Here is a 144,179-nt window from a genome sequence, read left to right as displayed (position 1 = left end):
AATGTGCACAGAACGATATTTCAAGCAAGGAACCACAAGTATTTTTTAAATATTTCTCAGATTATTTAGAGGAAAACGTCCCTATTGTTAACAAAGTTATTTAATCTGTACCATATTTAAGATGCATAACGTAACCATGCAATGCAGACGTTCCATAGCAAATGAAATTCGACAGCTACCAGCTTATTCCTGTATTATTCACCTAATATCTGGTACATGTGATTTTATTAATTTAACAGGTACTTTTCTATCTCCAAGTTGGTTGTAGACCAGATAACCAAGATATACAATTATTTTAAAAGTATAGCCTGTTATATAATACAATATTTTTAATATATACAAAACAAAACATTACAATGTCCAGAAATACATGGAATATTCTAAGCAAGAAAACATAAATTTTAATTTTAATAATACATTCATATTTTATTTGACGAAAACGTTGATACGGCTACAAACTGAGGATAGTCCAATCCCTTTAATATAAGTATAGAATATTAGTCTGGCACAAATGCACGGAAATACTCAAAGTATATTATTGACATTAGTTAAAATAAAATCAGTATTTAATTTTAGAAATTATGCCAAAATATCATGTTCCTTGCAAGGTGTAAATTAGGATAAATTGGGATTTTTTTTTTTAATCTGTTATTTTTAACTTTCTTCTGTGAAAATCCTCCACCCAAAATGTTACCATTTTTATTTTGACCAATACAGATTACAAATAGTCTTGCTTATGTAGTGAAAGCATTCCCACCTACCTGTATATAACATAAAACAATTGTTTTAGTTGCCTGGGTGTGGTAATATTGCAAAAACAAATGTTTAAATGGCGGCCATTTTGAAAAACAAGATGGCCGTCAGCAAACGTCCCTAAAATGTTGCTATTGTGTTGTTGTTGTTTTGTATTATTCTTTAGTGTTTGTAAAAGGTATCCAAATAGGTATGGGTCTTCTAATAACCTTGTACAAATAAAACATTATAACATAATGCAATGGGCCGGACAGAAAAAACAGTAATTTTTTAGCATGGGGTGGTGCTTTTAAAAGGACCGTCAAAAACTTGCTCAATGATGACAAAGTGTTATCATGCAGTTTCTGAATCAGGAGACCCTAAATGACATAAAACCATCCTAAAACATCGTATGTACCCTAGTTCAAGGTATAACCCTTATTCAGCCCGTCTAGTTGCGGTGCATTGGTTAGAGAATAGTCCATAAAAAGTCAAAATGGCAGCCGACACAAAACTACATGCTTTTTGCCCTATGCGATCTCAGCGAAGTCGATATAGGTGACATGGTTATCATCTAGTATGTGGAATCTATGAACATTGCAATGGGTTTTTTTCAAGATTTCTGTCTGGACAAAATGTGGGTTAAATCTAACGACAAACATAGGTAGGAGAGCAATTTATCATAGTTGTTAACAATTTGGTTCTGACTTTAGTGTCATTGGGAAATGGTTTATTATCCTGCCATCAAGTACCTATACTGGCTATAGCATTGGTTTTGACGTCATAAATAGTGCTTCACTATCATAAGCGGTAACTGTGTGTAAAATAGTTTCCATGGTGGCAGTCATGTAAACTTACGTCATCAGCTATACGTACGTCACAGCTATGACGCAACGCTGTCTCTTGTTCTCAACTTGCAAACCTGTTTTCAACATCAGCAACGTTTGACAATCTTCCATAAAATGATGAATATTAATAATGGGCAATAAACAGAATACCCAACTCGCTACTCGGCAATACCGTTTGTCTTGCTATCGTGAATTGGTGTTGTCCTTCGCTTGCCAAAGTAGTAACGGTAGTGGGTAGGGAATTTCATGGTGTGCATTGGGATTGTTATGGAATGATACGAAAGAAGACATGAGAATTTTAGAAACAAATTTTATTTAGATATGTAAATAAGTCCGGTCCCTCAAGGCAATGACGTACGGCCATCTCAAAGAATGGGACACAGTGGATTCAACCGAGCACTACAAAATAAACATACAATTATACATTCAACTGGTAAAATATATGGTATGAAATTTATAACATCATTTCAAAGTCATGGAATCAACGGACAGAATACCAGTAGTGGTTGTTTTAGTAGTGATTGCAGGGCTGTACCTGATCAAAATCCTAGGGTGCTACTACTTTTTATAAACAAATGAAACACTATATAAATTAAACCCTGAGATATGTATGCTATTTTTTTGGAGTAAAAAAACTACAAAAAGTTAGATTCTGCCCCCTCCCCCCCCCCCCCGGAGGGTACGACCCTGGATTGTAATAAGAAGAACAACAACAATACCAGTAGTAGTAGTAGTAGTAGTAGTAGTAGTAGTAGTAGTAGTATTAGTACTAGTAGTAGTAGTAGTAGTAATAATAGTAGTAGTAGTAGTAATAGTAGTAGTGGTAGTAGGAGCAGTAGTAGTAGTTGTTGTAGCAGTAGTGATAGTAGTAGTAGTAGTAGTAGTAGTAGTAGTAGTAGTAGTAATAGTAGTAGTGGTAGTAGGAGCAGTAGTAGTAGTAGTTGTAGCAGTAGTGATAGTAGTAGTAGTAGTAGTAGTAGTAGTAATAGTAGTAGTGGTAGTAGGAGCAGTAGTAGTAGTTGTTGTAGCAGTAGTAGTAGTAGTAGTAGTAATAGTAGTAGTGGTAGTAGGAGCAGTAGTAGTAGTAGTTGTAGCAGTAGTGATAGTAGTAGTAGTAGTAATAGTAGTAGTGGTAGTAGGAGCAGTAGTAGTAGTAGTTGTAGCAGTAGTGATAGTAGTAGTAGTAGTAGTAGTAGTAGTAGTAGTAGTAGTAATAGTAGTAGTGGTAGTAGAAGCAGTAGTAGTAGTAGTTGTAGCAGTAGTGATAGTAGTAGTAGTAGTAGTAGTAATAGTAGTAGTGGTAGTAGGAGCAGTAGTAGTAGTTGTTGTAGCAGTAGTAGTAGTAGTAGTAGTAGTAGTAGTAATAGTAGTAGTGGTAGTAGGAGCAGTAGTAGTAGTAGTTGTAGCAGTAGTGATAGTAGTAGTAGTAGTAATAGTAGTAGTGGTAGTAGGAGCAGTAGTAGTAGTAGTTGTAGCAGTAGTAGTAGTAGTAGTAATAGTAGTAGTGGTAGTAGGAGCAGTAGTAGTAGTAGTTGTAGTAGTAGTAGTAGTAGTTTTGACTTCATAAATAGTGCTCAATATCATAAGCGGTAATTGTGTGTAAAATAGTTTCCATGGTGGCAGTCATGTAAACTTACGTCATCAGCTATACGTACGTCACAGCTATGACGCAACGCTGTCTCTTGTTCTCAACTTGCAAACCTGTTTTCAACATCAGCAACGTTTGACAATCTTCCATAAAATGATGAATATTAATAATGGGCAATAAACAGAATACCCAACTCGCTACTCGGCAATACCGTTTGTCTTGCTATCGTGAATTGGTGTTGTCCTTCGCTCGCCAAAGTAGTAACGGTAGTGGGTAGGGAATTTCATGGTGTGCATTGGGATTGTTATGGAATGATACGAAAGAAGACATGAGAATTTTAGAAACAAATTTTATTTAGATATGTAAATAAGTCCGGTCCCTCAAGGCAATGACGTACGGCCATCTCAAAGAATGGGACACAGTGGATTCAACCGAGCACTACAAAATAAACATACAATTATACATTCAACTAGTAAAATATATGGTATGAAATTTATAACATCATTTCAAAGTCATGGAATCAACGGACAGAATACCAGTAGTGGTTGTTTTAGTGGTGATTGCAGGGCTGTACCTGATCAAAATCCTAGGGTGCTACTACTTTTTATAAACAAATGAAACACTATATAAATTAAACCCTGAGATATGTATGCTATTTTTTTGGAGTAAAAAAACTACAAAAAGTTAGATTCTGCCCCCCCCCCCCCCCCCCCCCGGAGGGTACGACCCTGGATTGTAATAAGAAGAACAACAACAATACCAGTAGTAGTAGTAGTAGTAGTAGTAGTAGTAGTAGTAGTAGTAGTAGTAGTAGTAGTAATAGTACTAGTACTAGTAGTAGTAGTAGTAGTAATAATAGTAGTAGTAGTAGTAGTAATAGTAGTAGTGGTAGTAGGAGCAGTAGTAGTAGTAGTTGTAGCAGTAGTGATAGTAGTAGTAGTAGTAGTAGTAGTAGTAATAGGAGTAGTGGTAGTAGGAGCAGTAGTAGTAGTAGTTGTAGCAGTAGTGATAGTAGTAGTAGTAGTAGTAGTAATAGTAGTAGTGGTAGTAGGAGCAGTAGTAGTAGTTGTTGTAGCAGCAGTAGTAGTAGTAGTAGTAGTAGTAGTAGTAGTGGTAATAGGAGCAGTAGTAGTAGTAGTTGTAGCAGTAGTGATAGTAGTAGTAGTAGTAATAGTAGTAGTGGTAGTAGGAGCAGTAGTAGTAGTAGTTGTAGCAGTAGTAGTAGTAGTAGTAATAGTAGTAGTGGTAGTAGGAGCAGTAGTAGTAGTAGTTGTAGTAGTAGTAGTAGTTTTGACTTCATAAATAGTGCTCACTATCATAAGCGGTAATTGTGTGTAAAATAGTTTCCATGGTGGCAGTCATGTAAACTTACGTCATCAGCTATACGTACGTCACAGCTATAATAGTAGTAGTAGTAGTAATAGTAGTAGTGGTAGTAGGAGCAGTAGTAGTGGTAGTTGTAGTAGTAGTAGTTTTGACTTCATAAATAGTGCTCACTATCATAAGCGGTAATTGTGTGTAAAATAGTTTCCATGGTGGCAGTCATGTAAACTTACGTCATCAGCTATACGTACGTCACAGCTATAATAGTAGTAGTAGTAGTAATAGTAGTAGTGGTAGTTGTTGTAGTAGTAGTAGTAGTAATAGTAGTAGTAGTAATAATAGTAGTAGTGGTAGTAGGAGCAGTAGTAGTAGTAGTTGTAGTAGTAGTAGTAGTGGTAGTAGGAGCAGTAGTAGTAGTTGTAGCAGTAGTAATAGTAGTAGTAGTAGTAGTAGTAGTAGTAGTAGTAATAGTAGTGGTAGTAGGAGCAGTAGTAGTAGTAGTTGTAGCAGTAGTAGTAGTAGTAGTAGTAGTAGTAGTAGTAGTAGTAGTAATAGTAGTAGCAGCAGCAGCAGTAGTAGTAGTAGTAGTGGTGGTAGTAGTAGTAGTAGTAATAGTAGTAGCTGTAGCAGTAGCAGTAGCAGTAGTAGTAGTAGTAGTAGCAGTAGCAGCAGTAGTAGCAGTAGTAGTAGTAGTAGTAGTAGTAGTAGTAGTAGTAGTAGTAGTACTAGGTAGTGGTAGTGGTAGTGGTAGCGGTAGCGGTAGCAGTAGCAGTAGCAGCAGCAGCAGCGGCAGCGGCAGTGGCAGTGGTAGTGGTAGTGGTAGTGGTAGTAGTAGTAGTTGTAGTAGTAGTAGCTGTAGCAGTAGCAGTAGTAAAAATAATAGTTGTTTTTTAGTAATATTAATAATAACAGCAGTGGCCGTAATAATAATAATAATAGTAATAGCATCAACAGCAATAGTACCAGTAGCAGTAATAATAGTAATAGTAATAGTAAATAGTAATAGTAATATACCTGAACGTTCTTTACATGAAGAACTTTGCGAGAAGAGCGAGAAACATGGTAAAGACTGAAGCAACCATCATCGGCCCGCCTTGAAAAGAACATACATGTCCATAATTGATATGACTGAAACATTTCTCTAGTGAATGATGGATTTTGAGAATATATCAGAATGTGGAATTCGTTTAGTGTCCATATTCACTTAAAGTTATTTTCAGAGTTCGAGATACGTACCTTCTTGGTTTATTATAAAATTAACTGAACATGCTACAATTAATACAACAACCAGAAAGAAGTTTGATTTGCCTGAATTCGAACTTTTAAATAAAAAAGCTGTATCTGAGATAAAAAAAAATTAACAGTAAAATGACTTCGTAATAGCTGTAATTATGTTCCAGTTCCAATTAACTTTGTCACCGGATTTATAGGATGCTGTGTTTACCTCAAGAACTTATCAGTGCTGCCAAATGCCTCGAGATTGAGTTGTCTGTAGATGTCGTGGTTGCTGCAATCCACCACGGTAATACACGACACGAAGGTGATGTGTGTACTGTAAAATGAAAACAATTATTACGAACATAGGCAGGCGTACAAGCTCCTATTTTCGTAGCGGAGGGGGGGGGGGGGGGGGGGGGGGGGGGCAGGCTAGTTTTTGCCCGAAAAAAACCCGAATATGCCTGAATCTGGATAACAACATTTATTCATATTAGTATTACTACCAAATAGCGAATCACTATGCATTTTTACATGGATTACAACTAATTATGACGGTAGACTGATGGAAATACATGGTAAAAAGGTCTCAGGTTAGCATATTTTGCCTGAATATCTCTATAATTTTTGCCCGAATTTGAAGTTTGGCCCCAGAACTGGGGGGGGGGGGGGGGGGGGGGGGGTGTAAAATATGGTAAAATATGCTAACCTGAGACCTTTTTACCATGTAATGCCCCCAACCCCGCACGTCTCGTACGCTTATGCCTACCACTTTTAAAACGATATTTGAAGAGGGCAAGTGAAGGGGCACGCGTTTACGGTGGGGGCAGGCACAAGCTATTTAGGCTTATCTTGGGTGACATTGTGTGTTTTCGCGCAATAACAACGATACACAGTTACACACAAACGTATGTATGTATGTAAGGATGGATGGATGGATGGATGGATGGATATATATATGTATGTCGAGTGACAAGTGCATACTTTGATATAAACGCTCTGATACAGGGGATAAAAATAGTTCTGGGGCCCATAAATTGGCTCATGCTGTTGCTATGACTGAACGTCAGGCATATATGATATCGATATCATGCAATGTGTGTAACAGAACGTATCTGAAGATTTTGTTTACAAGACAGCTCATACCCCGGACTTTCATATACTTGTTATATGCTGACACAATAATCAATAACGTGTATTTGCAACTAACTTACGCGCACAACTTTACCACACAGCGAACAGCATTCGCCAGTGCCATCTTTAATTCTGTTCGGCAGTTCTCGGCACCGTTGACGTCACATTCGCTGTTTACCGTAACGGGCGGGACGTAGCCCAGTGGTAAAGCGCTCGCTTGATGCGCGGTCTGAGTGGGATCGACCCCAGTCGGTGTGCCCATTGGGCTATTTCTCATTACAGCCAGTGCACCACGACTGGTATATCAAAGGCCGTGGTATGTGCTATCCTGTCTGTGGGAAAGTGCATATAAAAGATCCCTTGCTGCATTAGGAAATATGTAGCGGGTTTCCTCTAATAATGACTACGAGTCGAATTAGCACACGTTTGACATCCAATAGCCGATGATTGATTAATCAATGTGCTCTAGTGATGTCGTTAAACAAAACAAACTTCTTTTGTCTACCGTAACAACCACATCTGTAGAATATAAAGTAAAATAATGTATATCTGTAATTATTAACTGAAAGACAGATATCAAACTGTGATTACATAAGACGTTAATTGTATTACATTATTAATAAAAGGTATTGCCTGGTTTCCGAGATACGTCTCTATTTAATTTTATAAAAACATTAATTTTGTGTCAGGACGATCATGAATTCGTTTGATTTGCCGACATATAAATGTGTAAAAGTTAAAGGTTGTTTTGTTTAACAACACCACTAGAGCAAATTGATTTATTAATCATCGGCTATTGGATTTCAAATATTTGATAATTTTGACATATAGTCTTAGAGACGAAACTCGCTACATTTTACCATTAGTAGCAAAGAGATATTTTATACGCACCATTCCAACACAGGACAGCACATACAAGGCCTTTGATATACCAGTCGTGGTGCAATGGCTAGGACGAGAAATGGCCCAATGGGTCCACCGGTGGGGATTGATCACAGACTGACCGCGCATCAGACGAACGCGCTTTATCACTGGTGTCGCTTTATCACTGGTGGCGCATTATCACTGGTGGCGCTTTATCACTGGTGGCGCTTTATCACTGGTGTCGCATTACCTCGGTGTCGCTTTATCACTGGTGGCGCTTTATCACTGCTTTATCACTGGTGGCGCTTTATCACTGGTGTCGCTTTATCACTGGTGGCGCTTTATCACTGGTGTCACTTTATCACTGGTGTCGCATTACCTCGGTGGTGCAATTGTTAAGACTGGTAGGTACTGGATTCGCCCACCGGCTCTCAATCATAGTGATGTTAATGGCTCTATAGGTAGGCGTAAAGCCACTGCACCGACTTGTCTCTCACTAACCACTAACCCACTGTCCTAGACAGACAGTCTAGATAGCTGATGTGTGTGCCCAGGGCATGATTGGATATAAGCAAGAAAATAAGTATTAACGAAACAAATGTGTAAATTAAAGATAAAATGGCTGAAAATAAACTCTATTTTAAGTACAGATTAGACTTAAACTGTATTTATGTGCCTACACTATACATCCTCTCAAGGTTCAGGCACTTTGAACTATAAATTCAATTTTGTATAGGGGTGGCAGGCTTCGTTTTGCAGCTTCTAGTTTTATTAATTACCAACATGTAAGCTTAGTTCCACGGGTTGTAAGTAGTACTAAACCAAATAACTTCCGGCTGGGTCAAAGATCGAGGGTGCACCGAACGTTTGATAGAGAAGTTAACATCACAAGTCCTTTCATTAGTGATAAATGTGAGTGTGTTGGTTGTAAAGGGCTCAAAGGTAGTACTAAACCAAATAACTTCCGGTTATAATAACTTCAAATTTTGGTGCGGAACTAGGGTAGTCATATATGCTATCCGTTATCTCAGAAATGAACAGCTTGACCCCCAATTTTTTCTGGTTCACTTTAAGGGTGAGGGGTGGTAGTATTTATATCCGTGGCGTTTATGTCGATTGATACGTTGCAGGTAGGCGTTTTAGCCACATATGTTACTATTGTCGTCTATGGGATTTGATTTGGTAGTATACACCCTATAGCATATATTCAGTGCATAATAAAAAATATTATGATTTTGTCATTTTATTTAATTAAACTATACTGGTTGATTAATTAGCGGTCACTCGACCATGCAAGTTCACAATGACCTTGACCTTGACAATAATCACATGTACATGGCTCTGAATGGAGTTTGAATCGTTAGCTCTGAGGAAAAGTTGGTTTTGGCCTATAACTCATACTGTATAGATTTCAATAATTTCTTTTTACGTGGTATTTGACTTGACATATACAACTGCTCTTAAATATGGTATTATATATAGGCAACCTGAACTAAGATTTTAATAGCAATTTATTTTTATATTAAAAATAACATGTGCCAATAGTGGATTAATGTCTTTAGTTGCCATTAACATAGTTAATGTTTCATGTATGAAATTCTGAAAATTCAAATTTGTAAATAACTTGATTTTTATTGTCATTTTGACCTATTTATAGGGTGCTAAGTTATATTTTTGACAAATTTGTAGTTTTATGCAAAATTTTAAGTGAATTTGAAGGAAAACTTTACCAAAGACATAATTCAATTTGTTGTCACTATTGTGCCTTCAAGCCTTTAAGCTTGTTAAACATATATTTAGATCACCAGATCAATTTTTTTTAAATAATCACTTAGTTTGCTCTCATGAAGAGCATTTTAAGTTTATACTAGATTCAGAACAATTTTTTCAGATTTAATTATCTGCCTTGGAGTAAGTTGATAATTTATTTTATTGTTAAAACCAGTTAAAACAATGTTACTAGCTCAATAAAATGCTGGATTACAGATTGTAGATATATATCCAGTATACATATTATATTGATCTGTATTAGGAAATAATGCACGAAAATAGATGTTTGGATAATTATGTCATTTAAAAATAGGTTTTTTGTGTAATTAATCAAAAATGAATGTGTGAAAGCAGAATAATAATTCCAGGTATCACAAATATTAAAACCTTCAACTACAGTTGGCTATAAATAAAATATAGTAAGAAATATTGGTGGCTGCCAATGGTTTTGATGGTTCATAATGAAAATCAGCATGGCCGATGGATTTGAAATTCCCACACGTGGTAACTTGAAGACATCTACACCCAGCATACAGGATTTCCTTCCAACACTAATGTTCAGGACATTAAGTCATTACTGCATACAGGTACAGTCATGTTGGGGTTTCCTTCCTCGGACAGAGTATTTTTTTTTATTACTGATATTTCTTTGATGTACGGGGGCGAGACGTAGCCCAGTGGTAAAGCGCTCCCTTGATGCGCGGTCGGTTTGGAATCGATCCCCGTCAGTGGGCCCATTGGGCTATTTCTGATACATCAAAGGCCGTGGTGTGCTATCCTGTCTATGGGATGGTGCATATAAAAGATCCCTTGCTGCCAATCGAAAAGAGTAGCCCATGAAGTGGCGACAGCGGGTTTCCTTCTTCAATATCTGTGTGGTTCTTAACCATATGCCTGACGCCATATAACCGTAAATAAAATGTGTTGAGTGCGTCGTTAAATAAACATATCCTTCCTTCCTTCTTTGGTGTGCCTGTTAAGGTCTCCATAATCTAGGGGTCAGTCAAGTGCATGTGTTTTAATGGAATACTTTAAAGGAGTAGAGGTACTCTGACTATCTTTGTTGTCTCTACATATATACACACACCGAAATGACTAAATATCTTCAGGAGTTTCATTTTAAAACATTTTGTTGTTTAATATGACATATTGCATTTGTGCAAAACTGTATACAATATATATGCCTTATGAGGTGTACATTATATTAGGTTGCACCGTAGAAACAACAGTTTCAGTGAGGTTGTCAGTTTATGTCAGAATACACCAGATCCTGGTTGTCATAAAAACACATAGCTGGACACTTTTTGAAAAATGTATGTTATCAGTATAGGTAGTACTAAACCAAATAACTTCCGTCTGGGTCAAAGTTCGAGGTGCACCCAACTTTTGATAGAGAAGTGAACACCACAAGTCCTGTGATTGGTTATAAATGGGCTAAAAATGTATGTAATTTTATTTCATCTAGTACCACTGTCTCAAGTAGCCTTTTGCTTGGAATATGTATTGGGTACCTGTAAAAAAAAGTACTAACATTTTGTGCGGAACTAGGGTAGTCATAGATCTACCCGTTATCTCAGAAATGAGCAGCTTGACCCCCAGTTTTTTCTGATTCACTTTAAGGGTGAGGGTGGTAGTATTTATATCCGTGGCGTTTATGTCGATTGATACGTTGCAAATAAGATTTTTAGCCACATATGTTACTATTTTCGTCTATGGGATTTGATTTGGTAGTATACACGTTCAATGGGTAGGTGTAAGGCCATTACATCCTCTTCTCTCTCACTAACCAACTAACAACTAGACCACTGTCCTGGACAGACAGCCCAGATAGCTGAGGTGTGTGCCCAGGACAGCGTGCTTGAACCTTAATTGGATATAAGCACGAAAATAAGTTGAAATGAAATGTCAGGATAATATCTTCACCGAAATGTTCCATGTAAAACAAGAAACAAAAGACGCAACATCTAGAAACACAACCTACTGTGATTCAGTAAAACAATTAATGCCAGTATATTATTCTTCATTTTTGGCGACATTTTCTTCAAGACGAATATCGTCTTCAAAACTGTTTGGAGCGAGCTGAACTAAGAATACGAAATCCAAGGAGAAACACAATTGTTATATATCTTTTGTGTATACCACACCAACCACATCGCAGGTTAGTCAGGTTGCCATGGTATTGTTAAGAACTAGTAACAGTGATGCGCCTGGTTCTTTGTTTGTTTTAACAATGGCATTTTTGTGGTCTTTTATATTAAATCAATCTCCACTTGGGGGATTAGAACAAGAGACCGTCTGTATGAGATTCCAGCGCTCTATCAACTGAACTAATAGGGAAATTCACGCTAGCTACTGCCGACCGGCCTCGGTGGTGTCGAGGTTAAACTACCGGCTGGTAGGTACTGGGTTCGCATCCCGGTACCGTCTCTCACATAGAGCGAGTTTTAACGACTCAGTGGGTAGGTGTACGACCACTACACCCTCTTCTCTCTCACTAACAACTAACCCACTGTCCTGGACAAACAGCCCGGATAGCTGAAGTGTGTACGTGCTTGAATCTTAATTGGATATAAGCATGAAAATAAGTTGAAGGAAAAAAGAAAGAAAGAAAGCTACTAAATATTCCACCCTCCAGTGAAGCTACACCAACGGACAGTAGAACTGTTACGGGTCCTCACTGGGTTATACGTGTGTTAAACAACACCCATGACCGGTCCCTGCGGCAACTTCAGACATTTTACAAATAAATCAACCTCCACTGAGAGGATTCGAACCATGTACCCTCTGTGTGAGAGTTCAGTACTCTACTAACTGAGCTAATAAGGAAATTCCCACCAGCCACTTCTAGGATCAGTGCTATATTCCAACACTAGTTTAAGATTTAAGATTATTAAACACTGAATTTTTGTGTGGGTTTTTTCTTTCTGTAATATCAAAGCTAGTGGCGTGGTTAACGGAAAACTACTGTTGTTGTTGTTGTTTTCTGTACACCACGGTTGCCGGCAAGTATCTCCATTATATCTCTGGGGCGGGGCGTAGGCCAGTGCTAAAGCGTTCACTTGATACGTGGTCGATCTGGGATCGATCCCCGTCGGTGGGCCCATTGGGCTATTTCTCGTTCCAGCCAGTGCACCACGACTAGTATATCAAAGGCTGTGGTATGTGCTATCTTGTCTATGGGATGGTGCATATAAAAGATCCCTTGCTGCTAATCGAAAAGAGTAGCCTATGAAGTGGTGACAGAGGGTTTCCTCCTTCAAGATATGTGTGATATGTCCGACGCCATATAACCGTAAATAAAATGTGTTGAGTGCGTCGTTAAATAAAACATTTCTTTCCTTTCTTTAGAGCTAATTTACCGACATATATGTACATATCTGAACGAAATGTGTATTTTATACAATGAATCTACTCGCTAGTTCATTTAAAGCAATCGAAAAATGAAACTATCTTTCATACATTGTAACAAAAAAATATTTCGAAATGAAGAGACAGTTTTGTTTTGTAAATTTAGTTTTAAAAAACTTGATTAGCAATTCTTCTTCTTCAGTGTTCGATTGGTATTGATTAGCGACATTTTTAGTCAGTTGAAAATTGATTAGCAATTACTGTTTAACTTTAATGCTATAAAATTGTGTAGGAAAATCTGAAAGGTGCGTAGCAAATTGTGACGCAATACAGAAGAAAATGTCTCTTCATTTCGTAAACAATATTTATTTCCAATTTTTATAATGGGATTGGCGAACAGCCAATTGCCTATATTCTGTTATATTTTATACACATTTTATCAGCAAGAATGGTAACAATAGAATAATATTAAACGTATTTGAGAAACGCATGTCATATGCAGTTTGATAACGAATACTCATTAGAGACTGACGTTAGGGTAATGTCCTATAGATCATTTCGATTTAAGATTATCAGCAACAATTGTCAGTGACCAGTGTAACGTGGTATTCACTCCCGTAGAAAACTGACCTCCCGGTCACATTTCTACGTAGCATACTGACCCTTTTGCTGTAGAAAACTGACTTTCGCCGTAGAATTATGATCGGGGGTCAAAATACCACGTCACCCCCATAGAATACTGACCCCCGGTCATCAAGTTTTCTACATAGACACTTGATCCCTTTGTGTTACCTGCCTAAAACGGCTACTTTCCCCCTCCGAAACGATTTTTAATGTAAATGTACATGTAATAAGCGGTCACCTGTCTAACGCGGCCAGCGGTAACCTAAATCGGATCTCAAATCGCTCAAATACCTGTATTAAGCGGCCACAGCAAATGTTTACTATTATATAAAAGTTATATTTTAACAACAGCGACAAGTTGGAGCAAATAACGGATATTCACACTTTCGGGAATACTAGTACCCATTCAGTCCCGACATCTCGACTGTGTATCAATTAAGAATGTATGAGTTTGGAATGCATCTAATTGCCTCTGGGTAGGCTAAGCTTGACATTTGTAGATTCACTTACTACGCCGACACACTGCTTGAAGTAGGAATTAAATAATTAAATGAAAAATGAAAACAAACTTATTGAGAACGGTTAAATGAACACATTCCAATTATACATTATTTCTGAAGGAGATGACATGTCGAAATTTGATTTATAGTGAACTATGGACCACACATCTATTAAAGGGACATTCCAGAGTTTGCTGCAATTTTTAAGATGTTATCGACTAACAGAGACATTTTAACGATTGTAATTACATATCAAATATATTTTTCTGCATAAAATATTAGTGGCTGTATATTAAACGTGTTTCTGATCGTTCTAATGTTTGTGCTAGGTTAAATTTCATTTTGTTTCCTAAAATAAAATTAAAAAATTCGTACGTACGATATTATTTGAAGAAAAAATCCAGTTTGGGCTTCTTAAAATACTAAGACGACCAGATACACATTGAATATACAGACACTAATATTCTAAACATGAAAATATATTTAATATATAAATTTAATCGGAGAAATATTTTATTAGTCGGAAACATCTTACAATGCAGCAAACTCGGGATTATCCCTTTAATTTAGCAGTACAGATGGTAAAACAGAAACAACAACACACATTGTATAGACTGTATATGTGGCAACCTGTAATCAGCGGCCACTTGTCTTATATATATATATATATATATATATATATATATATATATATTTATAATTTAATTTAATTAATTAATTATAATGTAAGGTTTCTTTGGGGCACTTCATATTTTGTATATAATTTTAAAAGTTATAATTGCTTCTTTTGTTAAAGGTACTTGGTCCTCATACAACCTAGTACAGAATTTGCCATAAGTTTAGTTTCTTGTCTGAAGTATCTTATAATCGTTTCAAATGACCCTTCTTGGACAAATGAAGACGTCTGAAGTATACTAGCCGTGGTTGTTAATATGCATGACACAGGTGGCGTTATCAGGGACAACCCCAGTTAGAAGCACAGTGAACCTTGTGGCCATTACTGATACCATCGATCTAGAAACCTCATTATATTAGTAGTTTCAATACCAGGATATATGTTTGACCGCCGATTCTGATAAAAATTGAAATTAAGTAAAATTGAGAAGCTAGGGTGATGTAGAGACAGTTAAGTTAAAGTGTGTGTGTGTGTGTGGGGGGGGGGGGGGTTGTTATTTAACGACACCACTAGAGCACACTGATTTATTAATCATCGGCTATTGAATGTCAAACATTTGTAAATACCCGCATATGTATCTTAGACACAAAACCCGCACCATCCCACAAACAGGGGAGAGAGAGAGAGAGAGATACAGAGACAGATAGAAACAGACAGATACATGCAGACAGAGGTGGGAGGAAGAGAAAGAGTAAGAGACAGAGAGGGAAATTTTGTTTTGTTTAACGACACCACTACTGCACATTGATTTATTAATCATCGGCTACTGGATGTCAAACATTTGGTAATTGTTATATATAGTCTTAGAGAGGAAACCCGCTACATTTTTCCATTCGTAGCGAGGGATCTTTTATATTTACCATCCCACAGACACAATAGAACATAACACGGCCTTTGAAATAGCCCAATGGGCCCACCGACGGTGATCGATCCCACACCGACCGCGCATCAAGAGAGCGATTTTAGCACTGGGCTACGTCCCGCCCCTGACTGGTTAGTGATTGAGGTCTGTTCAGTGGCCTCAAACCTCATATATACAACACTACAGCTATGTGGCACAGTTTTACTTATTATACACCGATTTCTTGAACCGACCACAACCTGGCCAATTTCGTTTTGCGCAGATACGTCAAAGCTACATAGTTCGGGTAATACTACCATGGGCGTAAACATAGCGGGGGGGGGGGGGGGTCGATGGGTTCGACCGAACCCCCCCCCCAACCCCCCTGAAACTGAAATTACATTTTTTATAATTTAATATATCTGACATTGATATCTGACATTATTATATTTACTCAACATAGAAATATATGCCCAATATCTCTGCAATCTATTTTGGAACCCCCCTTTTCAAAACTCAACATAGAAATATATGCCCAATATCTCTGCAATCTATTTTGGAACCCCCCTTTTCAAAATCCTATGTACTTTTCCTACGACAGTCGTAATGCTGTCGTGGCGAAAACGTAACACCAAAATATTTACGACTGCTTCGAGTTACAAGCTGAACCAATTTCACAAAACATCGTAAGTTTATGTCTGCGACTAGCAGTTATACCGGGCATACGTTTATATGTGTTTAGCATCTATTTTAGGTAGAACATTACATCATTACAGTAGATGAAGCATTTTAAGGACAAAGCTAAAAAAAATTACAATAAGCTAGTTTTAAAACTTTTAATTCATATTTTAACATGCAAATAGTCATGTTTATAATTTGTAGCGAAAAAGTATTCGGACATCTGTTGACCAAACATGGAATTACCATCCTAGTTCTCGAACAGATGAAGACGTCATAATATATGTTGTGGTCGTTAATTGCGTGTCACATCTTACAGGTGGTGTTGTCAGGGACAACTGCAGAATGAAGCACGGAGAATCTGTGGCGTGTTCAAGAGAGGGAGCGTTCGCAAACAATTTGATTGGTACTACTGTGTTCCATCCATTTAATTATTGGTAGATAGTTAAATGTATACTGCTCTAAGCAGAGTTTAATAAATAGTGTTGACCACTTAAATATGCAACTTTGATACAGGATCAGGCGGGATTTAGCTTAGTTGTTTGAGTGCTCGCATGAGGTGCTTACGTCGCAGGATCGAACCACCTCAGTGGATCATTCATCTGATTGGGTTTTTCTCGTTCCGACCATTGCGCAACAACTGATCGAAGATCGTGGTATGTGCTTTCCTGTCTGTGGGAAAGTGCATATAAAAAAATCCCTTGCTGCATTAGGGTTTCCTCTGATGACTACGTATCAGAATTACCAAATGTTTAACATCCAATATCCGATTATTAATTAATCAATGTGCTCCAGTTGTGTCGTTAAACAAAACAAACTTGAAACTTTAATACAGGACCAAAATTCAAAGCTAGACTATAAACAAATAGGTTGGACCACCAACCACCATGTGCTACTCTTTTCGATTCTAGCAGCAAGGGGTCTTTTATATGCTGTATCCCACAGACAGGATAGTAAATACCACGGCCTTTGTTGAACCAGATGTGGAGAACTGGCTGAAACGAGAAACAGCCTAATGGGCCCACATAACGGGGATCAACCCTAGAACGACCGCGCATCAGTTTGTTTTGTCTTATAGTCTTAGAAAGGGATCTGTTATTAGTACTTTTTCTTAACGTGCACGGCGAGTCGCTTCTCTCTAGGTAGCATATTTAACATGGCGGGAGACCTTTGACGGTTGTCATTGGAAGATTTATTTTGTTAATAATGACACAAGTACATCAATCGGGATTTAGTAAGAACGGTAGGTTATACATTTTTGGTTTGTGTGTCCATTTGTCTCACTATTTCGGTTGAGAAATGGTTGAAACATGGTGCCACAAGTTTTGAATAAAAGCTACATATAGGGCATGTACGAAGGTTCGGACGTAGAAGAACCACACATTCTACGTCCCTTTTATATGCACCATCTCACAGACAGGCTAGCACATATCACGGCCTTTGGTATGCCAGTCGTGGTGCACTGGCTGGAACGAGAAATAGCCCAATGGACCCACCGACGAGGATCGATCCCACTACGACCTAGCTCGAGTATTCAGACTGTAAGAGAGCTAGACGGACATTTAGACAAAATTATGTCCGTCTAGCTCTCTTACAGTGTGGGTATTCTGGCTAGGCTACCACCCATCCCCAGTAATTAATGTCCGTCTAGCTCTCTTACAGTCTGGGTATTCGGGCTAGGCTACCACCCATCCCCAGTAATTAATGTCCGTCTAGCTCTCTTACAGTGTGGGTATTCGGGCTAGGCTACCACCCATCCCCAGTAATTAATGTCCGTCTAGCTCTCTTACAGTGTGGGTATTCGGGCTAGGCTACCACCCATCCCCAGTAATTAATGGCATTAAATGCGTCGTGTGTTTTATTATTATTTTCATCCGTCCTGAGAAAACAGGCCTGGTAGCTGAGAGGTGGGTCTAAGACAGCATGCTCTAATTTAACATAGAGCACACATCCATCGACTCGCAGTTCTTGCACGTGGGGTGGGGCGGGGCGTATCCTAATGGTAAAGCGCCCGTCTGATGCGCGGTCGGTCTAGGATATTGGGCTATTTCACGTTCCAGCCAGTGAACCATGACTGGTATATCAAAGGCCATGTGTAATGTTCTGTCTCCACAAACTACGATGCAAATTAAAAGTAGCTTTATTTAATTGGGTAACGTAAAGTTGTCCTCTGCCTGGCCATATCGTTCCCAAGATGCTCTCCGGGCACCTGCTGTTGTCCCATTTCCGGTGATAGTATCTAAACGATTATAGTTTCTATATCACTATTGACAGTAATGCAATATACATTACACCATGGTATGTGCTATTTTGTCTGTGGGATGAAAGAAAGAAAGAAGTGTTTTATTTAACGACGCACTCAACACATTTTATTTACGGTTATATGGCGTCAGACATATGGTTAAGGACCACACAGATTTTGAGAGGAAACCCGCTGTCGCCACTACATGGGCTACTCTTCCGATTGGCAGCAAGGGATCTTTTATTTGCGCTTCCCACAGGCAGGATAGCACAAACCATGGCCTTTGTTGAACCAGTTATGGATCACTGGTCGGTGCAAGTGGTTTGCACCTACCCATTGAGCCTTGCGGAGCACTCACTCAGGGTTTGGAGTCGGTATCTGGATTAAAAATCCCATGCCTCGACTGGGATCCGAACCCAGTATCTGCCAGCCTGTAGACCGATGGCCTGCCACGACGCCACCGAGGCCGGTGTCTGTGGGATGGTACGTATAAACGATCCCGTGCTGTTAATGGCAAAATGTAATGGGTTTCCTCTCTAAGACAATATGCTAGAATTTCCAAATGTCTGACATGCAATAGCCGATAAATCAATGTGCTCTAGTGGTGTCGTTAAACAAACTTTAACCCTCTTTTTTTTGCACGTCCATCTTGGGCTCGAGTTCAGATATATCCACTAATCAAGTCACGTGTTCAGCTAGACATCTGGGAACCAATCAAATCATGTGTCGTTCGTTTCACGGAAAGCAGTCCTAGTATATTACATTCCACGTGCACAAGAACGTGCATGAAATGTAAACGCCTTACATGCCACTCTCATGCAGCCCAGCATTGCATCCTAGAAGATCATATAATTGTTTTCGCAGAAAATAGATCGTGTAAACATATTGCAATGTGATATTTAGGATAATATACGATCAAGCAAGAACAAAGATTACAGAATCAAGAAAACAGTAAGTACAAAACGTTATAGCTCAAGAGGGCGGGACGTAGCCCAGTGGTAAAGCGCTCGCTTCATGCGCGCTCGGTCTAGGATCGATCCCCGTCGGTGGTTCCATTGGGCTATTTCTCGTTCCAGCCCTGGTATATTGAAGGTCGTGGTATGTGCTATCCTGTCTGTGGAATGATGCACATATTATGTCTGTCATATAAACCGTAAATAAAATGTGTTGAGTGCGTCGTTAAATAAAACATTTTCCTCCCTCCTTCCTTCCTTCCTTATAGCTCGAGTGTCCTCTTATCTTACCTTATTTAATGAACTGGCGCAGGCGCAAATCTAGAAAAATGTTGTTGGGGGGAATTTTGGGGGAAGGGGGAATTCCGTATCCCCCCTTGAGGGTATTGCATTGGTGTACCAATAATCGATTATGATCGAAAATTGATCGGTTTCTACCGGCCTCGGTGGCGTCGTGGTTAGGCCATCGGTCTACAGGCTGGTAGGTACTGGGTTCGGATCCCAGTCGAGGCATGGGATTTTTTAATCCAGATATCGACTCCAAACCCTGAGTGAGTGCTCCGCAAGGCTCACTGGGTATGTGTAAACCACTTGCACCGACCAGTGATCCATAACTGGTTCGAAAAAGGCCATGGTTTGTGCTATCCTGCCTGTGGGAAGCGCAAATAAAAGATCCCTTGCTGCTAATCGGAAAGAGTAGCCCATGTAGTGGTCCTTAACCCAATGCCTGACGTCATATAACTGAATAAAATGTGTTGAGTGCGTCGTTAAATAAAACATTTCTTTCTTTCTTTGATCGGTTTCTCTATAATCGAAAATATTGACTGTAATTGTTTCTCTGGATTAGATGATCTTTTGGTTGATGTTTGTGTTCATGTGTACATGAAGCAAAAGGATATTAAACTGTTATTAAATGTAAAATTAGCAAGTGAACATGCCAATAGTTTAAAGTTTTTTTTTTTAACAATAGCACTAGATCACATAACATTAATCATCGGCTATTGGATGTCAAACACTTGGCAATTCTCACTCGTAGTCATCAAAGGAAACCACTACATGTGTCTCTCAATTCTAACGGATTGTGTAATCGAAAGTTGATCAATTTGTGCAAAGTGATTATAACCGATGACCAATGGTGAAATTCTAATCGATTCCCAACACTAGAGTAATGAATTAACATAATTATTTCAATTCTGCATCAAACACTACAAACCCTTACCTAACCTCAACCCTAACAAATATTTGTAAATGACGGTTGGGGGAAATATGGAAGTTTTGCCTAATGTTGAAGATTTTCAATTTTGACCACTAATCAATCGCCAAGGACCGTGTAAAAACAAATTCTATATAGGTTACTGGGGACCGTGTAAAAACAAATTCTATATAGGTTACTGGCACCGCTCCAGGTCTGAAATTGTCTCCAACCTGTCTCCATCCCATGTTGAAAGGTGAAATACAATTTAGCTCCCCCAACACACACACGCACACACACACGCACACACACGCGCGCGCGCGCGCGCGCACACGCACACAAACACACACACTTTCCTACAATTGCTAGCATCTTGTGACACCTATGTCAGTTGAAAACATTTTGATTCCAATATAATATTTCATATATAACGGGCTACTACAAAACAGGATGACATAGACAAATTCGGACAAAAACAACAGAGAAATTCGGGGGAAATGAATTGGCGTGAATACTTTTCGCCATGTATTTTCATTATTCTACCCACAGTATTAGGTGTAATCCATGTAAAAAAAAAAAAAAAATGCGTGGCGATTCATTTGGCACTTTTGCTTCATTCGGGTGGAAATCGGCCTGCCCCCCCCCCCCCCCCCCCACCACCGTACAAAAAATCGGAGCCTGTACGCCTCTGCGGGATGATCAGAAACACGTTAATTTCTGGCAGTTGATTATCTTTTCTGGCAGTTGATTATTTTTTCTTTCCTGTTTGTTTACAGAAATGTTCCTACAGTTTGTCGTCTACGTCTCCGTCTTTAATTTAGCGACTGCTCAACTGCGCTGGCAACGTCTTCACAACGGTGGACTGGTCAACACTCCGATCCACCGCCGCGACCACGCCCTGGGGTTTGACCCGGAGAGGAACCAGTTGATTCTGTTTGGAGGCAGACCGGGACCTCTACACGACACGTGGACCTTTAACATCACTAGTGGTATAAAACATCACTAAAAAATCCCCACCACCAACACCACCCCTAAACAAATTAAAATAACAAAACAAAACTACGACTGGTATATAAAACGTCGTGGTATGTGCTATCAGGTCTGTGGGATAGTTTGTTACTAATAGGAAAAAATTTGCGGCTTTCCTCTCTAAAACTAAATGTCAAAATCATTAAACTTTTGACATCCAGTAGCCGATCGTTGTGCTCTCTAGTGGTGTCGTTAAACAAAAACATATTTAAATTTCTGCAGTGATTTTTCTATATCTTAAAGCAGCAATCTGGGGCCAATCCACTGTTCGGTGTATTAAAACAAAACCCATATTGTATCCAGCCACTTGATACGTCAAATAAGTCCGTTGGCAACATAACTTATGTTGAAAGAAAGAAAGAAAGAAAGAAATGTTTTATTTAACGACGCACTCATATGGGCTACTCTTCCGATTAGCAGCAAGGGATCTTTTATTTGCGCTTCCCACAGACAGGATAGCACAAACCATGGCCTTTGTTGAACCAGTTATGGATCACTGGTCGGTGCAAGTGGTTTACACCTACCCACTGAGCCTTGCGGAGCACTCACTCAGGGTTTGGAGTCGGTATCTGGATTAAAAATCCCATGCCTCGACTGGGATCCGAACCCAGTACCTACCAGCCTGTAGACCGATGGCCTGCCACGACGCCACCGAGGCTGGTAACTTATGTTGACGTATCGGGCATTAATGAGTTCAGTCGAAAGAGCGATCACTGGAGATGCTTGCGTCGTAGAATTCAACCCTCATGGCGGACCCACTGGGTTTTTCCCGTCTGATCCGGTTTCTCATGTCTGATATATCAAAGGACGTGGTATGCATTGTCCTGCCTGTGGGTAAGTGCATATAGAAGATCCCTTGTTGCTTATGAAAAAAAAAAATAGCGCAATTAAAACTGTAGTTTGTGTTTTGCAATATATTACGAAATGATTTTATATGAAGGGGATATGAAATTACCACATTAACAAATAAAACTTTTATATACTCAAATTAAAATGAATATTCCTTCTTTTTTTCCCCCCATTTGAAGCAAGCTGGCGCAAGGTGGTTTCCACCGTACACCCACCAGGTAGATTCAGCTCTGTGAGCGGCGTCAGCAACGGCTACTTCTATGTCACGACTGGCGAGGGAGACGGGAAACGGTTTTTATCTGACGTGTGGCGGTTCAATCTTCGGTAGTGGCTTTATTTTTTTCTTCTTTCTTTTTGGGGTGGGGGTGGATGGGGTGGAAGGGATTTGTTTTTTCGATCCCCCCCCCCCCCCCCGTATGTTGTCTTTTTGTGGTGACTTTTTGTTTGTTATTGGGTTTGTTTGGGTGTTTTTTTTTGTTTTTTTTTTTTCTGTTTTTGTTTTTAATGTTTTTTTTGGGAGGTTTTTTGTTGGTTGGTTTGTTTGTTTAATTTTTGTTGTCGGTTGTTAATGTGTTTTTGGGGGGTGGCGGTAGACGTGGGGTGAGTTGATTTAATCAATTACAAATATGTTTATACTTTAACATATTAAAATTATTTTTGATAATTAATTGTTCAGTTGTTTTTTGTTGGGGCCCTTTTGGGGTGTAGGTGGGATGGGGGGGGGGGGGGGCGCGCGTTGTGGTCTTTTTTTTTTTTTACTTTTTGTTGTTATTTCCATTGGGTTGGTAGGATTTTTTTTTTTTTACATTTAAAGGAGTTGTAGGGTTTTTCATGGGTTTATATTTTTTGTGTTTTTTTAGTTTTAGTTATTTTTAATGGAAAAACCCCAGTATGTCAGTGTTTCAAATACTTAATCGTTTATCCATTAAATATATTTACTTTTTGATTGCAGAACTGAGGTTTGGGAAGAACTACCGGGACAAGTGAAACCCGATTATGTCAGGTCAGACTATTTGTGGGTAATTGCTTAGAGAAACAAAATGAACAAAGGAATGTTTAATAAAATGATTTGTCTAAAACAAACTAAAACCCGTTCTGAATAGATAATTTACTTAGAATATTGAGTGTATTTTAATATTCCGATATATAAGAAAAAAGTACTAGTAGTTCATATCATTTTACGTTGCGATTATAACAGCAGTTATGTTTAGTTTATAGGCGTTTGAAATCCCATGATGTTGTCCGGGTTGGTTCGCACTGAACCACCAATTCTGAAGCTAGAGTATGCATGGTATTTGTTGCACCACACACAGAGGGCATGGGGCCATTACCCCTTCAAATGACACTCTTCTTTTTTCTCCCCACCTTTTTATATTTTCCTGTCACCACATAACATGACTTTAGACAGTGTTTGCATTATAAACTCCCAGCTATAGTGATACACACGTGCGCACGCACACAGACAGACACACTCACACAGGCACACACACAGACACACACATGACACACTGACACACATATATATACACACATACATACGACGAGAGAGAGAGGGGGGAGAGAGATACAGATATACAAAAATAGACAGAGATAAAAAGAGAGAAAGCGAGAGGGAATGAGAGGGTGAGGGCAGAGAGAGCTTGAAAGAGAGATTGAGGTAGAGAAAAACACACACATACTTGAAAGGTGAATCAATTCCATAACCATAGTATTAATGTGCAGGCACGGCGGAGCGGAGGGGGGTGGCTGGGGGGTCTAGCCCTTCCAATAATTCTAAATCAAATATATTATTGGTAGTAAATCTTAAGGCAGAGATAAATTTTATTTGTAGAATGTAGGAGATACAGGCTTTCTGCCAGAGGGTAAAACGGGTATGGCGCCATACCCAAATTTTTGCAGATTTTACTCTTTTTTTTAAGTTAACCTTTTGACAAATTTTTTTGTATCATTACTGTAGCCTTATCTTAACCCTTTACGGGAGCGCATACACTCGAACCCCCTAGGAACTGCTTTGAGCTCTAGTCCTCTGCCCCCCCCCCCCCCCCTTCAATGTCTACTTGCTTCTGCCGTGCCTAATTTGTGGTATTAAAGTGTTCATGTATTTATCAATATTTAGAGCACGTGACTGGACGAAATTGTCGAAACAAGTCCTGAAGCCAGATGGGCGGTATGGAGCGGCAGGGGGGATATTTCCAAACACCAACAACATCTTCGTTTCCCTCGGGTTCGCCACAGAAGATTTATTTGACACCTTCACGTACAATGTCCATAAGAAAGGCTGGTACAGAGGTGGGTAGTTCTTAAAATGTGTCGACGCGCAAGGCTAGACGCCTTGCAATGTGTGTGTGTGTGTGGGGGGGGGGGGGGGGGGGTGCAGTAATCCTCCGAAACAAATAAAGGAAATTGGTCTCTTTATTTTAGAAGTGATCATTTTTATGAGATCGTCGTCCTGTGTGTATTTGGGCATTTTTTTAGGGGTTTTTTATCTTTATATTTTTATATTTGGGGCCCTAAACTCATTATCTTACAATAGATACATAACAATAAAGTGCATTCAATGAAATTACTAGTTAATTGAAACAGTCAAATTTGGAGAACAAAATTAATGACAGAATAAATATATAATAAAAGAGAATTTAAACAGATAGAGAGAAAAGAACAAAAGAAAAATCCATATTTCCAAATATAGAAAACACGTTATTGGCTTTTAGGTTGCAAAAAAACCCAATGTGTCTTATATTGGAGTTATTTTTAACTATTAAGGCTAATTTTTAACTATTAAGGCTAAGTTTAATTTTCTAGACATCTTTGCCAAAGTGCCCAGTTTCCATCAAACTCTTTATGTGAACAGTTTATTACATTTTTAATTCCAGTTATATGAAGTATATTCTTCTGAAGTTTTGTTCTATATATATATAATGCTTTACATTGACGATAAGCCAATTCACAAATTTATGATTTGTATGTATGCTGCCGAATAGAACCATACTTTATCAAGTTGAATATATTCGTATTTTTGCTGTAAGCATTTTTCTACAGTTTTCCAAAGTTCACTGACTTTAGGGCAATCATAAAACAAGTGTTGCAATGTTTCTGGTTGCTGATTACAAAAGTTACAGGTATTGGAAGCAATATACTTTATTTTATATAAAAACTAATTTGTTGGTATAATCCTATGTAAAAGTTGGTACTGAAACCATAATAGAGTCGGGTCTTTCAAAATCATAAATGGCAGACTATAATTTTTTGCCCATTTTTGAAGTAGGAAAACCGCATCCTTCACGAGAATATTTCACTTGTGATGTAGGAACCACAGTAGCATTATTCAGTACTTAATATATTTCTCTACTTCCCGATTTGTTTTTTGCAAGAAACTTTATTTTCGAAGGAAATGCTGGATGTTTAGACACTTCGTATGTTTCTTTATTTAAATTTGTTTTGTTTCGTATAAATAATTTGATTGCACATATTAAAGACGCATATTGTAAAAAAAATGTATCGTATATTATATGTTGTATTAAAAGTGTTATAATCTATAAACTGCCCTTCGTTATCTAGTAAATCATATTAAAATATAACGCCTTTTCAATGAAATTCTTATATAATATAGGTTTTCTGTCTATTAGTATATTATTATTATTCCAAATGTTCAAATTTCTTCTTCATTTTGAAATGTTAATTTTTGTTGAAATAAATCAACTATTTAATACATCCATCTAAAACATATTTTAAATTTTCTTTATCCTAAGCTGAATTAAAAAAATCACCATGTATAACTAAGTCTCTGGTTGTTAAACCTGTAATAGACTGAAAAATATTTCCCAGTTTAGAATTTGACCCACCTTTTTCATAATCTTGCACTAGTATTGTTCTTTTTATCTGGTCAGGTTTGTTTTGCCATACAAAATTAAAAAGTAATTTATTTATTTATTTTAATATTCTTTCCGGTGGGTTTGGTAAAGAAATAAGTAAATGCGTTATTTTGGATATTACAAGCGATTTTACCACAATCATTCTACCCAAAACGGTTAATTCTTCATTTCCAGTATTTTATATTCATAATTTTCATCAATCATTTGTTGCATATTTAGAGAAAAGTTTACTCCTGATAGACTAAAAGATTCAGCTCCCCATTCTAGCTTCCATTTTGATGGATGAAAGACTTCTTTTGAGAATTTCTTACTTCCTATCCATATAATTTTCGATTTCGAGTAATTTATTTTCAAACCAGAAACATCTGCATACATGTCTAATACACTTAAAGTGCTGTCCAAGGACTGGGGTGATCCGTCTAAAATAAGTGGTATGATCTGCATACTGAGTTAGAAGGTATTCTTCCCCATCAATATGTATTCCGTTAATATCCTTTGAATTTCTGCTTAATATTGCTAGAATTTCCGCACATATAGGGATCGCCTTGCCTACAACCCTTTTCTAACTTAAAACTTTCTGATAGAAACCCATTTTGTAATATACGCGACACAGAATTTTTATTAAGAGTATTTATCCACTTTTTTTATTGACTATTTAAAGTTAAAAATATCTAGTGTTTGTTCAATAAAATCCCAGGAGAACGAGTTGAAGGCTTTTACAAAATCTCCCAAAACCAACATACCTGGTATTTTTTGTCTTTCTGTATAGTGCATTATGTCAAATATTAATCGTATATTTTCACCAATATACCTGCCTTTAATAAAACCACTTTGATCTTTAGCAATAATTGTATCAAGTACTGTTTTTATTCTGTTGGCTATGCATCCTGAAGCTATTTTGTATATACAGTTCAATAAAGTAATAGGACGCTAATTTGTTAAAAACTGCTTTGGTTTATTTAATTTCGGTAATAATTCCTAATTTTTGAGTGTTGACATTTCATTTATATTATAACTATAATTAAGAGATCTAACAATAAAGTGACCTAGGTCAATCCAAAATAATTTTTAAAATTCAACCGTAAAACCATCTGAACCAGGGCTTTTATCGGGTTTTTTTACATTTTTAAGACATTCTAGTGCTTCACTATATTTGATTTCTCCTCCTAAGCCTTCTGCTACTGTATGTAGTTGTTAATGATAAATATAGACCAGTACAGCGTATTAGTCGCATATGGATCCTACTGGAGGGGACTGTAGGTTTTGTTTCTGTTTTTGCCACGTCTGGTTCAGATTTAATCGACAGATATTAGGACAATGTGTTACATGGCGGACTAGAACTGTAGCTAGGAATTATTATTTTTTTTTGGCATGGGTGGGGGTGAATTCTTGAAACGAACGAGCATGGAAGGCGCAAGACACGAGGAGTTTCTTTTAAGTTTCTAGTATTTTTCCCTGCGGACGGATTAAATCTAATCTGAATTTGTTTTCTTTTGTGACAGAATTTTGTGACAATAAACTGTGCAATCCGTACGACCCTCGTTATCCCCACGCACGATTCCTGCATAGTGGGACTGTGATTGAAAACGACCAGTTGATCATCTTTGGTGGCTGTCTGACGTAAGTTTTCTTTCTTTCTTGCTTTCATTCAGCCATTTATCCATACATGCATTCATTCATTCATCCATGTATTTATTTATATCCATTTATGCATTCATTCATTCATAAATTTATGCATTCATTTATTCATCCATTATTATTATTATTATTATTATTATTATTATTATTGTTCATTCATTAATTTTTAATCGCTTTATACGATTTCTTTTAATAACATGAACATTGTTTTGATTTTCTTTGCTTAGGCAACTGGAAGCATTGCGTTCTGATGATTAGTCTTTCCTGTAATTCCATTTTCTTACATTTTCCAACAAGAAAAAAATATATCTATATTGGCTTTTTTCTACATGTGTATTTAAAATACGTATGTATTTAAAACTACGCGTTCACCGTGTATCTTACATGCCTAACGAGTCTGCTTGTATTTGACACAAGCATTAGACTTTTGTTTTCTAATTCTGAATTAAACTCAGAAACGTTTTCCATAAGTACAAAGTACAATAGTTGGTATCTGAAACTATATTCCATAAAGTATCTTGCAATACTGACAGACAAAACGCTTACATGGGGGAGGGTGTAATAAATCCCTGCATCTTGTCGTATATAGTTTATGGAAACCAGCTGTAGATTATTTTACTTGATTTGTGACAGTGCCGGCCCATGTCCGTCGGGGGACTCGTGGCTGTTTGACAACAAGATCAAGATTTGGATACAGATGGACGACTGTGCAACTCCGAGGTACATATATTTTTTTGTATTTACTATAAAATTGAAGACATTTATATTTCTGTTGCTTGCTATGTCTTTACTCTGGGATCAATAGTCAAAGGAACACACACTTGACAGCAATAGCAGCAGTAGTAGCAGTAATTGTTGCTGCTGCTGCCGCTGGTGATGATGATGATGATGGTGGTGGTGATGATGATGATGTATATTTTGTAGTTCATGACTATTTTTCAGAAAGCCTTTTAAAACTGAAAACATCCCTGTGGTTAATGTAAACAACCCTTATCGCGTATTGAGCACAATTTAAAAAAGAATATATAAAAATTTATTATATAACATTTAGTGGAATATCATAAAATATCAGTGAAAATAGTGTTATCAGTTATTCAGTGACGATAACACATTTTAGAGTGAAAATTTCACTATTTCACTCTAAAATGTGTTATCGTCACTGTAGAAAGTGTTATCTTCACTGTAAGAAAGCCGGAACTATTTTGCTGAAGGCATTTTAAAAATAAAGGTAAATTGCCAAAAGTTATATAATAAATAGAAAATATTTCATGGTTCATCTCGTGAGGTTTGCAATCATATCACATGCGCGACTCGTAAGATATGATTGCAATGTTCACCATATGAGATATAAATCATATTTGACGAAAAACATGAAATATCCTCTATATATATTTATATTTGTGATATAATTATTTGTGTTTTGTACCAGTATTTACAGCAGCATGGCTGCTCTACCCACCGCCCTGGGACATCGACGAGTGGTGCTTTACGGCGGGATTGAGCACCTCGGTCAAGTCATGCATGTGAGTCCACTGTCTGGAGTTCTTTCTGCTAGTTTAACGACACCAGTAGAGCACACCGGGGATGGGACGACGCCCAGTGGTAAAGCGTTCGCCTGATGCGCGGTCGATCTCAAATGGATCCCTGTCGGTGGGCCAGTTGGGCTATTTCTCGTTTCAGCTAGTGCACCGGGACTGGTAGATCAAAGGTCGGGTGTCCAAAACAACGAGCTTGAACCTTAATGTTTTATAAGCATAAAAATAAATTAAAATGAATTGAAAATCTTCTGAATATTTTTATTTACTAGTGTAATTTTATCTTAATTTTTCTTTTTAATGAAAAAAAGACGCCTTTCCGTGCAATATCATACATATTTACCCTGACCATTTCAACTGTTAAGAATTTTTTGACATCTTGTATGTTTGTGTAAATTAAGGAGAACTTAACCACTATTGCTGGCTAATTTTTAAAGGTGTTAACTCAGCAATAATCAAGCTTCGTTTCAGACGACAACCATTCTAGCTGACCAAGTTACAATTCTCAATCCGGATACAGGAGTCTGGACCAGTCGACGAATTTCCGGTCACGTGAGTATCTCAGACCGAGTTTGAGACTACTGCGCAAGATTATAAAATATGACTAAAGAGTAGCTGGTAACCGTATGGAACCATAGTATCTCAGCACCTTTTCAAATCTGTCGAAACAAGTGTTCAGCTAAAGATCGTCTTTTTGTTGTTGTCCTTCTTCTTCTTGTTTACTGTTATTTTTATAAATACTACTCTTTCTAGCATTACTTAGACCATTGATATTACCAATATAAAATTCCTATCGTTGAAACGTTGCCAAGGATTCTTTGCAAACATATAGTGCCCATTAGTTTTGAACAAGGATTTAAAACTGCCAACTGTATTCATAATTTCGCTAAATATATTACGTAACATCAGTCAATGTATAATCCCTACCTTTCAGGGATCGAGTGACAACATACCTGTGCGCAGAGCATCGGCTGCTATGGTGACGGGGAAACATGGAATATACATGTTTGGTGGAGAGGACTTACAAAAGTATATAGATTTATATTATATCTCAAACACGTAAATATGACCGTAAATTAAATGTGTATATTTGTATCCAACTATACAGATATCAGTGGCGTAGTGATTTTCCAAAAGGCATTGTGCTCTTGTTTGGTACCGAAGTATCATCTAGTTGACCAGGAATCTACGCGTTCTTGTCAGACTATATGAACTATTACAACTGACAAAGACGCTATTAGATATGATGACAGATTTCTCATTTTAAAAATTATATTAAGTCAAGTGTCTCAAAATGGAGATATCGACCATTGCGTTTGCGGGTTGCTCTTTGCGTAATCTATTTTCCGTTTGCGCATTAAGTTTATAATGACGGGTTACGTAAAATGGATTACCATAATTTTTACGGGTAACGTATATGCCCTACAACTGGTACCTTGCTGCTTATCGTAGCAGTCTGTTGTAGAAGTGGATTTCCTCTCTCTTTCTCTCTCTCTCTCTCTCTCTCTCTCTCTCTCTCTCTCTCTCTCGGATCGATATCCGTCGGTGGGCCCATTGGGCTATTTCTCGTTCAAGCCAGTGCATCACGACTGGTATACTAATGTGCTCTAGTGGTGTCGATAAACAAAACAAACGTTCTCTATATCTGCTAAATGTTAAAACAACCACACCCAATAGTCAAGTTTAAAATGTCGTTAAACAAACAGTTGTTTCTTTTTCTTCCATTTCCTTTAACCAGGAACGAACAGTTGAATGATGTGTGGATTCTGAGGGGCGACGCGGCGTCGTCAGACAGGTCCCTGGCTCTACCCTGCTCCAAGACGTTCATCAACTACATCGCCATACACGGCATCCTGATGGCGGTCGGCTGGGGATTCTTCCTGCAGTGGGGAGCGTTCATTGCGCGATACCTGCACACTACGTCGCCGGCTTGGTTCTACGTCCATGTCATGATGCAGGTAGGCCATGTTACAGACTTCATGATCCATGAAGACAAACATTGGTGCGAAATAATACCCGGCCAGTAATAGCTTATTACCATTAATTTAATTTTATTTTCGGAAATATTCTTCACGAAGAGGGCATTTTTGATAGATAACGATTAGATGTAGCCAAAGTACTCTGACTGTAAGAAAGCTAGACGGACGGGCATTTGGAAAGTTAGACAATGATAGCGTGAATAACTTTCCAAATGTCCGTCTAGCTCTTACAGTCGTAGTACTCTAACTAGATTAGAGGTAGCAAAATTATTAAAATAGATTGAGTAGCTATATATGAATTTGATTTTCAACTAGGAAAGAGGAGTATTCATTACTATCGGTGTAAACTGCCCCCATTCTCAACTCACTGACACTTCCCACGCCTATGGGGTATTTCGCCTACAAATATAAACGACCATTGTGTTATCAGAAAGGAAACATCCACATAAAATAAAAATTAAAACCCCCGTAAGCTATCGTTCGGCAAATCGTCAAGAATGAATTGGAGTATATGTTAATTAGTTAATGAAATAAATTACATTCGATCCTTTTTTTCGTTCAGTTTCTTTGTCTAAGTATATTTTGGTTACTCATTTTCATGCAGGCCCCTAGGAACCGTGGGGACAGCCCCTCCACACGCACGCACGCACACACACACACACCCACACACACACACACACACACAAACACATTTGAGGACGAACATGTATGGGGTGTTGTTGTTTTGTTTTTTTGGTGTGGGTTTTTTTTTTTTGGGGGGGGGGGTCTACTCTATTTGAATATAGATAAGTCTGGCTTGTCTCTTTGCCCCCCACCCCAATCCCTCTAGAGACTGTGCCACACATTGCCAATACTATCGTCAAATATATAATTCGCCAATTTATTAAAATATATTTTTGTCACACAACTTTATTTTCAGATCTTCGGTCTGTGCTGTGCGTTAGCTGGTTTTATTTTTGCTGTTCTTTCCGTTCAGTTCAACCACTTCGTAACCGTCCACTCAATAGTTGGCTTGGTGACCATGATACTGGGAATATTGCAACCCTTCAACGCTATCATGTAGGCATAAAACTATTCGATTTTCTTATTGACTTTAACTAGTAAGTTATTATTATTATAGCATGTGAACATTATGGAATATTTTCTTGCATATAAATAGTTCTGTATAAACTTTAGTGCTCTTAATATCAATTTAGCTAGTTGTAATTCTTCTGTTAGGTTAGTGGGTAGAGCGTGGTTCGAATCTCTTCTGTGGGGATTGATTTATCTGTTATATTTGGAGCCGATGTAGCCGATATTCATACAATTTTGAAATTGTTATTTGAAGCACGTCCACAACTTTCGCTTTTCAGCACAATTTATGTTCTAACTTCAGTTGTCCACCTTGATTGGTGTATCAAAAGTGGGTGTTAGAATTATCAAATATTTGACATCTAATAGCCGATGATTAAGTTTTAAAAAAAAAATTAAATCACTCGCATCGCTCTCGTCATGTCAGGATACAGCTTAGCTTTATTTCATGTTTTATATTTATTTTATATCTTATGGTTAGTGGCATTTACAGCGACAGAACGTAGTCTATAGTATATTTCTCACGTGTTATTGCGAATTCCCATTTTAAAAAAACGTACTAATGCATTCGGTAATCATTTCGCTGTCACTGAATCAATAAAAATCACCAAACGTCCCATATAGGAATGTTAACAAGACATTTTAGTTTTCAGTCGAGAATTCAACCAACGAAATCGGATGAAACGTCAAACATTATGTACCACTCAGAAACCATTTTCGAACGACACGAAAATCAAGCACAATCATACGGTCCGCGGGACCACCCACCTTTAACATAAGACTACGTTCTGTCTCTGTAAAAGCCACCAAATATAGACTATAAATAGAAAATAGACAAATCATTAAAAAAATATATATATAAAACATGAAATAAAGTTTTAACGGGACATTCCTGAGTTTGCTGCAATTTTTAAGATGTTATCGACTAACGGAGACATTTTAACGATTGTAATTACATATCAATATCTGCATAAAATATTAGTGGCTGTATACTAAACAAGTTTCTGATCGTTCTAATATGTGTACTAGGTTAAATTTCGTAAAATAAGGTTTTTTTTCGTACATACGAAATTATTTGAAGACAAAATCCAGTTTCGGCTTCTTAGAAATATTAAGACGACCAGAACCACATTGGATATACAGACACTGATATTCTAAACAAGAAAATATATTTAATATGTAAGTTTAATCGTAGAAATATTTTGTTAGTCGGAAACATCTTACAATGCAACAAACTCAGGAATGTCCCTTTAAGAGTATTTGATGTGTTGTATTTCAGTCGGCCCCACAAACTGGAAATGGAGCAGAAGACGTACAGACGACGTGTCTGGGAAGCCGTCCATCACTTCGGAGGTCGGAGTGTCCTCATCCTGGCGCTCGTAAACATCTCGCTCGGGGTCTTCATCGCCGTCTCCATCTTCCTCATCTGGACGCTCTGGTTCTCCTACCTGGCCTTCCTGGTCGGCGTCTACTTCCTGGCGGAGATGTTGCGAGGAATCAGGGGAAGGAATCGCCACACCTGGACCGAGGTGTATTCTGACAACAAGACCAAGGACCAGGTGAACGGAGTGAGCGCCGAGAAAGAGCCGCCGGTTGATTATATGTATGACAACACGGCCACCGAAATAGTCCATCTGTGATTTCATTGTGAGGGGAGAGAGAAACGAGTAAATGAAATTAATATTAAATGTGTTGACCTTTGTTTATTGTCTTGCCTGGGTAAAAACTGGCGAAAGGTAAAATATAGAGATTACTTTTATGATAAAATTACAAAACTAGCACAAGGAGAAGTTTAAGTGTTACATTTATAGCAATGAGGGGAAAAAAAAGCGAAATGTAGATGTTAGCTATTTTTTTGGCAAATAGAAGCCTAATTCACAAAGGTCTCTTAGGATCTGCTAGACAACAAAGCATCCTCTTTGCTAGTCTTTTAGCATTGCACTACGAGATCGCAAATTTGCGAGAGTTTAGTGTGACAAAACTGGTGTAAGGAGAAATATAGATGTTATGTTTTATAACAATGAGATCGTGAAAACTTGGGCAAGGACAAGTGTTACGTTTCACGTCAATGACGGCGACAAAACTGGTGTAAGCAAATCTAGGTCTTGTAAGATTTAACATTACGTTAGTTAATAGTCAGTGCACCTTTTTTCGGCTATACCAAACCAAACCAGTATGTATTAACATGCTCATAAACCACTGGAGTTTCGAGCATGTCTGCCACGGGACCGGTCTCTGGATAGCAATAACAGCTTTCTTAACAGGTAAAATTCACATCACTATCAACTGTTTGCTTAAATTGTGAATTTTGGCAAATCCAATGTGCTTAGAGATCATCATTGTGTTTGTAGTACCTCAAAATTAATTTTGTGCTAAACAGAAAAGGTGGCCTATATACACTGAAAAACCTTTGTGCCACGGCTGCGATACCACAATTGCTATGTCATCCAAACTATATCCACAATGAATACGGATACTCGGTGGTAGCTTGGTCTTGTGGCGAATATGAGTGGGGTTTTTTTTTGTTTTTTTTGTTTTTTTTTTTTTTTCTTTTTTTTTTTGCATTGAGCTTGTTCGCGCAAGTCGCAAGGAAAGAACATGTGGATTAACGACACGTCAGCAGCTTCCCTAATTTTGGGAAGGAGGAATGTCTTGGATCCTCGCTTATCTTGTGCAACTTTGGCCGTTGGTCAAATTGTTTTAATCTAATCTATCACATTTCAAGTAGTGACTCTACGACTGCGTCGCATACTCATCTGAAAAAAAAAAAAAAAAACACTAGCTCAATATTTCATTCATTTCATGTCAACTTATTTTCGTGCTTTTATTCAAATAAGGTTCAAACACGCTGTCCTAGGCACACACCTCAGTTATCGGGTGCTGTATGTCCAGGACAGTGAATTTGTTGTTAGTGGTTAGTGAGAGAAAGGGTGTAGTGGTCTTACTCGCTTAAAACTCGCTCTGGGTAGGATCTAGTACCGGGCTGCGAACACTGTACCTACCAGCCTTATGTCCGATGGTTTAACCACGACGTCACCGAGGTCGAGACCGAGCAGAAAAACGTCCGCTAGACTGATTTGCGCGCTTCGCGGTAAACCAAATGGCCTCATTGGGAACCAATTAAATAGTTCGCGAACGTTAGCGAAACGTTTGCTGGCTGAACTTAGGGCAAGCTCAATAAAAATCCATACAGGCTTTGCGAATAAAGAGGCATAACTAGTCATTTACATAATATCACGTTGTTAGGGCAATTATGACATAAGGTAAAGGCCTAATGTGTGGTTGTGTTGCTGCTTCGTATAAAACTACCCTTGTCTTACCTAATTATAAAATAGTTTTGGTTTTTATGTTAAAAAGAATTATATGATTAGTTAACTTAAACATTTCAGATTAGTACAGACACTCTAAGAAATCGAACATCTCTATCTGAAAATCAAAGTCAGTCGGTTTCGGAAATAATATAAGTTCGAATATAAGTAAAATAAAAAAAGATAAATCTAAAGGTCTGTGACGTCAGATTTAGGAAAACAATTACATTTAAGACTCTGTACTTAGCGACCATTTATAGGGTCGGGACGTTGATCAGTGGTACAGCGCTCCCCGTCGGTGGTCCCATTGGGCTGTTTTTCGTTCTAGCCAGTGCTCCACAACTGGTGATACAAAGGTCATGATATGTATCACCCTGTCTGTGGGATGATGCATATATAAAAGATTTCTTAGTGCTAATAAAAAAGAGTAGCCCATTAAGTGGCGACAGCGGGTTTCCTCTATCAATATATATGTAGTCCTTAACCATATGTCCGACGCCATATGACCGTAAATACAATTTGTTGAGTGTGTCGTTAAATAAAAATATCCTCCTTCCTTCAAATTGATATTTTTTTACATAAGAGTACGGTCTATCCCTAACTCAGCATATAAGGGGCGAGACGTAGCCCATTGATGCCCGGTCAGTCTAGGATCGATCCCTGTCGATGGGCCCATTGAACTATTTCTCGTTCCTGCCAGTGCACCACGACTCGTGGTATGTGCTATACTGTCTGTTGGATGGTGCATATAAAAGACATATTGGTACATAAAAGATCTCTTGCTACTATTGGAAAATTGTAGCGAGATTTCTCTCTAAGACAATATGTTTACATTACCAAATGTTGACATCAAATAGCTGATGTTTCAATAAATCAATGTGTTCTAGTGGTGTTGTTGAACAAACCAAACTTTAATTTTATCCCAACATACAAACAGGACAGGACTAGGTGAGACTCGAGACATGTGTTTTTACATCATCCAATTATGTGGCTTGCTTCGACAGAGACGACGACCCCGTCACTTTCACTGGACAGCCTGTCGACGGCGGTAACAGCGTACCTTCCAACATGGTCAGGAGCAAAGCTGAGCGTTGCATTGTTAAAGACCTTGATCAGGTTCCAGTAGTCGGCAGCAAACCTGTACACTGCCCACGATCTGACTTCACCCGTGGTGTCCGCCTGCCAGTTTACCTTCCCTGTTGACACCGTGACACCAGATGGCGCTTGTGGGGTGGACGTCGTCAGCCACGTCATAACCGGGGCCAGAGCGGGAGACGTGTACAGCTGCGTCTTGAACATGTCGGAGAGACCTTTGCTGTTGTCTCTGAAGTATTTTGCGCTGAAGAACACATCGCCGAGACTGAGCTTGTCGGATCTTCTTCTGGTCTCCTCCACTTGTCTTCTGATCTCTTCCACGGGCCAGTGCTTGTGAACAACGTTACCAGCGTAACTACCAGCGTAGAAGTGGTGCTTGTGGGTGTTCTGCTCCAACCACCAGTCCATCAGGTGGGTGAAGCTCTGTTGAGGGGGATCAATCTGCCAGTACAGCTGGGGAGTCATGTAGTCCACCCACCCTTCGTCGAACCACTTCCGACTGTCGGCGTACTGGCCCGAATAGGACGAAAATCCATGTATTCCTGAAGGAACGCCAGCTTTCCAGATCCCAAATGGACTCAGACCAAACTTGACGTGGCGCTTCGTAGCTTTGATTCCAGCGTATAAGCGTTGGATGAGGTCATCAACGTTCTTTCTCCTCCAGTCTGATCGCGGTAAATGGCCACCGCTGCGAGTGTATGCGTGGTATGTAGTCGAGTCCGGGAAGTCGTGGCCGGACACTGGGTAAGGGTAGAAGTAGTCGTCCATGTGAACGCCGTCAATGTCGTAGCGTTTAACGACGTCCATGACGACGTTGTAGCATTGGTCCTGGACTTCCTTGGCTCCCGGGTCCATCCACAGATTGTGGCCGTACGCGTATGCGTACTGTGATAATTTTACCGCCATGTGATTGGGCGCCAACCCGTGTCTTGATGTGCTGCCAGAGCGGGCCCGGTATGGGTTGTACCACGTGTGCACTTCTATGTTACGCTTGTGGGCTTCATTGACAACAAAGTGTAGAGGATCGTAGAACGGTGAAGGTGCTTTGCCCTGAGTTCCGGTCAGGTATTCGCTCCACGGCTCCAAGGATGACTGATACATTGCATCGCCAACTGATCGAATCTGAAATCGGGCAAATTGAAAGTAAATATGAAGATAATACATTAGGTGGCATTGCAAATAAATGTCAGGAGAAGATATTCAGTAAAAATTGTAGAAAATCTTGGGACAAGACTAATCAATATATACAACACAGGGTATGACTCGTTCCATCGAGCGGTACTAACTAAACACCCATAAAGTCCAATGCCCGTGATGATTACATATGAGTTGCGCAGTAAAGTGAATTTTCTGATATCATCAAGAGATGTTTTATATGCACTTCCCCTGATCACAGGAGGGCGGGAGGGATATAGAACTAATATAGGAACCCCCTGGATACAGGAGGGCGAGAGGGATAGGAGATATAGAACTAATATAGGACTCCCCTGGGCATCAACTGTGCTCCACAACTTTCAATTTGTTTCTCTATGCATATGAATCAGAATTCCGGACTATTCTGGTTAAATCGAAACGAAGGAATCGGGCTAAAACTTTTATCTTTACTTTCCGCTATACTAATAATCTTATATCATTCAATAATAGCAGGATTATATACTACCTTCCATCGATTACCCACACGAGTTAGAAACAGAAGAAACACCTGAAGGTATTAAGTCTTACGTCGATCTGTGCATAGAGATTCAAAGCGACACTGGTCTTCAAACAGCTGTGTGACAAAAGTGATGAATTCAATTTGCCAACAGTCAATGTTCCCTTTATGTCAAGCACTATACCGTTGGCTCCAACTTTTGGTGTCTACTTATCGCAACTTCTAAGATACCTTGCTTAGGACATGCTCATTGTAAGCAGATTTCAAACAATGCCATATCATTCTGGCACAGGAGTTGTTCTATAAAGGTCATGATGTCCAGAGACTTATGAGGGCATTCAAATCATTTTACGGTAGACTGTTGAAGGCTATACCTACTAAATACGATGCATCACTCACCAAAATGATGGCTGACGCTATTCCATATTTTGAAATTGTGCATATTTGTTCATCTCTTTGGTGAAATGCTTTCACATTTATTATTGTTAGATGAAGTAACAGACGACAGCTGTGGTGGCAGTACTCATGACAAGTGCCACTGGTGGGGCAGGATATGCTCATCTTTTACGAACACCAGATGTCATCACTGTTATGATAGTGATTCATGAGTGTATGTCATCACATCTGTACTTATTCAAATGACCTCTGTCCGCTGATTGTATTGATTTTGAAAACTAGTCAGAGTGGCGGTCCTCTTTTGGCAGTGCAAGAGGGGTGAATCTCCAGTACGGGTAGTACTAAACCAAATAACTTCCCGCTGGGTCAAAGTTCGAGGTGCACCGAACTTTTGATAGAGAAGTTAACCCCACAAGTCCTGTGATTGGTGATAAATGTGTGTTGGTTGTAAAAAAAATAAAAAAAAAATAAAAAAATCTCCATCTGGGCAAAACATGTATGCAACAATTTAATTGTATTTAGTACCACTGTGCCAAGTAGCCTTGTGCTTGAAACATGTTTGGGGTACTGTAGAGAAAAAAAGTAGTCAATTTTTATGCGGAACTTAGATAGTCATAGACGCTACCCGTTATTTCTGAAATGAGCAGCTTCACTCCCATTTTTTCTGATTCACTTTAAGGGTGAGGGGTGGTAGTATTCATATCCGTGGTGTTTATGTCGATTGATGCGCTGCAGGTATAAGTTTTAGCACACATGTTACTATTATCGTCTGTGGGATTTGATTTGGTAGTATACACCCTAAGGGATCTCCTCGGGAGTGGCTATCTTCTTATAGACGAGGCCCTAAATAAAGATTCATGGAATCAACCACTATTTTATCAAATGCATATTCGACTCTCTGCCAGAGTTAAAGTTTGTTTTGTTTAACGACACCACTGAAGCACATCGATTAATTAATCATCGGCTATTGGATATCAAACATTTAGTAATTCTGTCTCGTAGTCATCAGAGGAAACCCGCTACATTTTTCCAATGTAGCAAGAGATCTTTTATATGCACTTTCCCACAGACATGAAAACACATACCACGGCCTTTGTCCAGTTGTACCGGCCTCGGTGGCGTCGTGGTAGGCCATCGGTCTACAGGCTGGTAGGTACTGGGTTCGGATCCCAGTCGAGGTATGGGATTTTTAATCCAGATACCGACTCCAAACCCTGAGTGAGTGCTCCGCAAGGCTCAGTAGGTAGGTGTAAACCACTTGCACCGACCAGTGATCCATAACTGGTTCAACAAAGGCCATGGTTTGTGCTATCCTGCTTGTGGGAAGCGCAAATAAAGGATCCCTTGCTGCTAATCGGAAGAGTAGCCCATGTAGTGGCGACAGCGGGTTTCCTCTTAAAATCTGTTTGGTCCTTAACCATATGTCTGACGCCATATAACCGTAAATAAAATGTGTTGAGTGCGTCGTTAAATAAAACATTTCTTTCTATGTCCAGTTGTGGTACACTTGTTGGAACGGGAAAAAAACCAATCAGCTGAATGGATCCACTGAGGTGATTCGATCCTGCGATGCAAGCACCTCAAGCCACCACTCAACCGACTAAGCTAAGTCCCCCCACTTCTGCCAGAGATACGGTCCTGGCCATGAATTATGGTTGTGTCGTTCAGATTCTTTATCGTGCCTCTGCTAACCTGAAAGACGATGGCGTTGAAGTTGAGTTCCTGCAGTTTGTCGAGGAGAGAGACGAGCTCCGACTTCTGACGACTGGGCGAGTCGTGCTTGGAGAGCGGCCAGTCTATGTTTGCCACAGTGGCCACCCACACGCCGCGGAACTCTCGAGACGGCCACGCATTGCCCCCAGGCTTTATAGTTTCTATAATCACACGTAATGAAAATAATCATAAAATGATGATGATGATGATGATGATTGTGATGATGATGGTGGTGGTGGTGGTGGTGGTGGTGATGATTATAGTAATGATGATGGTGGTGATGATGGTGGTGATGATGATGGTGATTATGATGATGGTGGTGGTGAGGATGATTATGATGATGATGATGATAATGGTGGTGGTGGTAATGATAAAAACGTTGAAGAAATTTAATTTTCTAATTATTACATATTTTTAATATGTTTGTTTAATTTAAGTTGGTTACTGATGAATGTCAATGTTTGGTGTGTGGTGAACTGGCGTGAATTTCATTAAATTTAATCTTGGCGAATAAATAGCCATGTCATTTTGTACATGTATTTGCAAATAGAGTATATAAAAAATAAAATATTCATAGAATTCCTTTTTTTTATACCATGTCAAATAACGTTGACCTGTTTTTTCTGAACTTACCTGCTGCGATAAGAGACAGTGTCCCACAAAGATAGAACCAAATCATTCTGACAGCATTTATCTGTAAAGTGGCACAGAATATTTAAGAATTAGTCTGTATTACAGTTCAGACCAGTTTATATATACTTTAAAGATGAGGTAGAATATGTGTTGCCAAGTCCGTGTTAAAATGCAATTTACTAAACCTCACCTCCTCCTCCTCCCACACACACACACACATAAGCGTGCGAGACAGGGGGCAGGGGGGGGGGGGGGGAACTGCCCCCACTCCCAGCAAAAACAATGGAGAAATTCGGGGAAAATGAGGTGGGATGAACACTTTTCACCACGTATTTTCATTATTCTACCAACAATAGTAGTCGTAATCCATGTAAAAATGCTTCTCGATTCGTTTGCAACCCTATACAGCTGTTTGGCAGTAATGCTAACGTGAATAAACGTTGTAATCCAGATTCGGAAACTTTTGTTTAATTCGGGCAAAAATCAGACCCCACCCCCACCCCCCAAACCTATACAAATGGAAGCTGTGCGTCTATGCACGCACACAAACATACTATCTTCAGTGACCTATTCAGATGCTTGTGTGTTATAAACGCATGGTTATGATGGTTTAAAAGAGATTTACGCTCTTCTAAAAGAAATAAAACTACAAAACCTTGTAAGCCGAAAACGTGAACATTCGCCCAGTCTTACCTGCACGTACGTTTTTTATCAAGACTGTGTTCGTACCTTAGCATAGATTTCATGTTGCTATCAGGGGTTTTCTCAAACATCTAATTCTTACAATAAACAAATTAATTTTCTTCTTGGAAATAAAACACATGAGCTAATAAGGAAGTATTTGAACTGTACATTGGTTACTGATAAATGTCAGTAATTGGTGAGATGTTTCCTGAGCTGAAGTTATCTTTAATTGATCATTTAGTCGTTATGCTCTGCAGGTAGCTGCCTTTTTGTCAGTGATCAAGTCGACTTGCAAGTATAGGAATATATAACATACACACTGAAACCTGTGTTTCTGTATATTCTTTGTAGGTCCTACTAACTGTTGCCTTTTCAATATTATCACATCTAGTGGCGTGCAAACGTCAAATTATATATAGTGGGTTAAATAATTATGTACTTTTTCGTAAAAATCGCTGCCAGAGGGTTTTACGCATGTAAACTATAAAAATACGAATACCGAAGATACCGCGATATTGTGAAACGAAAGTGTAAACTTTTAATTTTAAAATAAACAATGTTCCACTCAATTTACTGTAATTTAGTATAGCTTTAAAAATATATATATTATTCAGGATTCTCCATTGTTTCTTAACCGATCTTGGTGGTGTACTGGTTAAGCCTTTGGACATAAGGCTGGTAGATACAGTGTTCGCATCCCTCTTCCAGTTCCCACCCAGAGCTAGTTAAAACCGCTTAATGAGTAGATGTAAGGCCACTACGGCGACAGTCTAATTAAAATTAGCTCCACTATTACATGTGGATCTAACAGCAGCCAGTTGGAACTCATGTCCACCAATCAAAACCTTACTTGCAGAATCATGCCAGTGATTTAAAAATAATTTGAAAACATTCCGAATTATCCTGAGGGTATACATGTTTCGTGTGAATTACGAATGCCTTAAAACATGTTTTATTTTATAAAATAAATAATTTGTAATGTAAAACTGAAGACTGATTTAGTTTTTAGTTTCTTTAATAAATAAATAATTTGTAATGTAAAACTGAAGACTGATAACCCATCCCGTACGTATTGGTATGGTTCGCTGTACTGCGGCCACTAAAATAGACTCGCTCGATATTTTTAGAATTTGTATGCTCCCAAATAACGTTATAAAAGGCGAAGTGTGATTGGTCAATATTTAAATTATTATTTACAGACAAAATGTTACTTGGACATTGGAGACTACGCAGTGTTGTTAGCATTAAAATTAGTTCTACTGGTCTAAATAAGGCATTCGTAATTCACATGAAACATGCCGTATACCCTCAGGATAACATGTAGTCACTAACCCGCTGTCCTGGACAGACAGTTCAGATAGCTGAGATGTTGAATCTTAATGGGATATAAGCATGACAAATATTTCAGTGAAATGTTTCTTGCAATAAACCTCTATCACATTCCCATTGCGCATGTACGCGAAGAGTACCATCCCTTGCCGAATTGGACGGTATCGAGGCTATATACAAATTGGGGGGCATGATCGACTGTTGTCATGAGCGTCGTGAGTAGCTTCGTAGGAGCTGTGAATCTCTAGCGACTAACGTACATATTTCGTATAAGATGTTAAAATGGCTGCGAAAAACGGTCTACTAGAGTTTACATCGGAATGTTTTAAGACCAAAAGCAGTGAAACATTACTTAGACGAAGTCTCTGGAGCCGCCTGTCAAGGGTATTTTAACAACGCAAAATTAAAAGATTCATACAATAAAATTAACTTTAGTGGAATGTGTTTTGCTACTTTTAATAAATTAGAATTATAGTTGAATATTCACGCGGATTTCCAGTGATGTTTAATTCTCCACATGTATCAGTATTTAAAATTTAATAAACTATGCCTCCCCTTCCCCCTCAAAAACCCCCAAACAAAACCCCTACCTCACATAGACCTTTATCACTCTATTTTCCCCTTATCGTTTCATTAAAAAAGACAGTCGTACAACTACTAATCAATGTTACATGTCTATCCACAAATTATTTATTTATGTATTTATTTATTTACTTATTTATTTATCTTATTTTATTTATTATTTTATTTTATTTTATTTTCACTATCATTTATATCAAATACATACAACTTACCTTGAAATAATATCTGATATTTACGAAGTTTTAAAATATATATGAGCCGTCACACGCGAAAACCTACAACTTAGCATGACGCCAGAAATTGAGTAACCGCGGCTCAAAGTTTGTCGTCACATGTAAACATGGAAGTAAAGGTTGACATGCTGTTTGCGTTGTTTGTTTTGAAGAATTTAGAACATGTCATCTTCTTCTTTATACCGGCCTCGGTGGCGTCGTGGCAGGCCATCGGTTTACAGGCTGGTAGGTACTGGGTTCGGATCCCAGTCGAGGCACGAGGTTTTTAATCCAGATACCGACTCCAAACCTTGAGTGAGTGCTCCGCAAGGCTCAATGGGTAGGTGTAAACCACTTGCACCGACCAGTGATCCATAACTGGTTCAACAAAGGCCATGGTTTGCGATATCCTGCCTGTGAGAAGCGCAAATAAAAGATCCCTTGCTGCCTGTCGTAAAAAAGAGTAGCATATGTGGCGACAGCGGGTTTCCTCTAAAAACAGTGTCAGAATGACCATATGTTTGACGTCCAATAGCCGATGATAAGATTAAAAATCAATGTGCTCTAGTGGCGTCGTTAAATAAAACAAACTTCTTTTTTTCTTCTTCTTCTTCTTTACATGAAGATCAGTTTGAAGTAAACATATATCTGTATGTACAATAGTGTTTGGTTACTATTTTGTATTATGTACCTGAGAACATTGGTCGAGATCGTTAGCGATACCATCAGTACTTTGATACACATTTACAAGCATAGGGAGAAGTCCTATATATCGATATGGTATGCAAGTATCACACGTTTTTATAACGTATATGAGTATACATAACATATGAATATTGTATATAACTTCATGCCCGTAGCCAGCATGATTAGGGGGGGGGGGGGGGGGGGGGGGGGGGAAATTTCATGTAAACGGAACTCATCAAACGCGGAACCGTAGACGGGGGTGGGGGAGGGGTTCCCAGATATATATATATATACACATACATACATACATACATAGATACATAGATACATAGACACACACACACACACACACACACACACACACATATATATATAACCCCTTGCCAAACAATGAGATGGCGCCGGTTACACGCGAGAATAATACACGAACTTTTGTTGCGAAATATACGTTAACAAGTTGCATTAAGTTGTGATATGCATGTAAAATGGCCTGGTCACATAGCCACGACAAGAAACCGTTTGTTTTTAGTCGTACCAATGTATTTATAATAAATGATACATGGCATACTTCTCATACAAACAGGGTAGTGTACACGACGTCCTTTGATGGGTCATTGGTTGGGACGGGAAATAATCAAACGGGCCCACTGAGGAGGATCGAACTTTCAGCAAATGGAACCTCAGACAGACGTTCTTGCTACATTATCCTGGTCATTTGGGGACAAGGACTTTTAGATGTAAAATCCGATTATTTTGTTTTCATTTAAGCGGAACCTCAATCCTGCGTGGGTGGGATCGTCAGATCCCCCCCCATCTCTCCCCCGATCTCTCCCCCCCCCCCCCCCCCCCCCCCCCGGCTACGGACCTAACATGGTACTTAATATGTTTGCTTGAAACATTCAAACGAAGTACCTTATGACTGCGCATAATAAACCCTCATGAGTTTATAATAAAGAGACCATTCTGAGTTTGTAGCTATATTATCAAGCTGTCGGCTAGTCTAATCTGTTATAAATAAAACTTACATCTTTCTTAGGTTAAATAATCTTGCTTCGAATTTAAATAGCTGTATATGCAATACTGTTACATTTCTGACCATTCTAAGGTCGGTAGCAACCGAGAAGTCGGAGGGACTATAGCCCCCCATTTTTATAAACCCGGTTTAAAATATGGCTTTTGTCCCCCCCCCCCCCACACACACACACACCCCGCCCCCTACCCCCAACCCCACCTCCTCTACAGATTGTGCCCCCTCCCCTCCCCCAACTCCAGATATTGTTCATACGGGCTTGATTGTAATGTTTTATATACCATAGCTCCAATTTTATATGTATCATTTAATTTTATTCCAAATACCGAACAAAATTTTAAATAACTTGGTGAAAAGAAATCCCGACAAGAATCCTGAATGTATTTATCTGTATAATGCTTTATAAATATTTAAATCATGTTAAATACAATAACTATCTGCATATATACACGCGCGCACACAATATTATTTCAGCCCATATCCGATATGTATTGCGTACGAATCCGAACCGATGGTTTGTCGGGCGTTAACAACCAAATCTTTTTTATTTCGTGATAAGCAATAATTCACAAATGTCTCCAATAAGTCTTGTTGGATATCGACAGAATGTTCGGGTTCCCTACTGATAGAATAATTAATCATGGAGATATTCACATTCCTATTACGTGGCCTCCCATTGTCTATGCCCCCCCAACTTGTCCACAGGTCTATTTTTACGAGATCTCACGTGAGTTCGCGGTTTGCGTCCTCGAGTTACCCCGCAGTGAAATGTGAAAGAGGTCTATTGGTGGTGAGTTAGGTCATATTTAGACTGGACTATAAGTATATAATCGTATTTTGGTATCGACCAGTAATCCTTTAAGGGATTCGAACTCTGATCCTCAGTATGAGAGTCCTGCATTTTACCAAATGAGTTAATAGGGAAATTCTCACTAGTCATTGCCAGTAAGACGACTTTATAAATTCCAACACTGTGACTACTATATAAGTACCGGCCTCGGTGGCGTCGTGGTTAGGCCATCGGTCTACAGGCTGGTAGGTACTGGGTTCGGATCCCAGTCGAGGCACGAGGTTTTTAATCCAGATACCGACTCCAAACCCTGAGTGAGTGCTCCGCAAGGCTTAATGGGTAGGTGTAAACCACTTGCACCGATCAGTGATCCATAACTGGTTCAACAAAGGACATGGTTTGTGCTATCTTGCCTGTGGGAAGCATAAATAAAAGATCCCTTGCTGTCTGTCGTAAACGAGTAGCCTATGTGGCGACAGCGGGTTTCCTCTATAAACGGTGTCAGACGTCCAATAGCCGATGATAAGATAAAAAAAATCAATGTGCTCTAGTGGCGTCGTTAAATAAAACAAACTTTACTATATAAGTTTTGAACATTGTTTTCTACAAACAAAACATCCCGTTTGTTGGTCGTTGTTTGGTGGGTTTTGTTTGTTTGTTGGTGGTGGTGGGTTTTTTTTTTTTACTTTTTAAAAAATAATGACTAATACTCCGTATAAAAAAAATCCAACTTTAAACTTTGTGGGGGGTTTCACCGTTTATCGATTTATGTAATTACCAATCGGTCTAAAAACAAGTATCTCACGGAGAAGTGGGTGCTCGGGTGAAGAAGAGGATAATTGAAAGAAAGAAGAAAGAAGAATGGCGGGCGGATCCATCGAAATCCCATTGCGGGATACAGATGAAGTATGTAAACATTATTTGTCGTAATGTTGTTTTAGTGTTCAGTGATTAATGGATATCATGTTTAGCAGTGATCTAACATTCCGTTTTATCATTATACACGATTGTTTTAATAAAATTACAGAAGACTGAGAAGTCAAAATAACTAGTTTGAGTGGTCTCCCTTGAGTTAAATTTAAAGCACTGCTGTGTGTGACTTTCGCAATTACCGAAGTCACAGGGTAGGACTTTCCTTTCGCACTGTCATGTACAAAGAACATTATAAATACTTATCATAAATAGGGTTAGTGACAGTGCCAAAGGAAAGTCCTTCCCAAGTGCATCTCAACTGATATATTAAGCCCATGGTATGTGGAAAAGCAGGGAATGTTTTGTTCAGTATCACGCCACTTCGTTCTGTATGATGGCAAAACAACATTATCTCAATATATATATATGCCTAGTTGCGTCTCATTCGACTGTGGAAAAGTTGAGTCAGCTTATATAGTATGTACATCATGTGCCAGACTTATTATATATACCAAATACAGAAGGGCAAAATATGACAGGGCTCGAACTTAAGAATTTGTCTCCCACAGCAATTTTTAAAAGAATTGCTGTAGGTAAAATGGCCCTCGGATGCCAATTTTGAGCCTGCCTATGGCAGTATTTTAAAAAGTGACTTTTGCCGCAAATAAGCATGATTGAAAGTTTATTTTGATGTATGATACTATGAAGACCTATTTCAAATGTTAGATACCGGCAGGTAATGTACAGTACACCAGGTGTATACATTTTGTCTTTGTTAAGGAGCTTTACTGATGGCACAAAAATGTCATCAGTGATGCTCTCTACCTATGGCAATTTATATCTCAATGACGGTAATTGCCGTCGTTGCCATTATTAAGTTCGAGCCCTGTAAGGGGCCTATACATAGAGTTGGCCAATACTCAGCAATATACAGTAATCAAGCTTTGAAATGTTTGTATATTTTGAGATATTTTTTAGGGAAGGGGCTGTGGGTCACACCCCTCCCCTTTTTAATTTTCACTCGGCAAGATCACTGGAATGTTTTTTATCATATCACACTCATATAACTTTACATGCTCTCCTGAACATGCCTCAGGTCAGGATCCTGTTTTATTTGGGGTGGGGGGGGGGAGGAATGTAACATTGCAATATAATACTGACAGAATTTTGTACAGATCCATGTACTGCTTGTAACATTAACAAATTCTATATGTGTTGTTTTCTTCAACTTTAGGTGATAGAATTGGATTTGGACAGCTTGCCTGAAGGTGAAGAGGTTCTGAATATTCTTCGACAAGAAATTGCTCCACTTCACATATGGGTCACACTTGCAGTAAGTCAACATTGACGTGTTCACACTGTCAGATATTCCGTCTGTGGCAGCAGCAGCAAGTTCTTTCACTGATTCTTTGTACCATGTGTAGACCCAGTGGTTTTCCGTTTCAAAAAAAGCTATTTTCTGTTTAATTTTTTTGTAAATTCCGTTTCATTTCCGTTTCAGAATACAATATGTAGGCCTAATTAACAGTTTAAATAACACATGTGACAAATTAACATAACAGGCAGACAACGCTGTTTACTTTTTTAAAAATCATACTTCTTGACAAAATATAAATTTTTTAAGTTTTAAAAGATGAAAAAAATTAAAAGTACCTTTTATCAAATATATCATATATAAAAAATTACCATTGGGTCTGTTTTATTTACTTTGTACGAAACCAAAACCAGGGTCCGAAAATTGACTGGTGTCGACATGCATTGCTATTTGTTGTTAAATCAAATTAGGCCTTCATATTAGTAGCGAAAAATCGGAGCAAAGGTTACAGTTATAACAACTACATAAAGCATAATTGTCCAACAATTGAGTGTACTGTTTTATTTAATGGGGCTTAGTGTTAATAAACTAAACATTTATTTTTATCACTGCTTTGACAATCTAACGTCGTCTGCAATGTGAAGTATGCACATGACACCGCAGAAATAAAATAACGTTGTAACGTTCAGCCAGCCGTTTTTTGCTAAACGCTTGCAAACATATTTTGACTGGTTCCCGAAGTGGTCATTCGATTTAATGTGTAGCGTAAAAATCAGTCTTCCAAGACGGCCATTGGCGACAAACCGCTGGCTGAACTTACTCCTGAGAAAAAACAAAAACTGTCCTGTCTGCGCAGGCGCAACAGACTAAGCAGTAAACCAGTCCAAAGTTCAGCCAGCAAACATTTCGCTAACGTTCGCGAAGTATTTGGTTCCCAACGTGGCCATTTGGTTTACCGTGAAGCGTATAATCCAGTCTAGTGGACATTTTTCCGCTCAGTCTGGTTGAATGTATTCCTGGTAAATACAACACTATGCGTTTGCCAATAGTACTGCACACGAGCCAATCATCAATTTTACAGTGTGTAGCAATAGTAAAATGGTATTAATTTTTTTTTTAACTTCACGGAAAATCGTAATTCCATTTTCCAAATGTGAATTCCGTCCGTTTTCCCCGATTGCGGAAAATCACTGGGTCTACATGTGTCACAATTATTAGAATTAATATATACGTGTACGGTATGTACACTGTATATATGTTAAACAGCAAGTATTAGTTGATTAAGTAGTATGATGATGACTCAAACTTTCCTTGTACTCATCACCAAATATGATATTGTTGTATTTATATTTCACATGTTTGTTAATTTCTAGCTTGAGTACTACAAGCAAGGCTATGTGGAAGACTTTGTCAAGATTCTGGAGCTGTCTCGGACCGATGCCAGCCTCGATTATTCCAACTTTGAGCGAGACCAGATGCGCTCGCTGGACACGCTGGCAGCATACTACGTGCAGCAGGCACACAAGGAGAAGAACAAGGATGACAAGCGAGAGCTCTTCACCAAGGCCACGCTCTTGTACACGACGGCCGACAGAATCATCATGTATGACCAGGTACGTGTGCCGCATCCCACCAGGTTACACAAAGGTCGTGGTATGTACTATCCTGTCTGTGGGATGGTGCATATAAAAGATCCCTTGCTGCTAATCCAAAAGAGTAGCCCATGAAGTGGCGACAGTGGGTTTCGTGTCTCAATATCTGTGTGGTCCTTAACCATATGTCTGATGCAATATAACCGTAAATAAAATGTGTTGAGTGTGTCGTTAAATAAAACATTTCCTTCCATGTTACACGGCTCGAAATAATAAGTAAAATATGGTCTGCTGTTATGTTTTCAAAATAGCAGGCCAACAGAAATATGTTCTGCTAAGAAAAAAATATGGACTGCTGCCAATAAGACAGCATGTTGTTTGAGATACATACATCCTATAGACATAATATATTTGCATACACATATTTGTATTAATAATATGTACTTATACTTACATTTTATTTGGACAGAATCACCTTCTGGGTCGTGCTTACTTCTGTTTGCTGGAGGGAGATAAGATGGAACAGGCTGACGCTCAATTTAACTTTGTTCTGAATCAGGTTAGCTATTACTGCATTATATCTATTTCATGTTTTCTCTGATCAATCCTTCGGTGGTGTAATACTACTTGCTGAAAGCGGCACATTTATTATTTAAAATTTTTTTGCTGTGTTTCTTTTTGTGCTTGTGCTTGTGCTTGGTGGATCCATTCTCTTGGGTTTTTTCCCATCCCAACAGTATGACGACTGGTATATCAAAGGCCACGATGGTATGTCCTGTCCTGTCTGTGGGAAAGTGTATATCAAAGTTCTCTTGTTGCTAATGAGAAAATGTAGCAGGTTTTCGTTTGAAGACTACAGTACCAAATGTCAGTAGTTCATAATCAAATAATCCTTGTGTTCTAGTGGTGGTGTTAAACAAATCAAACTTTACTGTTTCTTTGGGGGTTTATCAAATTTTTCTTCATCATTGCTTAACTATACATGTTTAATTATTGAAACAACATAAATTTCATTGCAGTCGAGTAACAACATTCCTTCGTTGCTTGGAAAAGCGTGTATAGCATTCAACAAGAAAGACTACAGAGGATCGCTGGCATACTACAAGAAAGCTCTTCGCACAAATCCTAACTGCCCTGCTTCTGTCCGACTCGGAATGGGCCATTGTTTTGTTAAACTTAATCGACCTGAAAAAGCCAGGTGCGTATTGTATGGCATATACATGTGTAAAAGAAATTCTATGTCACTGGGTGGATTTATGTGCTTGTATATGCATGTTTTGTTTTTTATATTTTCTCAACAAGCATGGTATGCTCTGTCTGAAATTTTTTTAATTTTTAAAAAGTTTTGGTCTTATTTCAGGTCTCTCTTTTTGGAAAATAATTTTCACAAAGTAGACTGTATTTAATATGAAATGCTGAAAAACAAATCACCATTATTTGACTGTAGTATAGAGTTGTAGTTTCTTGAAGATCATTTCAGCTTTAATTTTTAAATGTGTATAATATCCCCTGTAACTGGAAAGCAGCATGTAAAGAAAGAAGAAAAATAATAACTTGCTTCCAACAAAGCATTAAGAACCTGTGAATTCCTTCTGTTAATTCATTATACCATGCCTCACAATTATATTACACCTGACAGATATACAGTGTATCTACAGTAGCATAGATGGAAACAGGGGGAGAGTACTGTACACACACACACACACATCCAACTGTGAAGATATTGCATTCACCCAAAAGTTGAAAATCAAAATAATATATGTGTAGCTGCCCCCTCCCCAGTCATTGTCCTCTTCCGTCTTGATACACACTGAACTAGGATGATATTAACTGTTTACCTGAATGTCGTTGGGATGGTATTAAATCTGTGTTTGCCTGTTGACAGAATGTCGTTGAGATGATATTAACTCTGTGTTTGCCTGTTGACAGAATGTCGTTGAGATGTTATTAACTCTGTGTTTGCCTGTTGACAGAATGTCGTTGAGATGATATTAACTCTGTGTTTGCCTGTTGACAGAATGTCGTTGAGATGTTATTAACTCTGGGTTTGCCTGTTGACAGATTGTCGTTGAGATGTTATTAACTCTGTGTTTGCCTGTTGACAGAATGTCGTTGAGATGTTATTAACTCTGTGTTTGCCTGTTGACAGAATGTCGTCGAGATGATATTAACTCTGTGTTTGCCTGTTGACAGAATGTCGTCGAGATGTTATTAACTCTGTGTTTGCCTGTTGACAGAATGTCGTCGAGATGATATTAACTCTGTGTTTGCCTGTTGACAGAATGTCGTCGAGATGTTATTAACTCTGTGTTTGCCTGTTGACAGAATGTCGTCGAGATGTTATTAACTCTGTGTTTGCCTGTTGACAGAATGTCGTTTGAGCGTGCGCTGATGCTGGACCCGCAGTGTGTTGGGGCGCTGGTCGGCCTGGCGATCCTCGAGCTGAACGCAAAGACCCAGGAGTCGATCAAGAACGGGGTGCAGCTTCTGTCCAAGGCCTACACCATCGACTCTTCCAACCCCATGATGCTCAACCACCTCGCTAACCACTTCTTCTACAAAAAGGTGCGTGTATTTGGTACCAGTGTATCTTGTTTGTATCCGTTACCTGCCGCCAGCTGCACTATGTGAACATTATATTTATTAATTTATCAGGCTATGAGGGCTGGGATGTAGCTCAGTGGTAAAGTGATCACCTCATGCATAGTCAGTCTAGGATCGGTCCCCGTTGGTGGTCCGTTGAGCTATTTCTTATTTCAGCCAGTGCACAACAACTGCTATATCAAAGACCATGGTATGTGCTAGCCTGTCTGTGGTATGGCGCATATAAAAGATTTCTTGCTACTCATGGAAAAATGTAACGGTTATGTTTTTTTGTAAGACTATATGTCATTCCAGCTAATGATTTTTTTAAATACCCACTTAACTGATTGTTTGGTAGTCTGTTGAGCTTGCTATATATCTGGCATACAAACTTCACAATATAAATTTATGTGTCTTGCTACGGTAGCATGTATGTTCTCTTATTCTTTTGGTGAATATAAAAGAAACTATTGCACTTTATGTGGAAAAGTTTAAAATAAATAGCATGAATTGCATTAGTAATAAATAACACATGATACACCTTGATGTAAATGAATGCAGGCCTTGGTGGGCTACCATGATACACCTTGATCTAAATGAATGTAGGCCTTGGTGGGCTACCTTGATCTAAATGAATGCAGGCCTTGGTGGGCTACCATGATACACCTTGATCTAAATGAATGTAGGCCTTGGTGGGCTACCATGATACACCTTGATCTAAATGAATGCAGGCCTTGGTGGGCTACCATGATACACCTTGATCTAAATGAATGCAGGCCTTGGTGGGCTACCATGATACACCTTGATCTAAATGAATGCAGGCCTTGGTGGGCTACCATGATACACCTTGATCTAAATGAATGTAGGCCTTGGTGCGCTACCATGATACACCTTGATCTAAATGAATGCAGGCCTTGGTGGGCTACCATGATACACCTTGATCTAAATGAATGCAGGCCTTGGTGGGCTACCATGATACACCTTGATCTAAATGAATGCAGGCCTTGGTGGGCTACCTTGATCTAAATGAATGCAGGCCTTGGTGGGCTACCACGATACACCTTGATCTAAATGAATGCAGGCCTTGGTGGGCTACCATGATACACCTTGATCTAAATGAATGCAGGCCTTGGTGGGCTACCATGATACACCTTGATCTAAATGAATGCAGGCCTTGGTGGACTACCATGATACACCTTGATCTAAATGAATGCAGGCCTTGGTGGGCTACCATGATACACCTTGATCTAAATGAATGTAGGCCTTGGTGGGCTACCTTGATCTAAATGAATGCAGGCCTTGGTGGGCTACCATGATACACCTTGATCTAAATGAATGTAGGCCTTGGTGGGCTACCATGATACACCTTGATCTAAATGAATGCAGGCCTTGGTGGGCTACCATGATACACCTTGATCTAAATGAATGCAGGCCTTGGTGGGCTACCATGATACACCTTGATCTAAATGAATGCAGGCCTTGGTGGGCTACCATGATACACCTTGATCTAAATGAATGTAGGCCTTGGTGCGCTACCATGATACACCTTGATCTAAATGAATGCAGGCCTTGGTGGGCTACCATGATACACCTTGATCTAAATGAATGCAGGCCTTGGTGGGCTACCATGATACACCTTGATCTAAATGAATGCAGGCCTTGGTGGGCTACCTTGATCTAAATGAATGCAGGCCTTGGTGGGCTACCACGATACACCTTGATCTAAATGAATGCAGGCCTTGGTGGGCTACCATGATACACCTTGATCTAAATGAATGCAGGCCTTGGTGGGCTACCATGATACACCTTGATCTAAATGAATGCAGGCCTTGGTGGACTACCATGATACACCTTGATCTAAATGAATGCAGGCCTTGGTGGGCTACCATGATACACCTTGATCAAAATGAATGCAGGCCTTGGTGGGCTACCAGGTTATGAAATCTAGTAGCCCTCAGTAAAAATTGGTATCCCCATACTTTTTATAAAAACTTTTAAAAAGACACAAAAAAGGAAAATCGTTTATTTATATCCTGCAGGACTATCATGTTTAGACATCTGGTGGTCTAAGTAAGAAATTGGTAGCCAAAACACTCCAGGCTACCACTAAGGTTGAGCCCTGTAAATGTCTTTTTTAATTAATTAGTCCTATAATTGGCATACTTTATGTAAATGAGTGCGTAAATGTTTTTCTTGGTTTGTATTTCAGGACTATCAGAAGGTTCAGCACTTGGCACTGCATGCTTTCAACAACACGGAGAATGAAGGGATGAGGGCTGAGAGTTGTTACCAGCTCGCTCGAGCCTTCCATGTCCAAGTAAGTGGGGTGGGGATAAGACACATTAACCTTTTCGTGTCTGTGCTCAAATCATGTCGTGGACTGAGCCTTATATTGTCATTAAGCAGGGTTACTTTATTTACATTGTTAGGCAAGCTATTATCATCTAATTTCTTTATAGCTCCTAAAGAGAGTGAAATTATGTATCTAAAGTTGTTGGGTTTTTTGTTAAACTACAGCATGTAAAGGAATGTTACTTCTATAATGTTTATAAAATCCACAAGCCATGGGATCAGTGATTTTAAAAATTTACTAGCCATGGTTAGAAATTACTAGCCCTACTTTATTTTAAGTTAATACAATTTTACTAAATAATACAAATAATCAGATATGTCACCTAAAGAGGGAGATAGAGCTTAAAAACACTAACATTGAAGGGTTGGGGTGGGGACAGGATATTCATATTTACAAAATTAACTTAACTGCAACATTTGACCAAAAACATTTCACTAGCCGTCAGGCATGGAAATAGTAGTAGTTATTTACTAGCCCAACATTGAATATCACTAGACATGGGAGTGGGGCTGCCATAATCTACAAGCCCTGTCTTACATGATGTTGACTAGTATAAATGCTACAAGTTTAATATCATGACTGCACTAAAACATGATCCAACTAAAGTTATATGGCACCGGACTTAGGATACTGTGTGTATTTGAGACACAGTAGCCTACATACTGACCCTTGGTCAGCAAAATAGTCTAGATGGAAAAAACCCATAGCTATTTTTTATGGTAAATTCCTCACTTATAACATGAGTGCATCTATAAATATGTCATACATAAACAAATTACATCATGGTGTATGTACATTATAATATTGGGGGTGTTTACAGAACAAGTTGGGGAACCTATAATAGGTAAAGTCAGATCCATGACGTTATTTAATTAGTGGCGTGCTGTCACGTTACGAAAGGGTTACGGTACATTATCATACACTGAACAGCAAAAGAAATGCCAATAGTAATTTATTTTTCTTATATTTATTAATAATTAATCAGTTTGAATCCTATTAACGTAAATCCTTTAATAGAAGTGTAAGCTTCTGGGTTTTTGGCAACATTCTGAGACCTGGGGCCCTATTTTCGAAGCCATCTTAGCGCTACGAAATCGTAAAACCGTCGTAGGTTGTGACGTCACTACAGCGCACGCCATAGTGACGTCATAGCTTACGATGATTTCACGATTTCGTAGGTTAAGATAGCTTCGAAAATATGGGCCCTGACCTCTGTTCATGGCAGGCCACTATTCAAAGCAGGCTTCTATTTTTTCATGTAAAAGATCCCTTGCTGCTAATGAGAAAATGTAGCAGGTTTTCTCTATGACTACGAGTAAAAGAACAAAATGTTGACCTTCAATAACTGATGTTTAATAATATCAGTGTGCTCTAATGGTATTGTTAAACAAAACAACTTTGACTTTTTAACTTTGTGCTGGGGTGTCGTTAAACATTCATTCATTGTTCTTTCATTGTCATTCCCATGAAAACATAAATGAATAATTGTTTTACATATTTGTTTTTCAGAATGACTTTGACCAGGCATTTCAGTATTACTACCAGTCAACCCAGTTCGCGCCGGCCAACTTCGTGTTGCCTTTCTTCGGACTGGGACAGATGTACATCTACAGAGGAGACAGCGAGAACGTCAGTAGCAGTGATTTAATTTCATTTATACTTATTGTTGTGCTTCTATCTAATTAAGATTCAAGTCTTTAGCGTGTATAATTTAATTCATCTTCTGTGAGGCGATGAATCAGGGCACCCCAACCCTGGCATCGTCAAAATGAGCTGGGGACAATAAAATATTTGAAAACAAAATAACTTTAAAAAAAACTTCAAGCATACTGTCCTGGGCCCACAACTCAGAAATCTGGACTGTCTGTCCAGGACAGTTGGTTAGTGAGAGAGAAATCAGATATCTGGACTGTCTGTCAAGGACAGTTGGTTAGTGAGAGCGAAATCAGATATCTGGACTGTCTGTCCAGGACAGTTGGTTAGTGAGAGAGAAATCTGGACTGTCTGTCCAGGACAGTTGGTTAGTGAGAGAGAAATCAGAAATCTGGACTGTCTGTCCAGGACAGTTGGTTAGTGAGAGAGAAATCAGAAATCTGGACTGTCTGTCCAGGACAGTTGGTTAGTGAGAGAGAAATCAGTGGGATGGCCTTACACCTACCCATCGAGTCCTTTTGGGGGCATTTATTGACATGATATAAGGGTAACAAATTATATAAGATTTGCAAAGTGTAGGGATGCAATTTATCCTAAATTTATATCAGTACATTTCCTCAAAATGAAAAATATTTGTTTATAATTACAAAAGGTACCAGGACAAATTACACACAAATGGTTTTCCTTCATCCTAATTGTGATCTATCTTATGTAATGATGTGGGGTTTTTGCATTCGCAGGACAATATTCATTCTTGATATTTAAATTTAAAATAATTTGCTGTTAAAGGACATTAAATTTAAACCTGTTCAGCATCATCTATTCTTGTACTTTTATTGCAACATTTTCTTTATTAGGCCTCCCAGTGCTTTGAAAAGGTGTTAAAAGCACAACCTGGTAATTACGAAACAATGAAGATCCTAGGATCTCTGTACTCCAACTCAAACGATCTGGAAAAGAAAGATACTGCAAAGGTAAGTAGTCAATTCAAGCATCACAGACTTCCATACTTTTAAGAACATGAAAATAATTATAGTTTTAGAGATGTCAGATTCATTAATATACCACTGGTATATGTCGATCATAAGAGGATTTAATCTTATTTTGGAGTCACTTCTGTGCATGTAACCTTCCACAGTATATGAAATAAGCAGTTTGTATGGTTGACTCCATTTTAGCCTGAGGACGTAGATGTAGCCCAGTGGTAAAACACTTGCCTCATGTGCAGTAATCAACAGTTGTAGGATAGATCCACATTAGGCTATTTCTCGTTGCCATCATTGCTCCACAGCAGGTGTGTAGACTATTCTGTTTGTGGGGTGACACATATATAGGGACCCCTTGCTGCTAAATGAAGTGTTGCCAATGGAGGGGCTGCAGCGGGATTCCCCTCTCATTATCTGGGTGGTCTGATGTCATATAACCCTGTGAAGTAAACTATGTTGTTAAAGAGAAGTTGTATTTGAAGAGGTGTATTTTTCATGCTGGGGTGTCATTAAACATTCACTCATTCATTGTTAAAGAGAAAGTTTTTTCTTTACATTTTATCCAATTTTGCAAAGCCACTGTTCAGTTGCTATGAAGTGAAATGTTAACACTCTTGGTGAGGTGTAATTGAGTAGTAGAGTAACTACTGTGTCAAAAGTGACTGGATTAATCCCACTATGTTTGGTAAGAAATCTGCTTCATTCCTGTGTTACATGACTGGCTTTTTCAAACCATCTTATCTTAACAGGAAATTTTATTACTATTCATATGTATGTAATAAATATTAAAATACATTGCAGCAACACCTTCGCAAGGTTACAGAACAGTTCCCTGATGACGTGGAGGCTTGGATAGAGTTGGCTCAAATATTGGAACAGTCAGATGTTCAGGTTTGTGGGCTCCTGTAATATATAGAGGCTATTTCATGTGTTTTTTCGAATATGATTTTTATGTCGACGAGTGATGAGTGAAAACCGTATTTTCACGAATTGCAAAGCAATGATTGAAAATATGGTTTTCACACATCACGAGTTGACATAAAAATCGTATTTAGAAAAAAACACCATGAAATGGTCTATTTATTATATACATCTTTCCTAATTTTTGACAATATCTTTTGCTTTTTGGTAATATCTTTCGCTTATCCTATCGAAAACATGTAATGTCATGATATATTTCTTCCTATGGAACTTTTCCAGAAAATTTACTTGACCGTAGACTTTTAAAAAGAAATTTACATAAAAATTATCTTTAACATTTATTTAATAATACTGCTGTGCAAACATACCTGACAAAACGATCCTCCAAAAACTTCCACAAAAAAAAAACGAATCGAACGCCGTTAAATTCTTACACTTAAAACTCAATGACACTACATTGGGTCATCATTATTTAGCTTCGTAGTCCGTTCGTGTTACGGTAGCTATTTTATCATAATTGCACTTCGTATCCCTTTTTTATAGGTACAGTTGTTTAAATTACTTCTTTCTCTTTTTTTCAAATACGATCGGATGCATTTGGTAATCATCAAATTTAAATATGAAGAAACTTGACAAAGGGAGATAATTTAATCATGCACTTTTACAAAAAAGTAAATATTATTTCTATATTTTCACTATAGCTAAAATACAGTGAAAATAAGATTTTTCACTGGATATCACTTTTATGGTTTCTGTAGATCTATGCATTGCTATGTATATAATAAACTCTACTCTGTTCAGTCTGTTTCTGTAGATCTATGCATTGCTATGTATATAATAAACTCTACTCTGTTCAGTCTGTTTCTTGGTAGAAATACTGTAAATCATAAAATATTAACGATCTTAAATTTTAGTGACATCCATATAAGTGACATGTTACCGACATAGAACTTTAGCGAGGTCGGCATATCAGAAACTTAAATTTTTGTTTATGTAAGTTGTAGGATCAGCTCAAATAATATTGTTGATCAATTTTGACATTATCCAGCTTACAGACAACTTAAATTTATTTGAAAGTTGCAGTAATGTACATGTGAACTAACTGTTTTTGTTTGCTATCCTAATTGGTTTAACCAATTGCATTCTACTATAATAATTATTATTAATCACCAACAAAACAAAATCGCACAAATGTTTTTCAGAACAATCTGTTGTACCTAGCCTTAAATTAAGCGTCATGAAATATTAGTGTCTTGTATAGCCTCGCTAAATTGGCTAAAATTGTATGTTCACTAACATTTCCTGATTTACAGTACTCGCTGTTATTTGCTCAAATCTAAAGTGTCATATTTCTTTTTATCGATATCATTGCCTCATAAGATATGATCATTCTAGGGATAGAAATATTTGATCTACTTTCACCTTTTTCACAGGGAGCACTGTCTGCTTATGGTACAGCAACCCGCATCTTGAAAGAAAAGGTTCAAGCTGATGTCCCTCCAGAAATCCTCAACAATGTGGCTGCTTTACATTTCAGACTTGGAAACTATCAAGAAGCCAAGGTATTTATTTCTACAAGGTTTTTTTTAAAATCCTTTTACAGGCTTGATAGAGTGTCATTAAACATTCATTTACTAGTACTAGTTATATTTACTAGTTAAACTTTCCTCTTTTTATTGATAAATATTTATGCAATTAGCAGACAGCTTCCAATAGGACGGCCTCGGTGGCATCATGGTTAGGCCATCGGTCTACAGGCAGGTAGGTACTGGGTTCGGATCCCAGTCGAGGCATGGGATACCAGATACCGACTCCAAACCCTGAGTGAGTGCTTCGCAAGGCTCAATGGGTAGGTATAAACCACCTGCACCGACCAGTGATTCATAACTGGTTCAACAAAGGCCATGGTTTGTGCTATCCTGCCTGTGGGAAGTGCAAATAAAAGATCCCTTGCTGCTAATCGGAAAGAGTAGCCCATGAAGTGGCGACCGCGGGTTCCTCTCAAAATCTGTGTGGTCCGTAACCATATGTCTGACGCCATATAACTGTAAATAAAATGTGTTGAGTGCGTCGTTAAATAAAGCATTTCTTTCTTTGCTTCCAATAGGAATAGATTCCGTTTTTAGTCTCTTACTGGTCCAGCCAGAGATATGGCCCTTGGAGATACGAAAATGTGTTTTCCCAGATGTTTTTTGCGATGCCTCAAGATATTGATCTGACATTTTGTGTATAGCTTTATTGTATACTGGTACAGATCAAATTTGTGTTTCGTGGTGAGTTACTCATATTTATACACCTGTCTGTGATGGGACGTATTATGGTATTGCATTGTCCGTCCATGCATCCATCCATCTGTTAACTTTTTCTTGTCTAGACCATATCTTGCATACAGGACCATCAAACCTCACATGTAGGAACAGGTTGGGATGGCTGTGTGGCACACTATTACTACTTTTCACAGTTTACTGCGCATAACAGTAAATCAGTGCTGGACCTTAGCGGTAGCCCTTGGTGTTTTAGCTACTGATTTCTCGCTGGGCTACCAAATGTTTTGGCATATCCAGTCACTCCACAATCAACAAGATGGTTAATTCATCTGTGTTTGAAATTCCACCTTTCTCTGCTGACACAAGTCGCTGTAACTGCTCCCCTCATATGACCCACAGGTGGCGATTGTGCAATATGATTTAGTGAAATAAAGGAGTATATTTGCCAGTGGTAGGATTTTTTTCTAAACACAGCAGACTAATACAAATAATTTGATGTAATTCAGTTACCAAATATACCGGGTTCGTATGGTTCGTGGAAAGTCATGGGATGTTCATTTGGGTCATAGGTTAACTGTTTGTAGTCATTTAATAAATAACAATCTGGACCATATCTCACATGTTGGAACAACTTGGGATGGTGGTGTGTCACATACAATTATGGTTTTCCATCAAACTCCTATGGCTTTTTAATGTAAGAAATGTGAAAAATATTTGGGCCCAGTAGGGGACATGAATTTCTTTAGCAGTACTCTCAGAATGTTTGTTAAGTATTATAAATGCATGAGCTTCACCAAGAATTTTTAAAAGGAGTTTGTTTTCATAATGAACTAGTACATTTATGGCAGATATGTTTGTTTGTTTTTTGCTATGTCAGTGACTCCCCACCCCCAGCGATGGATCTAAAATGAAATAAGTGTAGCATGAAATAAGTGTAGCATGATTACTTTTTCTAGAAATATTACGAAGCTTCGTTGGAGAGATCTCGAAACGAAGCACAGCATGACGAGACATACTACAGTGCTATCTCCGTGACAACCACGTACAACCTGGCTCGACTCTATGAGGCATTCCATGAGTATGACAAAGCTGACAAGTTGTACAGAAACATTCTGCGAGAACATCCCAATTATGTCGATTGTGAGTTGTGTGTGTATCTCCTGTAGTAGGGGAGGTGAGATCAGTCATTAGAATGCTCGCCTTTCGTGCGTGGTTTGAAGGAACAAATGCCCTTGGTGGATCCACTCTCAAAGAAATGAAAAACACGTAATTTTAACAACTAGGGTCAGCCTCCGGTGCTATATCTTGGAGCGAAGTGACGTCAGCTCTTACCAACTCCTCTATGGAAACAAATGCTCTAATTTACAAGGTGCTTCGATTTCATCAACCTGACTTGTAAAACTACATGACTATTTAACTAAATATATTTCATTTTGCATCAATAGAACAAAATGGAGTTATAGTTATTTTCTCTCTTAAAAAATCCAAAGAAAAATGCATATTATTAGGCCTATTGGTAGGGTATGTTGGAGCAATAACGACCACTCATGATACTCAAGTGATAATTTTCTTTTCTTTGGGACTATGTCATTGGTCAGTTTTATGATTTTAGATAGGAAAGTCTACCTACTCAAGGGTTTTACAGAATTATTTACAGCAGGATGGCTGATAATTGCAATTGCCATTTTAGGGGTGGCAGGTTACCCACAATACCCTGTGATCTTAATAAATATTGTTGTGTCTAGACAGCCTGTAATTAATTACCTTTACTGGATACCTTTCAAACATACACCTACCAATCAGGAATCACAGGTACAGGCCATGGAAAGAAAAGACCCATTGACTAAGAAAACACTCCGATTTCAGTATGTGGGTTAATGTATGGGGGGAAAACATGATACAGTTATTTCGACACTTTGACAATGGTGGTTTATTTTGTATTGAAAAATAATATATACTGCTGGCTTACTGGGATGAATATTATTACAGAACATTGCGATGCATCTGCAAAACATAAGGTACGTTTTTTTCTTCAGTTGTAAGACTAATTCCTGATTTGACACGTTAAGTATTACATAACCACCGGCTTGCCAGAGGGTGTATTCATTGACATGGTACAAAATGTCAGCGCCTGTTATACATAATAGCTGTCACATTTAACTGTTTTATTAATTAAATATAATATTATACTTGTTGATATATATTAAGCAATAATGTGCATTATATATTGTTGAATATGCATACCAGTCCAAAGCCTTGCTCGAGCATTCCTTTAAACAGATACTCTCTTTTTCTACCACTATTCCTCTATCACTGAGCTGTACCTCACCCCATTACTGAATATTGGCAGTTTGGGGGTTTTCCTACTCTCTAAGCCAAGTTTTAATTGATAATGTGTGGGGTTGTTTTTTCAGGTTACTTGAGACTTGGGTGTATGGCCAGAGATCGGGGTCAAATTTATGAAGCCTCAGATTGGTTCAAAGAAGCTCTTCAGATAAACCAGGTAAAATATATCGGGCCAGATTTACAAAGTTGTTTTTTATATATATTTAGTTTGATCCATGTAAGACAAAAACAGGCTTTGTTAATGTTTTTTCTATACATTCAGTATTTATAACACAAATTGAAAATGATTTAATCCAAAAAATTATCTTCACTGAACAAACATAGAAATTCAGTTGTTTTTTCATTAATGTTTAGTAGGATTTATTCATCGTGTATTATGGATTTATTTTTTTCACCAATATTTGGTCCATGTAAACTACTTGAACAAGTTTTTCAAAAAATTAACTTTTTTGTCATCCCAACCAGTGCCCCATGATTGGTATATCAAAGGCTGTGGTATGTGCTGTCCTGTTTGTTGGAAAGTGAATATAAAAGATCCCTTTTATGCTAATTAAAAAATATAGCGGGTTACCACCAAGTGTATTTTTTAGCCAATGATTAATGAAAAGAAAGTCTTGATGTTTAATGTTGTTCTAATTTGTGTTTACAGGATCACCCAGATGCATGGTCACTGATTGGAAATCTCCATCTCACCAAACAGGAGTGGGGTCCAGGGCAGAAGAAGTTTGAACGAATCTTGCAGCGACCTAACACCAAAGATGATGCCTACTCTCTCATCGCCCTTGGCAACGTATGGCTGCAGACTCTACACCAGCCAATGAAAGACAAGGAGAAGGTTTTAAAAAGATTAAAATTTTTATTCATATTTGTATCCAAAAAAGATTACAAAAAAGTCTAGCTTATAAAAGATCCCTTGTTGCACTGGTAAAAATTTAGCAAGTTTCCTCTGATAACTACAATACAGAATGACCAAATGACCATCCACTAGCCGATGATTAATTAACCAATGTGCTCCAGTGTTCTTTTTGTCTTTTGTTTCCTAAATTTTGAAGTGTGTAGTAAGGATTTTGCTAAAACAAATGCCTTAATGTTTGACAGTTTTTACTAAAATCGTAAATTAAGAAAAGATTTATTAAAGTGTATACATCTTGGTATTAAAAAGGACTTTTTGATGGAATATCATATACTATTTATATATTTAATCTGTACTAAGATTCTTATTTCTTCAGGAAAGACGACACCAAGATCGGGCGCTGGCTATGTTCAAACAAGTTATGAGGAATGATCCAAGAAATATCTGGGCCGCTAACGGCATTGGTAAGTATTTTTGTATCAACCAATGGTAGATCCAGTTCTCAGTTAATTTCATGCGTGAAACCCATGTTATAAATAAGATACCTCACACATCCTCACCATTGTCTGTTAGTAATATACTAATGTAAATATACAATCTTAATTTAAAATAAAGATTTTTCAGTTGGTGAAATAGAAGCTGGTTTTATTATGTCCAGATATTCTGACAGTTGACCTATTAATACTATGCTGACATAAATTTGCCAGTAGCTGTAGTGGTGGATCATAATTGTCGTAATTTTCACAAACATATATAATACATCAGGGAGCAGTGTTCTCGCTGCTCCATTTAAGCGGGCCGCCCCGCCCCGCCCCGCTATTCCATTTTGCCGCCCTCCTTTCACGTTCCGGCCCTCCTTTATGTTTTTAGCGCCCCTCTTTATTTTCCAGCACCTATCTCCGCTATTTCCAAATGCACTTTTTTCCACACAAAAAACGATCAGTCTGCACACTGGACATCAAAGGAAACGAGCCGCGTGCCGCGTTGTGTGCGAAAAAGCAATTGACAAAACATTTACGACAGTTACCGTAACGTAATTTAACAGTATTTTTAACAGCCTCTATTTTGTCCAATATCTGTATCCATTTCTATGTTTGATAGACACAATAAAAGTTATATTTTATGTAAGCAATGAAAACATTTTATTTTTTACGGATTCGGCAATCTCCGATTGAAAAAAACCCCTCTTATTTGGCGCCAAATTTGTCACGTGATCAGAATGGTCATTCAGTCTTTTGTTTCCACTAACTATCGTTTGATATTTTGTCCTCAGTTACAGATATAATTGGTTGAAACTGATGATTTTTACTTTCTGTTATTCTGTTTATTCAGCAGTTCTTTATAAAATATTGTAAACTTTTAATTTTGAGGGGATATGAACGCTTATAAAAACAACGGAAGTGGTAGTGTTTATCATTAAAATCATTTATCTTGAATGCCAAATAATATATACACCGCCTTTACAAAAACAAAACTACTTTTTATCAGCTGCCGATAATATTTTATCACAGCGATCGATTCATTCGATGAAGATTGAAATAACAAAAATGTATCTGACATTAGGAGATCACTTTACAAACATCTTTATTGTTTTTCGTATATCTTGAAATCTTTATTAAAATAATAATATTAAAACTTTGATCGGTCCAGCAAAACCGGAACTGCCCGTGAATGTCAGACCGATATAATTTTCGGTTCAATTAAAAGACAAGTTTTTTTATAAACCCCTTTGCACTTTTTTTGTAGACAAAATAAGGAGTAGGTCTTTTCTCAAAGTCTACCAACACACAACAATATGGTAACCAAACTACACACCCCCCCCCCCCCTTTTTTATTTGTTTTTTTGTGGGGTTTTTTTGTTGTTTTTTTGTTTTTTGAAGGGTGTGGTGCCAACCGGCCGCCCTCCTTTAATTTTCACCCAGCGAGAACACTGGGGAGGATAAATGTAATTATACTTTTAAGTAGACTTCGACTGCTTTTAGGAAGGACGAGAAGGGTACTGACAAAAACAAAACAGTATTGTTTGTACTCTTGTAAAAATATTGATATTTTCTCACCGGCCTCGGTGGTGTTGTGGTTAAGCCATCAGACATACGACTGGTAGGTACTGGGTTTGCCGCCCAGTACTGGCTCCCACCCAGAGCGAGTAAGTGTAAGATCCCTGCACCCTCTTCTTTCTTACTAACCACTAACAGTCATCCCAGATAGTTATGGTGTGTGCCCAGGACAGCGTTCTTGAACCTTAATTGGATATAAGCACGAAAATAAGTTGAAATGATATTCTGTCCTTAACCTTAACATCTTTATCTGGACATGGCTTTTGTCAGATATACTGCAACCAAGGATCCCTACCATATTACACATAGTTAAATTTGTGTATACTACTGTTGTGTGCATGCTGTTTGCAACAAAAGTCACAGAAGATGAGATACGGTGAAACTTTTCCATAGGCAACAAGCCTTTTGCATCCATGGAGAATTACATGAAGATTTTACAAAATAAGCCCACACTATTTAACATTCCAAAAACATTTATTCAAAACATTATCGCTTTCATAGCACATTATGTAGCACTCATTAGATTTAAGTATAAATAGTTTATAGGTGTAGTGTAGCACTTTACATTAAAACATGATATATACAAAACTACATATCAAAAGAAATCACTGTTGATTCAGATAACACATTTTCACAAGTTCTTTGTTTTTGACACCATCAATAGATCAGTTACTTGGTTAATGCATTTGAATAGTCACTCCTTCATCCAGGCTTTTTCCCATACTTCTTTGCAACACCTTGGATCGACACCGTTTGTTGGAAAACCACTTGCGAACCTGCTGCACCTTCATCCCTGTGGTATCGGCGAGTTGCAGACACATCTCGGCAGTCGGGTATGGGTGGTGCACGTTTGCCTGGTACCACGCCTCGAACACTCGCGACACGCTCTCGGGGATCTTGCGTCGGCTCCCGTCATGGCGTCTGCCGTTGTCTGTGGCGCACTTCTCGAGAACCTGTAGCGACACCTCTACTCTGTCCATCAGCTGGTGAAGCTGCGAGTCACACTGACCATTCAGCCATTCCTTGTGGTGTGGGTACGATGTTTCCGTCAGCTGCTGCAATCGGTACATCTCGATCTGCGCGCACTGAGTCTGCAGGAAGTCAGAGAGCTCCTTCACCTGTGGACTCATCGTCTGGTGTTTGGCCAGCTGACTGAACTTCACTTTCAGGGCATGTTCGCGAGCGGCAATCCTAGCCTGCTCAGTGGGATATTCAGCTTCAGAGGAACTTGGCGAACTTGAAGATAATATGTTAGGCACGACCTGGTTGGTGGGATATGCTGTTGATTCCATAGCAGATGTGTTAGGCACGATCCAGTTGGTGGGATATTGAGTGGCTGGCATGTTAAACCCAATGGGATAGGGTGTTACAGATATGTTTGGCACCATCTGGTTGTTGGAATATGGAACAGCTTCAGGTGTGTTGGAGTGGATACTGCTGTTGAAGCTTGTGTCGTGTTGTTTTTGCCAGACATCTTCAGTGGGTGTTGAAAAGCAGGCTGGACCAACACTGGACTGTGTGCAAGCAGCTTCTGTGGCTTTCTTTGCATTTTTGGCATGATGATCTGCAGCCAGCAGTTCTTGTAAGTTGCTCATCAGTGTTTCAAATGGCAGCGGAGTGTTGAACACTGGGGAGGAATCGATGAATCTGTTTTCTGCAACTGGAGTTAAGGGGCTGGTGTTGGTTTGTATGTCTGCAGGTGTTGATGGTAGAGGCACCGACATGCTTGGTCTAGAGCTGTATGGAGATAACAGTCCTGTGAATGGATAGTCAACACTTGGAGCCAGGGCAAACTCACTGGGTCCTGGATGGTAGAATTGTGGCATCCCTGCACTGGATGTCATTCCTAAAAGGAGAAGATGTATTGTGGATGTTATAGTTGATATTTGAAATCTTTTGAAGTACAGTAAAGATGGCACTAAAGATATTTTTTTTTAAATATAATAATAATTTAAAATGAAATAAATAAATAGAGAATACTATTTTAACAGGGTTTGTAGCAATCTTTAAATTCCTTGAATGTCTTTGAATTAGAAACAAATATTTTTAGGTCTTTTAAGTCTTTAAATTGTAATAAAATTCTCACAAATCATAGCCAAAGCAATGATGATATCTTTTACAGCTGCATGTTCTTGATATTTTCCACTTACATGGTTTAATCTGTCATGCTGCATGTAAAAAAAGTTCGATTTTTTTTTGCCATGGATAGCAACATATTGGTATTTGTATCACATTCTGTTGTCTTTGATGTGTCTTTGAAAATGGCAGGTAAAAGTCTTTGAATTTGTTTGGTCTTTGAGGCTATGAACCTTGTTTAATGTATTAAAAATATTGTCTGTAGCAACTATAGCTAATGTTGTGGTATGTACTGTCCTGTCTGGGACAGTGTATACAAAAGATTCCTTTGCTATTCAGCTTAATCCTTTACCTAAGTATACGGTTACATATAAATAAAATAAAACAGAAAATCAGTGCTGACCTTGAAACAAGTTTGAAGCATGCAGACCTGGAATCTGGGTGTTTGGTGGTAGAGACACAAACTGGTTGCTGGGGACTGTTGGCAAGTTGCTAATGTTTTGTACTGAAATAAAGATTGAGAGGGTAAACTTCGTCAAGTCCCACAATTCAAAAATATTTATTACAACAAAACTGATATTATTCTAATACTACAGTATACATAAAAATCTCTTTTTACAAATGGAAAATATTTGTGTTCTACACAATTATAATTTTATATTGGGCATAATTATTGTGAAAATAAAATAGTGCACATACTTGCATTATTGTATATCAGTTTAGTATTCAGTAATCATTTCTGTTATTTCTGTTGAAAAGGGTTTTTATTACTTGATTTAATACGAGAAAAAGTGATTGTATCACTGTAGATTTACAAATATTAAAATAATTTATAACAGCATACAATTCAAATATAACAAGCTAGAATTAATAATTATTATATTGCAAGTGGGGGTCAAAAGCAAACCAGTTTCAAACCATGTAAATGGACACTAAGTTTGGTTAATCTACAAACATGTTTGGATAAAGTTACAGTAGAGTATGATTTTTAAAGAATACCCTTACATAATATACTAGAGCGTGGTTCCATATATAAAAATATATAAAAGACCTGTGTATCTGAGCGTAACATTTTCAAAGCTTTAGTTAAAATACATGACGTCAAACTAATTTGTGCTAATCGTTATGACGTCATATTGCCGATGGTGGCAACTTTAGTACCGTGATTTACTAAAAATTGAATTAAAATGTTATTTTAGAAGTATTATAGGATAAATAGAATTCGCTACTCATGTTTTTTAATATGTAAACTATCGACCTCAACAAATACCGATTAACATAAGACTCGGTTGATATTTTCCATATTAAAAAACACTTGTGACGAATCCTTTATATATCAAATTCTTACAAATTTAATAAAATGTTATTCACATAGGTACCTGGACATTGGAATTCTACATGAAATATAATAATCAAAAATGTTTTCTTTGAATAATACCATTCTGCAGCTGTACCCTGTTTTTGTAGCAGACATATATATGCACATCACACAATCTATATTTATGTCATCGTTAGTGTTTAAAAGAAAACAATTTGTGTACTTACATGGTCTTGTTTTCTTCTTGTCTGTGGCTGGGTTTATCTTCATGTTGGAGGAAATTGCACTTGGATCTACATGTAGTTGACCTGAAACAGAAAAATTCGTTTATTAAGTTTGTATTAAACCATAAAATACAGAAACTGTAAAATCATATTCAGTCATATTTAAGATTCTTCCATAGATATGTAATCCTTCAGGTTCATGGTATTTTCATTAGTTTGAATGTTGAATGTTTGTAATGTTATTGTTATATTTATTACAGTCATTGCATGTTCCAAATTAAGTTACTGTATTACAAGTTCTTAAAAATCTTTATTTAGTGAGACATGCATTATAATTAAATTAAATCAATTAAAAATTAAATATGACAATTCTCAAAAATAATTATTTTCTGGGTTTTTTGCATTACCTTTGGAATATATATGCTGAATGGAATAAAAATCATAAAATTTTTAAAAGCTTACTTGTTACTTAATTTTAAAGATTTGGACAAAATGAAGAAAAAAATAATATAAATATCTTTTATATTTTAACTTCTGGATGCAACTACATGTGTGACAATACTAAATATGTTTATGATTGGTCTAGATGAGATTTAATTTTGTGGAATTCTTGTTACTTACCTTGATCAAAATTTTATCTCAAATCATGTTAACAAAACAAAATATATTAGAATTTTTCAAAATTAATGAATGATTTCACATGACACTGACATTGTTTTGTTTGTTTATAAAATTAATTGAAGTTATATTTTAAGTGCAGCTAATAGCCTATGAGCAATAGCAAAGATATTTAATTATGTATAATTAGCTTGTTGAATGAATTAAATTATTGATACATGTTATTTGGGGTGTTTATATGAAATATATAAAACAAAACAAATTGCTTATAATGCTAATTTAAAACCCATATTACTAAATTAGATTTAATAACATTTATATTCAGATGTCATAACCACAAAGAATTTAGTAGTTCAGTTATGGAAACAAAATACATTTAATTTTACAACCTAAATTATAAGTATGTACAAAAATGTATGCTTTAATTTACTAAAACATTTCTTCAATTTTTATTTTTTATTTAAGCAATTTTATTTTCTTACACACCCATATGAGAGATACCCATTGTAGATATTTTCATCTCCAACATATTTTGGAGATCACTACTTTACAATAAAGAACCAGTCACTAAATTACACCATTCAAGCTGGATCAAAATTGATTGCTCTTTATGTATAAATTAGTATAAAACTGATTGCAAGCATAGTTATCAAGTTCTAGATGGAAAATAAGTGTAAACTTCGTCTTAACCTGGGGGGAGTTGAGGATGTGTAAGAAATAAAATACTTCACTTTTGCTCTTTGGATATGATTTGAAACCACAAGTTGTAAGATAAATTGCATCTAATGGACACAAGTGTAATATTTGTTTTATCACAATAAATGGCTGGGGCTGATGTACGTGTCATTCTTTGTCGGATTCAAAAAAACATTTCTAAACATTAATTCATAAATAAATATATAAGTTTTGTATCTTTATCATGACACAAAACGTTATTTGTGTATGCTATACTGAAACAAATGATTTTAAGAGTATCTTATTGAAAATTTAGTCTAAAATACTCTTAGTTTTGGTTAGTGACCGAAAACAGAGAAATTTAACTAGTCATCATATGTTGCCAATGTACATGTGTATATAGTGATAGCAGGATAAGTATGTAAAAGCATATTTGTTTTATGACCAGTTCTGAATGGTCAATTATTCTAACTACTCTGTAGGATGCATTCCTAAAACGTCTATTCCAGGTACGGAGTGGGATGTAGCTCAGTGGTACAGCGCTTGTCTGATGCATGATCGATCTAGGATCGATTCCCGTTGGTGAACCCATTGGGCTATTTCTTGTTCCAGCCAGTGCTCCAACTTGTGTAACAAAGGCCATCATATGTCTGGGATGGTGCATATAAAAGATCCCTTGCTGCTAATCAAAAAGAGTAGCCCATGAAGTGGTGGTTGCGGGTTTCCTCCCTCAATATCTGTGTGGTCCTTAACTGTATGTCTGACGCCATATAACCATAAATAAAATTTATTGAGTGCGTTGTTAAATAAAACATTTCCTTCCTTCCTAAAAGGTGTATTCAGAAACACAGTATCGTACATTTTCTAGAGCATTTCACTGTCCTGCTCTTCTGTAAACATCAGGACACATAAGAACAAGAATTCACTGGATTACAAACATTTATGAACATTTTCACATGTTTAGATGAACTTGGACATTTAACAGTTTGATACATATTTCTAAATAACAATTATATTCTTATGTAAAAACAGTAAGAAACACTAATGATGATCACTTACCTATATTACTGACTGTGTTGTTTGCTGGTACCGCGAAGTAGGAACCATCCCATGCCCTGTACATCTGTAAATGGGCAGATTCTGCATAATGCACTGGTGACGTTTCACAAACTGCTGGGAATATATTACCACCGTACATCTCGAGATGGAAGGAAAGTAGCACTTTTGTTGTAAACAATATCTACTGCTCTCTGGCATCAAAGGAATAAAATGTAGATGTTGCTTCCAGCCCACATTACCCCTCTTTTAATATCTGTGGTAGAGGATTAAAACAACAGGGCTTATCTCTGATTGGATAATTGAATCACATGATAACTCAGTTATCTCCAACACCTGATTGGTTTTGCCAGATCACATGACTTAATTACTTCCATTATTCTGCAATCAGTGGTTTAAATGTTAATTACCTAACAATTACTTTAATGTAATAAAAATTATAATTATAATTTCTGTCCAATTGGACAATTTTGTATATATATATTTTTTTCTGTTAACTGGTTTAATTCTAGAAAAAATATTACCTAAAATATAAGATTACTATGTAAGATTTGGAAAAGCATTTTTATCTCCATCACAAGGTAGACATTCATCAAAGGTTTTTGTGGGAAATGGGTGGTTGAGGTTGTATTCATTTAATATGTGCAATCAAGACATAGTATAAATTACATTTCTTGTATAGTTTTAGACACAAACAATTAAATATATTATTGAAAGCATATCTGAACATGTTAAATAAGAACCTTCTTTGTATAATTGACTCTGCTGCCAATGTTGACTTAACAATATATTACTTTTAAAATTATATATATTGTGGGGAAAGGTCTTCAAATACTAGCCTATTGGCTAATCCCAAGTGTTAAACATTAATAGAAATGAACAAGACAACATTAATAAGACCTTTAATAATATTCTCTACTAATAATATTGAAACAACTTAGGATTAATAATTAGATGTATGTGTAATTTCTTAAAGCCATTTATCCTACATCACATTGTCATTTGCAAGTTTGGCTGCTGTGCGGTGGGCGAGAATCACTGATGTAAGTTAATCTTCGAAAATCGGGTATATTTATGTACGTGGGTATGTGTACGCATGGACAAGTATACTAATTTCATAGTCTTTTAGACTTGTTTTTATGATTTAGTGCAAATTATGTAATTGTATTTCATTCTCTGAAGAACATGTCAACTGATATGTGTATGTTATAAATTGTATGTAACAAAGTATGTGTGGAGAGGCATTAATATAGGCCAATGGCCTGTTTACCAATCCATTTCTTTTGTGAAATAAATATTGTTTAAACTAGATGTATGTGTATTTGCAACCAATTTTTTGTTGTTCTTTTTTCTGTTCTTTTTTTAACTTTTTTTCTCCTCCCCCCTCCCCTTAAAAAAAAAAACAACAACAAAAAAACCTGTCTTCTTTGATCCTTCATAATCCTAAATACTGTTAGAATCTTTTGATGGTGTTACACAGATCTTTGATTGGTTGTGTTCCCAGGGTATACACAGCTAATTAGTCCCAGCTCACACTACAAAGAGAATGTGCAGTGTCTGTATCCTAATCATCATCATTACTATGTCATCATCCTGAGTAACAGTCAAGCTGACCTCATATCAACTGTGGTATACGTGATTGTAAGATTTGTGGCCTCTCCTTTGATCTTTTAGAAATTCTTCAAATTCATTGTCATTGAAGGTAGCATTAAAATTGATAATCCTGTTTTAAAAAAAGATAAAAAAAATTGAAAATAAAATTTAGAATTTATGTTGGTTGTAGGTTCTGCTTAAAAATATGTCATTCAGTATAATTATGTATTGTGAAATAGTTTTGGACTAGAAAATTAATAATTGGGTTTGGCTTATATTATTATTTCTCTACATTTTGTAATGTTGTTTTGTTTTGAGATATTTTATTGATCAAAAAAGAATCAAAATGATTGCACAACAGGCAGAGCCTATATAAGTGCTCTCCTAAACAAGATGGACATCAGACAATATTCATAATCATATATATCTAAAGCATAATAACAATGTTCAATGGCACAAAATATTTAACATAATTAATATTTTTTAATATATAGTAATAAAAGGTAGAGAGTAGATAGAACAGAATGGGATAGTCGAGAAAAAATATGATAGTAATGATCCTATTGTTGAAGCTAACCTTATATGGGGCAGTAAGATCAGAATAATAAGTTAGTTCAACTCAAATCTCTTACTTTCAGCTATATAGCTATGTAATGTTGTGTGCTCAGGAGACCATATTTGAACCTAGAACACAAAAGTAACTTGAATTGAACTGAATGAAAGTTCCAGATTTTATTCATAGGAAATCTCCTACTAGTCGGGTTTGCTTTAAACAATATTTATTTCTGTTTATATTAACGGATGGGATTGGTCAACAGGCATAGCCTATATAAAGACCTTTCCCTACATTATACAAGTGAAATATTAGCTGGTCAACATGGACATTTTAGAAAGTACAATATATGCATTTAGTGTTGAAGAATGTAAAACTATTGTATATTTAACCTGTCAAAATATTAATATTTGTATATAGATTAGAACAGAAAGACAAGAAGAATAAAGGAGAAGGTGAACGGTTTTATCAGTCAAACATTTGCTTTCAACAATGAAAGTGTGAATTGCTTTGCAGATGAGACTGTTTTCCTGTAGTGTTAAGTTGGGATCGCCATATATTAATGTGTTGATATTTAAAAGGAGAGAGACCATTACATATTCTGTACATCATACATACTTTGTGACTTCTCCTCTCAGCTAGTGTTATAAGTCCTGTTTCTTTGTTCAGCGATTGGTGAGATGTCTCACGAACAGCCCAACAGATGCGTAAAGCATCAAGCTGAATATTGGATGGATAAAGGTTACAGTTATCCCAAATTATGTCAGCATAATCAAAGACTGGAAGAATAAATTAACAATATATTTTTTCTAGCTACTTTCTAGAGAGTCGGATTTGGTTTAAACAATATTTATTAACCATTAAATATGTGGTTTTGTGATCGGCCTACAGCCATGAGCCTATATTAAGGCCTCTCCCTACATTTTTCAAATACAAAGACATACAGCCAAGATGACAAATTTAATAAATTGATATTAATCAGGTGGCCTTAAAATCTGGCATATACTTGTAGCACTTACAGAAACTGATGACTAATGACTCGTTCTTTATTTTTCAGTATGTGTGTTGGTTCACAAGGGTTGTACATGTATTAATGAAGCGAGAGATGTGTTTACAGAGTCTTAATTATTTCTTTTTAATTTTTCAGGATGTGTGTTGGCACACAAGGGTTGTATTAACAAAGCGAGAGATGTGTTTACAGAGGCTTAATTATTTCTTTTTAATTTTTCAGGATGTGTGTTGGCACACAAGGGTTGTATTAACGAAGCGAGAGATGTTTTTGCCCAGGTGAGGGAAGCCACGGCAGACTTCTGTGATGTGTGGCTCAACATAGCACACATCTATGTGGAACAGAAGCAGTATGTCGGGGCTGTTCAGATGGTAAGTAGGGTTTATGTGGTTTGATGATTTTGGCCACTCTAGGATATACTTAATTGGCCCTTGGCCTAAAACAAAATATGTGTGTTTCAGGTTTCATCCTTGAAAAAAATGGGGGAGGTAGGAACTTTTTTTTTCTTTTTTTAAAAATCAAATAAAACCGTAATCGGACGTAGTGTTTCGAATCTTGTTTGCTGATTGCAGAATATGAGGGATCATGATTTAAAAAAACAATAAAAAAATTTAATTGTGTTGTTCTGGCTTTAAAACATTTCAGCATCGCTGCATAAAATGATGGTAGGTCGGGAAACCGGAAACATAATATTTTTTTAGGCCCTATTTACAAAGCCTGGGTTTTTTTTTATAAACAGTGTTTAAGCATCATATATGTAATGTATTTACACGCATTTCGATGGACAAGTTTTAGGTCAAACTGGGAGCCCTGTACTTCCACTAATCTGGTCAGATTCTCTAAATTTATAGCATTTCAGTTCAACGGCTTACTTGTATATGTCTGATGGTAGAAATATATTTGCTTTTTGGGTTTTAAAAAACCCCAGTTATGAATGCTCTTGTTTTAAACAATATTTATTCCTTCTTTTACATGGTGGTAAGTATTGGTCGACAGGCACATGCCTATGTTAGGACCTTCCCCCACAAATTTAGAAAAGATACATTCATAGTCATGTTCTTTTTGAATAACAATTGACTCAATACTGTGTTTACCTTGGAATCTTGTGATTTTAGCATGTAATTTTATGTATTCGGTATAGACTCTTGCTACAACGTATTTGTGACTTGACCATGATGATTTGTGTTAACAGTACGAGAATGCCCTCAAGAAGTTCTTCATGCACAACCACGTGGAGGTGATGGTTTACCTTGCTCGGGCATACTTCAAATGTGGCAAGCTCAAGGAATGCAAAGAAGTTCTTCTGAAGGTAGAGTGCTTAATCATACAGGTTTTTTTAATATACTTTTTTATTTTTTTTCATACATAATCTGACTTCTGTACATTTGTATAAGGAGAGAGAAGGAAGAGGTTAGCAGAGGTTAACCATGACACTAGAACATTATAGCCAGTCATTGGATGTTGGAACATTCGGACCAGCCCATTGGGAAAGGGGTCAAATGTGCAAAGATAGACAGGTCAGGTTAAGTAGTCATAAAAAGAGAAAATATATTTGGATGTGGAGGTGTTTGTTGAGCGTAAGGAGGAAATTTTACCTTAATTTACCTTAAGATGTAAGTTTTTGGTTTCATGTTTTGTTGCCGTCTTATAATGTCTGATTTTTTTAAAACCCCATCACAGAATGTAAGGTTACAGTGTGATCGATTTCCACACTTATTGTAGTAATTTACAAATTAATCTAGACTTACGTCAGTGAGGTTTTAATAACGAGCAGCTGTAAGAGACAAAATAAGTGTTTGTTTGCACCTCATTTCCAGGCCCGTCACATTGCCCCCCACGACACTGTTCTCCTCTTCAACATTTCCCTCGTTCAACAGAAGTTGGCAACGTCCATCTTGAAGGATGAGAAGAGTAATCTAAAGACAGTGCTCAGTGCTGTGCGTGATCTGGAGCTGGCACACAGGTAAATGAAATGTTAATGTTTGTACTATACCAATTAAAATCCCATAGGCAACAACGTTACCGTATCTGGTTAAAGTATCATAAATATGAATTCTACAATCTCACCTCCAAAGTATTAACTAAAGCCTGCACTATGCTATACAAATGCCTCGTACAAGAAAAGCCGATTGCATAGCAAACAATGAAATTGTAATTCTGTCTTGTCACAATCAACTATTCATTGATTCATACTTAGGGGTGGGACATAGCCCAGTGGTAAAGCATTCGCTTGATGTGCGGTCAGCCTAGGATCGATTCCCGTCGGTGGACCCATTGGGCTATTCTTATTCCAACCAGTGCTCCACAACTGGTGTAACAAAGGCCATGGTGTGTACTATCCTGTCTGTAAGATGGTGCATATAAAAGATCCCTTGCTGCTAATCGAAAAAAGAGTAGCCCATGAAGTGGCGACAGCAGGTTTCCTCTCAATATCTGTGTGGTCCTTAACCATATGTCTGATGCCATATAACTGTAATTAAAATGTGTTGATTGTGTCGTTAAATAGAATATTTCCTGATTCATACTCTTGGTTATTCTCGTACACGGCACTCGCATTATGTGGGGTCGCCTTAAGAAAGTGGAACCTTTTATGGCTCATATTCGATATAACCGGATGTGTATCCAACACCCGTAATAATATACAAAATTGTAGTAATTAGTTTTATACATGTAGATACCCCATGCATGTTTCAAGCTCAAGTCTACTTGACAGAACAAATAAAACAGCATACATTTATTGCCTGGATAAAATGTAATTGTTCTGACAACAAACACCGTCACATCTATCACCAATGGCAGGACTGGTGGTGTTAACTGTGCTGTTAAAAAGTTTGTATCACTCCGAACTGTCACCCAGCCAGATGTTATTTGGTTGGTGTAGTGCTACGAATAAGAGTAATCTAGAGAATACTTGGTGCTGTTCATGATCTGGAACTTGATCAGGTATAAACAAGTTGGGATAATAAAAATCTAAAGACTGTACTCATTACATGGTTCGAAACTGGCAAAAAAATATGGTGGCCCAAAAAATAATAATGGATGTTGGCAAATTAAGGTAAGCAAATCACGAGCAAGATTTTAAGGTGGAATACAAATATTAATAGTGGCTCATATGTTATAAAAAGATAATATTATTTGTGCGACTAACGCCATTATTTTTTAATATTTAAGTTGCCCAAACGGGACATTTGTTGCATTTGGCTACCTTACACATGTAAAGTTTCCAACTAATTCCATTGTTTACAGCTCACCACTTACATGCATAGATAGTATTTTGAGTAAATTGTTATCTGTAACATTGTTGTATTTTTTTTTTTTTTTGTAGATATTTCAGTTACTTGGGGCAGTTTGGTGATCGCATGAAGTTTGATCTGAACCAGGCGTCAGCTGAAGGAAGGTCATTTTAATTTATACTTTATTTACAATTTTTATTCAAATTTTGATATTTTTGTGAGTTTTTTTTGTTTTTAATCATTATTTCTGTATATGTTTGGTGCTCTATGATCAGTGCCAGGCTATTTAAAAGAAAATGATGGTCACTGCAAACAATCCTTTCCAGTTCACCTTATAACTGCTTTGTAAAATTTTATCATTTTAATGTAAATGACTGCAACGTGATCTGATAGGTGATAGTATACATTTAAGTCATGTTGACTTTAGAACTATATTGTTGTTGTAGAATGTTGTTGAAATCTGGTAGGATGATGTTCTGTATTAGCTTGGTAACTAAAACCAGACCAAAACAAGTATTTCATTTTTTACCTTGAAAGAAATTCGCCACCTACATGTTAAGTTTAAAATACGGCGAAAAACTACTCTAAACCAACATCTGTGTGACCAAGTAAAAAGTCTGGTTTTAAGAGGTATCCTGGTTAGATAGGTTATCTTCTGTACAGATATTTAAAAATGGCTGAAAAAAAGCATTAATTTTTGAGGGAAGTTCGGTTATCAGAGGGTCTGGTTTGGAAAGGTTTCATTGTAGGGGTCTGGAAATAACCCTCTCATTAAACCACAGCAAACCCAGTACAGGCAACATACTACATGGTCAGCTATTCAGTACGAGATGCTGGAATCAATGCTGTTTTACCCCGTAATTATGGGAGCTATCCACCACCCCGCTTTTAACATTGCATAACACAACATTCAAATCAGTTCCGACTCCAAAAATAAATTGAAACAGCACTCTGTTCATTGGAACTAAATTTCTCACATACATGATGCTGACTGGCTGCAACAGTGGTTGGATGCCGTAATGGTATCTGTTTACGGAGGGGTGGAACATAGCTCAGTGTTAAAGTGCTCGTCTGATGCACAGTCAGTCTAGGGTCAATCGGTGGACTGTTGCACTATTTCTTGTTCCAGCCAGTGCACAATGACTGGTATATCAAAGGCTGTGGTATGTGCTATCCTGTCTGAAAAGGTGCATATAAAAGATCCCATGCTACTAATGGAAAAATGTAGATGCTTTCCTCTCTAAGACTATATGTACAAAAATTACCAAATGTTTGACATCCAATAGCCAATGATTAATAAATCTGTGTGCTCTAGTGGTGTCATGAAACAACACAAACTTTAAGTTTTAACGTAACTGAATTTTGTTTTGCAGTAGAATACTTAACATTTTTAATGTTTTGCAGACAATGTTCCGATTTGCTCAGTCAGGCCCATTATCATGTGGCAAGAGCACGGAAGATAGACGAAGAGGAACGAGAGATGAAGAAACGACAGGGGGAAGAACGAGAAGCTTTGAAACAAAAGCAGATGCTTATTCAGGTGTGTGGGTGATCCCAGTTGCTCTTACTATGCAAGTATATAAGAGCAGTGGGTTTTTTGTGTTTTTTATTTAATTTCGTGTCACTGGCTTGTGGGTTTTTTAAAAGATCATCTGTATTTGGGTTTTAAAAAGATGGAAATTTTGGTTGTTTTATCTGATGATGACTACTTTTATATAGGTAATTCATGAATATAGTATGTCTAGCACTAGTTTTATATAGGTAATTCATGAATATAGTATGTCTAGCACTAGTTTTATATAGGTAATTCATGAATATAGTATGTCTAGCACTAGTTTTATATAGGTAATTCATGAATATAGTATGTCTAGCACTAGTTTTATATAGGTAATTCATGAATATAGTATGTCTAGCACTAGTTTTATATAGGTAATTCATGAATATAGTATGTCTAGCACTAGTTTTATATAGGTAATTCATGAATATAGTATGTCTAGCACTAGTTTTATATAGGTAATTCATGAATATAGTATGTCTAGCACTAGTTTTATATAGGTAATTCATGAATATAGTATGTCTAGCACTAGTTTTATATAGGTAATTCATGAATATAGTATGTCTAGCACTAGTTTTATATAGGTAATTCATGAATATAGTATGTCTAGCACTAGTTTTAAGTTGTAGCTGTCTTAATAATGGTTGAAAATCTATATCTGAATTCCTGATTAAAATAAGTGTCTATGAAATGACTTGCTTGTTCTCAGGAAGAGAAACAGAAGCAGAAGGAAGAACTAGAAAAGAAGATGCTGGAGCAAAGAGCGGTGTTCGTGGAGAAGGCCAAAAAGATCTCTGTGATGCCAGAAATGGAAGAGAAACCAAAGAAATCTAAAGGGGTACGGTTATATTCATTAACTTGAAATAGATAACGGTTTTATTACCTGTTTCTAGACTCCGATAATCGGCATCATTCCCCAACTGGTGTAACAAAGGCCGTGGTATGTAGTATCCTGTTTGTGGGATGGTGCATATAAAAGATCCCTTGCTGTTAATCGAAAAGAGTAGCCCATGAAGTGGCAACAGCGGGTTTCCTCTCTCAATACCTGTCTGGTCCTTAACCATATGTCTGATGCCATATAACCGTAAATAAAATGTGTTGAGTGCGTCGTTAAATAAAACATTTTATTCCTTCACTGTGGGTGGGAGCCGGTACCGGGACACGAACCTGATTGCTTAGCTAATACACCACCGAGGCCGGTTATTAATGATAGATAGATGGCTGAACAGTTTTAATTAGTATTTTGTTAATAAACTGATATGCATTAGCTCCTTAAAAATAAATAAAATATCTGAAAATTGTCTAAAATAAAACTCTATTCAGAGTGAGACAAGGTATTATCTACTTTTTAATCTTTAAACATCAGCTACGTCATGCTCTCATTATACACATAGATACATGTCATGCTGAAAAACCTATTTCTCACCGGCATATAATTGCTGGAACTAGAATGTGGGGAGTGGGTTGTGATATTTTGCATTTATTGGCTCACCAGTTATGCTAGGTTCACATAAGCCTGTGTTATATATAGAAAATAATACATGAGTGGCCGTTAGATATCATTTATCTCACAACGAGTTGTTTTAAAATGTATCTAATGAGTGAAATTGAGTTTGATACATTGGTATCTAACCGACACGAATGTATTATTCAATTTTTTTTAATATCCTCAAAAACCAGGTTCTCAGCAAATTTTTAAATCTTTTTAGACTAAAAGTTATTTACAGCCATTGCACTTGTAGCTGACTTACACGTCACAGACTCATGAATGTCAGGTTAACTATACATCACAGTCTAATCGATTTCCATTGTGTAGTTTTTCACTGGATGTATGGCATTTGTGATCTGGTCATCACCTAGGAGCAGCCAGTTGTGTGTCTTGAAATTATTAACACATGTACATACTAACACATGTATATGTATTAACATGTGTAACCAAAAATAACGCATGGTCTTCTCATCAATGGGTGTGTAAGAAGACTGTGTAATATATATCCATTTTTTCAAATTACTAAATTACTAGCACACTAGTATAAAATGTAAGCATTGAACATGAGTAACTTCATAATCCGTTTGAAGGCGGGACGTAGTCCAGTGGTAAAACGCTCGCTTGATGAGCCGTCAGTCTAGGATCGATTCCCGTCGGTGGGCCTATTGGGTTATTTCTTGCTCTAGCCAGTGCACCACGACTGATATACCAAAGGCCGTGCTATGTGCTATCCTGTCTGTGGGATGGTGCATATAAAAGATCCCTGGCTACTAATAGACAAATATAGCGGTTTCATCTCTCTTTTTCTTCATGATCCATAATTAAAATGTGTTGAGTCAAGGTTAGCTCTGGGTGATCAGAAAATTGTTCCCCAAATTATCTAAAAAATACAAAGCATATGTTACATATGTATTTATTTTTAAACAAAATATCAATCGTAGCATTAATTTTTTTCACTAAATTAAAATAAAGTTTGTCAGTGGTTCTTAAAATCCGCAACTGGTGGATTTGTCGAGTCGCAGAGCTAGCCCGGCGAGTGTGTCATTAAATAAAGCATTCCCTTCTTCTTGCATCTTTATAGACACCTCCATTTTACTACAGTGTTATGGGCTTATGTGAACCTAGCTTTAATGTCGGTATCTTCGACTGACATAGTGTAAAATGTTCCGTGTGTCGTTACAGCGTAGTCGACGGGCTGACGACGGGGAGATAATGTCTGAAAATAGCTCGGACGAAGCTCCTCGCAGAAAGAGGAAGAAGAAGAAGGGATCGAGTGGATCTGAGATGGACGCCGACGATGATCGCGAAAACAGGAAGAAGAAGATGACAAAACGAAGGTAGGACGATTTGTTTAGACAATAGTTTGTTTGTTTGTTGTTTTTGTTGCGTTTTGGGTTGGGTTTTTTAAAAACGCCACAAACATTTAACACAGAAACAATGATGATGATGCGATGAATGGTGAAGCCGCAGTATTTCCATTTTGGTATGGGACTATTTGACAGGTCCGTGCTCCACGCTTGCTGTCAGTTGAGCTATCTCGGTATCACCTGAGCCCAGGGTACACAGAACCTGCAGTGCATGCCGGGTAATCATCCCCCATGTGGGGTCATACACTCAGGAGACACCCATAATCGCACCCGTGAAGTGTGTGAAACTCAGTGTATGTGGCCTTACACCTACCCATTGAGCCTAGCAGTGCACTCGCTCTGGTTTGGAGCCGGTACTGACATGAAAAATGCCCCCATTGCTTCAGGTGGGATACGAACCCAGTACCTACCAACCAGAAGTCCGATGGCATAACCACTACACCACCGAGGCCAGCTTAAACAATAGTTGTTTCTGTTAATAGTTTTAACAGTTGGGATTGGTCAACAGACACAGCCTATATAAAGTCCTTTCCCTACATTATACATTTCAAATAATATATAGCTGGTGAACACAGACAGCAGACAGACAGTGGCTCCAATAATTTGGAATGGGAGGAAAATGCCATTAATTAGAGGTCAGGTTAAGTATTCATAAAAATACAAAAAAATGTAAATATTACATGGGTGAGGGTGTAGGATACACATGTAGCTCAGTGGTAGAATGTAAATACTACATGGGTGAGGGTGTAGGATACACATGTAGCTCAGTGGTAGAATGTAAATACTACATGGGTGAGGGTGTAGGATACACATGTAGCTCAGTGGTAGAATGCAGACCTCAGGTGTAATGGGTTTAATGATCAATCCCCCCTTGATGGACTCTGGGTTTTTACCATCACAGTCAGTGCCACACAACTGGTACATCAAAGGCTGTGGTGTGTACTGTCCTGTCTATGCAGAGGTGCATATAGAAGATCCCTTGCTGCTTTTTGTTTTTTTTGTAGGAATATATTATGTGGTAGCAGCGGGATATCTCTCTCTCTCTCTCTCTCTCTCTCTCTCTCTGTTCCACATATAGTTTTTGCAATTCCTCAAGCTAAAATTGTGTATATAGCTTTATCATGTTATGTTGTACATCAAGTTTGACTTTCATGACGATTTACCCATTTTTCACAGTTATGACCCACGAACTTAGGATATATGAAAATTTGGACATGTATTGCTTTAGCAGTACTCTCAGAATGCTTGTTTAACATATGACATATGTCTTACTTTGACAGGTCCAAACGAGACCGTGATGACAGCGATGACGAGGGTGGCCGAGGACGTAAACGTCGTAAACAGAAGGACAAGAGGAGGAAGGAGATAGCTGACGACGATGGGCTGACCGCCAAACAGAGGAGCAAGATAAAGTCGAAGGCCATTCTGTCGTCCAGTGAAGGGTCCGAGTCCGGAGGGGACGAGACTCTGAAAATTGATGTGGCGTGAGTATTCCTTGTAACTGGTTTTTAGTCCCCTACCGGTCCAACCAGAGTGGACTATAGGTTTCATCTTGGTCCGTGACTACCTACATTGAAATATTCTATACCGAAGACTGAAAGAAGAGTTATTTCATTCTGCTTAGTTAACATTTATGCTTAAATTTAATATTTAGATTTATTTATTTTTAAATCCCCTACCAGTTCAACCAGAGTGGACTACGGTTTCATCTCCGTCCTTCTGTTCATCTGTCTGTCCCACATATATCTGGATGTTGGGGTGTTTTTTTCACAATTCCTTGAGATACAGAGCTGAAATTTTGTGTACAGCTTTATTATGTTCTGTTACAGATCAGGTTCATGGCAATTTACCCAATTTTCACAGTTATGGACCTTGACTTACAAGATATGAAAATATGTTTTCTGGACTTTTTATTTTTGTTGCAATGCCTGAAAGTATTGAGATGGAATTTTGTTTATAGCTTTATCATGTACTGTTACAGATGAAGTTTAACTTTTGTGGTGATTTACCCATTGTTCACAGAGTTATGGCCCTTGAAATCAGAAGATTGCTTTAGCGGTACTCTCAGAACGTTTGCTTGGTCAAAGCCTTTTACAATGTGGGTGGGATGTATCTTAGTCGTCGTGTGTTTGCTATGAGCCAGTGGATGCAGGGTTTATTTCCCTTGATAGATCAAGTGGGTTTTTTACCGAAAATTGTTGGCACAAAGTAGTCTGTATTTGATCTGAAATGCTGAAAAATTAACTTTATTTGACTGTAGCAAAGAGTTTTTAGGTATTTAAAGATCATTTCAGCTTTTATTTCAAAATGGGTATCACATCCCGGATATAATGAATTACAGGTGCAAGAGGGATGTAATCCCCAGTAAGGGATCTCCTCAGGAGTGGCTGTCTTCCTATAGACGAGACACTAGATAGAGATTTATAGAATCAACCACTGTTTTGCCAAGTGCCTATTCAACTGCATTGTGCTAAGATACGGCCATGTTCATGTATTATGGTTTTGTTCGTTCAGATTAGTATATCAACGGATCTGTTGTCTGAGAGGCCAGTTTTATCTATAAATATGCTTCTGGTTTATTTTTTTCAGTGGTAGTGACCATGAGGAAGGAGGTGTTGGCAAGAGGAGACGGATATTGTCATCTGGAAGCGAGAGCGAAGGTCAGGCTTCGAGGAAAGCTGGGTCAGGAGAGGAATCGGGTGGCAACAGAAGATCTCGAGGGTCAGGGTCAGAGTCCGATAAAAGAAGTGGCTCGGAGTCTCGATCAAGGAGCCGTTCTCGATCCAGATCACGATCACGGTCACCCGCGAAATCGGAATCAGAGTCCAATGCAGGGAAACCAGGAAGTGACAACGAAGGAAGCGTGCGTTCAGGGGCTGGCTCTGCCAGGGAGTCGGGGGGAGAGTCTCCGAGAGGATCTGGTGGAGGGTCTCCTGCAAGATCTGGTGGAAGTTCTCCTGCTAGATCTGGGGGAGGGTCTCCTGCAGGGTCTGGGGGAGGTTCTCCTGCAGGGTCTGGGGGAGGGTCTCCTGCAGGGTCTGGGGGAGGTTCTCCTGCAGGGTCTGGGGGAGGTTCTCCTGCAGGGTCTGGGGGAGGTTCTCCTGCCGGGTCTGGGGGAGGTTCTCCGAGAGAGTCCGGGGGAGAGTCTCCTCGTGGTTCAGGAGTTGGATCTGGTGAAGAGGACAGCGACTAATGTAAAAGTGATTGCCATCATGTACAGTGTAAACCAGCTCTCGGGGTACTTTCTCATGTCAAGTGTTTACAGATCTGGTCAAAAAACAAATGGGACTGATTTGAATTTATATTCAGTGAACAGTCACAGTTAAGACAGGCAGTTTATGCTGAGGAATCCAGTTCAACATGTGATGCTGAGTCAAGTATACAGCTGTCATTATCAATATTACATTCATTTCATTTTTTTTTTTTCATTTTAAGTTTGTCATATCTTTATTACAAGGAACATTTTGTTCAAACTTGTGTTGCAATTCACTTTGCAAGTTTTAGAGATCACTTCATGAATCTAAAATGTTGCTAATGAAAAACAAATTCAGATTAATGTTGGCACCTCAACAGTTACTGTTGAACTTTTGGTGGTCAGTAATTTGAATTTTGAAAGGTGGTAAATGAATGTCTATGTGGTGATGACTTTGGTTGCACAGAATGACATTTTGAGAAAAAACTACATTTTTAATGATGGCAACAAAGAAAAGATAAACAGTTAATCTTACCTAATGTTTCAGGTGCAAAATGTGACTAACATTCAGTCAGTCCTTAGGAACTGGGGGATGGGCCTGTGCCCCTACCCCTCCCTTACTCACTTAAGGACGAAAATATATGGGGGTTTTGTCTTCCATATAAAGATAAAAAAAACTGGCTTGTGCTTCTACCACTAGAGACTGTGTTTCCCTCTACTGAAGATTTTGCATCCACCCTCTCTTCAGATGTGGTTCCCATGGCCTATTTTATGGAGATAAATAAGGTTCAAAATTACAATACATTGTACAACTAAAACGAAATGGGCTACAAAACGGTTAAATTCTTTATTTGATGATGGTAAAAGCCAATGGTGCAGTTCAGTTGATTATTTACTTTGGTTCTGAAGAATTTTAATGAAATCTCATGTTTCTATAGTTTGAGAATCTGCTCATAGTAAAAGCAACATTTGTTTGGATGTTTAGTTCATGCCTTCACAAACTCTTTTAAACTGTGACTGGGGGGGCGGGGGGAGGGAAAGGAAATTATTACACTGACAGATTGAGACTGTCCTCATTGTTTAATAAGTCTGTTTGTTTGTTTGGTTTGTTTGATGAGACCACTAGAGCACATTGATTTAATTAATCATCGGCTATTGGATGTCAAACATTTGGTAATTCTGACACTTAGTCATCAGAGGAAACCTGATACATTTGTTCCTAATGCAGCAAGGGATCTTTTATATGCACTTTCCTACACAGGAAAGCACATACCATTGGCTTTGACCAGTTGTGGTGCACTGGTTGGAACAAGAAAACCCCCAGTCATTTGAATGGATCCTCCTAGGTGGTTCGATCCTGCAATGCAAGCACCTCAAGCGACCACTCAACTGACTGAGCTAAATCCTGCCCTCATTGTATGATAATGTCACAGTACTTAAAACACAGGGAACATTAGGGTACATATAAATATTTGACACTAAAGAGATGTATTCAAATAAACATGTTGAACCTTGTGTTCTTGTTACTTCTTTATCTTCTTGACATAAGTAAAGGGTACAGTGTTCGTTTTGTGGGGGGGGGGGGGGGGGGGGGGGGGATCCAAAAACTACTCTTCTTTTTTTTTAATGAGAACAAATTAAAAAAAAAAACCTAATGGAATAAATTTTTTGTTACCTCATTTTCTGTGCCAAAACCCATGCACATAGAAAATTGTCGGGGCAGTCCCCCCTAATCCCCCCCCACCCCCCACCCAGTTACACATTTTATTCCAAACACCTTTCATGTTTGCCTGTCGCCCCACAATACATATAAAAGAGTGTTGGTGACCCCCAACCCCCACCCCCCTCCCCATATAATCCTGGTTACGCCAAGGGCTCTAAGGGTGCTAAAAAGGACCATTGTACACAAGTGACCAGATTTGGCCGCAGACAAAAGCTGAAGTGGGACTAGGATAATGTACACTAGCTTTGAAACTGGGGACCCTTGTTTTCAGCGCATGTACGTTTTTTTGTTTTGCATCTGGATGGCCAGATACACGTTGAATTTGCTTATTTGTGAAAAAACTTAGTATTGAAAAAAAGCAAAAACAAAACGTTTTAAGTAATGTCTAGGTTAGCAAAGGAAAGATGTTTTATTTAATGACGCACTCAACACATTTTATTTACGGTTATATGGCGTCGGATATGGTTAAGGACCACACAGATATTGAGAGAGGAAACCCGCTGTCATCACTTAATGGGCTACTCTTTCGATTAGCAGCAAGGGTTCTTTTATATGCACCATCCCACAGAAATGGTAGTACATACTACAGTCTGTGATATACCAGTCTCGGTGCACTGGCTGGAACAAGAAATAATCTAGGTTAGCAGGAAAAAATGTTCTGTTGTATTCATAGCAAATAGTATCCGCACTGTTTGATGACTTTGTTGGGTCATCGCAGGCGTGTCTGAAGAAGGAGGGTTTGGGCTGTTAAAACCTGCTCGACCACATTTTCTCCTTTTCTTTTTGTTTTTATTTTTTCAATGCATTTTTCGTGGCAGCACGACCTAACCCTCCCTCTCCCCCCCCCCCCCCCCCCTATAAATTTCGCTTTCCACAGTTTAGACCCTCCCGCTACAATTGCTGCACACGTGGCTATAGCGGCTTTTGCACCCGTTACAGATAGGTAGAATAGAATATCCTATCACAGTGGAAAGAGCAAAAGTTAAAAGTTTGTTTTCTTGAACAATTTATTAATGGCTGGATGTCAAACATTTGGAGGCGGGGCGTATCCCAGTGGTAAAGAGCGCCTGATGCGCGGTTGGTCTGAGATCGATCCCCGTCGGTGGGTCCTTTGGGCTATTTCTCGTTCCAGCCAGTGCACCACAACTGGTATATCAAATGCCGGTGTATGTGTTATCCTGTCTGTGGGATGGTGCATATAGAAAATTCCTTGCTACTAATGGAAAAATGTAGCGGGTTTTCTCTCCATGACATGAAAAATGACCAAATGTTTGACGTCCAATAGCCGATGATTAATAAAGCAATGTGCTCTAGTGGTGTGGTTAAACAATACAAACTTTTTTTTTTATCAAACATTTGATAATTTTTCTATTAGCAAGGGATCTTTTATATGCACCATCCCACGGACACGATAGCACATACCACGCCCTTTGATATACCAGACTGACTCGTGGTGTACTGGTTGGAACGAGAAGTAGCCCAATGGGCCTACTGGCGGGGGTCAATCATATCAGGCGAGCGCTTCACCACTGGGCTACGTCCTGCCCCAGTGGGAAGACATTTGATGGTACATGGCGATCTATATGCTGAGGGAAATGAATCAAAAGGAAGCTTGGCTCACACTTAACAATAAAGAGTAACGGCAAGCAAAAGACTCATCCGGGGTGTCACGAAGTTAATCCTGTTACTGACACCGAATCTAGCATTACTGACATCCAATCCCACATTACATCGTTTATACGTTTTATTTTTTATATGAATATCACGACGCTACTGGTGACTGAAATTTGGTCCTTCCAAATTACCATGTTGTTCCTATTGTACCTTGTGTCCCCTTGGGGGCGAGATGTAGCCTAGTGGTAAAGCGCTCGCTTGATGCATGGTCGGTTTGGGATCAATCTCTGTCAGTAGGCCCATTGGGCTATTTCTCACTCCAGCCAGTGCACCACGACTGATATATCAAAAGCCGTGGTATGTGATATCCTATCTATGGGATAGTGCATATAAAAGATCCCTTGCTGTTAATCGAAAAGAGTAGCCCGTGAAGTGGCGACAGCGGGTTACCTCCCTCAATATCTGTGTGGTCCTTAACCATATGTCCGACAACAAAAAAAGGTCTCTGGTTGGCACATTTTGCCCGAACATCTTTATTGTTTTATAAATTTGAGGATTTGTTCTAGCATTGAGGAGGCGGGGGGTGGGGGGGGGGGGGGGAGAGTTCGGATTATTGGGAGGTAAAATTCGGTTTGGGCTATTACAAACATTAGGCGGAGAACAAACACCTTGTCACTGACACTAAAATATTTATCTTACAACAGAAGCAAATTTGGGATAGTCACTTTAAATTGCACGTGTTGCAAACTAATCCTGGCTCCGTATTCATAAACGTACTTAAGTCAATGTATGATACTTATTTATGTATTTTAAGTATGTATTTAGGTATCATACATTGACTTAAGTACGTTTATGAATACGGAGCTAGTAGTCTAGCCAGCTATCTTATCTTGGGATGGTACTCACACTGGACTACAGGCCCAGAGGAACGATATCCGGGGGGGGGGGGACACAACCTCTAGTTGGGGATTGGTTACCACCTCTAGTGGGGGGCACAAGCTATATTTTTACCTTTATTCTTTATTAATATAGAGGAGGACAATGAAAAGAAAAACACGTTCGTACGTAGGTCTACGTTTATTAAAGATACCGACGTGCCCATATCCGCATGTTTTATAATGTGAATAGGTACACGGTAATATCCAAGCCTGTAACTAAATGCGGTTATAAGTATACTATCTAGGAGCAGCGTCGATAGGTTTACCTTTGTAATGTACATCCTGAAAACGATAGCTTTTGGACTGGTGTGTTGGGCGTTTACATTCGTGTTTGACAATGTCTGGTAAGATATACATTTACTCTCTCTCTCTCTCTCTCTCTCTCTCTCTCTCTCTCTCTCTCTCTCTCTCTCTCTCTCTCTCTCTCTCTCTCTCTCTCTCTCTCTCTCTCTCTCTCTCTCTCTCTCTCTGTGTGTGTGTGTGTCGCTCTCTCTCTCTCTCTCTGTGTGTGTCGCTCTCTCTCTCTCTCTCTGTGTGTGTCGCTCTCTCTCTCTCTCTCTCTCCTCTCTCTCTCTCTCTCTGTGTGTGTGTCGCTCTCTCTCTCTCTCTCTCTCTCTCTCTCTCTCCCCTCTCTCTCTCTCTCTCTCTCTCTCTCTCTCTCTCTCTCTCTCTCTCTCGCTCTCTCTCTCTCTCTTCTCTTCCTGCCTTGTGGGGCGGTGTGTTGTGTATGTGTGTTTTGTGTGCGTGTGTATGTTCGTACATATGCGTGTGTCAGACCCCCACCTCCACCCTCCCCAACTATGAAGCTGAAGTAGCGATGTCCCCCCCCCCCCCCCATTTGACGGGGGCGGGACGTAGCTCAGTGGTAAAGCGCTCGCCTGATGCGCGGTCGGTCTAGGATCGATCCTCCTCAGTGGGCCCATTGGCTATTTCTCGTCCCAGCCAGTGCACCACGACTGGTATTTAAAAGGCCGTGGTATGTGGTAACCTATTTATGGGATGGCGCATATAAAAGATCCCTTGCTGTTAATGGGGAAATGAAGCGGGTTTCCTCTGAGACAATATGTAAGAATCACCAAATGTCTGACATTCAATATTTAGTTGTTGATTAATAAATGAATGTGCTCTAGTGGTGTCGTTAAACGTAACACACTTTAACAATATTAGTTGTAATCCATATTAAAATGCGTAGTGATTCGTTTACAACCTTATATAGCTCTTTGGTAGTAATGTTATATGAATTTATAAATGTTATCCAGATTCGAGCCTTTTCGTTTAATTCGGGCAAAAGTCAGCCTTCCCCATCTACAAAAATGGGAGCCCGTACGCCCATATGCATAGGCGTATGGGCTTCTATTTGTGTAGGGGTGGGGGAGGGGCAGGCTGACTTTTGCCCGAATTAAACAAAAGTGCCCGAATCTGGATTACAATATTTATTAGCATTACTACCAAAGAGCTATGTAGGGTTGCAAACGAATGACATTTTTATATGGATTACAACTAATACGATGGGTAGATTGATGGGGAAACACGGTGTAAAGTGTTCACACCAGCTCGTTTTGCTCAAATATTTTGATCTCTTTTGTCCGAATTTTATAATTCTTTCGTACGCTTATGCCTGTATGTACCATCCCACATCCTGTTACGACTGCTCTGTTGTTGTATTTTTAATCATTTCACATCCTTGAAATGAATCCAGGGCCGTACACGTACTACGGTAAGTGAAGTCGAAGAAAGTTTTTTTGTTCTTTTAAAGAAGTAATTCTTATCTGTTCACTCTAAATGATATGAATATTTAACTTTATATAATGACACATTCAAAATGATCTCTATGCATAAACAAATTATATCTAGTGTGCAAAACCAGGATCCTGCTTGTGCAGGTGCAGTGTGTAAACTTGTTTACGATTATACACGTATTAAAGGGACATTCCTGAGTTTGCTGCAATTTTTAACGTGTCATTGAGTAACAGAGACTTTTTAACGATTGTAATTGCATATCAAATATGGGTTTTTTTTTTGGCATAAAATATTAGTGGCTGTATATTAAACGTGTTTCTGATCGTTCTAATATTTGTACTAGGTTAAATTCCATTTTATTTCCTAAAATATTTCAGTTTGGACTTCCTACAAATATTCAGACGACCAGAAACACATTGAATATACAGACACTGATATTATATTTTCTATATGAGAGAGAGAGAGAGAGAGAGAGAGAGAGAGAGAGAGAGAGAGAGAGAGAGAGAGAGAGAGAGAGAGAGAGAGAGAGAGAGAGAGAGAGAGAGAGAGAGAGAGAGAGACGCACACACACACACACACAGAGAGATAGAGCGAAAGAGGCAGAGAGAGAGAGAGACAGACAAAGAGACGGAGACAAAGGGACAGGAGTGGTGAGAGATGGTGGATGGGTGGGCAATTTGGCCATTCAGGTACCCGCATCTTCCGATGTAGACAATACCGATAAACAGTTTAACCTGTCTGTCTTGCCCCCCCCCCCCCCCTTCCCCTTTCTCCCTCTCTATGCATCTGCCTTTCTGTGGATCTCTGGAGCGGGATTTAGCTCGTTCCCGCTTGAGGTGCTTGCGTCGCAGAATCCATTCCATTCCAATATTTATTTACATGCTCATATACCACGAAGGTTTCAAGCATGTCCGTCCTGGGCATAATCTCTGGCCTTTGCCAGTGACTAAGTCCAGGACAGAAGGGGGGGGGGGGGGAATGAGTTTGAAGTGGGCGGAATTTGGAATACGTATTTAGTTGTGTCCAGCGACTGCGCGGACCGACTAGTAGACACCGAAAATGAGCCGTGTTCTGACTGGCTGAATTTCGATTCCTTCGGGTCTAACATGACGCACTGTCTATATGTCTGGTCCCTTCGATGTTTCCCGATCACTCCCGGCGTGCCACTGAAGGTCTTGTGGTGAACTTCAAAGCTGCTGCCGTCCTCCATTGGCTTCCAGTCGATGTTGGCGAAACCTCCCCGGAGTCTGTTCGGTTGTTGCGTGTCCCCTTGCATGTAAGGGTGGAGCTGATGACGAAGTCCACCTAGGGCAAGGCTCCATTCGTCCTCGTCCTCGTCCTCGTTCTCGTCCTCGTTCAGGGGCACGGCTTCCGGCGGCGGCTTGGTCTTGGCTGGTTGGGTGGTCGGTGATGACGCCTTCCTTTTTGGTGCCGCCACAGCAACAAATCCTGGTGACGACTCAACGGGAGCGATCGTTAAAGTTGACCGCTTCACCGAAGTCGTCGTTTTAGGGGTGGAGATGGATTTCGGTGGTGTCCTACTGGTCCGCTGGCACATCGCGATGTCCAACTCCGAGTAGGGCGGGTCCGGGGATGCGGGTGCCGATGGCTGTCGCGTCCTCTCCGGAGAACTCGGTGGGGGCGGCGACGCAGAAGGGACCGCCACTGGCGGTTGAGCCGCCAGCTTTGTCCCCTCCTGAGCCGTCCCCAGCACGGGTTTCTTCCTTCTCCTCGCAGAATCCAATCATCTCGGTGGATCCATTCAGCTGATTGCTTTTTCTCGTTCCAACCAGTGCACCACAACTGGACAAAGGCTGTGGTATGTGTTTTCCTGCCTGTGGAGAAGTGCATATAAGTTCACTTGCTGCATTAGAAAAAAATGTAGCGATTTTCCTTTAATGACTACGTGTGAGAATGACCCAATGTTTGACATCCAACAGCCGATGATGAATTAATCAAGGTGGTGTCGTTAAACAAAACAGACTTTATTTTTCTGTCGAGCTCTCTACCGCGTAAGTATCATAATTATAATATATAAAAGAACCTTCGCTGCTTTATTGCTCAAAGAGTAGCCTAATTCATGGCGGACGCGAGTTTCCGCTCTTTTTCTCTTTTTTCCACGATTTATTTTTATTTTTTAAACGACACTAATAGAGCACATTGATTTATTAACCATCGGCTATTGGAATGTCAAACATATGGTCATTGTAACACAGACATAGAGAGGAAACCCGCTACATTGTTTCATTAGTAGCAAGGGATCTTTTATATACACACCATCCCACAGTCAGAATAGCACATACCACGGCCTTTGATATACCAGTCGTGGTGCACTGGTTGAAACGAGAAATAGTCAAATGGGTCCACCGACGGGAATCAATCCTAGACCGGCCGCGCACCACGCGTGCGCTTTACCACTGGGCTACGTCCCGCTCCTTTTTTTTCACGATGTATAATATTTTCTGTATGCATGTATAGGTTAACACTGAATTTATAAACACCACACTTGTACATCTGTAGATGTAACCCTAAAACGTTTTGAAAACTAAATGTTCTGAAATGCATGTGCCTGAATTCTACACGTAAAATTCATCATGACAAATGAGGATAAATGCAATATTTTAAAATACATTTTTCACGATGTATTTATATTAGTTCAGTATACGTGTACTGAACATATAAACACCAATCATATATATAGGCCAGACTCAAATGAAATAATTACGTAAATGAACAACCGTATTAGATCTATGCAAGTTCCTGCATTCTAAAATTAAATTCATTAAGACAACTGCGGGTAAATGCTAGTAATACTGTTAAAAGATTATGAAATACATTTAAAAAGATGAGGTCATTATAATATATAGGTTTCTACCTGAATGATATTAAACATCATAATGACATATGTCACAACACACCGGCAACTTGTTGGTCTGAGTTTAACGTTGGTGTGTTTAAAAAGGCCATTAAAAAATAATAATTAAAATAATAATAATAATGCAAATCAATTTCCAAGTAAGGACATCCCGAATGACATAAAACCACCATTATATACTGTACCACAGTTTAAGGTTAGACAATATTTTGGCACGTTGGCTATATGGCAACCCGATTAATATTTACTTGTATTTGCGTTTGTCTATGTAACTGACAGTGTGTATTTATGCGCATTTATTCAACCATGTACGTACGTGTCTACGCACGCAGACAGGCGTACGAGGTCCCATTTTGTGCATGGGTGGGGGAGGGAGGGAGGGGGCAAGCTCAGTTTTAAACGAAAATGCCCATAACAACATTTAGTCATATTCATTAATAGCATTATGCCAAGCTGCGCGTTTTGACATGTATTAAAACCAATATTGTGGTTAGAATTATGAAAATACATTAAGTTTTCAGGACAGCTCATTTTGCCAGAATAACTCGATCGTTTTTGCCCGAATATGAGGATTTGCTTCAGCACTAACACCCCCCCCCCCCCCCCCCCCCGCCCGTCTCGTACGCTTAAATGCGCAGACATATTACATGTAAAGGCAGACGTATCACATAATATGTACAGTAACTGCCTCCATGACCTAATCATATCAACCTATCGGCAACTTGGAAACACAGGGAATTCCCCAACTTTTCAACTGCCAATCAATGAAACTGCAACGTGGAATAATTATTTGCAGATGAAATTATTTGTTTCATGTTTCTTTCTTCTTTTATTTAAGCCGTTGGTACGAAATTGTATTATTGTATAAAGTATTTTTTTTTTTTTTTTTTTACGTAAAAATGTGAATACTATTTTAAATGTGGTGGAATTTATAGGACGATGTGGAACTTCAGTTGATTAAATCCAGCATTTATAGTAGATGCACCAACTTCCGGGTTGATCCAGGAAGTTGCTCGTACGAGGACGCATAACTCGGTCATTACTTGTTCTTTAAAAAAACACAACTCTGGTACATACCTCTAACAGAACACTGATAGTAAGTGTGTTGTTCTAAATTAATGTATTACGTTTATCTGTAAAACAGTGTTTATTTAACAGCAGAAAAGCCAGGTTATAACAAACACTGGTGTATTTGTTGAAGAAAAAAGTGGGTTTCGAAAAAACCAAAACGTGTTAAAATATCGAAAATTTAAAGTAGCAACGTCGTAATGATAATTATATTATTCAAATTTTCAGAGTTCGAATTTTATGACGGCCAGTGCCGTTTTTGCCTTCCTCATTTGCAAGTGTGCCCCGAAAATCAGATGTCGACGGAGTGGAGGTTGGTCATGTGATGCCCTACCTGGATTACCAGCGTGCCCTTCCCTTACATTCCATGTTAACTGTGTATAAGAAATAGTAAAGTTATGATTGATAATATGATAAACGGCATACATATCAAACAAATTGTGTGGTCTAGAACCCAAGACATCACAGTGAAATATTTTTTATGTAACAAAACTTGATAGAAAGTAAGTTTTTTTTCATGCTCCTCTTTTAAAGGAAAAGTTTGCTTTGTTTCCCCTCCAATGTGTCATGGTACCCTAAGTTTTAGAGGTGGGCAGTATACCGTATATACCATTTGGTCTCTATCCTGTCAATACCGATTTACCGTACCGAGCAAATTTTAAAATACAAAATTTTGGTATTGAAAAACTTAACTCGGGCATGCATTTAAAGCTGAGTATACCAAAAATACCACTCGATAACAGTATTATATTAATACCGAATACTGTATCGATACCAAGGTAAATCACCCCAAAAATACAGATACTGCTACTGAACCTGAAATTTCATTACCGCCCAGCTCTACTAAGTTTTGTTAATAAATTAAAAGCAACATAAGACTACGACAGTTACAAAGTTCTGGCATAGTCTGTATGAATAGGGGTACCTTCGGACTTTGGTAACTTCGGCCTGGTAACTTCGGACCCGAGTAATCTCGGCCCCAGGTAATCTCGGACCCCATCGGCTTAGTTAAGTGGAATTCCGATGACATTTTTCTACTGGTCTCGATGGCGCAGTGCCTAAGCAAACGTCGGTCTTACAAGGATGACAGGTACAGGGTTTGCATCCCGGTACCGGCTCCAGCCCAGAGTGAGTTCTTAAGGGCACAACGGGTAGATGTAAGGCCACTACACCCTCCTTTTTTCTCATTAACACTCTCAATAACATATATCTATTAACAATTAACCACTGAGGTGTGTGCCATAGCAAGTGTGCTTGAACCTTAATTGAATATAAGCACGAACATAGTTGAAATGAAATACGTTTTTTCATTTTATGGCATATGCAGTTCAAACGTTCATTTCAATACGCATATTTCTCCAAAAGTATGGGACATATACCCAGTTGTACATATATTTTATTTCTAGTAAATAAAACAAGAAGTTTCAATTTCATATATATCTTTATTTTCTAAACATTTTAAAATATTTTGTTAAGACAGTTTTTACCAGTTGTATTTAAAATCCAGTTTAATAGTACATACTCTAGATATATCTGAGGGACAATTATCATCATACTTTACGCGTCGTGAATACAAAATATATACTAACCAACTACTAGTATGTGTGTGTGTGTGTGTGTGTGTGTGTGTGTGTATATATCTATCTATCTATATCTATATATATATATATATTCCAAACGTATATATCTATATGTATATATATGTATATATATATATATATATTCCAAACGTAAAAGTAAAATCCTGAATAAATAAATGTTGCGGGTTTTTTAAAATTTATATGCTTACATCATAAACTAAAACAATTTGTGATAACATCAAATATTATATAAACGATTAAGCACTATTTTTATTAATCAGTAATCTAGGCATACAGTTTCTAAAAGTAAACTGAAAGTTCACAGATGTCAGAGAATTGTAGACCACATGTCTCATTCTACTGAATGGGTCCATTTAATTTGGAACATGAACGTAGAAGCTGCAGCGCACTACGTGAGCCTTCCACATACATATTCTCCCCAGTACTTAAAGATTTTTCTTTGAAGATCCCAGTATTTTTTTTCTTGGTGACGTTTCAGTTTTGACTCGCTCACCAATCAAACTTGCAAGGGTACCAAGCAGGGTAATCAGCATATAAAATGACATATGTGGGCGACCACGTTTATTTAGTCTGTTGTGCCACCTTCAACATCATTATTTGTACGGATACTGAGTCCGTAGACGTTCCAAGATGATGGTGGCCAAACAGCGCTCGTGATCCAGGTATTGCCGACATATTCAAACAGGGACCGGCCTCGGCGGCGTCGTGGTAGGCCATCGGTCTACAGGCTGGTAGGTACTGGGTTCGGATCCCAGTCGAGGCATGGGATTTTTAATCCAGATACCGACTCCAAACCCTGAGTGAGTGCTCCGCAAGGCTCAATGGGTAGGTGTAAACCACTTGCACCGACCAGTGATCCATAACTGGTTCAACAAAGGCCATGGTTTGTGCTATCCTGCCTGTGGGAAGATCCCTTGCTGCTAATCGGAAGAGTAGCCCATGTAGTGACGACAGCGGGTTTCCTCTCAAAATCTGTGTGGTCGTTAACCATATGTCTGACGCCATATAACCGTAAATAAAATGTGTTGAGTGCGTCGTTAAATAAAACATTTCTTTCTTTCTTCTTTCTTTATTCAAACAGGGCTTTTAAATTACAGTTCACATACACTAAATGGCCTCTCAATGCATTTTCACCAATGGCTAAATTCGTATTGTTTGATAGATATTAAAATGCTTATATGCCAAGGATTCAAACATGCTTAATGTGGGCATAACATCTGATTAAAATCAGGAACACCTACCAAATCAAACCATATTAAGAAGGGGACGGGGTATGAGCAGAATAAATGTTTAAAAGTTAATAAACAAAATATACACAACAAAATGTACAATGAATATATAATAATGTTTAATTAAATAAAAAAAACTCATCTTAAAATAATAATATCAAGTTGTTTAACAACAAAGTTTCGTTTGCGTATAACCCAGATATAAGTTGCGTTCATTAATACGGAGGCCGAGATTACCGGTCCGAAATTACTTGGGGCCGAGATTACTCGGGTCCGAAGTTACTAGGCCGAAGTTACCAAAGTCCGAAGTTACCACGTTCCGTCTGTATCCCTGCACAGTATATGACTGAGGTCCCCACACATTTTTAACCCAAATAGCTAGACACCTGCTGTTTGTGTAAATAAATTGTCTGTTCCTATCCTGATGTGTAGACGCACAGATGACCAACCAGCCAGAAAAAAATCAACTATTATATTTTTGTATCAATATTGTTAGTTGTTGAAGACTATTTTCTAATTTGCCGTAACGATATATTAGATATTTAAAAGCAGTTTTATAAATTCATGGATTCTAGAATTTTTACAAAATTCACTAGCCATGGGATTAGAGATTTAAAAAATTTACTAGCCATGATTAAAAATTTACTAGCCCTACTTTACTAAATACAATTTTATCAGTAGTAATAATCGGATATGTTACCTAGAGAAGGAGATCGAGATTAAAAACACTAAGATTGGGGGGGGGGGGGGGGCAAGATATTCATATTTAACAAATAGGCTTAAATGCAGCATTTAACAAGTTTTTTATCGCTAGCCATCGGGCATGACAATAGTAGTTATTTACTAGCTCAATATTGCATATCACTAGCCATGGGAGCCCTAGAATTATTGGAAAGTTCTGGATGTAAGGTACACCCCTAAACATTTCACCCACTGAATAACTGGTTACTGCCATTATAAGAAATTACTGGCTTTATCCTGCAGTTAGAATGGTTAATGCCACAAGGCTGTGCTGAGCAGCATTTGCCATTCAAAGGGGCTGGATTTAGCTCAGTCAGTCGAGTGCTCACCTGAGGTGCTTGCGTTGCAGGATCTAACCACCTCGATGGCTCCATTAAACTGATTTGGATTTTTTTCTTGTTCTAACCAGTGCACCACAACCAGTCAAAGGCTGTTGTATGTGCTTTCTTGTCTGTGGGAAAGTGCATGCATATACATGTATAAAAGATCCCTTGCTGCTAATGGAAAAGTGTAACGGGTTTCCTCTGATGACTACATGTCAGAATTATCAAATGTTTGACATCCAGTAGTTGATGATTAATTAATCAATGTGCTCTAGTGGTGTTGTTAAACAAAATAAACATTATTTAACCATTCGACCTGAACAGGATAAAATCAATACCTTAAAACAGTAACCAGTTCTTTTATTTATTCTGCATTCCAACATATATTACAACCATCACAGTTGTTCAGACTTTTCTTTACAGTGCGTCAAGATATTGAGCTGAAATTTTGCATATACCTTTATCATGTAGAGTTACAGATCAACACTGACTTTCATAGGGTTATAACCCTTTCTGGTAGTGGGTGGGACATAGCCCTGTGGTAAAGCACTTGCTTGGTGCATGGTCGGTTTGGGATCGATCCCCGTCGGTACGTCCATTGGGCCATTTCTCGTTCCTGCCAGTGCACCATAACTGGTATATCAAAGGCCGTGGTGTGTGCTATCCTGTTTGTGGGATGGTGCATATAAAAGATCCCTTGCTGCATTAGGATAAATGTAGCAGGCTTCCTCTGATGACTACAAGTCAGAATTACCAAATGTTTCACATCAAATAGCTGATGATTAAGTAATCAATGTGTTCCAGTGGTGTCATTAAACAAAACAAACTTTTTCTTCTTCTTTTATGGTAATTGAACTTAAGAAATAGTACAACCATCATAATGTAGCTTTCAGGACATTTTTTTGCAATCATTCAAGATACTAAACTCAAATTTTGTATTACATATATCCAGTTTTGACAACATCGCTGGTTGTGCACTACCATATAACTTCACAGTGATGCAATCAGAATAATGAATAGTAAAATTTCTGAGATGATAATAATGCAAATTATGCTGTATGACCCTTACAGGAAAATTTGTTGTGTCTGGTAGAACACATGTACTGCTTTAGCATCACCCTCAGAATTCTTTATGTATTTTATAGCAGAACTCTAGTGAATACACGCATGTAATCATGTGTGGGCAAGTTTGGCAGTTCAAATGAAACCCCCATTTGACAAATTTTTCTATTTCTTGAACTACCCAACTTTACTTTGAAAAAAATCAAATATTGGCCTTAAAATGTATTTCAATGATCATTCAGCAACAGCAATAATAAAATTGAATGAATTCATTAATTACAATATATTTCCCTTCTTACATGTATATCCCAATTAAGGTTCAAGCACGCTGTCCTGGGCACATCTCAGCTATCTCAACTGTTTGTTCAGTGGTTATTTGTTAGTGGTTGGTGAGAGAGAAGTCTGTGTATAGTGGCCTTAAGTTTATTCATCCCAAATGAATCATTAAAACTCACTCTGGGTATAAGCCAGTACCAGGATGCAAACCCACTACCTACTAGCCTTAAGTCCAATAAGCTATCCACTACACCAGGCCCACTGTCAGTGAGACTGGTAAATGAATGAAGTACTGACCTCAGTTGTGTTATGGTCAAGCCATTGGACAAAAGGCTGGTAGGTACAGGGTTCACAGCCCGGCACCGGCTCCCACCCAGAGTGAGTTTTAATGCCTTAATGGGTAGGTGTAAGACCACTACACCCTCTTCTCTCTCACTAACAACTAACCCACTGTCCTGGACAGACAACCCAGATAGCTGAGGTGTGTGTGTCCAGGATAGTATGCTTGACTTCGCCAGAAAGTTGTTCTGTCCATGACAGGTGACCACCCTTGATGTGGGTGGCTAATTTTTGGCATGCTTCCAACTGAGAACTGTTCAAGCACACCTGACGTGGGCACAACCTCTGACTTCGCCAGTGAGTTGTTCTGTCCATAACAGGAGACCACCCGTCAGGTCAGGTCAGGTCAGAGTTTTTAAATTGCATATTCAGAGCTGTTGTAGTGCACACCTGTCCTGGGCACAGGTGATGGCCTCGGCTGGCTCCTCCATCCAGGACCACCCTTGATGTGGTCAGGTCATATGGTTTTACGTGCACATTCAGAACAAGCTGTTGTAGCGCACGCCTGTCGTGGGCACAGGTGATAGCCTCGGCTGGCTCCTCCATCCAGGACCACCATTGATGTGGTCAGGTCAGGTCATATGGTTTTATGTGCACATTCAGAACAAGTTGTTGTAGCGCACGCCTGTCATGGGCACAAGAGCCGTCCTTGGACGCCTCCTCCGTCCATGACTGGAAAGGTGGGGGGAGGGGAGAGGAGGGACCGCCTGCACTGGCAGGTGCAAGGGAGAACCAGCAGCCCGATCAAATCGGTAGCAGGCGGGTGGGGGTGGTGGTGGTGCTATGGAATTTGAATGGAGCAGTTAATGCCAAAGAGAAAAGGGTGCGCAATTTTGATTGAGGGAATTTGGCGCAATTTTTAATGGTCGGTTGAAAGGTAAATGGCCGAGCTAATATAGGTTTTGATATTAGTGAATTGAGAGTAGCTCATTAATTTTAGACCTCTACGGGCAACGGGGCAACTCTTTTTACGTGCCCCTATCCACGAAGGTTCAGGCACGCCCACCACGGATTTAGCCTCTGACTTCGCCAGTGACTAACTCCGGAGCGGGGGGGGGGGGGGGGGGGGGGGGGGGGTAAGTTTGAGGTGGGCGGAATTTGGAATAAAGCCATTTAGTAAGGTCAACGCGAGCGCGGACCAAATAGCAGACACTTCGTAAACTTGAAGTACACCGAGTGGGAGCCGTGCTCTGATTGGCTGAATTTCGATTCCTCAGTGAAGCCTGTATTTTACCTAAGTCTACAAAGAGTAACTGCATCCAAAACATGTCCGGACTCTAAAATTTAACCCAAAGTAGTTAAGACTGCTCAGCCAAAAGGTTTTTAAGGTGATTTTGAGCAATTGAACGGGCACCAAAATAAAATGCGTTAGACTACTTATAAAAAAATAAACATAAGAATTTTGAACTGCTTCCAAAACGTTTAAAGTCTAACTAGCCCAAAAAAGAGGTTGTTACCTGTCCTAGGAAAGGTTGTTAGCGGGGATGTCGTCACGGAGAGGCGATGAATAGGGACGAGTCCATATGGGTATGGGCGTACCGGTTTGCGGACTTGGCGATGCTCTCGGTGATTGGACGGTAGTCTTCCCCGGCAACGGTCTTGATGACGCGGTGGATGGTCGGGTTGTCCATTTCATCGAGAAGCATCCCTTGGTTGAAAAGTCCCTTCCGGCGAACGGTGAGGCAGACCCCTCGCCCATCGTTTATCGTGATCCTACGCACCGAGAACTCTCCTTCCGTTCGTGGCAGAGGTTGATAAGATTCCGGGGTCGGTCCACAAAGGAGTTGACGGACATCCCCAATGTTAGTCTTCACCAGCCTCGAGTAGCGTGTTGGTAGCTTGCCGGCCTGCAGTGACCAAGGTTGTTCGGAGGGCTGGTCATTCACTGGAGATGAAGTAGGTGGGGGCGGTTGTGTCGGCGGACTTGGCTTGGCTGATTGGTCGCCTGGTGACACCATCGCCTTTCGTTTTCCAACGACTACCAGACGGGCCTGGGACTCTACAGCGCCACTCTTCCTGGGTGGGGGTGGCATCGCTGGAATCCTGGGGGTAGAAGTTATCGGAGTTGTTGGTGGCGATTCCATCGCGGCCCGGTTAAAGACCGTGTCCGCCACTGGCGAGTCGTCAACTGGATCCTGCATAGCTGGAACAGCTGGCCTCACTGGTGTTGACTTGGGCTTGGGGATACAACGGGAAAAGTCGCCGCCGGTAGTTGAGCTACCGGTTTTTACCTCCCCGGTCTGCCCCTGGCGCGTCCGTCTTCCTCCTCCTTCTTCTCCTAGGTGGTTTCTTCACTGGGTCCCTGTACACCAAGGTCACGGTAGCCCGTGGCCCGGTGTACGTGATGCAGTATTCCACTAGTGTCCCGTATGAAGCAATGAGTCCCCCCAGGTGGGGGGGTAGCTCGAGAGAGCAGGCACACACGTCCTGCTTCATCTTTGCTAAATTTCGGGCAAAAGTAGACCTCTACGCTTGGTGTGCTTCAGTGTACCTGTTATATACCTAGAGCAGCAGCAGTAGTCACTGGTGAGCAGGAAGTTTAAGATTCTTCTTGTGTCAGCACAATGATTGGCTGGGGTGGTATTATCATTTGTGGAGTGTAGCGGTGATCTGCTCAAACCAGGAAGCTCATCCCTCCCTATGTCTGTCTGCCGTGAATTATTTTAATGTCAAATATTTGTATACTGCTTAAAATGTTCTACTGCATGGTGAGTCATTTTTCTAATTTAGGATTTTATTTCTCTAAATCTACTTACTAGTATATTTTTCATTCTCTTACACTGAGAGTGCTGCAGTTATTAAATTGTCTTTGTTTATTTGTTGGTATACTGTATGTGTATATAAACCATTGTGGGTTCATGCATGCTGTCTTGAGCACACATCTTAGCTACAGGTAGACTATATGTCACTACACTATCATTGGTGTAGCTATAAATTTATAATGCGGGGGGGGGGGGGGGCACCCACATTGTCTTTGAGTCATGTTTTGGTGCAACTTGAAAATAAAGAAAGGTGTTCAGGAAAAGAGGTGTGTTTGGGGGTGGGGTGGGGGTGGGAAGGCAGTGTACACTATACATACATGTACTATAGGTCTCAAAAATGTCCACGGTTGCAGGCAAAATACATGTTTTAGTGGATTCTGTTGATATTAAATTAAATATTTTGTACATGTAGGTAGTAAAATAATATAATTTGATAGCATGAGTCAGTGTAGTTTTGCTGATTTCTTTTTAACTGAAACATAATAATTAAAATTAATTCTCAGAATTTTTTTTTTTTTTTAAAAAGGTATCACGTGGCCCTGCAAATATATAATATAAATGTATATATAAATTTTTTAAAACCTTTATTTTCTTTGTTTCTTTTGTTATCTTTTAAACAGAATCGGATTTTAAAAAATTTATTTTTAAATTGTAGTGTAACTAAATAAGATAGCCCGGCAGTGTTTTCATCAAACGTTTGAGGGCAGTGGTATATGTGTGTGTGTGCAGGTAACGCTATAATACTAGGCCACTCTGGAGTCCTTCAACATTGTACCTTTGTACTTCTTGCTTCATTATGCAAATTGCTTTGCTCGTTCTGAATGAAATAACCCTTCCTGGTTAGATCTGCTAGCTTAATGGACTGCTTTGTATGATCGAAATGATAGGACTTCATATGATTAGCACATTTAGGATCAGATGTTGGTTTTGTGTGCTTCCAACAAGCTTAACAGTCTTATGGTTATTGTTAACATAGCACACCTTTATTAAAGTAGTGTCGGAAACAGCAATGAAATTGACATATGTGTACCAAACTTTGTTATAGTCTGTTCCAATAAAGTTCACAAATCACCTGTTTACTGACGTATTTCTTTTAATTTCAAGAGTAAACACCACCTTGTACATCAATGAGAGCCAAAACAAGTAAATGCTAAATTAGCTAGACTATAATTAAATATATATTTACAAAATATTTACTTGTCTGTTTAATATGTAAGAAATAATCAACGAAAATCATTTTTATTCTATTTCCGACAGCACTTTAGTTCCCTACTACCAGGTCCAACCAAAGAGGACTATAGGTTTCATCTCCATCCTTCTGTCGGTATATCCGTCCATCCGTCATATAGTTATCTCTATTGTGCAATGTTCGTGTACACTATTTACATGGTCTGACCATATCTGACCGTACGTTTGTTTTTGGCTTTTTGAAGAATTAATTTTTGATATGATGTTGATATATGCATCATTGTGTCATTCATGAATGTAACTTTCACACACCATTATTTATTTTAATTTGACAAATTATACAATTAATTATGATCGCCATTTACCTGAAAGTTTTGTTTGACACCTAATAGCTGATGCATTGTTTTGGTGCTGGTTTCATTACAAATTCACTTACTAACTCACTCACTTACTCAGTCTCTCACTCGGTCAGTCATTCACTAACTCTCAATTCAGTTCAGTCTCCTCATCTCGTCTCTAGCCTCAGTCCATCTCTTGTTCACCCAACCTCTTGCCTCAGTCCATCTCTTGCTCACCCAACCTCTTGCCTCAGTCCATCTCTTGCTCACCCAACCTCTTGCCTCAGTCCATCTCTTGCTCACCCAACCTCTTGCCTTAATTCATCTCTTGCTCACCCAACCTCATGCCTTAATTCATCTCTTGCTCACCCAACCTCTTGCCTCAGTCCATCTCTTGTTCACCCAACCTCTTGTTCACCCAACCTCTTGCATCAGTCCATCTCTTGCTCACCCAACCTCTTGCCTCAGTCCATCTCTTGCTCACCCAACCTCTTGCCTCAGTCCATCTCTTGCTCACCCAACCTCTTGCCTCAGTCCATCTCTTGTTCACCCAACCTCTTGCCTCAGTCCATCTCTTGCTCACCCAACCTCTTGCCTCAGTCCATCTCTTGTTCACCCAACCTCTTGCCTCAGTCCATCTCTTGTTTACCCAACCTCTTGCCTCAGTCCATCTCTTGTTCACCCAACCTCTTGCCTAAATTCATCTCTTGCTCACCCAACCTCTTGCCTCAGTCCATCTCTTGCTCACCCAACCTCTTGCCTCAGCCCATCCCTTGTCTCAGCCCATCCCTTGTCTCACCCCATCCCTTGTCTCACCCCATCCCTTGTCTCACCCCATCCCTTGTCTCACCCTCACCCCATCCCTAGTCTCACCCCATACCTTGTCTCAACCCATACCTTGTATCACCCCATACCTTGTATCACCCCATACCTTGTCTCAACCCATACCTTGTCTCAACCCATCCCTTGCCTCAATCCATCCCTTATCTCAACCCATACCTTGCCTCAACCCATACCTTGTCTCAACCCATACCTCCCCATACCTTGTCTCACCCATTACGTTCTCAACCGATACCTTGTCTCAACATATACCTTGTCTCAACCCATACCTTGTATCACACCATACCTTGTATCACTCCATACCTTGTCTCAACTCATACCTTGTCTCACTCCATACCTTGTCTCAACTCATACCTTGTATCACTCCATACCTTGTCTCAACCCATACCTTGTCTCACTCCATACCTTGTCTCACTCCATACCTTGTCTCACTCCATACCTTGTCTCACTCCATACCTTGTATCACTCCATACCTTGTCTCACCCAATACCTTGTCTCACCCCATACCTTGTCTCACCCCATACCTTGTCTCACCTATATCTTGTCTCAACCCATACCTTGTGTCAACCCATACCTTGTGTCAACCCATACCTTGTCTCAACCCATAACTTGTCTCAACCCATACCTTGTCTCACCCATACCTTGTCTCAACCCATACCTTGTATCACTCCATACCTTGTCTCAACCCATACCTTGTCTCAGTCCATCTCTTGCTCACCCAACCTCTTGCCTCAGTCCATCTCTTGCTCCCCAAACCTTGTCTCAACCCATACCTTGTCTCAACTCATACCTTGTATCACTCCATCCCTTGTCTCAATGCATCCCTTGTCTCACCCCATCCCTTGTCTCACCCTCACCCCATCCCTTGTCTCACCCCATACCTTGACTCACCCCATACCTTGTCTCAACCCATATCGTGTCTCAACTCATACCTTGTCTCACTCCATAACTTGTATCACTCCATACCTTGTCTCAACCCATACCTTGTCTCACTCCATACCTTGTCTCAACCCATACCTTATCTCACTCCATACCGTGTCTCACTCCATACCTTGTCTCAACCCATAACTTGTATCACTCCATACCTTGTCTCAACCCATACCTTGTATCCCTCCATACCTTGTCTCAACTCATACCTTGTCTCAACCCATACCTTGTATCACTCCATACCTTGTCTCACTCCATAACTTGCCTCACCCCATACCTTGTCTCAACCCATACCTTGTATCACCCATACCTTGTATCACCCCATACCTTGTATCACCCCATACCTTGTCTCAAGCCATACCTTGTCTCAAGCCATACCTTGTCTCACCCCATACCTTGTCTCAACCTATACCTTGTCTCACCCCATACCTTGACTCACCCCATACCTTGTCTCAACCCATATCGTGTCTCAACTAATACCTTGTCTCAACCCATACCTTGTCTCACCCCATACCTTGTCTCAACCCATACCTTGTATCACCCATACCTTGTCAACCCATACCTTGTCTCAACCCATACCTTGTCTTACCCCATACCTTGTCTCAACTCATACCTTGTCTCAACCCATACCTTGTCTCACCCCATACCTTGCCCCATACCTTGTCTCACCCCATACCTTGTCTCAACCCATACCTTGTCTCAACCCATACCTTGTCTCAACCCATCCCTTGCCTCAACCCATACCTTGTCTCAACCCATACCTTGTCTCAACCCATACCTCCCCATACCCCGATACCTTGTCTCAACATATACCTTGTCTCAACACATACCTTGTATCCCTTGTCTCAACCCATACCTTGTCTCAACCCATACCTTGTCTCAACCCATACCTTGTCTCAACCCATACCTTGTATCACTCCATACCTTGTCTCAACTCATACCTTGTCTCACTCCATAACTTGCCTCACCCCACACCTTGTCTCAACCCATACCTTGTATCACCCATACCTTGTATCACCCCATACCTTGTCTCAACCCATACCTTGTCTCACCCCATACCTTGTCTCAACCTATACCTTGTCTCATCCCATACCTTGTCTCACCCCATACCTTGTCTCAACCCATATCGTGTCTCAACCCATACCTTGTCTCACCCCATACCTTGTCTCAACCCATACCTTGTCTCACCCCATACCTTGTCTCAACCTATACCTTGTCTCACCCCATACCTTGACTCACCCCATACCTTGTGTCACCCCATACCTTGTCTCACCCTATACCTTGTCTTACCCCATACCTTGTCTCAACTCATACCTTGTCTCAACCCATACCTTGTCTCACCCCATACCTTGTCTCAACCCATACCTTGTCTCAACCTATACCTTGTCTCACCCCATACCTTGCCTCAACCCATACCTTGTCTCACCCCATACCTTGTTTCAACCCATACCTTGTCTCACCCAATACCTTGTCTCACCCCATACCTTGTCTCACCCCATATCTTGTCTCAACTAATACCTTGTCTCAACCCATACCTTGTGTCACCCCATACCTTGTCTCAACCCATACCTTGTCTCAACCCATACCTTGTCTCACCCCATAACTTACCTCAACCCATACCTTGTCTCAATCCATAGTTTGTCTCACCGCATACCTTGTGTCAACCCATCTCTTGCCTAAATCCACTTCTTGCTCACCCCATTTCCTGCCTCAATCCATCTCTTGCTTCTAGCCTTCTCTTGTTTCATCCAACTTCTTGCCTCAATCCAATTCTTGCTTTTAGAAGACTTGTTCGTTATTTGTTTGCACATTAAAGTCGTTCATCTTATATCTATATATATATGTATATGTATCTGTATCTATATCTATATCTATATCTATATATATATATCTTGTTTGTTTCAGGTTATTTTCCTCATGTTTACCAAACCCCATGGTTCATGTTTCAAGACCAAAAGTAATTGGATTTCTTGCCTTAGAGGTCAGAGGTCATGACATGCTGTATTCATGGTCAGACTTTCAGTGGCGATCATGGCTGAACAAGGATCTCAGGATGGCAGCTTAGGTCGGGCTGTGTTCCCGAGCATGGGAGACAGCTGTTCGTCTGGGGAGGAGTATGTATACCAGGAGCGGGCCGAGGGATTCGACTACGAGTTTGTGCCGATGCCAGATTCCAAGTACGAGTGTGCCATCTGTCTGCTCATTCTGCGAGACCCGCAGCAGACAAAGTGTGGACATAGGTTCTGTCAGCACTGCATTATTAAGTGGTTTAGGTAAGACACAGGTTCTGTCATCACTTCATTATTAAGTGCTTTAGGTAAGACACAGGTTCCGTCAGCACTTCATTATTAAGTGGTTTAGGTAAGACACAGGTTCTGTCATCACTTCATTATTAAGTGGTTTAGGTAAGACACAGGTTCCGTCAGCACTTCATTATTAAGTGGTTTAGGTAAGACACAGGTTCTGTCATCACTTCATTATTAAGTGCTTTAGGTAAGACACAGGTTCCGTCAGCACTTCATTATTAAGTGGTTTAGGTAAGACACAGGTTCTGTCATCACTTCATTATTAAGTGCTTTAGGTAAGACACAGGTTCTGTCAGCACTTCATTATTAAGTGTAGAGGCACTGATTTTCCGCGATCGCGGAATCGCGGAAATACCTATCTGAAACGGAATTCCCGATTTTTTCCAAAACATTATTTAACTTTAAATAGCGCATTTGATTAATTAAAATTTATTTTTGGAACTAGAAACTATGGACACCGACAGCTGCAGCTGCCTGTGCTACGCTACGACACTAGTACCTTTGTATGTTACGCCAAACGTTTAATGTAGAGTATCTAGACGTTTTACCAGTCGTGTTTTCTTCGCTTATTCCCGGCGATTTAACGGGAAAAACCGAACATTGTGAGCTAAAATTGTCTAATATTTACTCAAGTGAAAGATATATTATGTTATGTTTGCTTATTAATTTTTAACATTTGCGGCATTGCCATATTTCCGATCTCACAAAGGAATGCAGTAATTGCATACTGTATGCCAGGCTTTGTTCAAAATAAATTGTACAAGGGAAGTGGTTTATAGTGTCATCGTTTGTAATTATTTTCCCGATCATATCGTAAAGAAAACCGAAAAAGTCTGTGTCGTGGCGTCATCACTTCATTATTAAGTGGTTTAGGTAAGGCATAGGTTCTGTCAGCACTTCATTATTAAGTGGTTTAGGTAAGACACAGGTTCCGTCAGCACTTTATTATTAAGTGGTTTAGGTAAGACACAGTTTCCGTCAGCACTTCATTATTAAGTGGTTTAGGTAAGACACAGGTTCTGTTATCACTTCTTTATTAAGTGTTTTAGGTAAGACACAAGTTCCGTCAGCACTTCATTATTAAGTGGTTTAGGTAAGTCATAGGTTCTGTCATCACTTCATTATTAAGTGGTTTAGGTAAGACAGGTTCCGTCAGCACTTCATTATTAAGTGGTTTAGGTAAGTCACAGGTTCTGTTATCACTTCATTATTAAGTGTTTTAGGTAAGTCATAGGTTCCGTCAGCACTTCATTATTAAGTGGTTTAGGTAAGTCATAGGTTCTGTCATCACTTCATTATTAAGTGTTTTAGGTAAGACAGGTTCCGTCAGCACTTCATTATTATTGTGGTTTAGGTAAGTCATAGGTTCTGTCAGCACTTCATTATTAAGTGGTTTAGGTAAGACACAGATTCCGTCAGCACTTCATTATTAAGTGGTTTAGGTAAGACACAGGTTCTGTCAGCACTGCATTATTAAGTGGTTTAGGTAAGACACAGGTTCTGTCAGCACTTCATTATTAAGTGGTTTAGGTAAGACAGGTTCTGTCATGACTTCATTATTAAGTGGTTTAGGTAAGACATAGGTTCTGTCAGCACTTCATTATTAAGTGGTTTAGGTAAGACACAGGTTCCGTCAGCACTTCATTATTAAGTGGTTCAGGTAAGACACAGGTTCCGTCAGCACTGCATTATTAAGTGGTTTAAGTAAGACACAGGTTCTGTCAGCACTTCATTATTAAGTGGTTTAGGTAAGACAGGTTCTGTCATGACTTCATTATTAAGTGGTTTAGGTAAGACATAGGTTCTGTCAGCACTTCATTATTAAGTGGTTTAGGTAAGACACAGGTTCCGTCAGCACTTCATTATTAAGTGGTTCAGGTAAGACACAGGTTCCGTCAGCACTGCATTATTAAGTGGTTTAAGTAAGACACAGGTTCTGTCAGCACTTCATTATTAAGTGGTTTAGGTAAGACACAGGTTCTGTCAGCACTTCATTATTAAGTGGTTTAAGTAAGTCACAGGTTCTGTCAGCACTTCATTATTAAGTGGTTTAGGTAAGACACAGGTTCTGTCAGCACTTCATTATTAAGTGGTTTAGGTAAGACACAGGTTCTGTCAGCACTTCATTATTAAGTGGTTTAAAATTGAAAAATAATTATATAACAGCAATGGACGCAAAAGACAGCTGAAAATAGAAATAGTCTTTCTCTTCCTTATTTTGATTTTCTATATTGGTGAGATCCATTAAATAACAGAAAAAAGTTTGGCCTAAACATGTCAACTGATATGACCTGCTGTAAAACTTGTGGATCGTATAACAGGAAAAAAACCCTTAATATTATCTTGTCTTGATAAAACTGGAAACTACAAATATACATTATATGTATGGATATATATCTATATATCTATGTGTGTCTTTGTTTCTGAATAGAGAAATGAAAATACTTCCTTGTCTGCTTATAATAAGTCATGTTACATGTATATTCACATACATGTAGCTTTGTAGACTTTGTATTTATATATACGCCATTTGTTAGTAAGTGTGTTTGCTTATATACAGTTTTTTTATTTGCTACAAAATGAATTAAGTTTTTAAAAATCTTTTTCTCTTGTTTCATATTGTTAAGTGGTATGTGACTGAGGTAAACAAACAAGTTCAGGGTGGTTTTAAAACAGGTGTTCGCTAGAGGAAAACGTTTATCATTTCAATTCCGGGTCCACTTGACCTGAATAGAGAGAAATATCCATCCTTATTTCAGACAGGTCAAAGCAAGGTCATGACAGAACATTAAAGGAAAGGAATATTTACTGACATCTCAGCATTATATTTAATAAGATGCTGTCACTTATTCACCTAGATTGCTTGTAACACTTGGTCTAAACTTTTAAAAGACCACACTTCCGCATCAAAGACTGTTATTTCCGATCAGCAGCCAGGGGTCTTTTATATGCACTTTCCTAGAGATGGGATAGCATCATGGCCCATAGACAGCAGGCAAGGATAATCATTGTCATAACTTCCCGCTAATTTTTTATTATCATAGAAAGAGTAGAAGTGACTAAAAAAAAGTTCAGTTGGTTGTGGATAGGTCTCGGAGTTCAAATTTAAAAGTGCTGGAATACAAATCTTTGGGATAGACTAATCGAGAAAAATTAATTATATTTCTTTTACTTTGTCAAAAAAATATGTTCCTTCAGCAGATATACCTCTTTGAAATTGAGCTACTCTGTATTTTATCTCCAGAGACCATTTTGTTTGTTATTGTATGATGATTTAATATGCAAATTACAGAGATTGCTGCACAATTCTAAAACATTAAATAATGGATTAGAAACTGTCTTTTACGAAAATTTTCAACAACAATAAAAGTTCCCTCCTCTCCCCATCCTGATCGCCGAGAAACTAAGGGTTAAATTGTGTAGAAACTGTGCCCTTGTGCAAGACAAAGATGACTGACCAGTGATGATATCATTGGTTTCTTATGTTTCTTTGACCAGGGAGTCTGAGCGACGTTGTCCCGTGGACAATGAGCCCCTGGAGGAGACTGATTTGTTCCCAGACAATTTCGCTAAACGAGAAATCCTCAACTTCAAGTTGCGCTGTCCCAACAACAAACAAGGCTGTGATGTGTTAGTCGTTCTAAGAGACATTCAGGTAAAATGTTCTTATCCCAACAACAAACAAGGCTGTGATGTGTTAGTCGTTCTAAGAGACATTCAGGTAAAATGTTCTTATCCAAACTTTGACAAAGGCCACACTATACTTGTCATGTAAATGATAATCTTTTCAGTATGGTGTCGGCAATCATGTTGATGAGTAAATTAAAGTCTTAAAACCTGTTTTTGAGGATGACTTCAGTTAATGTACTTTATTAATTGTTGGCTGAAATTAAATTATTTACTTAACATGAATTTGATTTTTTTTTTTTTTTTTCATTTTCATTTTTATTCAGTCTTAATGCATATATTTAAATATGATGGGTGAACCAGTTTCAGTGAGCATAAGCATTCGGTTTTAAAGCATATTAATATTTATAAACAGACAGTTGTTATTCAAATACCTACCTTATTATTAGTATTTCTATGCTTCACATGAGCACTAAACTGGCCACTAAGTAGCTAAGTTTACCGCACGTGCGTCAAAAACTGTAGTATGCATCAGCAGTAAATATTTTGAACTACGTAACCTGTTTCAGTGAGTGATACGTTTAGTGGTATAGCTTACGGCAAAAACGTTCCAACACAAAAAAATTTCAGTGTATTTCAAAACATGTATGTTGTTCAACAAAACATGCACTTATAATAATTTATTAAAAAATATTTTAAGGCAAATTACAAAATTGAGCCCTCGAGAACCAATGTTAACAGATAACATTTTAGGAAAACGAATATAACAGTTATGATGTCTTGCAATTGTGTTATAAGTTGAGCAAATGAATGGTTATAATGGTAAAATTGTTTGGTTAAAAAATATAACTTGCATTCTGAGTTTTAATAAATATATAAACAGATATCCAGAAAAATATTTATGTTAAAACATATAAAGACCATATATTTTTGGCAAGTATCTGTAAAGAAAGTTTTACCAGTAGATGATGTTACAATCATTTTACTTCAATAACCAGATACCAGTAGAACAGACAGAAGAAGTTTTCTTTCAAATAACAGTCTTTCAAAATCATAGAAAAATGGTATTAAGAAATGTGCCATGATTATGAGTGGGTAAAGTTCAATCGTTTTAACTTTATTTTTACGAACATTTCGGTGAATATGACAGACATTTGTTTACTTTCCCGATGCAAAAGTCAAATTTGTCCAAAATATTGAAATGTACGTACTGTTGCGCACAAACAATGCAACCACCGAAACAGGAACCTCATCGACACAGGGCAATGGATGATACATATAATACATGTATGCACTCAGGCACAGATACAAACACACACCAAAAATCAGATTGTCATTATAACATTTAAAAATAGATAATGCATATAAACAAATATTTCATGATACACTCTCTCTTTTTTCTTGGACTGCAATTCATATTTGTTTTTTTTTTTCTATGCTTGTATTTGCAGCTTTCTCATTAAACCTGCTATAATGTTACTAAGCTATGAATGTTCCTCTCTGTTTCAGTCTCACCTAAATCAGTGTCCATTTGCTTTCATCCCCTGCCCGAACCGATGTGCGGACATTCTGCTGCGGCGAGATCTGCCAAACCACGTACAGTTCAAGTGTGTCCGGCGACACGTCGAGTGTCCCAACTGTCTGCAGACCATCACTGCTGATGGGATTGAGGTGACCAGTACATTGTTTGTACGACTTGGGGCAACTTAAAGCTGGAGTCTCTAGTACATTGTTTGTACGACTTGGGGCAACTTAAAGCTGGAGTCTCTAGTACATTGTTTGTACGACTTGGGGCAACTTGAAGCTGGAGTCTCTAGTAGATTGTTTGTAAGACTTGGGGCAACTTAAAGCTGGAGTCTCTGGTACATTGTTTGTAAGACTTGGGGCAACTTAAAGCTGGAGTCTCTGGTACATTGTTTGTAAGACACGGGGCAACTTAAAACTGGAGTCTCTAGTACATTGTTTTTAAGACACGGGGCAACTTAAAACTGGAGTCTCCAATACATTGCTTGTAAGACTTGGGGCAACTTAAAGCTGGAGTCTCTGGTACATTGTTTGTAAGACATGGGGCAACTTAAAACTGGAGTCTCTAGTACATTGTTTGTAAGACACAGGGCAACTTAAAACTGGAGTCTCCAATACATTGTAAGACTTGGGACAACATATAGCTGGAATCTTTAGTACATTGTTTGTAAGACTTGGGGCAACTTAAAGGGTGTTTACTACCAAATCAAATCACATAGATGACAATACTAACATGTAGCTGCAGCATATCAATCAACATATACACCACCCCTCACCCTTAAAGTAAATTAGAAAACATTGGGGGTGAAGCGGCTCATTTCAGAGTTAATGGGTAGCATTTATGATGTACAGATACCCCCATACATGTTTCAGTGATGCTAGATGAAATAAAATTGCATACATTTTTGGTCCAGGTGAAACTAATTTGTTTGACAACAAATACACTCACATTTATCACCAAGGACATGACTTGTGGTATTAACTGCTCTATTAAAAGTTGGGTGCACCTCAAACTTTGACCCACCTGGAACTTACTTGGTTTAGTACTACCTAAAGCTAGAGTCTCTAGAACAGTTCTGTCTAGGCTTTATGCAGTAAAAGAGGGCAGAACATAACCCAGTGGTAAAGCATTTGCATTTACATGTCTGGTCTGCTATTTTCTCGTTCCAGCCAGTGCTCCACGACTGGTATATCAAAGGCTGTTGTATGTGCTGTCCTGTCTGTGGGATGGTACATATAAAAGATCCCTTGCTACTAATGGAAAATGTAATGGGTAAAAAGTACCAAATGTGTGACATCCAATAGCTAATGATTAATAAATCAATGTGCTCTAGTTGTACATGTATATATGAAACAAAACAAAGTTTTACCTTTAACTTTTTGAAGTAAAAAGTTAAAATATAGGTATTATTTTTCCAACATTGGTGATAATGGTGATGATGTCAACTTTTGCATTTGATTCAACATTAAAAGTGTCACATTTAGCTCCAACTTTATCAAACTATGAGCCCAAAATCAATGAAATTTGGTTTGTAGTTATTTCTATGAATGTTCATCTTAATCATGTTAAAAAAGTTTTGAATTTAATTAAATTAAAAATGTTAACTGAATTTAGTTTTTTTTTAATATTGTTATTATTTTTTTCATATGCATTTATTTGAATGTCTATGGATGCAACTATTAGTGACACTGAATAAATTTAGTTTAGGTGAGACATTTAATTTCATAAAATTATTGTGGGCCGGTATTTAGCTCAGTCGGTTGAGCGCTCGTCTGAGGTACTTGCATCGCAGGATCGAACCACCTCGGTGGATCCATTCAACTGATTTTTTTTTCTCGTTCCAACCAGTGCACCACAACTTGTCAAAGGCTGTGGTATGTGCTTTTCTGTCTGTGGGAAAGTGCATATAATAGATGCCTTGCTACTAATGGAAAAACTTAACAGCTTTCCTCTTTAAGACTGTCAATGTTTGACATCCAGTAACCGATGATTGATTAATCAATGTGCTCTGGTGGTTTCATTAAACAAAACAAACAACTTTTGTATTGAGCTTAATGTTAAAGTTTCAAATTAGCTCCAATTCTGATAAACTACAAGTCCTAGATCAATGAAACTTGGTTTATAGTTGCATTTATGAATGTCTATCTCATTGCATGTAAAAAAAATAAAAATATTTTAAGTTTAATTTATTTTTATTTTTTATTTTTTTTAACATGCATTAAGAGGATCATATAGGTTTATGTTAAACAAGACATTTTATAGTGTGGACTACTTTATTTGTGTTTATTTGTGTAAAAGAATAAAAATAATTAATAGAATTATAATACAATTCTGTAGCACATTTTGATTATTTTAAGGGCAAAATAATAAATACAGTAGCATTATGACACTGCACTTTAGTATTCAGCTGACTTAATTTGTGTTTCAGAATCACCAGGTGAATTGTCCGATGGTCAAAATGACTTGTCGACACTGTGGAGTAACCCTTCAGAGACATCAGGTCAGGTTCAAATAGTAGATATCATAACCAGGAGGTAGTAGGAGGGGGGTGGGAGGTGGGGAGGGTTTGCTTGCCACTTATCCCAGTTCGACTTCTAATAAAAAGTATCGTACCGTCATACAATTTCGATCGACATATGTTTTCGATACTTTGTTTGTAACTGTATGTATCGCGAGATTATACGAGATATTACGTCACCATCAGCCTGAACATAAACAACGAAGTGTGTTTTTTCTCTCAATATTAAAAATGCTTCAAGTCACGCTGCCAACTTTATGTTTTAATTATAATACCATAAATAGTGTGCATGTTATCAGTTTTTTGTAATGCAAAATTTGGGTACTAATTTGGCCTCACATAGCGAAATTCAGTTATCACAAATCCCTGCAAAGTTATCGTCTGCAACACCGACATCTGACCTGCCAAAGTTAGACGATATACCACGTGATCATTACACTAAACAATAAAATTTATGGAAGGCTGGTTCGGTTACCTGTTATGTCATTCACAGCAAAGTTCTTTTCGGTAATTCTCGTGGGGGCATGTTTACATGTGCATTTACATTTATTACAAATAAAGGTGGTTTGGTGGAATTAGATTTTTTGAGAATATATAGTTCTGTATCGCTGTCAGAGTACTTAAGGTGACAATCTGAATTTTGGTGCCGTTGATACGTATAACAAGATGATTAGACATTAACCTATGACGAAAACCTAATGTAAATGTGTTTTCAGTGAACACTGTCTATTGGTCTGAAAATTATTTATTATTTTTTACAAGTTACAAATATTTTATGATTTTATTTTCAAAAGAAGATTTTTAGGTAAATTATTGCACGGAGTATAGACCCTACACTACCGTAACAAGGACAAATATAGACAGCCAATGAAACAAACGAAAACATATGACGTTTGTGAAAATATAGCGGAAACACCTGTGCGACTTAGCAGATAGTGTTTTTTTTTAGGAAAACTTGGCGTTCATGGGAAATCCACTGTTTTTCACAATAAACTAATGTGACTTGAGAAAGGTAAAGTATTATTGTATGTACGAGGTATTGTTTTTATTATATTTTAATTTTTTGCTTATCGTATCGGAAACATATGACGCCAGGCTACTAGATAAGCTAGTTGATAATGATCTGGAATTGGTGTAAGATTGTCTACAATTCTAAGTTCTTCCGAAGTACCTGTAGCATGGCTACAATGTGTTGTAGTGGTGTCGTTAAACAAAACACTTCAACCTTCTGCTACCAAGATGGTCACAGTCGGACACTGGATCACGGCTCCATTGTTTTGGCTTAGGGCAGAGCATATCTAACGAACGGGGTTTTTGGGGGTGTTTTTTTAATTTGTTTGTTATATTACAACCTGCATCTTGTATCTCACAAAACTATTTGTGGTATTTTAAACTCTGGGGGTGGAACGTAGCCCAGTGGTAAAGCACTCGTCTGATGCACTGTCAGTCTGGGATCGATCCCTGTCAGTGGGCCCATTGGGCTATTTCTTGTTCCAGTCAGAGTGCACCACAACTGCTATATCAAAGGCAGTGGTATGTGCTATCCTGTCTGTGAGGATGGTGAATATAAAAGATCCTATAATATTATTTGTTTGGCAATTTAAGAGTATTCTGAAGTTTAATTATTATAATACAGAGTGTGTGCACATTGGTGAAACAAAGGTTTTTAATATTTTTAATTTTAACTTTGTAATAAGATTACAACTTGAATCTATTTTACTGTATACTTTGTATTCCCAATAATGAGTATAAAGTGTTATTCCTACTTTGGCTTTCATGTTAGTGCAGCAAAGTGTCTTACAAAATACCGAAATACGTTCCAAACTTTATCTGAAAACAAGGATGTGTTATATATGACATCATTCTACAGTTTTAAAATATACTTACCTTGATTTATGTATTGTATTCTTACACTGTAGTTTACATAATTATATATAAATAATATTTTCATATATTTAACATTTGTGACACCCAATAGCCAGTATGTATGTTTTTGTGCGAGGGTGTCATTCAACATTCATTCATTCATTCATTCATTCATTCATTCTATATCATTTTCAGTACATAAGCTATAGAGCCGACGAGTGAAATCATATGAACTATCTTACTATTCAAGAGAGTTAATTTTTGTCCTTTTCCTTTTTAGCCAAAAAGCAATTTTGATGCAGGATTTTATAAAATTAAAATATAATCTTTATATGCCATCTCCTGATATCTGACTACTACTTGGCAAAAAAATTTTTGGGTAGTACATCATAACCTTTAATGTTGTTTTTCTTGTAGATGAGTCCGCATTATGATGAATGTCCTAAAGTTATAGTGAATTGTGACTTCTCGTACCTGGGATGTCCAGCACAGGTTTGTTTACTTGTTATTTTGGATATAAAAGCAGTCCTGCCACGAACCCGTTGTTGTGTGAACAGTGATGTGTTCTAATGTAATATCATTGCAGCTGAAATACCAGATCCCTCTTGTTGTTCCATTTGACATTGCTGTTAAGGTTAGTTTACACTCAGATTAAACATTTTGGAGTACCTTGTAATAACACTTCCCAACTTCAAATCGATTTTTGTATCAGGGTTTATGTCTGTCTGTGGGTCTCTCTTTCTGTATATCTGCGTCTGTCTTTCTGTATATCTGCGTCTGTCTCTCTTTCTGTATATCTGCATCTGTCTCTCTTTCTGTATATCTGCGTCTGTCTCTCTTTCTGTATATCTGCGTCTTTCTCTCTTTCTGTGACTGTATATCTGCGTCTGTCTCTCTTTCTGTATATCTGCGTCTGTCTTTCTGTATATCTGCGTCTGTCTCTCTTTCTGTATATCTGCGTCTGTCTCTCTTTCTGTATATCTGCGTCTTTCTCTCTTTCTGTATATCTGCGTCTGTCTCTCTTTCTGTATATCTGCGTCTGTCTTTCTGTATATCTGCGTCTGTCTCTCTTTCTGTATATCTGCGTCTGTCTCTCTTTCTGTATATCTGCATCTTTCTCTCTTTCTGTGACTGTATATCTGCGTCTGTCTCTCTTTCTGTATATCTGCGTCTGTCTTTCTGTATATCTGCGTCTGTCTCTCTTTCTGTATATCTGCGTCTGTCTCTCTTTCTGTATATCTGCGTCTTTCTCTCTTTCTGTGACTGTATATCTGCGTCTGTCTCTCTTTCTGTATATCTGCGTCTTTCTTTCTGTATATCTGTTTCGGTCTCTCTTTCTGTATGTGTTTCTCTTTCTGTATATCTGCGTCTGTCTCTCTGTATATCTGCATCAGTCTCTCTTTCTGTATATCTGCGTCTGTCTCTCTGTATATCTGCATCTGTCTCTCTTTATGTATATCTTCATCTGTCTCTCTTTCTGTATATCTGCGTCTGTCTCTGTATATCTGCATCTGTCTCTCTTTCTGTATATCTGCGTCTGTCTCTCAGTATATCTGTATCTGTCTCTCTTTCTGTATATCTGTGTCAGTCTCTCTTTCTGTATATCTGCATCTGTCTCTCTGTATATCTGTGTCTGTCGATCTTTCTGTCTTTGTCTTTGTCTCACACTCCCTATCTGCGTCTGTCTCTCAGTATATCTGTATCTGTCTCTCTTTCTGTATATCTGCGTCTGTCTCTCTGTATATCTGTATCTGTCTCTCTTTCTGTATATCTGCGTCTGTCTCTCTGTCTCTATGTACATCTGTGTCTGTCTCTCTGTATATCTGCATCTGTCTCTCTGTATATCTGTGTCTGTCGATCTTTCTGTCTTTGTCTTTGTCTCACACTCCCTCTCTCTCCTTCCCCATCTCCCTACACTGTCTCTCTTCTATCTTCCTCTATCTGTCTGTCTTTTTGTCTGTCTCTCTCTTTCTCGGTCAATGTGTCACAAAAACTCTAACCAGCACAAGTCTGTATTTCTGTATATTAATACTAAATTTTAGAGACTGATATCTGTAAAGTTAGCATAATATATATTCTTCATAGATGGCTGGAGAATTATAAAAACTGAATTTCCTCTCTCAAGTTTGAACTTTTCTTGATGTGCCGTCTCCAGATACCATACTTTTCAAATACCTCTGTTATTAGTCCCCTACCCGTCAAACCTGAGTGGACTGTACATGTAGGTTTCAGCACTGTCCTGTCTGTCTGTCACACATATAGGTTCCAGATATTTGTATCACAATGCCTCAAAATGCCTGGAATTTTGTGTATAGCTTTATTCATGTAATGTTACAGATTAAGTTTGATTTTTGTGGCGATTTATCCATTTTTGACAGTGTTATGACCATTGAACGTAGGAGATACAAACATTTGCTGTCCGGACTTTTGTTTTTCAATGCGTCCTAATATTGAGTAGACATTATGTGTAAGCTTTATCATGATCTGTTACAGATTAAGTTTGATTTTCATGGCAATTTACCCATTTGTTTCAGAATTATGGACCTTGAACTTAGGAGAACATCATTTTGCAATGCCTGAAGGAACTGAGATACAATTTTGCCCATACCTTTATACTGTTACAGATTAAGTTCCAACTTGCATGGCAATTTACCTATTTTGGGTGCCTGGTAGGGGACATGTATTGGTGTAGCAAGTACTCTCAGAATGCTTGTTTTCCAGGTTGAACGCTGCAGCAAGGACCAGCACCTGGACGCCGCCACTCAAACCCACATGCAGATGTTGTGTAACGGCGTTGTGACCATCCTCCGCAAACTTGGCATCAACCAGCTTCCTACCGAAGTGCAGCAGCCATCAACTGGACACATGATGCCAACTGAAATCTCCAGCTCACTCTCCTTCATGAGCGGTGCCCTCCAGAGCCTGAACCAGCAGGATCCTCAATTGTTCAACCCTCTAAACACAGCAGCAGCAGTTCAGGGCGGTGCGAACATCTCTTCCGTTCAGATGTTCAACCCTCCGTCAGCAGGAGTAGCCCAGGGCAGTGGAAACATTTCGCCCATTCAGTCGGTGGGAGTAACAACTCACAGCAGCCTGGTGTCCAGCATCCGGAAGGAGGACGTCCAGATGACGCAGGAGCTGAGTTTCCTGAAGCATCACTCGGAAGGGGATCGGGAGGATGAGAACAAAGGAGAGGTGAGCTTGGTAGGGCCTCCTCCTTACAGGCCGTTCTCCAGCCTCAACCTCGACATGCTGAGCAAGCAGCAGACGAGTCTGATGAAGCACGAGAAGAGTCTAACAGAACTGCAGGAGGGCAAGAAGGTGCTGGAGAATGTCAACAAGGAACTGTCGTGGAAGGTTCAGCGACTGGAAAATACACTGCGGGACGTCGAGGGCCGATCCTGCAACGGGAACTACTTCTGGAGGATCAAGAACTACTACAGACTGAGGAAGGAGGCGGAGGAAGGGGAGTCCACCGCTCTCCACAGTCCGTCGTTCTATTCCAGCTTCTTCGGGTACAAGCTGTGCATTCGCGTCAACCTCAACGGGGTGGACTCCGCCAGGGGCAGCTACCTGTCGGTGTTCATCCACTTCATGCAGGGCGAGTTTGACGACATGCTGGATTGGCCGTTTTCCGGTCGGATAATTCTGTCGGTGGTCGACCAGAACACTCCGTGCGAAGTGCGGAACCATGTGTCGGAAACACTGATCGCGAAACCCCAACTAGCTGCATTCCAGCGACCGGTGACCACGCGCAATCACAAGGGCTTCGGTTACATGGAGTTTTTGCCTCTCGCTCTGATGGACAACTCTTCGTTTGTTCGAAATGATACGTTAATAATCAGAGCTCAGGTTATCCCATCTGGATGAGAAACAAAGTGCATTTGAACCTCAATGTTACCTGGCCTTTAGCAGGTCAATTTCCATGTGGCCTCGCTGTTAGTAGGTCAATTTCCACATGACCCAGCCTTTAGTAGGTCAAGTTCCATGTTACCTGGCCTTTAATAGGTCAATTTCCATGTTATCTGGCCTTTTTCAGGTCAATTTCCATGTGACCCAGCCTTTAGTAGGTCAATTTCTGTGTGAGTTGGCCTTTACAGTAACACTAATTAAAACTGAACTAATCTTACCCCATGTATGTATGGGTTTTTTCCTATTACACCTAAAGGTCAGGGGTCGTATGTTAGTCAGGGATATAGATTTCTTTAATTTGGGTGCAACAAGTTGGGTTTTTTTGTCTCTTCCGAAGACAATGAGGTCTTTTTTGACACAGTAATGTTATCAACAGTTGCTGAGAGTTGTTAATATTCAGAACTATATTTGAAGTTATTTTAATCCAATTAAACCTTAATATTCAGTGGCTTTGAGGTCAGCATGTTAAACTTTTATCATCTTGTCTTGGTGCAATCAAAAGCCCTGTTAGTCCAGTTATTATTACAGAGAGATGGTTTAGCTGTGTGCTCCTTGATAGAGATGAATGTGACAGTAGTGGACGGTGACACCAAAATTGTAATATCCTATACCAAAGACTGAAAGAAGAGTTCTATAATTCTGCTTAGTTAACAATTATGTTTATATGTAATATGTAGATTTTTTTTTTTAATTTTGCAAGATGCAGTCAAAGCTAAGAAATGAGAAGCTTGTGTTTATGCATTTAAAGTGATCTTAGCACTAAGGTCGCTTTGTAAAACTGAGTCTAGGTTAGTTTATATTATATTGGATGATTTGGGAGAATACAAATGTGGCCTCTAAACTCAGTTGGCATCTTTATACAGGTAGCTGCTAGACCAAGTTTGACTGTACCTCATCGAAATTTAGTCAACTGTGCAAACCAGCATTTGTGGAATTGGGATTTTGGTGTAAAATTATAAGATTTCAAAGTGCCAACAGTAGGTTGGAAGATGTTTGTGTAATCCTGGTATCACGTGGATGTGTGTGGAAAATCAGAAACACTTCGGCTGATCACGGACATCAACGTTTGGTTGTCTTCTTATAAGATGCTAAAATGTTTGCTTATGGAATGCTGGACTAATTTGGTTCAAACAATTTTTACTTTTTTACTTTACTTTAAGTGTAAGAGTGTATGAAGGCCTTTCCCTACATTTTTGCAAATACAAATGTTTTAGATTCAGACAAGATGACAAAATATAATGTAATAGTTAATTGATATTTATAAATTGTTAATGGGGAATAAATGAAGACAGATGAAGTAAAGAAAAGAAAAGAGAGAGAGAGAGAGAGAGAGAGAGAAATTTGTAAGTGATTGTAGAATCAGAAATAATTTTCATGACTTTATATTTTGTAAAGAGATGTTGTTTCAAGCAAGAAACAACGGTTTAGACACAAATTCCACAGTGTGTTTGAATGTGACTGAGTACCAAATACAGGTCTGTTTTCTGATATCCAGGAGTAATGCTGTGTTTGGGTGTGATCAGAAATAGTTCTTTTAAAGTTATTGATTCTTTGAGTACATGTTTGCATTTGTGTGGATTTGTAATAAATTGGGTTCCGGTTCTGTCAAAATAATCAGCAGCAATGTATGTAACTGACAAATGTAGCTGATTGTATGTAACTGACAAATGTAGCTCATTGTATATAACTGACAAATGTAGCTCATTGTATGTAACTGACAAATGTAGCTCATTTCACTCGTAATAAAACAAAGAATCTTCTTTTTTGCTTCTTTTAAAAAAAATTTTTTTTAATTCTATAAATCCATTAATTAAATTTATTATTTTAATGATTTAAATGTTTAAAATGTGCTGTCCTGTATGGGATGGTGCATATAAAAGATACCTTGCTACTAATGAAAAAATGTAGTGGGTTTCCTCTCTAAGACTATATGTTAGAATTACAAATGTTTGACATCCAGTAGCCATTGATTAATTAATTAGTGGTGTCATTAAACAAAACAAAACTGTTTTTTGGTCGACCTGGTAATTGTGAGCACATTCGAACCCAGCGTAACCAATGTTGCTGTTTAGATATATAGTTGTTTAGATATATAGTTGTTTAGATATATAGTTGTTTAGATATATAGTTGTTTGATAAAGGTGGCTGCTTGTGCAAGTTTGGCTGTATTTATTTAACCCGTGTATTACTATAGCACAATAAGCAGGATTTCCTGTGAGGAGTAGCTCCCAGGAGCATGTACCAGTTGAGATACAGTTTTATTGTATGTTGATAGAACTTAAACACAGTCGTCACAGATTGCGGACATGGTTTGACTTCCTCATGTCTAATAATGTTTATAGTGTACAACCTTAACATGGGCATACTACATGTATGTTATGATTGTGTTTTGGAGTGATTTAAAATAAAATTAATTGAAAATAATTTCTCTATGCTTCCTGTTCCCCATTTTCAAGGTATAACTACCTTTATTACTCGTATGGTTAAAAATATCTTGGTACATATCAAAGTGATAAGTCCCATTAGAAGGCCAAGTGGGACGTAACACTGTGTGAAATCATCAGTTGGTGCACTACAACCTTACAGGAACGTCAACGAAACAAGTTGAGACATGTAAATTAAGATTAATTATGGGTAATAAATAGGTTATTAAACTCGCTACCATTTTGTATTACCGTATGTTCATGTCCCTTATGAAATAATTTTCAACTGAAAATTATTTCACACGTGACATAAACATGATGCAAAATGGAAACTTGTTTAATATCCTATAATTATGCACTTAAGGTGATCTTAGCTCTAAGAATTTTTCATGGAACGGGGCAGTTACAGTCAAAGTGCAGTTACGTCATAACATTTACAAGCAGTTTACAAATACACATTGACAATGTCAGATTTTGTATTTTAATCTGCTTGCTAAAACACAGATACGGAGAATCAAAACTTGCGCACGGAATTGCATTAAAAGAAAACAGGCCTTAAACATGTATGAAGAATATCAGATCAAAATGCACATCAGTGGTCTTGTTCCTTGTTTGTACAATAAACAGATTTTGTACTCGTGTATGACATTTAAGTACATTATATTTACATGTATATTTTTATGTCTGGATTTTATGCACTATAATAACACTATTAACAGGAATAGTTCTTTTTATAATTAGTGAATGCCAGCTGAGTGCGAATGCAAATAATTTTTACATGCTCATATACCACTAGAGTTTCGAGCATGTCCGTCCCGGGGCCCGTCTCTGGATAGCCAGGGTCTTGTCCCGGGACAGAATGCCAGCTGACAGACAAGATAACTGATGATTGTTAGTCTACAAGGACATTGTGATCTTAGCATACATGTACTAGTTGTTATTTTGTTGATGTATAATACCCAATTCACCAGTTTGGGGCGAGTATGTGGCAAATTAAAAGTGCCACAAGGATACAGTTTGGAAATCGAGCGATCCCGGTCCAGTGAGACCTACAACATTGATAAAACACCAAAATAAGACATTTTCATTTGGCAAAACAATAACCTCTATTTTCTGGGTTTTTTGTTTTTGTTTTGAACTGTTTATTCACTGTCATTTCAAAATGTGCAGGATTCTTAAAACAAATTATTCAATTATTACGATCAGGCATACATGTATATAGCAGACTGTCGGACTAACCAATTCACAAACACTTTGCTTATATCACAAAGTGCATTAATACATTTAGATGTTGAACTCCATGATACTTCATATCCCACTGTACCGTTTGTTAGTTTTCACTAATACAGTTTCAAGCCTTGTAAAGTTTCTTTTGAACATCAGTATATATTTTGAATATGGTAACAACAGGAACTCTATCCGAATTCAAGATTTATTCAGAACACTCAGAATTTAATGCTGTTTGCCATAAATGTGGTACAGAATAACTTCAAGGTGTAGATAATAAGTCTTCAATATGTTCTGAGTTAGGCAGCAACAGGAATTTATCTGACTTCAAGAATTATTCACAATACTTATCAATATGAAATGACCACGGATATTTACATCATTCTGTTAAATGCTACTGCTGGATATAATATTTACATTGAATTATGACTACAAATAATCACGACATGCCAAAACAATGGCTTTGATTTCAATAAATTGATTGTATTTCTAAAAACCATGTAACTGTATTATTTGATTGTTCTAGTAAAAAAAATTAAAACTTGCAAGTTAAAAAATTGACCAACAAACACAAAAATATTGTTACCGATACCATTTACCATTTTTATCTTATTACATTGCTTGAATTTTCTATAACATGATATGAGCTATTTGTCCTTCATGAGCTACAGGTTAGTTTTCTTTAACATGTTTTGTATCACATATGTATATTGCACTTGATTCAGTTTATTGACAATAAGTGCACCTAGGAAATTATATATACGTAGAAATATAATATGGAAATAATGGTTGTTAAACATGTCCATTGAATATATGACATACAGTTGTGAGGAAATGTCTTAAAATGCCTATCATCCTAGGTAAGAAATTATATATTATTACAATCTAATTAAAATTAGCTCCACTATTACATGTGGATCTAAAGACAGCCAGTTGGAGCTCATGTCCACCAATCAAAACCTTACTTGCAGAATCCTGCCAGTGATTTAAAACTAACAACACTGCGTAGTCCCCAATGTCCAGGTAACATTTCGTCTGTAAATAATAATTTAAATATTGACCAATCACACTTCGCCTTTTACAACGTTATTTGGGAGCATACAAATTCTAAAAATATCGAGAGAGTCTATTTTAGTGGCCGCAGTACAGCGAACCATACCAATACGTACGGGGTGGGTTATCAGTCTTCAATTTTACATTAAAAATTATTTATTTATTTATAAAATTTAAAAAAACTAAATCAGTCTTCAGTTTTACATTACAAATTATTTATTTTATAAAATAAAACATGTTTTAAGGCATTCGTAATTCACACGAAACATGTCGTATACCCTCAGGATAATTCGGAATGTTTTCAAATTATTTTTAAATCACTGGCAGGATTCTGCAAGTAAGGTTTTGATCGGTGGACATGAGCTCCAACTGGCTGTCTTTAGATCCACATGTAATAGTGGAGCTAATTTTAATTAGATTGATATTATTACATATTATAATATAATAATAATAATGTGTACGGTGTACTCTATTTTTGTGCCAAAAAACTAAAATAACAAACATGTCCATTTCAAGACCAAAACCTACACGAAATGTATACAAGTAATATATTAAATTAAATTTTATTTATATTATTACAAATTATATGATGTATTTTCATAGATTATTGCATTACCTTCCATAAATAAATAAAATGTGGTTAAATCGTCATAATTTATGGCTGATCTTTTTTTTCTTCATGTTCTTTTTTTTTTTTTTCAATTTCACACAAGTTTCTAGGGGAAGGATTGGGAGGGAGTGACATATGCCACATGGTCTGTAACTTGTTAAGCCAGTAGGTGGCCAGATGGTTTGCTGTATGGAGTGGCCAGATGGTTTGTCATGATATGGAGTAGCCAGATGGTTTGTCATGATATGGAGTGGCCAGATGGTTTGTCATGATATGGAGTGGCCAGATGGTTTGTCATGATATGCAGTGACCACATGGTTTGTTATATGAAATGGCAAGATGGTTTGTTATATGGAGTGGCCAGATGGTTTGTCATGATATGGATTGGCCAGATGGTTTGTTATGATATGGAGTGGCAAGATGGTTTGTTATATGGAGTGGCCGAATGGTTTGTTATGATATTGAGTGATGAGATGGTTTGTTATATGGAGTGGCCAGATGGTTTGTTATGATATGGAGTGACCAGATGGTTTGTTATGATATGAAGTGACCAGATGGTTTGTTATATGGAGTGGCCAGATGGTTTGTTATATGGAGTGGCCAGATGGTTTGTCATATGCAGTGGCCAGATGGTTTGTTATATGGAGTGGCCAGATGGTTTGTCATATGCAGTGGCCAGATGGTTTGTCATATGCAGTGGCCAGATAGTTTGTTATATGGAGTGGCCAGATGGTTTGTCATGATATGGAGTGGCCAGATGGTTTGTTATATGGAGTGGCCGAATGGTTTCTTATGATATGGAGTGGCCAGATGGTTTGTTATATGGAGTGGCCGAATGGGTTTTTTATATGGAGTGGCCGAATGGGTTTTTTTTATATGGAGTGGCCAGATGGTTTGTCATGCTATGCAGTGGCCAGATGGTTTGTTATATGAAATGGCAAGATGGTTTGTTATATGGAGTGGCCAGATAGTTTGTCATGATATGGATTGGCCAGATGGTTTGTTATATGGAGTGGCCAGATGGTTTGTCATATGGAGTGGCCAGATGGTTTGTCATGATATGGAGTGGCCAGATGGTTTGTCATATGGAGTGGCCAGATGGTTTGTCATGATATGGATTGGCCAGATGTTTTGTTATGATATGGAGTGATCAGATGGTTTGTTATGATATGGAGTGGCCAGATAGTTTGATATATGGAGTGGCCAGATGGTTTGTCATGATATGGAGTGGCCAGATGGTTTGATATATGAAATGGCCAGATGGTTTGATATATGAAATGGCCAGATGGTTCGTCATGATATGGATTGGCCAGGTGGTTTGTTATATGGAGTGGCCAGATGGTTTGTTATATGAAATGGCCAGATGGTTAGTCATGATATGGAGTGGCCAGATGGTTTGTTATATGGAGTGGCAAGTTGGTTTGTTATATGGAATGGCAGAGATGGTTTGTTATATGGAGTGGCCAGATGGTTTGTTATATGGAGTGACCAGATGGTTTGTTATATGGAGTGGCCGAATGGTTTCTTATGATATGCAGTGGCCAGATGGTTTATTATATGGAGTGGCCAGATGGTTTGTCATATGCAGTGGCCAGATGGTTTGTTATATGCAGTGGACAGATGGTTTGTTATGATATGGATTGGCCAGATGGTTTGTTATGATATGGAGTGGCAAGATGGTTTGTTATATGGAGTGGCCGAATGGTTTCTTATGATATGGAGTGGCCAGATGGTTTGTCATGATATGGAGTGGCAAGATGGTTTGTTATATGGAGTGGCCGAATGGTTTGTTATATGGAGTGGCCGAATGGTTTCTTATGATATGGAGTGGCCAGATGGTTTGTCATGATATGCAGTGGCCAGATGGTTTATTATATGGAGTGGCCAGATGGTTTGTCATATGGAGTGGCCAGATGGTTTGTTATGATATGGATTGGCCAGATGATTTGTTATGATATGGAGTGGCAAGATGGTTTGTTATGATATGGATTGGCCGGATGGTTTGTTATGATATGGAGTGGCCAGATGGTTTGTTATATGGAGTGGCCAGATGGTTTGTCATGATATGCAGTGGCTAGATGGTTTGTTATATGAAATGGCCAGATGGTTTGTTATATGAAATGGCCAGATGGTTCGAATGGTTTCTTATGATATGGAGTGGCCAGATGGTTTATTATATGGAGTGGCCAGATGGTTTGTCATATGCAGTGGCCAGATGGTTTGTCATGATATGGATTGACCAGATGGTTTGTTATATGAAATGGCCAGATGGTTTGATATATGAAATGGCCAGATGGTTTGTTATATGAAATGGCCTGATGGTTTGTCATATGAAATGGCCAGATGGTTTGTCATGATATGGATTGGCCAGGTGGTTTGTTATATGAAATGGCCAGATGGTTTGTCATGATATGGATTGGCCAGATGTTTTGTTATGATATGGAGTGATCAGATGGTTTGTTATGATATGGAGTGACCAGATAGTTTGTTATATGGAGTGGCCAGATGGTTTGTCATGATATGGAGTGGCCAGATGGTTTGATATATGAAATGGCCAGATGGTTTGTCATGATATGGATTGGCCAGGTGGTTTGTTATATGGAGTGGCCAGATGGTTTGTTATATGAAATGGCCAGATGGTTTGTCATGATATGGAGTGGCCAGATGGTTTGTTATATGGAGTGGCAAGATGGTTTGTTATATGGAATGGCCGAATGGTTTCTTATGATATGGAGTGGCCAGATGGTTTGTCATGATATGCAGTGGCCAGATGGTTTATTATATGGAGTGGCCAGATGGTTTGTCATATGCAGTGGCCAGATGGTTTGTTATATGGAGTGGCCAGATGGTTTGTTATGATATGGATTGGCCAGATGGTTTGTTATGATATGGAGTGGCAAGATGGTTTGTTATGATATGGATTGGCCGGATGGTTTGTTATGATATGGAGTGGCCAGATGGTTTGTTATATGGAGTGGCCAGATGGTTTGTTATATGGAGTGGCCAGATGGTTTGTCATGATATGCAGTGGCCAGATGGTTTGTTATATGAAATGGCCAGATGGTTCGAATGGTTTCTTATGATATGGAGTGGCCAGATGGTTTATTATATGGAGTGGCCAGATGGTTTGTCATATGCAGTGGCCAGATGGTTTGTCATGATATGGATTGACCAGATGGTTTGTTATATGAAATGGTCAGATGGTTTGTTATATGAAATGGCCTGATGGTTTGTCATATGAAATGGCCAGATGGTTTGTCATGATATGGATTGGCCAGGTGGTTTGTTATATGAAATGGCCAGATGGTTTGTCATGATATGGATTGGCCAGATGTTTTGTTATGATATGGAGTGATCAGATGGTTTGTTATGATATGGAGTGACCAGATAGTTTGTTATATGGAGTGGCCAGATGGTTTGTCATGATATGGAGTGGCCAGATGGTTTTATATATGAAATGGCCAGATGGTTTGTCATGATATGGATTGGCCAGGTGGTTTGTTATATGGAGTGGCCAGATGGTTTGTTATATGAAATGGCCAGATGGTTTGTCATGATATGGAGTGGCCAGATGGTTTGTTATATGGAGTGGCAAGATGGTTTGTTATATGGAATGGCAAGATGGTTTGTTATACGGAGTGGCCGAATGGTTTGTTATATGGAGTGACCAGATGGTTTGTTATATGGAGTGGCCAAATGGTTTCTTATGATATGCAGTGGCCAGATGGTTTATTATATGGAGTGGCCAGATGGTTTGTCATATGCAGTGGCTAGATGGTTTGTTATATGCAGTGGACAGATGGTTTGTTATGATATGGATTGGCCAGATGGTTTGTTATGATATGGAGTGGCAAGATGGTTTGTTATATGGAGTGGCCGAATGGTTTCTTATGATATGGAGTGGCCAGATGGTTTGTCATGATATGCAGTGGCCAGATGGTTTGTCATATGCAGTGGCCAGATGGTTTGTTATATGGAGTGGCCAGATGGTTTGTTATGATATGGATTGGCCAGATGGTTTGTTATGATATGGAGTGGCAAGATGGTTTGTTATATGGAGTGGACAGATGGTTCGTTATGATATGGATTGGCCAGATGGTTTGTTATGATATGGAGTAGCAAGATGGTTTGTTATATGGAGTGGCCGAATGGTTTCTTATGATATGGAGTGGCCAGATGGTTTGTCATGATATGCAGTGGCCAGATGGTTTATTATATGGAGTGGCCAGATGGTTTGTCATATGCAGTGGCCAGATGGTTTGTTATGATATGGATTGGCCAGATGGTTTGTTATGATATGGAGTGGCCAGATGGTTTGTTATATGGAGTGGCCAGATGGTTTGTTATATGGAGTGGCCAGATGGTTTGTCATGATATGCAGTGGCCAGATGGTTTGTTATATGAAATGGCCAGATGGTTTGTTATATGAAATGGCCAGATGGTTCGAATGGTTTCTTATGATATGGAGTGGCCAGATGGTTTATTATATGGAGTGGCCAGATGGTTTGTCATATGCAGTGGCCAGATGGTTTGTCATGATATGGATTGACCAGATGGTTTGTTATATGAAATGGCCAGATGGTTTGTTATATGAAATGGCCTGATGGTTTGTCATATGAAATGGCCAGATGGTTTGTCATGATATGGATTGGCCAGATGGTTTGTCATGATATGGATTGGCCAGATGGTTTGTCATGATATGGATTGGCCAGGTGGTTTGTTATATGAAATGGCCAGATGGTTTGTTATATGGAGTGGCCAGATGATTTGTCATGATATGGATTGGCCAGATGGTTTGTTATATGGAGTGGCCAGATGGTTTGTCATGATATGGAGTGGCAAGATGGTTTGTTATATGGAGCGGCCAGATGGTTTATCCATTGATATGGAGTGGCCAGATAAGATGGTTTATCCTTTAATATGGATTGGTCAGATGATTCAAGATACAATACTGCCTCACTGTGTTGGGTAATTAAATTTAAAAACAAATTCTTACTTTGTGCTTTGATGTGGACAAATGCCCCCCCCCCCCCCCCCCCCCCCCCCCCCACACACACACACACACACTTAAACCATATTATATCACTGGGTTTAAGCTGTCATTTGCCAAGTGAGAATTATAGTAATATTGATTTTGGCAAATATATTTAATTACTAAAGTTTGTTTTGTTTAACAACACCACTAGAGCATAATAATCATCTGCTATTGATGTCAAACATTTGTAATTTTTGGCATTTAGTCTTCAGAAAAACCCATTTGTAGTAAGAGATCATTCCCATACAAAACAGCACATACCATAACCTTTGATGTATCTTTTATATGCATTTTGCAAGAGACAGGACAGCACATACCATCACCTTTGATATACCAGTCATGGGGAACTTATTGGTACAAAAAGACAAAACATGAGAATATGTCCACAGTAAGGATCTGATCCACTGAAACATGCACCTCACGCAAGCACTAGACTCACCTTATTGGTAATGTTTTATATGCACTTTGCAACAGGACAGCACATACCATGGCCTTTGATATACCAGTCATGGGAAACTGGTTGGTACAGAAAGAAAAACCCCTGAGAATATTGATATTCTCTACAGTGGATCTCGTCCATTGAACCATGCACCTCGTACAGGTGAGAACTACAGACTGAGCTCCATCTCACTTTGTTGGCAATCTTTGCCACAGACAGTACAGCACATACCAGTCATGAGAAACTGGTTGGGGTGAGATTCGTGATCTAATTCAGATGCTGTATGTACACCTACTGCAATCTTGGCTGGTTCACCATTTGTTTTGTCGTTTATCTGCTGGTGGTACAATTCATAATTAATTGCGACCATTCCAGATTAATTTATGCCCCATTTTTATACACTTGTCAAAGACGGGTTGTATCATTATTATGGGATAGTGTTGTTCATATGTCCATGAACTTATCGTTTCTGGAGCATATCTTTCTTAGGATGATCAAACCTTGCATGAAAGTACAACTTGGGATGACGGTGTGTCGTGTACCATAACTAGGTCACTGTGACCTACTTTTCACAGTACTGCACATTGAAAAAAGTAAAGTTTGTTTTATTTAACGACGCCACTAGAGCACATTGATTTTTTATCTTATCGGCTTTTGGACGTCAAACACATGGTCATTCTGACATTTTTTTTAAAGGAAACCCGCTGTTGCCACATAGGCTACTCTTTTATGACAGGCAGCAAGGGATCTTTTATTTGCGCTTCCCACAGGCAGGATAGCACAAACCATGGCCTTTGTTGAACCAGTGCAAGTGGTTTACACCTACCCATTGAGCCTTGCGGAGCACTCACTCGGGGTTTGGAGTCGGTTGGATTAAAAATCCCATGCCTTGCCTGAGATCCAAACCCAGTACCTACCAGCCTGTAGACCTATGGCCTAACCACGACGCCGGTTATTACTGCACATTGAAGGACATTTCTTGTCCTGGCCACATCTTCATTGTTCATATTGGATCATCAAACCTTGCATACAAGTACATCTTGTATTGCATATCCTAATTAGGTCACCATGACCTACTATTGACTGGTATCATTGTTTTCTTTGTCCATGTAAGAATTCATAGAATAAAGAATACAATATCTGCCATGCTCTCAAGGACTTTATTTTGAAAGATATGACAAAATGGCTGAATAATAAATGTCAGTGTCTACATATCTCCGGGAGAAAATGTTTTATTTAACAACACACTCAACACATTTTATTTACGGTTATATGGTTAAGGACCACAGATATTGAGAGGAAACCCGATGTCGCCACTTCATGAGCTACTCTTTTCGATGAGCAGCAAGATATCTTTTATATGCACCATCCCACAGACAGGATAGTACATACCATGGCCTTTGTTACACTAGTTGTGGAGCACTGGCTGGAACGAGAAATAGCCTAACGCATCAAGCGAAAGCTTTAGCACTGGGCTATGTCCAGCCCCACATATCTCTGATGCATGATCCAGTCATCACCCAACAACTCATGTATTTGTTAGTGATGAGGTGTTGCTAAACATTAATCCAGTCACGTATTTCTTCCTCTTTTTTTTTTACATTCATCCATCTGCAGATGTTATACAGAGGGTATCAGTTTCAAAGTAACAACTTTATATGCCAACAGCATGTGGCAAGCGAATAATACCTATATCATCATTTGTAGACACTAGTGTCCGTGGTAGCTTTTTAATATTTACATGAAAATAATGTTTATAATTCTCCTGTTTTAATCAATATTTTTAATGATTGAAGACAATTCCTTACTGAATTTTGATAGTTTTAACTACTGACTTATTTTTTTCACATTTGCTAGTCACAGAATTATTCTAATAATAGTTTTTAAACGTCTTTTTCATTATAAATATTTTTCAATAGTATTGGCATTGGCATTTATTGGTTGCTCTGCATCTTTTTTCTTACTTGTAGTTTTGTTCAAATGATAAATTATGATGTAAAATATATTTCAACATTAGTAAATAATTATTTTTCAAAATTTCATTTAATTTATTCAGGCTGAAACTTCATTTAAAGATAAAATAACCGCTAGACTTAAGTATACTTCTAATATTTTAAGTGATGAACTATTCCAATCATAAAATTTGCTTTTTGTTTCAGTTTGTTTTTATGCATATCTAAAATGGAAAAGATCAACACCACAATGCTAAATAGGTATTAAAGGTAAAATTATTAAAATGTGTACCATATGGATTTTACAGATGAACATGACAAAAGATGCATACTTCTAATAATGATTTAATGTTTATCAACACTAGCACAAAAAATTCATCAACAACTGGCTGTCAAAGAAACGAAAACACATGAAAGAATAGTTATAATAATTCAAATCCTTCGTAAATTCATATATATAGAGGATTTGTCATGAGTGTCTTTTAATATGGAAAACCGAGTCTATGTTAATCAGTATTTGTGGAGGCTCTACCAAGACAAATACCAATTAACTAGACGAGGTTGATATTTTACATATTAAAAAACACGAGTAGAAAATTCTAGTTATCCTATAACACTTCTAAAATAACATTTTAATTCAATTTTAATAAATCACAGTACTAAAGTCACTGCCATCAGTAACATGACATCATAACGATGAGCACAAATTAGTTTGATGTCACACATTTTAACTAAATCTTTGAAAATGTTACACTCAGGTACACAGGTCTTGTTGGCTTGTAAACAAATGACCCATCGACAGCAACACATTACCTAGATACCTTGCAAATTTGGATACCATTATTAACCGGGTTAATATACTAAATTATCATATGGGTTTATGACATGGATATCATGGGTAAACTATAGGATAAACAGGTATACTTTATATTCTATATGTTGTCACAAACTGCATAATCGAAAGTTGTTTGGTTGGTGCCTGATGAAATTCCAGCTAATTCCCAACACTATAGTCACATACATTCCAATTTGAAACGGATACCATCTCAAAAAGGAAAACTTGTTCAGTATACACTGAAAACTGAAAAGAATGGGCAGTAGATACTGCATGTGCTATATGTATTTACTGTTCAGTATACACTGAAAAAGTAAAGTTTGTTTTATTTAACGACGCCACCAGAGCACATTGATTTTTTATCTTATCATCGGCTATTGGACGTCAAACATATGGTCATTCTGACACTGTTTTTAGAGGAAACCCGCTGTCGCCACATGGGCTACTCTTTTTATAACAGGCAGCAAGGGATCTTTTATTTGCGCTTCCCACAGGCAGGACAGCACAAACCATGGCCTTTGTTGAACCAGTTATGGATCACTGGTCGGTGCAAGTGATTTACACCTACCCATTGAGCCTTGCGGAGCACTCACTCAGGGTTTGGAGTCGGTATCTCGATTAAAAATCCCATGCCTCGACTGGGATCCGAACCCAGTACCTACCAGCCTGTAGACCGATGGCCTGCCATGACGCCACCGAGGCCGGTGAAAACTGAAAAGAATGGGCAGTAGATACTGCATGTGCTATATGTATTTATTGTTAAACATGTAGGATAAAATTTATGAAACCTGTTTTTATTAAATGCAGATGTTTAAAGGGACATTCCTGAGTTTGCTGCAATGTTCAAGATGTTATCGACTAAGAGAGACTTAACGATTGTAATTACATATCAAATATATTTTTCTGCATAAAATATTAGTGGCTGTATATTAAATGTGTTTCTGATTGTTCTAATATTGTACTAGGTTAAATTTAATTTTATTTCCTAAAATATACTTTTTTTTGTAACTTTATCCAATGTGTTAAGGCCGTCCCACACTAGTGCAACACGTCGGCAGCGCGTCAGCAGTGAAGCATCAATAATGCCCACATATACGCAGCATGTCAAGCAGAATTAAAAGAGAAAAAAAGCAGAAAAGAGGAAAAAAAAACGTATTTGTTTTGAAAACATGACTCCCAGGAAGATAACTGTGAGTAAATTGGTTTTAATGTATTTGTATAGAAGATTACTTAATACAAAATGCAAGAGGAAGTTTTGGGTACACGACATCGTTGACCAGGTATTGGCTGCCATTTCCGTGTTTTTGTAACTAATCGATTGGATGTCGTATATGCATGGGTGTTTCTGCACCTCTATCATCAACCTATCTTCATTGATATTTTGTTTTGGCATTGTTTTTCAGTAAACTAAAGTTATTCATCAATGGTGTGTGTTTTTGGTGGATGACCTAAAATATTACTACATTATAACATAAACTGGGGGCTTCTGTGCGTGTCAAGAGCAGCAAGCAGCAAATATCGCTTTTGGAACGATCGAAACATTGACTCGCTGTTGACACACTGCGTTAGTGTAGGATGGCCTTAACAGGTTTGTAGATTAACTAAACTTAGAGTCCATTTTCACAAGTTGAAACTAGGGTCGGTGCCTTTAAGTCAAAAACAAACTTTATAAATTCGGCCCAAAACATTTCAAGCTGTGTCTATAGATATTATGAAGTTATGTCCTAAGTAAAATAATTTTCACCATGCTGCTACATGAGGGTATAAACTTGATAATAACTGATATGGACTTACAAATCTTTAAAAACTTTTAAATGCCAGCTCTTCACATCATGTTTTTTTGTTTCTGCTCAATCATGACATCATATATACTCTTCAAAAAAAGAAACGCAAAAGGGTACAAATGGGTTATAACTCCGATTTTATGTTTCCTACCAGTTCATGCTTTGTGAATATAAGGTCATTGCATGTCCTAAACACATTCCCACGGTTACATTCGATAAAACGCAGCTACTGTACAATAAAGTTCCAAAATGTGAATATTCGCAAAAACGCAGCCACGTGCAAACCATGTCACCACTGCACGTGCGTTGTCTGCACGTGCAACATGAACACCGACAGTATAAAAGTGCAGGGTGTTCGCTTGCCTGGCCTCTGTATCTGGCCGACATTTGACAATCCAGGACATGCCACGTCTCAGTGAACCGCAGAGAAACAATGCCATCGGCCGACTAGACGCAGGCGAATCCAGAACGGCCGTTGCCAGGGCATTCCATGTGTCCCCAAGCACCATCTCCAGACTGTGGGACCGTTACCAGCAACATGGATCAACACGTGACCTCCCTAGATCCGGTCGATCACGGGTCACTACCCCCGGGCAGGACCGCTACATCCGGGTACGCCACCTTTGGGAACGATTGACTACTGCCACCTCCACAGCCGCAGCAATACCAGGTTTGCGCAGGATATCCGACCAGACCGTACGGAACCGCCTACGTGAAGTAGGAATTCGTGCCAGACGTCCAGTTCGAGGTGTCATCTTAACACCACAACACCGTCGACTCCGACTGCAGTGGTGCCAGATTCATCGACAATGGCCTCAACTGCGATGGAGACAGGTGTGGTTCAGTGACGAGTCCCGATTTCTGCTCCGACGTCATGATGGAAGATGTCGTGTGTATAGGCGTCATGGTGAACGTTATGCGGCAAACTGCGTGCAGGAAGTGGACAGATTCGGCGGGGGTAGTGTCATGGTGTGGGCAGCCATCTCACACACTGGCAGAACTGACCTGGTCCACGTGCAGGGCAACCTGAATGCACAGGGCTACACTGACCAGATCCTCCGGCCACACATCGTTCCAGTTATGGCCAACGCCAACGCAGTGTTCCAACATGACAACGCCAGGCCTCACACAGCACGTCTCACAACGGCTTTCCTACAGAACAACATTAATGTCCTTCCTTGGCCATCTAAATCACCGGATTTGAACCCAATTGAGAATCTATGGGACGAGTTGGACCGACGCCTCCGACAGCGACAACCACAGCCCCAGACCCTGCCCGAGCTGGCAGCAGCCTTGCAGGCCGAGTGGGCCACCATCCCCCGGGACGTCATCCGTACTCTGGTTGCTTCAATGGGCAGGCGGTGCCAGGCAGTTGTCAACACACGCGGAGGCCACACCCGGTATTGACTCCAGATGACCTTGACCTTGGTGGTGTGTCCTATCACTTACTCACAATGGACTAGAGTGAATTGTGAACAATCCTGCAACATTTGGTAATTATCGGACTCACCATTCAATAATTAAATCAATTCTCCAAATGTTACGACAATGTGGTTTTGCGTTTCTTCTTTTGAAGAGTATATATGAGTAAAATAAAAATGTTATTGGTGATAGTATTTTCCAGTACACTTGCCAGCCATTGGGGCAATAAATATATCTTAGATATTAGATATTAAAAGTTTGTTTTAACAACATCACTAGATCACATTGCTTTATTAATCATTGGCTGTTAGAAATCAAACATCTGATATATAGTCTCGGAGGACATTCACTACACTTTTCCATTAGAAATCAAACATCCGATATATAGTCTCGGAGGACATACACTACACTTTCCCATTAGAAATCAAACATGTGATATATAGTCTCAGAGGACATTCACTACACGTTTCCATTAGAAATCAAACATCCGATATATAGTCTCGGAGGACATTCACTACACTTTTCCATTAGAAATCAAACATCCGATATATAGTCTCGGGAGGACATTCACTACACTTTTCCATTAGAAATCAAACGTGATATATAGTCTCGGAGGACATTCACTACACTTTTCCATTAGAAATCAAACATCTGAGGACATTCACTACACTTTTCCATTAGAAATCAAACATCCGATATATAGTCTCGGGAGGACATTCACTACACTTTTCCATTAGAAATCAAACGTGATATATAGTCTCGGAGGACATTCACTACACTTTTCCATTAGAAATCAAACATCCAATATATAGTCTCGGAGGACATTCACTACACTTTCCCATTAGCAATCAAACATCCGATATATAGTCTCAGAGGACATTCACTACACTTTTCCATTAGAAATCAAACATCCGATATATAGTCTCGGAGGACATTCACTACACTTTCCCATTAGAAATCAAACATCCGATATATAGTCTCAGAGGACATTCACTACACTTTCCCATTAGAAATCAAACATCCGATATATAGTCTCAGAGGACATTCACTACACTAAACATCTGATATATAGTCTCGGAGGACATTAACTACACTTTTCCATTAGAAATCAAATATCCGATATATAGTCTCAGAGGACATTCACTACACTTTCCCATTAGAAATCAAACATCTGATATATAGTCTCGGAGGACATTCACTACACTAAACATCTGATATATAGTCTCAGAGGACATTCACTAAACTAAACATCTGATATATAGTCTCAGAGGACATTCACTACACTTTCCCATTAGAAATCAAACATCCGATATATAGTCTCGGAGGACATTCACTACACTAAACATCTGATATATAGTCTCAGAGGACATTCACTAAACTAAACATCCGATATATAGTCTCAGAGGACATTCACTACACTTTCCCATTAGAAATCAAACATCCGATATATAGTCTCAGAGGACATTCACTACACTAAACATCCGATATATAGTCTCGGAGGACATTCACTACACTAAACATCCGATATATAGTCTCAGAGGACATTCACTACACTAAACATCTGATATATAGTCTCAGAGGACATTTACTACACTTTCCCATTAGCAATCAAACATCCGATATATAGTCTCAGAGGACATTCACTACACTAAACATCCGATATATAGTCTCAGAGGACATTCACTACACTAAACATCCGATATATAGTCTCGGAGGACATTCACTACACTAAACATCCGATATATAGTCTCGGAGGACATTCACTACACTAAACATCCGATATATAGTCTCGGAGGACATTCACTACACTAAACATCCGATATATAGTCTCGGAGGACATTCACTAAACTAAACATCCGATATATAGTCTCGGAGGACATTCACTACACTAAACATCGGATATATAGTCTCAAAGGACATTCACTACACTTTCCCATTAGAAATCAAACATCTGATATATAGTCTCAGAGGACATTCACTACACTAAACATCTGATATATAGTCTCGGAGGACATTCACTAAACTAAACATCCGATATATAGTCTCGGAGGACATTCACTACACTAAACATCCGATATATAGTCTCGGAGGACATTCACTACACTAAACATCGGATATATAGTCTCGGAGGACATTCACTACACTAAACATCGGATATATAGTCTCGGAGGACATTCACTACACTAAACATTGGATATATAGTCTCGGAGGACATTCACTACACTAAACATCCGATATATAGTCTCGGAGGACATTCACTACACTAAACATCCGATATATAGTCTCAGAGGACATTCACTACACTTTCCCATTAGAAATCAAACATCGGATATATAGTCTCGGAGGACATTCACTACACTTTTCCATTAGAAATCAAACATCCGATATATAGTCTCGGAGGACATTCACTACACTTTTCCATTAGAAATCAAACATCCGATATATAGTCTCGGAGGACATTCACTACACTTTCCCATTAGAAATCAAACATCCGATATATAGTCTCGGAGGACATTCACTACACTTTCCCATTAGAAATCAAACATCCGATATATAGTCTCGGAGGACATTCACTACACTTTCCCATTAGCAGCAAGCTACCTTTTATATGAAGGGGCGGGATGTAGCCCATTGGTAAAGCGCTCGCTTGATGCACGGTCGGTCTGGGATCAATCCACGTGGATGGGCCCACTGGGCTATTTCTCATTTCCGCTAGTTCACCACAACTGGTTTATCAAAGACAGTGGTGTGTGCTATCCTGTCTGTGGGATGATGCATATAAAAGATCCCTTGCTGCTAATTAAAAAGAATAGCCCATGAAGTAGCGACAGCAGGTTTCCTGTCTCTATATCTGTGTGGTCCTTAACCATGTCTGACGCCATATAACCGTAAAAGAAATGTGTTAATGAGAGCGTCCTTAAATAAAACATTTCCTTCCTTCCTTCTATATGCAATTTCCCAGACAGGACAGCATATACTACATAAACATATTCAAATATACATGTATAATTCCTCTAGAACACAACAGAGTAAATAAGGCACTCATGTCTTCTAGTAATACTAATTTTAAGTAAATTTTACATTACATTCTACTTTAACAATAAATAGGTTTTTTTTTAAACTACTATCATGTTAATAATGTCCTAAATTATAATAAACACACATTGCAGAAGTAATCACTATATCTTTATTCCATTTCATCAAAGATGCAACCAAACTGTGCGTGAGTAAAACAAATTAAATTTCAAGGTCCCAGAATGGTATTTATACTAATTATATCTGAAAACGTAAAGTACATACAAGTATAAGTATGAACACCACTAAATGAATGTGGTATGAGTATAATATATATTAATTATTTGTATAAAATACAATTTTTTAATGAGGCAAACTGTAGGCTAATACTGTATATGTAATTACAAAACAGTGGTGTAGGAAGGTGCCAAAAAGTGGGGAGGGGGGGGGGGGGGGCACACTTTTACATTTACCCACTTTTACACTATTATAAAGCAAAATATCTGAAAAGTGGGGGGCACATGGCCCCCTCCCCGCTTCCTACGCCAGTGCAAAAACATATGCAGGGACTATTCTGATATATTCCAAAAGGAAAGAATCCTGACATCCCCCCCTCCAAAACCCCCCACAAACTATAC

General features: G+C 38.5%; 6 protein-coding genes across 9 annotated transcripts; 4 read left to right on the top strand and 2 right to left on the bottom strand.

The window, feature by feature from the left end:
* Nucleotides 1-19,138: 19,138 nt before the first annotated feature.
* On the top strand, nt 19,139-34,189 carry LOC121381993. Its single transcript, XM_041511448.1, has 13 exons — nt 19,139-19,334; nt 21,305-21,517; nt 22,586-22,730; nt 23,359-23,409; nt 24,523-24,695; nt 27,781-27,898; nt 28,550-28,636; nt 29,346-29,439; nt 29,923-30,003; nt 30,386-30,480; nt 31,190-31,409; nt 32,350-32,489; nt 33,781-34,189. The coding sequence occupies exons 2-13, from the start codon at nt 21,307-21,309 to the stop codon at nt 34,139-34,141; spliced, it is 1,776 nt and encodes a 591-aa protein (XP_041367382.1). The 5' UTR covers nt 19,139-19,334; nt 21,305-21,306; the 3' UTR covers nt 34,142-34,189.
* Nucleotides 34,190-36,699: 2,510 nt separating this feature from the next.
* Nucleotides 36,700-44,241, bottom strand: LOC121382138 (glycosyl hydrolase YngK-like). Its single transcript, XM_041511646.1, has 4 exons — nt 44,105-44,241; nt 41,298-41,358; nt 40,644-40,825; nt 36,700-38,026 (listed from the first exon to the last, which is right to left on the bottom strand). Exons 2-4 carry the CDS (start codon nt 41,341-41,343, stop codon nt 36,785-36,787), a joined length of 1,470 nt encoding a protein of 489 aa, XP_041367580.1. The 5' UTR covers nt 41,344-41,358; nt 44,105-44,241; the 3' UTR covers nt 36,700-36,784.
* A 3,225-nt stretch (nt 44,242-47,466) lies between these two features.
* Nucleotides 47,467-87,622, top strand: LOC121380891 (RNA polymerase-associated protein CTR9 homolog). Its single transcript, XM_041509908.1, has 24 exons — nt 47,467-47,517; nt 48,758-48,856; nt 50,212-50,451; nt 50,900-50,989; nt 51,450-51,628; nt 52,800-52,995; nt 55,223-55,330; nt 56,876-56,995; nt 57,877-57,993; nt 58,807-58,896; nt 60,360-60,488; nt 62,150-62,333; nt 63,608-63,696; nt 64,189-64,374; nt 64,769-64,856; nt 75,794-75,942; nt 76,764-76,880; nt 77,389-77,534; nt 78,897-78,968; nt 80,209-80,344; nt 81,069-81,197; nt 83,031-83,185; nt 84,496-84,699; nt 85,805-87,622. The coding sequence occupies exons 1-24, from the start codon at nt 47,473-47,475 to the stop codon at nt 86,406-86,408; spliced, it is 3,672 nt and encodes a 1,223-aa protein (XP_041365842.1). The 5' UTR covers nt 47,467-47,472; the 3' UTR covers nt 86,409-87,622.
* Nucleotides 66,950-68,360, bottom strand: LOC121380892 (homeobox protein 4-like). Its single transcript, XM_041509909.1, has one exon. It carries the CDS (start codon nt 68,291-68,293, stop codon nt 67,127-67,129), a length of 1,167 nt encoding a protein of 388 aa, XP_041365843.1. The 5' UTR covers nt 68,294-68,360; the 3' UTR covers nt 66,950-67,126.
* Nucleotides 87,623-90,732: 3,110 nt separating the features above from the next.
* Nucleotides 90,733-125,638, top strand: LOC121380421 (TNF receptor-associated factor 6-like). 4 transcript variants are annotated; one of them, XM_041509231.1, is made up of 7 exons: nt 90,733-91,027; nt 109,898-110,265; nt 113,797-114,019; nt 115,435-115,596; nt 117,879-117,950; nt 120,252-120,326; nt 122,556-125,638. In XM_041509231.1, the coding sequence occupies exons 2-7, from the start codon at nt 110,000-110,002 to the stop codon at nt 123,702-123,704; spliced, it is 1,947 nt and encodes a 648-aa protein (XP_041365165.1). In that variant the 5' UTR covers nt 90,733-91,027; nt 109,898-109,999; the 3' UTR covers nt 123,705-125,638. The 4 variants fall into 4 exon arrangements, with proteins under 4 accessions (XP_041365165.1, XP_041365164.1, XP_041365167.1 ...); XM_041509230.1 differs by lacking the exon at nt 90,733-91,027 and adding an exon at nt 96,205-96,394; XM_041509233.1 differs by lacking the exon at nt 90,733-91,027 and adding an exon at nt 96,207-96,394 and having other exon boundaries at nt 113,797-113,953.
* LOC121380748 (keratin-associated protein 10-8-like) lies at nt 106,283-107,092 on the top strand. The gene has a single exon (XM_041509711.1). It carries the CDS (start codon nt 106,283-106,285, stop codon nt 107,090-107,092), a length of 810 nt encoding a protein of 269 aa, XP_041365645.1.
* Nucleotides 125,639-144,179: the final 18,541 nt, after the last annotated feature.

Source organism: Gigantopelta aegis, chromosome 9 (assembly GCF_016097555.1).
Source record: "Gigantopelta aegis isolate Gae_Host chromosome 9, Gae_host_genome, whole genome shotgun sequence".
Taxonomy (NCBI): domain Eukaryota; kingdom Metazoa; phylum Mollusca; class Gastropoda; order Neomphalida; family Peltospiridae; genus Gigantopelta; species Gigantopelta aegis.
The sequence above is the reverse complement of the archived record's forward strand: the minus strand, read 5'-3'. Positions and strand labels throughout refer to the sequence as shown.

Excerpts from the sequence above, each read along its gene's own strand:
- LOC121381993 (XM_041511448.1), top strand. The coding sequence starts at position 21,307 with ATGTTCCTACAGTTTGTCGTCTACGTCTCCGTCTTTAATTTAGCGACT. Across the intron at positions 23,410-24,522 it reads GTGAAACCCGATTATGTCAG|AGCACGTGACTGGACGAAAT; the intron begins GTCAGACTATTT and ends ATCAATATTTAG. Across the intron at positions 29,440-29,922 it reads ACCTCGGTCAAGTCATGCAT|ACGACAACCATTCTAGCTGA; the intron begins GTGAGTCCACTG and ends GCTTCGTTTCAG.
- LOC121382138 (XM_041511646.1), bottom strand. The coding sequence starts at position 41,343 with ATGATTTGGTTCTATCTTTGTGGGACACTGTCTCTTATCGCAGCAG. Across the intron at positions 40,826-41,297 it reads ACTGTCTCTTATCGCAGCAG|AAACTATAAAGCCTGGGGGC; the intron begins GTAAGTTCAGAA and ends GTGTGATTATAG. Across the intron at positions 38,027-40,643 it reads TCAACGCCATCGTCTTTCAG|ATTCGATCAGTTGGCGATGC; the intron begins GTTAGCAGAGGC and ends GCCCGATTTCAG.
- LOC121380891 (XM_041509908.1), top strand. The coding sequence starts at position 47,473 with ATGGCGGGCGGATCCATCGAAATCCCATTGCGGGATACAGATGAA. Across the intron at positions 50,452-50,899 it reads GAATCATCATGTATGACCAG|AATCACCTTCTGGGTCGTGC; the intron begins GTACGTGTGCCG and ends TTATTTGGACAG. Across the intron at positions 64,375-64,768 it reads CAATGAAAGACAAGGAGAAG|GAAAGACGACACCAAGATCG; the intron begins GTTTTAAAAAGA and ends TTATTTCTTCAG.
- LOC121380892 (XM_041509909.1), bottom strand. The coding sequence starts at position 68,293 with ATGACATCCAGTGCAGGGATGCCACAATTCTACCATCCAGGACCCAGT.
- LOC121380748 (XM_041509711.1), top strand. The coding sequence starts at position 106,283 with ATGCATTGTTTTGGTGCTGGTTTCATTACAAATTCACTTACTAACTCA.
- LOC121380421 (XM_041509231.1), top strand. The coding sequence starts at position 110,000 with ATGGTCAGACTTTCAGTGGCGATCATGGCTGAACAAGGATCTCAGGAT. Across the intron at positions 115,597-117,878 it reads TCACTGCTGATGGGATTGAG|AATCACCAGGTGAATTGTCC; the intron begins GTGACCAGTACA and ends TTTGTGTTTCAG. Across the intron at positions 120,327-122,555 it reads ACCTGGGATGTCCAGCACAG|GTTGAACGCTGCAGCAAGGA; the intron begins GTTTGTTTACTT and ends CTTGTTTTCCAG.